The 144,179-nt window shown below is 33.7% G+C and overlaps 2 protein-coding genes, 4 long non-coding RNA genes and 2 other non-coding genes across 8 annotated transcripts; all 8 read left to right on the top strand.

Annotated features, from left to right (window-relative positions):
• The first annotated feature begins 64,775 nt into the window (after positions 1-64,775).
• LOC140051235 (uncharacterized) lies at positions 64,776-65,611 on the top strand. The gene is made up of 3 exons (XR_011845496.1): positions 64,776-64,891; positions 65,110-65,133; positions 65,580-65,611. It is a non-coding gene; the product is annotated as an uncharacterized lncRNA (long non-coding RNA).
• Positions 65,612-86,309: 20,698 nt separating this feature from the next.
• Positions 86,310-90,880, top strand: LOC140048595 (uncharacterized). The gene is made up of 3 exons (XR_011845098.1): positions 86,310-86,350; positions 90,617-90,650; positions 90,742-90,880. It is a non-coding gene; the product is annotated as an uncharacterized lncRNA (long non-coding RNA).
• A 154-nt stretch (positions 90,881-91,034) lies between these two features.
• LOC140051208 (uncharacterized) lies at positions 91,035-102,943 on the top strand. The gene is made up of 4 exons (XM_072096348.1): positions 91,035-91,248; positions 91,394-91,456; positions 102,057-102,219; positions 102,832-102,943. Exons 1-4 carry the CDS (start codon positions 91,137-91,139, stop codon positions 102,941-102,943), a joined length of 450 nt encoding a protein of 149 aa, XP_071952449.1. The 5' UTR covers positions 91,035-91,136.
• On the top strand, positions 94,205-95,794 carry LOC140045563 (uncharacterized). The gene is made up of 2 exons (XR_011844592.1): positions 94,205-94,679; positions 95,106-95,794. It is a non-coding gene; the product is annotated as an uncharacterized lncRNA (long non-coding RNA).
• A 13,266-nt stretch (positions 102,944-116,209) lies between the features above and the next one.
• Positions 116,210-116,281, top strand: Trnad-auc (transfer RNA aspartic acid (anticodon AUC)). Its single transcript has one exon. It is a non-coding gene; the product is annotated as a tRNA-Asp (tRNA).
• A 292-nt stretch (positions 116,282-116,573) lies between these two features.
• Trnad-auc (transfer RNA aspartic acid (anticodon AUC)) lies at positions 116,574-116,645 on the top strand. The gene has a single exon. It is a non-coding gene; the product is annotated as a tRNA-Asp (tRNA).
• Positions 116,646-131,662: 15,017 nt separating this feature from the next.
• LOC140051189 (uncharacterized) lies at positions 131,663-136,298 on the top strand. Its single transcript, XM_072096327.1, has 8 exons — positions 131,663-131,797; positions 133,178-133,264; positions 133,444-133,506; positions 134,160-134,822; positions 134,927-135,197; positions 135,331-135,554; positions 135,771-135,916; positions 136,026-136,298. Exons 6-8 carry the CDS (start codon positions 135,344-135,346, stop codon positions 136,296-136,298), a joined length of 630 nt encoding a protein of 209 aa, XP_071952428.1. The 5' UTR covers positions 131,663-131,797; positions 133,178-133,264; positions 133,444-133,506; positions 134,160-134,822; positions 134,927-135,197; positions 135,331-135,343.
• Positions 136,299-139,234: 2,936 nt separating this feature from the next.
• On the top strand, positions 139,235-141,651 carry LOC140053282 (uncharacterized). The gene is made up of 4 exons (XR_011846146.1): positions 139,235-139,537; positions 139,792-139,850; positions 140,986-141,030; positions 141,541-141,651. It is a non-coding gene; the product is annotated as an uncharacterized lncRNA (long non-coding RNA).
• Positions 141,652-144,179: the final 2,528 nt, after the last annotated feature.

Raw genomic sequence — 144,179 nt, 5'->3', positions numbered from 1 at the left:
TTCTTCGCCATCTATTCACTAACCAATCTGGTAATTTTTGAAGAATTTTCCGATTTTCTCTGCTGTCATTAAGAACTTCCAAGCCTTTCATTTCCTTCATTGCTATGTTGCATTGGTTCAGAAAGTCAGAGAGTCGCCTAAGGCCATTGTAATCTCTTGCTTGAATCCTTGGCCAGCTGTCTAATTTGTCTCTAAATGCTTCGGAAACTATAAATGGATTTCCATATCTTTTTTCTAAAACTGCTTTAGCGTTTTCATAAGCATGTTCACCTTGTAGCAGAAGGTATCCACTGACAACTTCCTTTGCTGGGCCTCCTATGTATCTCTTAAGGTAGTGAATTCTGTCTGCTTTAGAAATTCCTTTATTTTCGATTAAACATCTAAAGGATGCGTTCCAATCATAGTACTTAAGAGGATCGCCATCGAATATTGGTGGCTCTGGTGCTGGTATGCGGTTCATACTGAAGGCTGAAGAAAAAGCTTCTGCTAAAGCGTTTAAGTCTGTGGTACTGCTAGATTGATTTTGAGGCATTGTCGGTTGGGCTGTTGTTGCTTGTGTCTGTGTCATTAGAGGTTGAGGTTTGGTTAGGTTGCGAAACCTTAGTGCATGATCATTTGAGGTTTGGTGTGGTGTGGTCATAATTTCTCGATATCCGTTCTGAATTTCCTGTTGAATTGCATCAACTCGTGCATTCTCTACAGCTGCAGCTTGTTTAGCCTCTAAAACTTTGAACTCTGCTTCAGCTTTGGCATGTTCTGTTCTTTGCTGTGCTTCCCGCCTTATTTCTTCAAGCCTTGCTTCTGCTTTCTTAATTTCCATTTCAGCTTCTTTTGCTGTAAGGTCTGCTTTCTGTTTAGCCATTTTTTCAGCAAATTGAGCAGTTTTGTTGGCTGCAGCAGCATTCGCCACGGCTTGAGCTTTAATGCTAACAATAGATCGACATGAACTCTTTGATGCTGCAGATTTTGAGGCTTGACACTCAAGGGCTAATGCATGTGCCTTATCCATAGCACTTGTTATACTAGCTTTGATGGAGTTGGCAATGGTGAGATATATGTTCTCATTCTCCAGGTGATCTTTGCGATGAATACCATCTCTATCTTGTGCATACAATTTATTCAATACGCACCATAAGCATCACTATATTCCTTTAATGCAGCTTTAGCTTTGCATAATGCAGTTTGTATCTCAAATACGTCGCTTGGAACATCTTCTAGTTCACTTGATGCTTCTTGAGCCTTTCTCTGAGTTTGACTCAACAGTTTTACTTCAGTAGCAATGCTTATTGACAGGTCCTTATCTGTAGGGCGTCTCTCACTCTGTTCTCTTAGATTCATTGAGTTTCCATCAGCTAAGTTTTCACTGTTACCGTAGGCGTCCATCATAAATAAATTACAAATTTTGTAGATACTGATGTTCCTTTATTTATTCTCTGAACTATCTCTTGTATCTCTACAAATTACAGTATCATTAGCAACTTGAATAAACACCGTGAAAACTTGTAGCCTTATTGGAGCCTATGGTAAAGATACTTTTAACAATGATTATCTCTAAACTTTATGTCATAAAAAAATGTCTTATTCTCTCTTATCACTTTTTATCTATCTGAACTCTAGAGGGCCTCCTGTAAGTAGGCTGCAGTTACAGATTTGTCCTCTGAATTTGGCACGATAGATCACGACATCCTTGTCAGTCATTTGTAGAGGGAATTTGGTATTACTGGCTCTGTTTACATTGGGTAACTAGCTACCATCAAGACCGTTATATTAGAGTTTGTGAACTTGGTGAATACTCTAGAAACCATATTTTCCAGTACGGTGTTCCTCTGAGGGGTCTATGGTTGAACCTCTTATTTTCACTGTGTATGATCAACCTATCGCTGATATTATTATTAAGCGTTTTGATGTAGCTTATCACATATATAATACGCTGACGATACACAATGTATGTCAGTTTTGATCATAGGTCGGAGGATGGTTTATCGGCTGCTAAACACAAACTTATTGGGTGGAACATATCACATGCTGTCGTGTAAACATGGTATATATTAAACTAATTTGTCATTTTGGCTGGTGGTCGTGGTACACCATGACTGAATTATTCAACATTTTGACTAATGTACGAGCATGTTTGAAGTTATGCTATATAAATAAATGAGTTATTAATGTGAATGGTTGTAAACATGTTCTGTTGTAGTATTCTTTGATAGTGGGTTATATTTGTGAGGTGTGTCTGAAATGGGGTTTTGTTAGACGACCATGGCATGATACTAAGGTGTATTAATCAGTTTCGGTAAACGAGCTCTGTGACGGATATAATAGAGGAATGAGGGTCAGCAAGGTTGGCAGTAATGCCAGACAATGCCGCCTCTCACTTTGTTGTTAAATAAAAACAGACCTAATCAGGCAGACGTTTCAGAATTAACTAATAGTGAAATAGCCCATGTGGTGTACATATAAATGTGTACGAGGGTATGTGTGTTTCTGTACCGTAGGCTTTTGTCATGAAAGTAAAAAAGCACATACCACCTAAATCGAAACAAATAGATGTAGAAGTGAGAGGTACGCTTTCTTTCAAATTCTAAATCGAAATTTGCTATTTCTAGACTGGATTATGAGTTATTGTTTGTATTGTTATGTCACTGATCATATCTAAGATAACTACTTTTGTATAAGGTTCGTATCAATAGACAAATGGTGTCTTGTACCACCATGGTACTAATACAATTTATTACTGATTGTAAAGAGTCATTCACAATAGTTTCCTAGTCAGTAGAAAACTTCCTTCTAGACTTACTATAGGCAAAACAATTATATTTTTGTATGAACATTTCAAAGAAACTTCACTTGTGCACTGTTAAAACAATTCTTGTAAAAAAACGGTAAATTACTTGCAATCTGGACGCCAGTAATTTACCGTAATGTAGAATTACAGGTACTGTTGAAAATAAAATACTGTAAAACTACAGTAAATTACTGTTGGTCATAAAGTCGGTTGTCTACCGCAATGTAGAATCACAGGTACTGTTGAAAATAAATTACTGTAAAACTACAGTAAATTACTGTTGGTCATAAAGTCGGTTGTCTACCGTAATGTAGAATCACAGGTACTGTTGAAAATAAATTACTATAAAACTACAGTAAATTACTGTTGGTCATAAAGTTGGTTGTCTACCGTAATGTAGGATAGACTTGTGACATGAGTACTTCAACTATAGTGAAAGGAGTGGTGCAATTCTTCTAGAAAATCGTCATAGATTGGCTCTGTACGGTACAATTTAGAAAGTCAGACATCTAGTACAGTTCAGTTTTAAGTATTAATGTAAGTTGTGCAATTTATGTAACAGTAGGCCTACTTTTTTTCCAAACATTTATTGATATGATAGGTATAACTCTGAGTTTATTTTTCTTATTTCATACACATCCAACAGCTAGCACAAACTCGCCAATCACAGAATGGATAAACTATTTAATAAATTATTGTGCCCTAAAACTAAGTCTTATTTGAGACTTAGGGAGTGGAGTTGAAAGAGTTGTGAGTTACAAACCCTGCACTAGGTCCGGATTGAACCCCGGTCCTTGGGATTGGAAGGAAAGCACGTCAACCACCAAACTACAGCTCCACTGCATTGTATAATTGATACGCTAGATGACAGACAGGAAGAGAGTGGGGTTGAAATGGCTTGTTGCCGTTAATTTTACTTAGGCCTATATTACTTATACAATCATGATGGAAACCGCCATCGTTTATTGTCGCAACAATAAACAAACAGATACAATTCTACTGTTTACTGTTTTCACTTTTAAATGACAGTTCTAGTAACAGTACCTTTCATATTTTAACTTAATGGTTAACATTCAATTTGTTTGTTGGTTCTTTCCTCTGCAACCGTTCTCAGCTTTCTTTTCCTTGTGAAAAAGTAAATATAATATTGTTCAATGAAGATCATCAATCATTCAAAAGGATAAATTGTCTTAATCAATGAGAATGAAAATGAAAAAATAATTTAAAACATTTTGACAATGACGAATTCTCATAATTTGATAATATTTGTCCAGTATTATGCAAATTGGATGGTTCTTTCATGTTAGGTCCTCTAAAGTTAGTTTTGTATAGGTAAATTTAGCCTAAACATATAGGCGAATATTAAATTTAGTACTTTACTTTTTGATAAACTTCCGATAATGTTACTTTGCAAAACAAGATGAATTGATCCATAAACAGTTTATTTTAAATACAACAAATTACATTTTTCAGAAATGAAGACAGAAAACTGACAATATGGCAACAGGTAATGTTAAAGATTGAAAATAACTGATTTCATCTTGCATACCACCAACATTTCAAATTAAATTTCTTTAAAATGTTCTCTTTTAAATAATTTTATAGATTTTAGTGTGAATTTAGTGAACGTTTCAGGATGGTATGATGACCACAACCTCTTTCGACAGCTGAAAGTGTTATACCACGATTTAATTACAGTAGCGAACATAGACAAAGCCAAGAAAACAATAGACTTACTGTATCACTTAATTACATCAGGGTATTTGAGTTCAGACAAGCCTTCGTTACTTTACGAAACAATCAAAGTAACTCAAACATTTGAAGTAATGAAAGTTTTCCCACAATCTTTCTTCGAAGATCAAGAAATCAAAATTACAACGTTCACTCCATATCGACACTGGATTTTAGATTTCGGAAATGGACTTACACAGGCTGATGTAGAAAACATTGATGCACTGTACAATGGTACTGCGCTAAAGAAATACCAAGATGCTTGGAGTATGATTTTGGATTTTGAACACAGACAAATACTTTGTGAAGACAAAATTGAAGAATTTATTACCAGTCTTAACAAAATTGGACTACACTCAAATGTGGAATGCCTGACTAATGGTATGTTGTAGGACAAAATTTGCAAAACCATGTTTATTTGAGGAAAACTATGAAAATAGTGAAATCCACATTTTTTCCGAATAGAAGTACCTAAATAATGTAACAAACAAATAAAACAACTTAAAAAAATTGTTTGTATAGTTTTCACATTGACTGACTGGCTTCCAACGTTTTATAATCTTCTTAATTATAATAATTACTAATGTTTAATGTGAATATTTCTGAAATGGAAACATTGGAATTGTATTTTTATCAATGAAATGGATAAATGGTCTGAATTTATGATTCGAATGATAGACTTGTCATGAGGTAAAATATTAATCTATTCTTATTATTTATTTATCAGGTCAAACAGTAGATAAATAAAAATAGACGTTTTTTCCACTCTATCACAGCTCACCTTTGGCATGGGCGTCTCTATTTGTCATCGAATATGTTCGATTCAAATCTAAATTCTTTGATATTTTTTACGATTAACATTGGACGATCATAACAGTGGTGATGATATCGTGATTAGGGGATCTAGGATTCTAGCCTGAATTACGGTTCTGACGTGCTATAAAATACTAGTTTATAGTGTTTCAAAAAGAGCGACGTTTCGGAACCATCATGGAACCATTCTCAAGATCAAAATGAGTAAAGAAATTATAGTAAATGTCTCTTAATTCGTTTTTGTATTGCATCGAGAACAGTTTAACACAAATAACATTTTCAGATGAGTATACCACTAGTATGAACTTTTGCCAATGAGCTATGCTCGACGCGATTATGAGGTCATGTTTCGAATATGAGCACTGTTTCTATAATTTGACAGTATGATTTATATATAATTTACACAGTGCTACGCAACACAATTGATTTATATATTCCGTACCACGCCGAGAATGTTGAAGAGTCGCTATCCAATCGAGTTTGAACAATACCATGAAAGCCCCAGTGATCTAATGGTTAGGACAGCTCAAGCAGGACGGTCCGAGTTCCAGTGGATCGGTTGGGGCGAATTTTTTCTCATTCTTACAGATTTCCTTATCGTTATCGTTTCAAATTAATTAATTATTATATTTATATTTTCTTCTTTGTTATTTAGCAGAGGAAGGGCCGAGAAGTATGCAAACAGAGAAAGTGCCGAGAAGTATGCAAACAGAGGAAGGTAATTTTATACTTTTATGATGATTTTGTTGGTTTATATACATATCATGTAACAGGACATAGACAGTTTAGGGAGAGAAAATCAGTAAGGGAGATAATAGCCGCCGGAAGTTTTTTTTAGGAATTACGAGGCAAAATAAAAATGTTCAGCAGAAGAGAAATCAAACCAAAGAAATTAGTAATAGATTTTAAAATGAAATGAAATTGGCAATGCAATTAGTAATTTGAAATGCAATTATTATTAATTAATAATCCCAAAATAATTCCATTTACCAATTCAATTGTTAAATTCAAACCATAATCGTGCAGTTCAATAAAAAGAAAAAAGAAAAACTAATCGTCACAAAATCTCAATTCACTTCACATCCTAGGCAACAACAAGTAAATTAAAAGTTAACAAGGACAGAGTACGCATATGACGATAACCTTCCTTTCATTCCTTATAATGCTATTCATGTTTAATCATTCAAAGTGGTCCATTTAAAATAATAACATTTCGATATATTTACATAAAGCTTGATCTAAAATTAGAAAAACGTCTTCTTGATAAATTACTTTTTAATTACGATAGTTTGATTTACAAATTGGCATAACGCCGGGTGGTGTTTTCTCAATGTTTTTGATACATTTTGTAAATTATCAGATTTTAATTCTGTGATTCTGCGATTGACTTGTAAATCTAGTCTACAAAAATGTAATTCAAATTTTAGAATAAGTAGGGCCTTTTCTGCTGCCAAGTAAATACCGTATATAATACGGTATTTTTTTAAATACCGTAAATGTTTGGATGCAGAAACAGCGCTCATAAAAAATATACCGTATTTTTTTTATACCGTATGTTGAGTAGTTGCAGTAGAAACGAGTCCGAGTCATTCATGCATGTCAGAAATATTTTAATATTAGTTCACTCAATGTAGTCTGATATGACAATTTTTTTAATGATAGTGATACTTTCATAAAGGCCTACCGTATACGGTTAATTTTATTTTTTTACTATGAACTTATAAGAGAAATAAATTTTACTTTGATTGATTTATAAGTGCGTTACTCAAAAAATGAAATCTTTTTAGTGAAAATGTTTAACACCTTATTTGCAATGTACTTAGCCTAAGTGCAAAGTAATGTTTACAATGAGAATATACCTTATTTTATTTATTTTTTTTGTTATCATTGTATTTCTAATTTTGTAAATGATAAATGTGTCTGTTAATTAACAAAAATGTATATACAAATGTATTATCATTGTTGCCTAGTTATTCACCAAGTTGTGGAAAAAAAAGTGAATACAATTTTAAGGGAAATATTTATTGAGTTAAATGAAATGAGAGATTGGTGAATACGGCCACTGGGCTCTATTTTTCCATTCTATTTCGGATTTGTGATAAATTTAGTTTTCGTTTTGCTGTCCTCTGTTGAGCATATTTTCAACTGAAGTTTTTTTTATCTTCTGATTATCAAAAATTATGTTTGTCGCCCTCTATAAATCTAAATGTACAAATTAATACGTTATACTAAGCGTATCCGGACAACTACCCCCTGGACAATTACCACCCGGACAACTACCACCCGGACAACTACCACCCGGACAATAACCCCCTAGAACAACTACCACCCATCTACACATAATTAATTTTGTCAATACAGAATGAATTTTGTCTACACAGAATTAATTTTGTCAACACAGAATTAATTTTGTCTACACAGAATGAATTTTGTTTACACAGAATGAATTTTGTCAATACAAAATGAATTTTGTGTTGACTACCCCCTTAGGACAACTACCCCCTTAGGATAACAACCCCCGGACAACTACCCCCCGGACAACTACCCCCCGGACAAGTACCCCCTTAGGACAACTCCTCGCATTTTTGTGGCGGGTATTTTTCAAGATGGACATCCATTAGACAGTGTATACCACGATCGGAAAACACCCCTATTTGGGGCAAATCGTTGAACCTAAATTCGTTTTAATCGTCAATAACTAATTATCTAACTCAATTTAATTAGTAAACAGGGTTACATCAGGTGGTTAAAATCAGTACCGAAAGTACGAACCAACTTTATATACCATCGAGTAAAAATTCTAGAAGTAAGGCGCGATTTACCGAATTTTGCCCTTACGTAAATTTATATATAGATGAAACCATTTTTAAATGCTTTAAAAAGCATCAGTTATTGCATAACATTTATATAAGAATAAGTTGTGTAGAGGGATGTTTTTTGTTTGAAACATTAGTAATTAATAGTATTTCTGATCATCTTTTCACCAAATTTTCTGTTAGAATGAATGTAAATATGTATATTTCCAACATATTGATACCAAATTTAAGTTCCTACGACCAGTACTTGCATGCCCTGGTATGTGGGTCAAAGATCAGAAATGGCATTTCTGATCATTTTTTACTATAATGTCCCATTAGACTGAATATGAATGCATGCCTTCTCAACATTTTGAGACTAAAATTGACTTGCTGCGACCAGTGGTTGCCGAGATACAAGTACCTTATTTGTGTTTGTTCATATAACCCTTGACCTGACCCTTTGACCGTTTGTAACATTTTTCAAAATGTGCAACAAATAATATGTATATTGCAATTTAAGTGTCTACAAACAGTTTAGTTACGGAGATACATACATGGGGAATGGGTCAAAGGTCAGAAATGGCATTTTCGGTAATTTTTCACTAAAATGTCCCATTAGACTAAATATAATTGTATACCTTCTGATCAATTTGAGACCAAAATTACCTTGCTGTGACCAGTGGTTGTCGAGGTTTAAGGACCTATTGGTGTTTGGTATTAAACCTTTCACCCTGACCTTTTGCCACATTTTCAAAATGTGTAACCAAGCCAAAAATGATTGTTTGACCATTCTAAACCAATTTCTGAAGTCAAATTCTCTGGACCTCTAAGTGCATACGAAAGTTGATCTAATGTAGCTACTACTGTAGATAAAGGAAACAAATGTTTTAGTTGTCAATTTTTAATCGTTTTCTAATTTAGGCAAATTGGCTACACCACAACAGGATTACGTTTTATGTACTTGAGTAATCCTTTTATCTCAGCATTTTAGTACTTGCAAAACAAATACCTTTTAAATCAAATAATTTATAGAGACTAAACAAGGTGGAGAGGGATGTAATATCGCAGCAATGTGATACTGCCCTCTAGAGAGAAAGGGATAAATAGATATCGAGACGGAATCAGTCTCGATCAGTGTGTCCATTGAGTTTTATTGAGTATTCGGCCTAACTTGCATATCTAAAAGTGTATACTTACCAACCCCATTTCTCCTAGATGGTTCAATTTGGCGTCCCAAAACCAGGGCATCTCCCCTTCGCGGCTTAACTCACGACAATGATGAGGTACCTGTTGCACGTCGTCATACCGCCCAACAAAAACTCACTATCCTTGAACTCATGCTCGGTCAGATCGCTAATTTTTGCCCTATAATTTCCCGGAATACCATTGTTAAAAGCTCCTCCTCACTTTTTCACAAATTTGGCAAAACTATCCAACTTCATTATGGATTCCAGTCAACCGGCGCCCATTTTATTGATTTTGCTGATATACATTTACAAGATAATGAACGGCCGGAAGATCTCTATCAGCGCTTAGTTGCTTTCGTCCATGATAATTTACTACGTCAAGACGGGGGCATTTCCCACCATGATGCCCAAACACAGGAGGACGAAGAACTCGCCCTCGTTGGAAAATTTGGTAGTTCTTACCTGGCTCTCTCTCATCCACAAAGGCCTTCCTAAGTTGGTTAAGCAAAGGTATGGCACTGAGCTCCGCACTCGAACACCAGCGTCAATGAAACTGAAGAATTCTAAGGCTTTAAACTCTCTCTCTCTTAGAAGAGTTACGAACTGTGGATGATGCGCATGTTTTTCGGTCATCCACATTTTGCTCTCCTTCAGCTTCCACATCCCGCTCCACTGATTCACGCCGAAATTGCAATCCTCGGCAGTCAGAATATTTTATTACATAAAAAAAAACATCCAAATATGTAAAACAATTAAAATGGAAAAGTGAGCACCGAAAAAATAAATAAAGATTTCCTACCATTGGTTGAAAACTCAGAAGTTGGTGGTGAATATCTTTGCTCTTTCAGTCTTAACTTTTGGTAGTAGTTTAGTTGGTTGTCACTTTTCCCTATTTTGTTAAAATACTTTTTAATCAATAAGGTCAAATTCCTTAATAGAATGTCAGAATAAATATAAAATCAATAAATTATTATTATATGGTACAGTTTTGACTCTTTAACACGTAATGATATTATTATTAATAAATCGTATTCTTTAATTATTAGATTCGAATGATAACGATTACAATTTGAACTTCATAATAAGTCCTTTACTACTTCCAAATCTTCACTTAGGGAAATATATATTATATATACCTAACTTTTTCTTACATTCATCCGCCTTTTTCTTTTTAATTTTTATATTTCTTACTATATGGTGTATTCACTGAACCACTTTGTAAATCAGTAAATTTGAATTGAAAGTATATTTCAGTTTAAAGAAAGAACAAATAAATAAATGTCAAATATCAATCCTTAGCAAAAAAAAAGACATACTATATACATAACAAAAAAGAATATTAGAATATAAAATCAATAAATCCACATTTTATATGGTACAGTTTTGACTCTTTAACACATAATGATATTATTATTAATAACTTGTATTATTACTATTGTTAGAATTGAATGATGACGATTACAATGAACTGCTCACTGATGTATCTACTTGGTGGAAGAAACGTGGAAACATTCACATGCTGAGAGTGTTACTTAGCGAGTTCACGAATCGTGATACAAACATTACTTTGAAAAAAATAAAGAGTGAAAGTACACCATATCATCTGCTTGGTCTACTTGAGGGTCCTGGACTTCTCAAACCGGCAGACATCGGTATCCTCATTGAAGCTACTAATATATGCGGACTTCAGGGAGTTCAAGACGTGATTACGAAAATTGTGAAATTACCAAACTTCAAATCCGTTCCATTCAGACATTTTTCAGAGCATCGAAGAAAATTGATAGCGTTTGGTCAGCAATTGAATACAGAGAACATGGTAACTATTGGCCGCCTTAAAGGCATTAAGGGGGTCAACAAAGACACAGATCCGTTTTGGTTAATCTTGAAACTGGAAATGAAAGGCAAACTTGCAAAAGGAGAGAAGATGGACAAATTCATTAGACTGCTTACAGATAGAAAGATGATGAAAGAAGTGGAGGCATTGACAACATTAAAAGGTAAAAAAAGCAGTATAAGCTCATTCATAAATACAGCAAAAATCCAAAAAATAACTTGATATAGGTCTGTAGTAGAATGGTTTTAGGGAAACAAATTATATTATTGATAAAAGGCTTTATAATTTTATATTCATCAAAACGGATGTTGTAATACTGTACTAAAATTAGAACAATCAAGAAGTGAAGCTGGACCATCAAGCAATACAGAAAGTATGTTTTTTAATTTTTTTTTCAAGTGAATTTTCTGTTATTGCAATATGTAAGTCAACATTGTGTTTCAAATTCACTTTAGCCCCTTTCTCACAGATGTGCCTGCAATATACCGGTATATTATGCTGGCGTCGTACCGGTATCGTTACCGGCATATTGTAATATAATGTTGCGTTGTTGAGGTACTAATGAAAGACTCTAACTCGCTTGACTGTCGTAACACATATATTGTTTATTCAGTATAATACTTCAGTACAATATACAACTATAAGTATAGATAAGGAACGGACGATCAATGATGCTGTCAGTGAGGTGTGAAGTGTGTAGGTCTGCTTCTGAAGAAGTGGCTGTGAGGTGTGTACTCCGTGAAATGGCTGTAAGGTGTGTCTGGGCCCTTCTGAAACTTGGGAGTATATTGGCTCAGTTCATTAGCATATGTCAATTACATAATCTGTGAGGGTAACGATTGGTCCTAAGTTGATCCAGGGGTGTTTAAGTGGGAGTGATTAACGGTATAATAAGGTATTTCTGTGATGGATGACACTGTCAAATCTGTACTTAAATAGTGTCAATCACTCCTGGTTTAACGATGGGAAAGTCACAAAATTAAGCTAAGTGTTTTCTTTAGGGATTCTATAATAAACTAAATGGTCATTAAAAACATCTGGACAAACTCTCCTCTGGACTTTCTGGGTCAAGTTTGTGAACCTATTTAAATTCCGATACAAAGGTCGATTTCTTAAATATAACAGTATATCGTTATATTACATCCCTCTGTTTCCCTTTTTTTTTTAATCTATTTAAAATATAAAAATGGTTATAATAGTGGCATGCAAAATTAAAGTTATATAAAAGAAAAAAAACATTATTATACATATATGCAAAATTGAGTTAGCCAAAACCATTGACTCTGAAGTGTAACCTTATCACTTTCACTCTCTCTCTTCTCTCTCTTAAAAAAATTAAATTAAAAATGAATTTGGTATAAAATTCGCGTAAATCAAACATAAATCAGTTAAAAATAAAATACAAAACTTAAAAATAGTATGTTACATTGAACATACACTCATCGCGTTCTAATGGTCTTCAAACATAAATCAAATCAAATCAAAACATAAAACTCAAGAAACTGTGGCTGATCAGCCTAAAATCAAAATATCAAACTTAATCACTTAAAACTTTAAAAGAAACAAATGTGTGTGTCCCGTTGACACAAACTTATTCACAATATATCGTTATCATCACAACTTTATCGATTTAAGCATTTATATTTACAGGTAAATACGATTTCAATCGGTCGACAAATTCGACTTTTGTACTCAATGTCAAAAAAAATTACAATTAAAAGTACTAAAAAAATCTCCTGTTATTGTATATCAATTAATTAATGCTTGAGATTAACGACTCAAAGGTTAAACAAAATATTTGTTACAAAATGATTGTCGTTCTTTTCAATATCTCAATATATCGATCATCAAAATTCAAAATTAATCTTTATAAAAAAAACTCGTTACAAATCAATACTTAAACATAAATTCAATTCTCTTTTAACTGAAATCACATCATTACTAAACAAATCTCATCAAATACGTAGACTATGCTATCAATAATTTAGCAATTGTCGTAATTTAAAAATAATCTTGCAAAAAAATTAAATCAGTAATTCGTTGCATTATACAAACGTTTTATGAATCGTTTTGGCGATCCACTTATCGGTATCTGTTTATCATTAATGATCTCTTTAATTAATTTATCTGTATCGTTATATCTGTCAATATTCCACCAAAATTTGCGATCATTAGATTCTTGTTTTGCTTTATCAGTGTTGTGTTTGGCTGAAGTCGGTTTAGAATACGAAACTAAAACTTGGAAATGTCCTGCTTTAAATCTACCTCGGTTTAATGTCATATTTGAATCATTCATTTGGAATGGGGCTGCTAATCCCATGTTATTCTCTACACAGTCAATGTAAGGTTGCAAGTTAAGGGGTTCTATCTTAGTTGGATGTGTAAGGGTATCTGATTGCAATTGGGCTGGTGTCCTATCATGTTCGTCTACAAATTCAACATTGATTTCGTCATTTACTACATTAATGGTGTTTTGGATTTTATCGTTATTATCATCAGTTGGTTCATTCAACAATTGTTTAAGTTTTTGTAGATGTGTAAAATTTTTGCGTTCTTTGGGTGTTCTCATAAAACAGGGTTTCAGTCTGTTATAATTGAATACGTCGCGAAGTATTTCTCCTTTAATCGTCGCTAGGATGTAGTGTGTTCTGTCTAGTACTTCATGAATCACTAATGGTCCGACCCATTCTGCGGCGATTTTCTTTGAATTTGCCGTTAGTGATGATGATGTTGGCTTGTATAAATATACGAGTTGTCCTACTGAGTAAATTGGACTTTTTGTAAGCGTTGGGATATCTTTGAGTTTTGGACGTTTTGTTGTGTTCGCTGTAATTGTAGCATTGTCTGTGAAATGTTTTGAAATTTCTTCTTGAGATGTTCAAAGTATTCTTCATAGGAATGAGACAATCCTGAAATAGGGTTAAATGCTAATGAGGTCAAACTTGGAGGTTGGCGGCCAAAAACTAATTCGTAAGGGGAGTGGTTTCCTAGATGTGGGGATGAAAACGAGTTATAAACATAACATGTTGTTGATACAAATCTAACCCAATCTGTTCCGAATTGGTTAAGGTTGACCTTTAACAGGTCCGATACGGTGCGGATATGACGTTCAACTTGTAAACTACCGTGATTGTGGACGCTGATGATTTTCCTATCAATATTAAGGGTGTTACATAATAGTGTTAATAATTTTCCTGTAAGGGAGGTTGCTGCATCTGAAATAAGACGAGATGGGGGTCCGAAAATACTGATGACCTTTTGAATTAGTGCTTCACAAATTGTTTCGGCATCAATGGATTTCAAAGGTACACAAATCAAAAATCTAGTTATCTCATCACATACTACCATAATATGTTTAAAACCTGAAGGTGATGTTGGCATACTCTTAAAATCTAGACTGAGTGTATGAAAGGGACGGTAAGTTGCTGGTACTCGATCGTGTAAAGGACGTAATTTATCGGTTTTGGGACGAAATTGTTGACATCTAAGACACGCTTGGGTATAATTGTTGACTTTCTCGAACATAAGAGGCATGTAAAATAATTTCCTAATAGTAAGGTAATTAGTACGCATCGTACCTTGGTGGCTACTTAACAAATTGTCGTGATACTGAGAAATAACAGTCTCTGCTAAGTTTTCAGGAACAGCTAATTTTAATACAAATTCTCCACCTTTATCTTGGAAAAATAAACGGAATAGTAAACCGTTGCACAATATGTACTGCTCTGACTTATTCTGAACTGCACGAGCTGCTTTCTTATCAGCTGGAAGGATATCATGAACTAAATAATCGTAAACTGGCTTAAAAAATGGTGAAGTTTCTTGTTCAACGCGTAATTGTTTAACATCTACTGGGAGGTTATAATCTCTAATTATCTTTCTTTGAATAACATCCATTAATCTATCTAAGTCTTGTTGTTTTGGGATGTGTGCTGACTTAAATTCAGTTATGTTTGGTACTAGTGGTTTGGGCGATGTATACAATTCAACAGGTACGTTTCGATGTGTAGTATCTTTGCTTTGCTTGTTTTTGTCTACTAGTCGTTCCTCTGGAGGTTGTCGAATGTTTACATTACGTATTGGGGGTGGTGTTACGATAGGTGGCGTTATGATAGGCGGTGATCGATGTGCGTTTGTTTGTTGTCTCGTGATTATCTGTGGTGTAGTGGAAGGTTGAGGTGTAGGTCGCGTGTTTGTTGTCACTGGGTTTTGATTAATGACAGGCGTTTGTTTGGGTTTGGGTTTATGTAGGTCAGGTATATTTATTCCCATTTTCTTGGCGTATGACCTTGTTACTGGTCTGCTAGTAAATGTGTTTGTAATCGGGTTAAGAGATTCAGTCTCTGTAATATTAAATGCAATGGGTACAACTTGATCAATTTCGGAATCGTCATCACGAGGGGCTCGGGAGAGAAAATCTGCTAAAACTAATTCAGTTCCTTTCTTATAACCAATTTGGAAAATGTATCCGGACAATCGTAATATTAGTTTCTGTAAACGGGGTGTACATGGCTGATCTTTTGAATTCCAAATTTGTACAATTGCTGAGTGGTCTACGAATGCATCAAATTCGCAACCCTTTTGTAAATGTCGAAATGCTGAAACGTTAATGTAAAGTCCAAATAACTCTAATTCTGTGACGCTATATCGTTGACAGGCTTTTGGTAAGATTTTGGAATAATAACCTATTATGTGTTCTTTACCGTTTACTGTTTGTGTTAAATATGAACCTGTTGCGGTTCTTGAAGTGTCGCTATATAGCGTAAATCTACCTTCTTTTCTAGGCATTTGAAGAGTTGGTGGTTTAACCATTAATTGTTTAATTTCGTCAAATGCTTTCTGGTGTTCAGTAGACCAACAACATTTTCGGCGTTTGCTTGCGAGTGTGTGTAACGGACGTAAAATTGATTGTATTTGAGGGAAAAAATGGGATATATAATTTACTGCACCAATAAATCGTTTAGTTTCTTTATGGGTTCGTGGGACTGGCAAATTTCGGATAGCTGCACACCTGTCGCCTAATGGTGTGATACATGCGTGTCCTGAAGAATTAATCAGGATGTACCAGGATGTAATCAGGATGTACCAAGTTTTTTGATTCCCAATCTGACTATTTGCCTATTACCTGTGGAGTACCACAAGGTTCATTACTAGGTCCTCTTCTGTTTCTTTTATATGTGAATGATATTTACAATTCGTCAGTATCTTTATCTTACTTTTTATATGCAGATGACACAACACTAATCTGTAAAAATCGACACTTAGAGTCGTTATTTAACACTGTAAATACAAGTTTAATTAATGTATCCGAATGGTTTCTGGCAAACAGCCTTTCTGTAAATCTAAAAAAGTGCAGCTATGTTTTGTTTAGAAGTAGTACGATGCCGATTAAATTAGGTCCATTGCAAATTAAACTAAATGGTTCTGTTCTCCCCATGGTCAATCATGCAAAATTTTTGGGTGTATCCATTGATAGTCGTCTGACATGGAAACCACATGTTATTGAGACAGAAAACAAAATCTCAAAAAATATTGGTATAATTTGTAGACTGGCATCTTTTCTTCCACATCATATTCTCCGAACACTCTACTGCTCCCTTGTTTTGCCATATCTTTTATATTGCAATATCGTTTGGTGTAACACATTCCCATCTAATTTAAAAAAACTTCAAATACTACAAAAGAAAATCATTCGAATAATTTCGAATGTTTCACCTAGAACTAGTACAGATCCTTTATTTCGTTCTCTCGAATTATTAAAATTGACAGATATTAATATTTTCCAACAATGTTTATTTATTTACAAAAGCCAAAATGCTCTTCTTCCATCTCATTTACGCGATATGTTTTCTCCCAATTATGAATTTCACGGCTATTCCACAATATCCTCAATAACCTTCATATTCCTAAACATAAAAAGACTTCTTTTCAACATAATATTAGATTTACTGGACCCAAGATATGGAACTCACTTCCTAACAAAATTACAACTTCTGCAAACAAACATAGCTTCGTCTTTAACACTAAACAATATCTAATACAAAAGTAAATTAATTAACTAGTTATATTCTAGGTATCAGTTTTTTATTGTTTTCATATTCCGTTATGGTAATTACTTTATTCCTATATACCATTTACTATTATTTACTAATTTGATTTTAGTTACTTTTTGTTTTGTTCAGGCACTTTCAACACAAGCTTTTGCTTTTTAGAAATTGTGCCTCCTTCATAATATTGTTTTATTCATGTTAAAGATGAGAAAAAAAAATTGTATTGTTTTAACTATCTTTCTTCTCGTCATGAATTTTGTGTATTATATTATTTATTTTGTATATTATGAAGGAAATAAATGTTATTATGAAATGAAATGAAAATGAAATGGTGTGTCCCATATATTGCACTTTATTCTTGAATAACTTACATTTCTTTGGACAAATTCTAAAACCATTTAATTGTAGGGCTTGTAAAACGGAAACAAGGTGCTGCTTATGAGCAAATTTGTCTTGGCTAAATAAAATAATATCATCATGATGGGCGATACAGAATTCTCTAGAATTTGGGATTTCATTTAAAATTTCGTCAATCTTTGCTTGAAATATACCTGGTGAAACGTTTAATCCTTGTGCTAATCTCTTATAATAATAATGCTTTCCACCATGATATGAAGCTATACCTGTATATTGTTGGGCATGTTCGGCTAATGGTACACAGTGGAACGCTGATTTCAAATCAATTACGCTAAGAATCTGTGCATTAGCGTTACCTATTGTTTTCAGAGTTTCGGCTAATAATGGGAATGGGTGATTAATACGTTTTATCCTGGAATTTAGATAGCGAAAGTCTGTGACAACTCTTTTATCTTTTGAATTTTTCTTTGAAACAAGAAGGACAGGGGAAGTATACGATTGGTGTCCTACTGCTAAGATTCCTAATTTGACTAATTTGTTCAATTCGGCCTCAATAACATGTTTGTCTTTGTCTGTCGCGAAGTATGGGCGAATAAAAAATGGTTCATCGTTAGAGAGGTGTATGTCAGCTTTGAAGTTTGGGCAGCTAGATAGTTCACCGTATAGTGAAAATGCGTTTCTGTTTTGTTGTAATGTTTTATACAAATCTTCTTTTTCTCTATGTGTTAAAACGCTGTCTGTTAAATCAACTTGTTTTCTGATTATTTCTTCCTCGGTTAAAGATAGCAATGGGTCTGTACGTTCTAAATGTGGGTACTTGTTTGCGTTGTCATTGGTCAACTTTATTCTATCTATTGGTAGGTCGTTAGTAACTGTTACAAGGTTGGTTAAGTGAAGGCTCGCGATAGGTTGATGTGTATTTAGAGATACGTTTCTGTTTGTGTTGTTAGTGATATCAATGTTGGTTTCTCCTCTGTGTAATTTTACTAACATATCTGATGGACAAAGTTTTGAAATATGGGTGGTTGCATGTAGAACAACATCAGAATTGCGTACGAAGGCGGGAACCCTTCCTTTTAATTTAACTGTTCTAGTATCACCGGGTTTAAGAAAAATCTTGTGTACTGGACGAAAGCTAAAAATCTTTGGTCTAATGCGAAATGTGTTTTCCTTAAAATTTAAAGTACCGTCGAGTTCAGACAATGTTTCGGTTCCAAGTATCAGGTTTTAGTAATTGTCGGCGCAACGGTAAAACAAAACAACTACTAAATGTATACAGTAAACTACTGTATGCAATTTATTCCAAGTGAATCAAGTGAGGATTCTCAATAAATAGATAAAATATACAATATACAATATTTGATAAGACAATGCAGTAAACGGTGTAGCTAAGATGCTGGTTGAGAAAAGAGTGTGTTAATAATGTGGTCAGTGCATGGTAATATTGGGCTTGGCCCATCTCATCTGACCAATTAGGATTAAGAGAATTAATGTGGTTTTCTGTTAGAGTCATTAACATTCTTAAAATCCATTAGCTAGAAAAGTGAAGGTAACAGGAAGGTAACCTGTCAATGTGAGGTTAAATAAAGAGATATATAGAGGATGTATAAATAATCAAATTAAAAGTAAATGTTGAATTGTTTAAAAGCTATGTGGTAGGTCTGCTACAGGAGCCCCCTTCCAGTGAAAGAATTAATGATAGAACGAGACAAAACGTTGAGGGAAATGAACATGTCTACCAGAACGAGTAGTACGGGGAGGGGTTGCCAAAATGGGTGACGGGTTGGTTGGTTTGACTAGGGGTGATGCTTGTAGCTTGGGAGTGAGGGTTTGCTCTTGGCTTTTAAATATATCAGTATCCAAATGAGCTACCTTTAAGCGATCAATACTGACTGTGTCCTGTCGACCATTTAGATCGAGAACAAAGTGTTTGTCTGTTCGACTTAATACCTTAAATGGACCATCATATGGACGTTGTAAGGGTTTTCGAACAGAGTCCCTTCGCACAAAAACATGGGTACAATTAAATATTTCTTGATTGATATAGGATTTACGGTTAGAGTTGGTGCGGGTAGGTGTGGGACGTAGTTTACTCATATTATCACGCAATCTATCAATATAATTAGAACTAGATTTAATTCGTCACTATGACGAATTATAGGTTATATGCATTGATTTAAATAAAGATAATTGATTTTTAAAAGATATATTGATTGATTGATTTTCTCAGAATCTTTAATTATTTATAATATATGATAGGACCTTGCTAACGCGAACACCATAGCCGGTATCACAATCCGATCAAATATCCCTCTGCGTATAATGTCATAAACCGCATTTGTTGTTACATAATAATAAAGACATAAAGTAACTTTTTATCTAGATTTCATTATAAATCATGTGTATAATCTATACACTAAGAAATAAATTTGAACAATACGGATAATAAAAAAAAAATCTTATTTCGTTTCCCAAGGTGAGACTCGAACTCGGTACCTTGAAGGCCATTGACACGAGCACAGACCATCGAGCCATACACAACTGACTAAAAGTTGGAGAAAAGTTCCTCCGTGTATTTACTATGCAGTAACCACTTTGGTGCAGATAGATTATTACATACCGCAATGAATTATAATGTTTTACTATGATGACATCTTTAAAAATTTAAAAAGATGATGCACTGTCAAACTATATACTTTTAACTTTAATATATGAACTTCTTAAGGAAGAAAGTTAACGTTAAGTTTGTTATTTTGGCCTAAGAAAATGTTATAATTTGTTTGATTGTCGAAATTAATTTTGTTAAATTTAATATGGCATTAATGATGACTTAATCAACTTTTGTTCTTCTAATTTCATAATAAATCATACATATGATACATACACTTCAAGAAAATTAAATAAAAAATAGGTGTTCCCGAGCATTCTAACGATATATATTAATTTTAAAATTTAGCATATTTTCACCCTTTTGTTAACTTACACGTGCGTAGCCCGTCACTTTTGACGTGCTCGTATAACGCTGTTTCGCGTTGAAAAGTGAATAAAATATGATGATATTATTAAAGAAAGGTTATACAACAGTAATCGGACACAAACAGTGCGCATTACCGTTTGACGCGCAGTGCGCGTGCAAAAATCTGCGCACTCATGGCAATTTTTTAAACGCTTAAAATTGCCTGAAACGTACTCTAATTTCATCGAAAATAAATTCTGACAATTTTCAACATTTTAAGCGCGCGTACGCATGCGTTATATGCGCTACGCACGTAATTGTATTGCCATATGATGAAATATGACCTGAAATTTATGAGTACCAAATTTTGTTTAAAAGTGATTCATGTTTGTGAAGATATGATTACAAACGTGATTTCGTTAAATCGCGCGTAGACCGCGTAATTTTGGATTGCGCATCGTGAAAACATAACCACATCGATTCCTGGCCATAAGGAATATACTCTGAAAAATTGACTTAGATAGATGAAACTGATGCCAAGATAATTCACGGACAAATAGTGCTAAGGAAAGAATAAATAAATAAATAAATAAATAAATAAATAAATAAATAAATAAATAAATAAATAAAGATTTTGACAGAATCAAGAGGTTATATGCATATCATGCATATAACCTAATAATCACAATGTTCAGAGTTTGAATTAAAGAATTGTCCAGGTAATCTTAAAGTAGTGCCATAAACAAGTTCAGCTGCACTGTGACCTAGATCAGCCTTAAGGGCTGTACGAATGCCTAAAAGTACTATAGGTAAATGTTCTGTCCATTTAGTGTGATCATTTTGTGCTTTGAGAGAACCCTTCAAATGTCGATGAAAACGTTCTACAAGTCCGTTCGCAATAGGATGGTAGGCAGTTGTATGAATGTGCTTAGTTCCTAGTAAGTTGGCAAGTGAATGAAATAATGCAGATTCAAATTGTCTTCCTCGATCTGTTGTAATGGTTGAAGGTATTCCGAATGAAGCGATCCATCGATTGACAAATGCGTGTGCGACAGTATCGGCTGTGATATCCGGAATAGGTACGGCTTCGGGCCATCGAGTAAAACGATCGATAAAAGTGAGTAAATAAGAAAAACCATTTGACGGAGGGAGAGGTCCAACAATATCTATATGTACATGGTCAAAACGGGCGTCAGGTGTAGAAAAAGTAGAGAGTGGCGAAACGGTGTGCCGGTGTACTTTGGAACGTTGACATTGAATGCATCGTCGTACATCACGATTGATTGCTGGCCATACGAAACGGTCAGTAATTAAACGTTGTGTTGCTCGTATACCAGGATGTGATAGCGAATGTAGAGTGTCAAATATTATGCGTCTGAATTCTTGTGGGATATATGGACGTGGATTGCCTTTGGAAATATCACAAAGAATTGTAGAGTCAGAAGTTGGAATTGGAAAGTTTTGAAATTGTAGTGAAAACGGTGATTCAAGTAGCTTTTGCAATTCATCGTCATTCTTTTGTGCAGCAGCAATAAGACTAAAATCAACAATGTTAGTTGTGTTGTGACTGAAGGTATTCAGTTCGATTCGCGACAATGCATCAGCTGCTGCATTAGCTTTTCCACTCACATGGCGTATGTCCGTTGTGAATTGAGATATGAAATCGAGATGACGGATTTCGCGTGGCGAGTGACGATTTGGTTTGGCGAGTAAAGCATACACAAGTGGCTTATGGTCAGTAAAAATATGAAATGAGCGTCCTTCAAGTGAATGACGAAAATGTTTAACTGAAAGGTATGCCGCCAAAAGTTCACGACCAAATGTGCTGTATCGCGTCTGCGCTGGTTTCAACTTCTGTGAGAAAAATGAAATAGGTTGACAATTGTTGTCAATGCGTTTGTTGTAGTATACCCCCTATGGCCACATCCGAAACCATGATACTTAAAGGTGCATCTGGCTGCGGATGGGTGAGAAGAGTTGGCGGAGGCGCTGTTGGTCGGAAGCAGTTGTCCGACGTATTAAAGTATCTTTGAAGTTCACATACCTGTTATCAGTAGGCGGGGTGAGAAATAGATCCCGAACTCCCTGCGCAATTTCAGGTTGCGATGATCCTACTAAGTAAGCATATTTAGTAGCATCTGCTGTGATCCCACGCATTGTGAACTGTGCTTCGACTTGGGTGAACCACAATATCGTATCATTGGGCCAGTATGGAAGCAGTTTCAATGCTAGAGAAGAAATTGGCCTGTTGACGGTTGCTGCGTCAGAAGCGGGCACCACAGGTTGTTCCTGGTGCTGGGGTTGTGCTGGAGGTTGCGGTAGCTGTCGTTGTTGCTGTTGTCCTTCCATTTAAACGACGGTATAAGAAAGTCGAGGGACACCACTTTAGTATGGATGAATGACACTCTCAGTTCCATGCTTCTTTAGTCGGGTGTCACCACTTTAGTTCCATGCTTCCTTAGTCGGGGTCACCACTTTAGTAATTGTCGGCGCAACGGTAAAACAAAACAACTACTAAATGTATACAGTAAACTATGCAATTTATTCCAAGTGAATCAAGTGAGGATTCTCAATAAATAGATAAAATATACAATATACAATATTTGATAAGACAATGCAGTAAACGGTGTAGCTAAGATGCTGGTTGAGAAAAGAGTGTGTTAATAATGTGGTCAGTGCATGGTAATATTGGGCTTGGCCCATCTCATCTGACCAATTAGGATTAAGAGAATTAATGTGGTTTTCTGTTAGAGTCATTAACATTCTTAAAATCCATTAGCTAGAAAAGTGAAGGTAACAGGAAGGTAACCTGTCAATGTGAGGTTAAATAAAGAGATATATAGAGGATGTATAAATAATCAAATTAAAAGTAAATGTTGAATTGTTTAAAAGCTATGTGGTAGGTCTGCTACAAGGTCAATACCTGTCAAATTTTTAACGATTAATGCTGAAATTTTAAATTTGTGTCCTTGGATAAATAATTCGAATTGCACTAAGTGGTTGGCATATAAGAAGTCACCGTTACCTAATCTAAATTTAGTTGTGTTCACTTTAACTGGCTTTAAACGCGATAAATAAAGTGAGGAATTAACGTACGATTGTGAGATTATAGTTCTAGTTGAACCACTGTCAAATAAAGTTAAAACATTTCTACCATCTGGTAAATTTCCTTTAACGTAATTTCTGTCGTTAAGTAACAAATCAATATTATCTGAATTCCCTAAGTATTTTGCCTTAAAATTGTCGTATTTAGTATGGGGGGCCAGATTATAGGCGGCATCTAGTCCCCTTTTTAAAAATCCTGCTGGTGGCTAGGGTAGTAATTGTTTGACTGTTGGTATGGGTATGGCGGGGGATAGTTTCTGTAAGAGCGGTTTTGTTGTCGGCAGTGCCTTGCTATGTGGCCTGGTTTCCCGCAGTAATAACAGGTTGGGGGAGGTTGTCTATATCTTGGTTGGGGTCTTTGGGGTCTGGAATCGGGGTTTGTATGGGCTTGGGCTTCGGTTTCGTCTTGGGATATAATTTCGGGTGGGGGAACGTGAGCGTCGAGTATCATCATTAAGGGATCGTTTTGTTGTGGCCATGTCTAACTTGAGAGAATTTATCTCATGTTGGAGCGATTCGAGACTATTAGGCCTATCTGTTTCCTTATTGATATTGAATGAAACTTCCCGTGTGGCATCATCTACGGAAAGGTCAAGGTAATTTTGTGTGCTATTTACGATATTTTCAATAGTGGCATCGATTGGGGTGGACATGGCTACAGCTGCTCTACATTTTGGTGGAAGGGTCGAAATAAATTTATTCTTTATCTGCTGGTCAGCGTATCCAATTCTGTCTGCGGCTTGTTTGATTTTGGTTAAGTGTTTTTCGGCGTTGTCGCCAGTGGTGTATGTAATTGAATCGTATTCTCTTATGTGCGCATAGATTGATTTGTTTTTACTAAACCTGTTGATGAATTGGGTTTTTAAGGATTCTAGTGAATCGAACTGCTTTCCCTCAATCCAGAGTCTAGCTTGGCCCTGAAGGCTACGTTTAAAAATACTTATTACATTAATTAATTGGGCATTGTTTACAAGGTTTTCTAACGTGTGGGCCTCAAGGTAGTCGGTAAACGATAAGTAGTGTGCACTACATTGGTCGTGATCGGTTATGGAACCGTCATATCTTTTGGGAAGGAAATCGGTTTGTCTTAGGTGGGGCACGGGGTGAGGATTGACGGGCTCATTTAAAATTACTTCGTTATCAACAATGTCGACCATACTTCATAATATTAATTATTAATCAAATATCAAAAACAATTTAGTGTATATATATGTAAACTCTCACTTTTCAATCAGGGTTACAAATCAAAGATCAAAATGGTTTCGACTTACCCCAAATGCTTCGGATCCAATTAAAAATGAAGTAAAGGAATGCAAAAAGTGTACAAAAATGTTTAAATGTTCAAACAACGAATTAAAAAAAATGTTAAAGTGCTCATCAATGTTCAACTTTTCAAACAACGAATTTTAAAAAAATGCGAAAGGTGTTCATCAATGTTCAAAAAAAAAAAATGTTAAAAAAAACGATCGAAAAAAACGGCGTGAAGTTGAAAGTGTCCAAACGAAACAGTTCTTGTCCGCTTGCTTCTGTTTTGATTCTGCTTGGGTCTTCCTCGATTATCTTCTTTGTCCTTATCCAATGGTTATAATTTGATAAAATTTCTGCTTGTCTCGATTTCATTCAAATATAATTTCAGCTTGTCTTTTGTGTCTTCCTCGATTATCTTCTTTGTCTTTGCCCGGGTCTTCCACCATGTAATATAATGTTGCGTTGTTGAGGTACTAATGAAAGACTCTAACTCGCTTGACTGTCGTAACACATATATTGTTTATTCAGTATAATACTTCAGTACAATATACAACTATAAGTATAGATAAGGAACGGACGATCAATGATGCTGTCAGTGAGGTGTGAAGTGTGTAGGTCTGCTTCTGAAGAAGTGGCTGTGAGGTGTGTACTCCGTGAAATGGCTGTAAGGTGTGTCTGGGCCCTTCTGAAACTTGGGAGTATATTGGCTCAGTTCATTAGCATATGTCAATTACATAATCTGTGAGGGTAACGATTGGTCCTAAGTTGATCCAGGGGTGTTTAAGTGGGAGTGATTAACGGTATAATAAGGTATTTCTGTGATGGATGACACTGTCAAATCTGTACTTAAATAGTGTCAATCACTCCTGGTTTAACGATGGGAAAGTCACAAAATTAAGCTAAGTGTTTTCTTTAGGGATTCTATTATAAACTAAATGGTCATTAAAAACATCTGGACAAACTCTCCTCTGGACTTTCTGGGTCAAGTTTGTGAACCTATTTAAATTCCGATACAAAGGTCGATTTCTTAAATATAACAGTATATCGTTATATTACAATATACCCATTCTCATCGGACTATCGTGCCAGTGTAAGATTTAAATGTGTCCGGTGTTTGAAAGTGTCCACTGGATAATTTTCAGCATTGAATAGTGTAATACCAGCTGTTGAAAATGGCTGCAACCACCCGGGCAGCTTTCATCGATAAAAAAGTAGGACCATCGACATCGACATCATATTAACCCCGTAAAAACTAGGGCACTGGACGTTCACCAACTCCCGTTAGGGTAATTATAATTCCTTAGAATACCAACTTTAATCGCAAAATATCAAGTCGATTGAAATAAATATTACTATTATTATATCTGGAGACATATAGTCTAATCAAATTAAATTGTTTGTTTTTGATTGAGTAACAACCTGTTGTCAATTTGAAGTAAATCGACAACTTGAAAAAATATATAGCCTACCGGTACTGTATTATTATTTCTAGAGAATGAATATCACTAAATCATATAGGCATAGGGCCTACCTATTTTCGTTCTCTCGAAATATTATTTCATTGGAATTCGAATTACTAATTTCGTTCTCTTGATCATTCCTTGTCTCGAAGTAGTAATTAGTTATCCGCTTAGTAGCGGATAACTCCTTGTAACTGTATGAAATCATCTTTTTTTTTTTTTTCTGTATTATTCTTTCTTTCTGTCAATTTTGTGTCTCGCGTATCTCAAAAACTTGTAAACAAAACATTTTATAACTTTGTCAACATGTGGGCATTCACGTGAAATTGTGCACCTCCTATTGTGAATGACGTCAGAATTGCGCAACGTGATTTACGCGCGTTTTAACGAATTTCGCGTATTTAACATAGATCGAAAACCATATAGCAATTTAAATTGAAACTTAACAAAAGTTTAATTTATATCTTGCGCTAACTGACTGTGGAAAAAAAATGGCATGTTTCACACGAAGTTACGCGCGCACGGGCGTTTAAAATTTCAAAATGCGAAAAATCAATTTCTAATCAACTTTCTACGCGTTTCATGTAATTTTGAGCATGTCAAAATTTCCCACGCGCGCGTATATTTTTACTCGCACGGTGCACACGTAGCGTTGAAAATAAAAAAATTTTGCGTGATTCATGTTTTTCCAGCTTTTTCTAGTAATTTTACCAACTTTTGAACAATTTTGACCTAAAATTACGTCATACGGGCACATCCAATTGGATAATTTACGTGCGTTTTTGACGAAAAAGTTCAAAAATTTGTCAAAATTCGTCAAAATTATGCCTTTTTTTAAACATTCATAAATTCTAAACTACGTGGTGAACTTTTTTTAAATTATATATTCTGGAAGTAGATGAGTTGTAGATATAGTAGGGTAGGAAGGAGGGGTTACCGTGCACCCCCATGATGTATTTTTTTAATGTACATTTTTGTAATCCTGAATATATGTAATTAACATTTTTTGATGTTCCCAAGACGAAATATTGTCCCATGGGGTTTTTTGGGGGCCATTTTGGTGGCCATCTTGGATTTATCAAAATCATAAATATAGACGGTACTTGACAAAGACTGATCATAGAGGTCTGATTTTGGTCTTAAATTGTTCAGAATATGCACATTTCTATGTACTATAATGAAAAGTTTTTGTTCAAAATGGCCGTAAATGCCACTTTTGACCTTTGACCTTGTTTTTACATAAGGGTCATATCTTGGTAACCCCTGGTCATAAAGATTTTATTTTTGTCTTAAATTGTTCAGAATATCCATATTTATATTTGCTTTAATGGAACATATTTTTGAAATTTGACGGGAAATATCATTTTTGACCTTTGACATTATTGCGTAACGATTTTCGCAATAATTTAGGTTATTTTTGTATTCGACCTATATCTTGACAACGAGTGATCATAGAGGTTTGATTTTGGTCTTATATTGTTCAGAATATGCACTTTCCTATGTACTATAATAAAACATTTTCATACAAAATGACCGGAAATACGACTTTTGACCTTTGACCTCGTTTTTACATAAGGGTCATATCTCCGTAACCAATGGTCATAACGATTTTATTTTTGTTTTAAATTGTTCGGAGTATCCATATTTATATTAGCTTTAATGAAACATATTTTTGAAATTTGATGGAAAATATCACTTTTGACCTTTGACATTATTTCCACCCGAGGGTCATATCTCGTTAACCCCTGGTCATAAAGACTTTATTTTTGTCATAAATTGTTCAGAATATCCATATTTATATAAGATTTAATGAAACATATTTTTGAAAGTTGGCAGGAAATACAACTTTTGACCTTTTACCTTGTTTCCACCCGAGGGTCATATCTCGGTAACCCCTGGTCATAAAGACTTTATTTTTGTCATAAATTGTTCAGAATATCCACATTTATATAACATTTAATGAAATACAACTTTATACCTTATTTTCACTTGAGGGCCATATCTCGGAAACAAATTTTTTTTGTCTAAGATTGTTCAAAACATACATATTTCTATCCACTCTAATGAATATTTATTTAAAACAATGATCATAAATGTTACTATCAATTGTCACATTTAACACCTTCCACAGAATTCTCATACAGTAAGAATTTTTTCTGTTTTAAAGTAAAAATAAATTTAAAGATGTAAATAAAATAACAACATGCTGAGAAAAAGGGAAAATTACAGACTTTATAAAAAACTGTTGAATATACATGCTATCCACTCTAATGATGATTTATCCTCAAAAACTGACAATAAATGTCATTTTTTACCTTTGACCCCTATTTAAATATAATTTACATATAATGCAAGAATTCTTAACAATTCTCAAATTAGAAAAAAGTATCTGATAAATAATTTAAAAAAAGTGTCTGATAACACGTTTCATTACATAATTATTCATAATTAAAGGTGGCTACTTTTAGGTCTGCAAACAACTTTTATCCAATAGAATGTGTTTATTGTCCAATTGGAAGAGACAATAACAAAATTAATGTCAACATCTTCATAATCTTAATTTATTTTGGAAACAGTACTGATAGACGGCTACAAAAATACATTCTAATCAAATTCAATTCTTCATTAAATAATGGAAAATTTAGGGAAAGAAAAGGGGATAATTGTATTTTACACGTGGATGGTATTCTTGACATAACACTCGATCTGAGGACAGGTACCTTCCACCCATATACACCAAACCAAACAATACGCCATTATATGTACATCGTGAAAGTAATCATCGGCCATCAATTACACAATATACCACTAGCAATAAATAAACGACTCTCAAACATCTCATCCGATGAAAATTCGTTTAATGCAGCAATACCTCAGTACCAAGAAGCACTTAGAAATAATGGATATGAACATGAGCTACACCTGAACAAGCAACCAAAAAGAAAACCCGAAACAGAAACATCATTTGGTTCAATCCTCCGTACAGCAAGAACGTAAAGACCAATATCGGACCCAAATTTTTATAATTAGTGGATGAGTGTTTCTCACAAGGCCATAATCTCCGAAAGACTTTTAATGTTGGCATTGATTGCTGGTGGTATCTACAATATCTAAGGTTACGCACGGTATACTTATGGTCAAAATTTAGAGGGGTCTGCCAGGGCCAAGGCAGTGTACAGATAGTTTGTAATAGAGGTCATTTGGTATTCCTTACAATGTGCTAAATCATATAACATTGGTTGCTGGTGGTATCTACAATATCTACAGTAAGCTAGGCTAGTTGGGAGAAAGGGGTCTCTAGTCGAACTCTAGAGGGGTCTGCCAGGGCCAAGGCAGTGTACAGATAGTCTGTAATAGGTCATTTGGTATTTCTTACTATGTGCTAAATCATATAACATTGGCTGCTGGTGGTATCTACAATATCTAATCTAGGCCATTTGTGGGGAAGGGGGGTCTCTAGTCGAACTTTAGAGGGGTCTGCCAGGGCCAAGGCAGTGTACAGATAGTCTGTAATAGGTCATTTGGTATTTCTTACAATGTGCTAAATCATATAACATTGGCTGCTGGTGGTATCTACAATATCTAATCTAGGCCATTTGTGGGAAGGGGGTCTCTAGTCGAACTTTAGGGTGTCTGGCACTTGCGGTGCAGCAGACAATTAGTCTGTCGTTACCCATTTAGTATTGTATGAACACAACTTGTTCATTTGGCATTAATTTTGAGTGGTACCTCACTCAGCTATGCTATCACCATTTGTAGGCCCTCCCTCGGGGGTGGGGGGGGGGGATCTGGTGGGCCTATTGCAGAGGACAAAATGTTTGGTGATATGATATTGGTATATAGGATGCAAATGGGCATCCCATGGTGGTGAAATTAGGTGGTATCTCTCTCATCTAATTGGTGCCGATTTGTTAGCACCTTTCGTGTCCCCCGGTATAGACGCAGCAGGGGGTACCCGGCAGACTTCCATTTACATTGACTTCAAGTGACCTCCAATTAACACACTTAAATAGTCAGATATTGGTACCTAGCTCATCTAACCAAATGTATCTGGGCTGCCTGTCTACAGCCATTTACTGAGTATTCAGTACAGTAATACAATAAATACTAAGCGGTCAGAAGATGCTACTAATCAATCAATCAATCAATCAATCATTCGATTTATATAGCGCCATTCCAACAGTCATTGTTCATGGTGCTACCAAAAATATCAGAAAATGTGAGTTTTGAGTAGTGACTTAAAGGTGCTCAATAATGATGTTTGTTTAATGTTCAAAGATAGGTGGTTCCAGAACCTACTGTAGGTCCAGCAATACTGAAAGTCCGATCTCCCCAACTATGTTTGCGCCTCTGAATGTCCAGTAGCACCTGATGACTAGATCTTAGTTCTCGCTTTCTCTTATTGATTGTCGATCATTCTGAGAGGTATTTGAGAACGCAACTATTTATGCATCGGAGCACCAGCAGGATCTTAAATTGAACACGCAACTCCACTCCAAATACGATTGCCTCGGTCTTTTCATTAAGCTTGAGGAAGTTTAAGCCCATCCATGTCCTAATCTCAGCAGTGCATGCTTCTAAACGTTTTACGGCGGTCAGAATCTCAGTCTGACGGGGCTTGACAGAAACATAAATTTGTATATCATGAAGTTGACCAGGAATATGTCCTCTATACATTTGACCTTAGAGGGTTAGATGAAGGCACTTCCTCTTATTTGGAAATGTCCTGATGTAGGGCGTGCCAAACTGTCATTTAATCATTAAAACAAGATATCACACTAGTATGAATGAACTACAAGGGCATGGTGACAGGACAGTCTGGTCATGCAGTCCTATTCTTTCAGCCCATCTTATTGATCTAGTTGAGAAAACGACCATGGAGTTGAAAGAGTATGAAGATGATGAACAAGGAATTGAATTTGAGGTGGACGATGACTGAACATCTATTGCAGTAACTTGATAAATGGGTTTTGAATGAGTAGTTATGTAGACCTACATATACATAGTTTTATTTTGAAAACAGAAACATTCTTACTATATAAGAATTCTGTGAAAATTGAGGTCCTCACTCCTGGATATTCTGAACAATTTATGACAAAAATAAAGTCTTTATGACCAAGGGCTACCGAGATATGACCCTCGGGCGGAAACAAGGTAAAAGGTCAAAATTTGTATTTCCTGCCAACTTTCAAAAATATGTTTCATTAAATCTTATATAAATATGGATATTCTGAACAATTTATGACAAAAATAAAGTCTTTATGACCAGGGGTTAAAGAGATATGACCCTCGGGTGGAAATAATGTCAAAGGTCAAAAGTGATATTTTCCATCAAATTTCAAAAATATGTTTCATTAAAGCTAATATAAATATGGATACTCCGAACAATTTAAAACAAAAATAAAATCGTTATGACCATTGGTTACCGAGATATGACCCTTATGTAAAAACGAGGTCAAAGGTCAAAAGTCGTATTTCCGGTCATTTTGTATGAAAATGTTTTATTATAGTACATAGGAAAGTGCATATTCTGAACAATATAAGACCAAAATCAAACCTCTATGATCACTCGTTGTCAAGATATAGGTCGAATACAAAAATAACCTAAATTATTGCGAAAATCGTTACGCAATAATGTCAAAGGTCAAAAATGATATTTCCCGTCAAATTTCAAAAATATGTTCCATTAAAGCGAATATAAATATGGATATTCTGAACAATTTAAGACAAAAATAAAATCTTTATGACCAGGGGTTACCAAGATATGACCCTTATGTAAAAACAAGGTCAAAGGTCAAAAGTGGCATTTACGGCCATTTTGAACAAAAACTTTTCATTATAGTACATAGAAATGTGCATATTCTGAACAATTTAAGACCAAAATCAGACCTCTATGATCAGTCTTTGTCAAGTACCGTCTATATTTATGATTTTGATAAATCCAAGATGGCCACCAAAATGGCCCCCAAAAAACCCCATGGGACAATATTTCGTCTTGGGAACATCAAAAAATGTTAATTACATATATTCAGGATTACAAAAATGTACATTAAAAAAATACATCATGGGGGTGCACGGTAACCCCTCCTTCCTACTAGACTAATATGGAATCATGCATTAATATGGCTAATCGGACATTATAACGTCATCGTATGGCCACGCGAATATAAAATATAGGATTTTTATATCTTTCGTCATAGCGCATCACATTTAATAGAGCGTACTGTATCTCCACTTATCCGTTTTTTATTTTCACCCCGATTTTGATATTGTCTAGGTGAATGAACTATCTTTCGCATGAATTAAAAATATTTTATATTTTATGACGTCATCGTGTCGAAAATTGTAAATAACGTGGGTCACTTATTTTCATCTTTACAGTAAATTTCAATCTGTTATAGCTCATCAGAATAAAAAGCGATAATCATGATTAAAACGTTTTCTGGAAGCTATGGGATTGTAGATACGAATTCATGTAAATATTTTGCCAATCGGATGTTGTGACGTCATCATATGGCCAGTTGAATAAAAAAAAGTCGTATTTTCATATTTTGCGTAATAGTTCATCACATTTAAAAGAGAGCGCATCTATATTTTAAGTATTCAAATTTCTTCTACACGTTAATATGTTGTTGCTGAGATAATTTCCTTCCGAAATTGCTATCTTAGTGTTTCATTTTGATACCGTCGCCATGTTAAAAATTGGAATAAACGGTGGGTCCCGTAATTTCACCTATTCTACACTGTATGTAATATGTATACATTATACTGTATATACTATATGACACAAAATAGACAGAATTCAGCACTAACAAGATATGATATTCTTCAGTTCAGGTCATAATGCCTTAATCTTTTTCTGTGTGCAATATTCCAACGTATGACGTGCTCGTGGCGTTTGTCGTGCGGATAACTAACTCGTCAAAGTGACGAGTTTCATGTCTAGTATTATTCTTCTTTCTTTCTCCTCCATTTTTGTGTCTCGCGTATCTCAAAAACTTGTACACATAACATTTCATAACTTTGTCATCATATGGACATTTACGTGAAGTTGTGCACCTCCTATTTTTTAATGACGTCAGAGTTGCGCAACGTGACTTACGCGCGATTTTATGAATTTCATTGATTGATCATAGGATAAAAAATAAAAGTCATTTTGTATTGACACTTGGTGAATATTTAAGTCATATCAAGGGCAAACTTTCTATGGATTAAAAATGGCATGTTTTACAAGAAGTTTACGTGCACACGCGCATTTCTCCTCCATTTTTGTGTCTCGCGTATCTCAAAAACGTGTAAATATAACATTTCATAACTTTTTCTACATATGGGCATTCACGTGAAGTTGTGCACCTCCTATTGTGAATGACCTCAGAAATGCGCAACGTGACTTACGCGCGATTTTATGAATTTCGCGTATTTAACATAGATTGAAAACCATATAACAATTTAAATTGAAACTTAGCAAAAGTTTAATTTATATCTTGCGCTAACTTTTTGTGCACTAAAAATGGCATGTTTTACACGAAGTTACGCGCGTACGCGCATTTAAAATTTGAAATGCGCAAAATTAATTTCTAATCAACTTTCTACGCTGATCATGAAATTTTGAGCATGTCAAAAATTCCCACGCGCGCGAACAATCTTACGCGCGTGGTCCGCACGTAGCGCTAAAAACATCTTTTTTGCGTGAATTATGTTTTTTCAGCGTTTTATAGTAATTTTATCAACTTTTAAAACAATTTAGACTTAAAATTACGTCATACGAGCACGTCGAATTGTACAATTTGTGCGTGTTTTTAATGAAAAAATTCAAAAATTCGTCAAAATTATGCCTTTTTTTAAACAATCATAGATTCTAAACTACGAGGTAAACTTTTTTTTACTTACATGTTCTGGAAGGTGATGAGTTGTAGATATCGGATCATTAATCAATATGGTTAACCGGCCATTGTGACGTCATCGTATGGTCACACGAATGTAAAATATATGACTTTTGTCTCTTTCATTATTGCTCCTCACATTAAATGGAGCGCATCACCGTTATCTGTATTCCTTTTTCTCCGAGATTTTAATATTGTCTAGGTCAATCAACTATCTTATGCATGTGTTAAAAATATTTAATTTTTATGACACCATCATGCCTAAAAATTTAAATTAGGTGTTATACTGTGTACTTTAAAATGTATATACTATATGACACAAAATAGACAGAATTTAGCACTAACAACATATCATATTCTTCAGTTCAGGTCATAATGCCATAATCTTTTTCTGTGTGCAACATTCCAACGTATGACGTGCACGTGGCGTTTGTCGAGCGGATAACTAACTCGTCAAAGTGACGAGTTTCATGTCTAGTTCGTTTTTTATATTGTTCAGTTCTTGAAATCTTATTTTGTTCTCCCTAAATATATTTGTTCCCTCAAAATATTTTTCAGTTCTCAAAATATTATTTTGTAATATTCATAATACTGTTACTAATTTAATAATATTAACTGATAACAAAAGTGCTTTAAACAAGTAAGTTCGCTATTGTTAACGTGAGTTCTTTTTCATTATATTTTTTTTCACAGATGCCTGATTTTTGGTTTTATTTAATAAAACATTGAATTGGTTAGTCACAATATTTTTTTTGTTTCTAGAGATTTTACATTATTTATTTATTTATCTAAAATACATTTGAAAAATATTGTTGATGCATATTACCAAAAAATATTTATTTTTTTATATTTTATATGGCAAAATAAACACCTTAATTGCGCATCATAATTATTCGTTCACTCAAGGGTATTTCGGTTTTTTGTTTTTTTCGAATAATCTAAAAAAAAAAACCGTCCACCTCTCCTAAGGGACCACTTCTCATAATTTTGTAACGACCACCTTTCGCAAATTACCACCTCTATTGAGGTGGTCACTTACGGGAGGTGTAGTCGGTAAAAGAAGTGGTCGTCTACGAGCGGTGGTAGTTTATGAAAAGCAGTCCGTTATGAGAGGTGGTTACCCCTTCAGGAGGTTGTCCATTGTGAGAAGCGGTCCTTTAACAGAGGTAGTCCCTTTTAAATATTAAAGGTGGTCGCTAACAAGGGTGGTTGCTTACGATCAGAGTGCTAAGTTTTGAAAGCCGATCACTTACGAGAGGTGGATAGACTGAAGGCAAGTAGAGAAATACATTTGCACACGATTTAGACATTTTAGGTTTGTAAAATATATAATATTTTATTAGCTGGCGATATTAACTACATTAGCTGTGAGGCAATTTTCGTTACTACATTACCTGTTGAGTTGTACATTAGTATAATGTTAATTTTTATTTAATAAATAAGCTGTTGGTGTTTCTACATCATTAGCTAGTTCTAGGTTTTATTATATTGGTGGATTTGACTTTTCTACACTAGCAGTTTTGAACAGGGCCTACTGTATTAGTTTAAAGGGAATGCTACAAGTTGTATTATTTTTTTTTATTTATCGTTTTGTGTACTAAAGTGGCAGCATAATCAGTATTTATTTTTACCAGATGTCCAGCAAGGGTAATGTCCCAATTGGTAATTGCCACAATTGTCAGGTCAACCTCAAAACAGCGGCTCTCGGGACCGGGAGAGTTGTATGATTTGTTTTTATAAATTTTTTTTTGAATGCGCCTTGAGCACTCTTGAGTGGTATGTGCGCTATAAAAATCCTGTTATTATTATTTGTTATTATTATTTCACCTTTTAGTCGTGTCTGTCTTACAGTAAAGTGATCTTTAATTGGAAGAGGACCAGTACAATTACTTGTTTTTTATAACATGATTATAAACTATTTATTCCTCTTGTCTGTGCTCATACAAAATAATAAAACGGTCGCTAATTGGAAGTGTCTTAAAGTAAAGTGATCTTTAATTGGAAGAGGACCAGTACAATTACTTGTTTTTTATCACAGATGATTATAAACTATTTATTCATCTTGTCTGTACTCATACAAAATAATAAAACGGTCGCTAAATGGAAGTGTTTAAATTGAAGTGATCTTTAATTGGAAGAGGACCAGTACAATTACTTGTTTTTTATCACATGATTATAAACTATTTCCTCTTCTTGTCTTTATTCATACAAAATAATATAACGGTCGCTAATTGGAAGTGTCTTAAACTGAAGTGATCTTTAATTGGAAGAGGACCAGTACATTTACTTAATTTTGTCACATAATTAAACTATTAATTATTCTTGCCTTTACTCATACCAATTAATAAAAATGGTCACTAATTAGAGGTGTCTTAAAGTAAAGTGATCTTTAATTGGAAGCGGACCAGTACAGTTACTTAATTTTGTCACATAATTAAAACTATTAATTATTATTGTCTTTACTCATACCAATTAATAAAATGGTCACTAATTGGAGGTGTCTATAAGTAAAGTGGTTTTTAATGGAAGAGGACCAGTACAATATTACTTGTTTTTGTCACAAAATTAAAACTATGTATTCTTTTTGTCTTTATTCATACTAAATAATATAACGGTCGCTAATTGGAAGTGTCTTAAACTGAAGTGATCTTTAATTGGAAGAGGACCAGTACATTTACTTAATTTTGTCACTATCATAATTAAAACTATGTATTCTTCTTGTATTTACTCCTACCAATTAATAAAATGGTCGCTAATTAGAGGTGTCTTAAAGTAAAGTGACCTTTAATTGGAAGCGGACCAGTACATTTACTTAATTTTGTCACATAATTAAACTATTAATTATTCTTGCCTTTACTCATACCAATTAATAAAAATGGTCACTAATTAGCGGTGTCTTAAAGTAAAGTGATCTTTAATTGGAAGCGGACCAGTCAGTACAGTTACTTAATTTTGTCACATAATTAAAACTATTAATTATTATTGTCTTTACTCATACCAATTAATAAAATGGTCGCTAATTGGAGGTGTTTTAAGTAAAGTGGTCCTTTATTGAAAGAGGACCAGTACAATTACTTGTTTTTTGTCACATAATTAATAACTATATATTCTTCTTGCTTTATTAATACTAAATAATATAATGGTCGCTAATTGGAGGTGTTTTAGGTAAAGTGATTTTTAATTGGAAGAGGACCACTTCATTTACTTGTTTTTGTCACATACTTAACAATTATTTATTCTTCTTGTCTTTTCACATACCAAATAATATAATGGTCCCTAATTGGAGGTGTTTAGGCAAAGCGATCTTTAATTAGAAAAAAAAATTAGTTTGGCATCATTAAGTATTATTGGTTATTAAAAGAAGACAAGACAAGTGCAGGCGTGATAAAAACAACCACGTATCATAAAACGTACAGTATGATACAGTATTTAATAGTGGACGCATTTCAATCCATGGGTCAGACATTATTAAACGGGCCGGACAGCATTAAATTGTTGAAAAACGCCCACGAACCCGTTGAAACATGCAACTGGACACTATCCAATGCTGAAAAGTGTCCACCCGAACGCGATTTTTTTTTTTCGTACATAAGTTGGGGTCCCCCTCATGAAACGTCACAAAATAAACATGAATAATTATCAGTTAAATTTGTTGTTCCGTGTGCACCCAAGCGTAGGCCAATAGCAACAAGAAGTGATTACACGAACAACTGCGATACGATTCTTTCTACAGTAGGCCTAGGATTCTAATCTAGGGATTTTTATTGTAGTCTGACTTGTATCCTTCTGCAGATGACACTACAGCAGCATTTGAAGCCTTTTTTGACGATGAAGATGATTCAGTTTCAGTCATGGGCATAGCTTTCTCAAGTAACAATAATTGGCTGTACAGCCATTTAACCAAGCCAGTGAGAGAATGACCTGTGTCGTTGTCCCTAACGCTTTTATAGTAAGCTATTCTGTGTTCTTCTGGTAACTTCTGTTTTATTTGGCTCAGCATGATTTTGCTGTTCAATTCTCCAGATAAACCAATGGTTTCCGCTCTGGTTTCAAACGTTTGAAGGGTTTGGACAAAACGACTCATGGCTGGAATGTTGATCTTGTCCTTACTTTCATAGGACTTTAAATTCTCTAGATCCTTCAACAGACTATCAACCACTCTGTCTTTGTCTCCGTAGCGTTCATCTAACACTTCCCAAGTGTAAAGTTAGTTACCTCTGTAAGTTCCTATACACTTACTCTCTTAGTCGTCATAACAATGTAGTAATAACACGAGACGGGTTAACTCTATTTAACACAAACAACGGTGCCTTTATTATCGATATGGCGTGCTCGCAGCACAACAAAACCGCACACACACTTTATGTGCTCTACAACCTTTGACCTCTCGGTCGCCGTGTCTATAGACACTACATCCCTTCTTTTCTCATTTAAGATAACTAACATTAACTAACATTAAAACTATAACATTAAAACTATAAACTTCTACTCTGTAACATCAGATTCATTTACTTTCTCATTACCCTTTTCAAACTCAATCTTTTTAAGGTCTTTTACATTTCTTCGTTTCTGTACACCTTCATCGTTTTCGATCTGAACACTGTTTCCCTTCTTTTCTATTACACTATATGGCATCTCTCCATAAGTCGTACTCAACTTATTTTTCTTATCCTGTTTCACAAACACTTTATCTCCTTTCTTAATTTCTGATTCTTTCGATTTCTTTCTTTTATCCCAATATTCCTTCTGTTTTACTTTACTTTCATAATCCTTAACTCTAATATCATCATCGTTTGGGTCTCTCCCTTCATTACCCATCTCAGGCAACTTGGTCCTGAGTTGTCTACCATACATCAATTGTGCTGAACTTTCACCAGTAACACAGTGTGGTGTTGTTCTGTACGCCAACAGAAACTTATTAATCTCTCTCTTCCACACTTTCCCTTCGGCAGACATTGCTCTAATAGCTTTTAGGAGTGTTTTATTCTGCCTTTCAACTTCTCCGTTTGCTTGAGGAGAATAAGGTGTAGTTTTTCTGTGAGAAATTCCGTTCTCATTTACGAACCTCTTAAACTCATCACCTCTAAACTGAGGACCATTATCGCTCACGATCATCTCTGGTAATCCGTGAGTTGTGAACCAATTATCTAAGGTCTCGATCACTTTCCCTGCTGTGGTTGAGTGTAGTACACCTACCTCAAACCATCTAGAATAATAGTCCACTGCTACTAATAAGCTTTCCCCTCCAGGAAACGGACCACACAAATCAATACCAATATGCTGCCATGGCTTTTGTGGCAGATCGGTTGGTTTCATTGGTTCAGGTCTACTTTGTCTATCGACTACCTGACAAGCCTGACACACTTTTACATAATTCTCAATTTCTCTATCGATTCCAGGCCACCAAACCTTTGTCCTTAATCTAGATTTACATTTTACTATGCCTTGGTGTCCTTCATGTGCCAAATTCAATACTTGTTTCCTTAACTCTTCTGGCACTACAATTCTATGTTGCCTTAAAATCAACTTCCCTATTACTGCTAGCTCCGTTCTTACATGTTTGAAGCTTTCTACTTTTGGATTTGACCAATTATTATTAGTGATTGCTTCCCTTAAGCATATCATTGTTTCGTCTTTCATTGAAACTTGTTCTATTTCTTTAGTGGTTAAGGCCATTGGTGTTGCACTCTTTGCAACAAAATATATATACTCTTCAGCTACATTTCTCTTAGACTCTACTACAAGTGGCAATCTTGAGAGGGCATCAGCAGCATTTAACCTTCCTGGTCTATAGATAACACTAAAAGTATACCGTTGTAATCTTAAAACCCAGCGTTCTATTCTCGCTGATGGTTTCGATCGTGCTGAGTAAATAACCTCTAACGGTTTATGATCTGTAATTAAATCAAACTTAATTCCGTACAGATACAAATGGAACCTCTCACATGCCCAAACTATCCCCAGGGCTTCTTTTTCTGTTTGGGAATACCTCCGTTCGACATCAGTTAGCGATCTACTGGCATACAACACAGGCTTAAACATGCCATCATCCTGTTTTTGTACTAGAATTGCCCCTACCCCAACTGGGCTAGCATCAGTTATAACTTGTGTTTTAGCCTTGTTATTGTAATATGCCATTACTTCTGCACTTGTAAGTGCATTCTTCAGGTCATTTAAAGAATCATTTTGTTCTTTACCCCAGACCCAGGGTTGTTTTGCCCGTGTTAATCTTCGTAATGGTTCTTCCCTTGTTGAAAGATTATTTATATATCTTCCACAATACCCGACCAAACCTAAGAAACTTCTAACTTCCGCAACATTTGTCGGAACCTTTGCTTCTTTCACAGCAACTACTTTTTGTTTAGACACCTCTAATCCATCTTTGGACAATACATTTCCCATATAATCTAACTTATCTAGACCAAACTTGCATTTGTCCAAGTTTGCCGTTAACCCTCTTTCTCTTAATGTATTTAATACATTCTTTAAATTTACGTCATGCTCTTTCTGATTACAACCATACACCACTATGTCATCGGCAATTACCTTTACCCCTTTACATTTTGCCAGTACTTGTTCCATGATATGCTGGAACATTTCAGGGGCACTTGTAATACCGAACATGAGACGTTTAAACCTAAATAACCCACAATGTGTTATGAATGTAGTTATGTCACGTGACTTATCATCCAGTTCAATTTGGTGGAACCCCCATTTAAGATCTATTTTCGAGAATAGTGTGGCTCCATTCATGTCATGTAAAACTTCTTCAATCGTCGGTATGGGATATCTAACCCTCATTATGGCCTCATTTGCCCTACGCATATCTATACACATTCTCAAATCATCACTATTTTTCTTAGGTACAAAAACTGGTGGTGATATCCACGATGTGGGACCCTGTACCGGCTCTATAATGTCATGATCTAACAACTCATTTAACTTTCTTTCTACTGCATTTCTTAAGTTAAAAGGAATTCTTCTTTGTGGTTGAACTATGGGCTGTACCTTATCATCAATATGTATCTTTAATTCATAATTCTTTAATTTACCAACTCCGGTAAAGACATCCTTGTATTCGTTAAATAACTGATCATTTTTGTCATTGACTTGGACATTACACAACATATCTATCTTTAATATGTTAAGATCACTTGCACCTCTATACCCAAGGATTGTACAACATTCCTTATTATCAATTACCACAAATGTTGTATTTATACCTTTTTTCCCATAATGCACATAGGCATCAAACTCTCCTTTTACTCTTAATGGTTCTTTTGATCCATAAGTATACACTTTCATCTTGCTAGGCCTAATCTTTATATTTAATTCTCTAGCAATACCATAATTAATAATATTTACACTGGCTCCTGAATCAATCAAACACCTTACATCTTTACCGTTAACATTTACAGTACACAATGGTTTAGTATCTTTTGTTTTTATAACAAATAAAGTCTCAGAGTTATCAGTATCACTATCAGAACTACTGTTCGTCGTGGTTTGATACACTTTTCTTGGTTTAGACTTTCTTGAGTGATTACTTGGTTTTTTTGACTGGCACACTACCGCAAAATGTCCAGATTTTCCGCAATTATGACATTTCTTGTTATTCACAACACTACAAGCTTTAGCTATGTGACCTGGTTTGCCACAACGATAACACGTCTTATCTCCTCCACTCGAGCTCGAAGCACTACTGTAACTTTTCTTAGACTCCGCCCACTTTTTTCGGTGACCATCGCGACTTGCTTCGCGGCGGTTGTTTTGACTCATCGCGTACGCGCCTTCGACGCTACCTTGTTGTTGTTGCGTGGTCTGTAATCTCGAAGCTTCCATTTGATGGGCCTGCGTGTCCGCTGAGACAACAATCAAAGAGATTGGAAACGCTAGCGATTTCCCTTTGTGTGGCACTTGCCGCCAGGTTCAGTGTAGTATACCTCTTTGTTATGCAAATTAGCTAAGTCACCGGCCAATCAGCGAATTCGCGCAAGCGCAGATTAACTGTTTATCAAAATCAGTGATCCATGAAAAAAGTTTTTGGAGGGGTTTTTAAACCTCGCGAGCAGGAGATAAACAACGAAATATACGGTAAGACTATAGGTGTTTATAAACATTATTTATGTTGTTTAAAAATGTTAAATTAGGTATTAATTTTTTCTGTAAAAATGATTATTAACACCAGAGTACAACACTACAAGAATTAATTGAAAAAAAAAGATTTCTTTGGGATAATTATCAAATATTAGCCTACATATAATAGGCCTACAGCAGCAGTAGGCCTATTCATTTAGCCAGGCCAGCATATTTATTATTAATTATTTATTAGGCCCCTATATAGGCCTAGGCTAATTATTAATAAATACTAGGCCAAGGCCCTAGCCTATAGGTGTAGTAGTATAGTAGGCCTAGAGGTTAGGTTCAATAAGGCATTCATTCATTCTTAAGTGTATGCCTATAATTATTAGGCTATGTCACATAATGTTAATAATTTTAAATCAGGGTAAATTAAAGAGCAATATACGATATAAATAAATAAGAAAGCTCGTCAATTAGGTTTTTTTTTTTCAGTTATGGCAACAAAATCAACAGCCTGTAGGCCTAGTCCTTTACCACTTACCACTGCCAAGGAAATTAATGAAGATTTGCCACACATGGTGACAGATGCACTGAACATATTAGTAACCGATGACATTCACCATGCATCATGGTCCAAGTGTGGTTTAGGTGTGATCTCAATTGCAAAATCAATATTAGAGAATCAATCTGAAATAAATATGTTTTTATCGGAAGAGATTATGGATAGTCTGCTGCAGCCCACAGCTGCAGATATCCTAAAAGCTGTTTTCCAGCTGAGGATAAACAGAAAGTTTATTCATGATTTTTTGAATAAGATAATTACTAATATTAATAATACAGAAACTGAAAAGGAGGCTTTTGTTCAAAGATTTTTGACCTGCATAACTACATCATTTTTTAAACGACAAAATGAAAAAATTGAAGTAAGATATAATATGGAAATAGAGTTAGTAACTACAGCAGACAAGCAAATCATCCATCATATTACAGGTTCTATTATAAGAAAATTGAAAAAAAGGTACATGAACAAGCCAGTTGAAAGAGAGATGCTTAGCAATCTGACCACTGATAATGGTGTAGACAGTAGATGTTCATGGACACAAAGTTTGGACAGAGGCGGTTTGATTTACCCCTCAACAAAATTTCTTAATTTAATTATTTTAATTGAGCGTTGGATTAGGGAGTTAATGAACAGTGAAAGTTTACAACATGATTCTTTAATTAACATAAAGTCTACAATACTAAAGTATAAACTGGTAACACATATATGGTGTAACCTTATAACCTCACCAAATACACAGAAATGGATAGTGTTGGACAATGTTGTTGAGTTATTTTTAAAAATTAGAGGGTTTGCTTTAACTGAACAACTTAAAAGCAAAATGCAAAAAAAACGAAAGCAACAAAAACTTGCTGCCGGAACTAAAAAAGCATTAAGAAAAGAACTAAAAGAATTAAACAAGTAAAATGAAAAATAAGCTATACGCTGTAATTTATTAACTGGAGTACTGTAAATGTTTTGTGCAAAATAAAAAAAAAGTCAAATTTACTATTATAAAATGCTATTAAGACTTTTTTACTCTGCGTTTAAGTGGAATGTTTAAATTTTCTTTGTCCAATTCAGACATAATTCGCTTAGTGTTGCCTCTTATGGGTGCAACTGCTGCTGACCCAACAACCCTAAGTGTATTTAATGTATGTCGAACATTATCAATTGTTGGATTGTCACCTGCTCCCTGTTTGTGTCTATAATGTCCAAAGTGCTGTTCGAGTACATCTTGATTAAACACACACGTATTTACAAATTTGGCTCCTTTTCCCAACAAATAACGAACACATGCTACAATAGAATTAATGGTGATATGAAAGCCATGTATGGTTTGCTGACTTAGTAACATACGCTTTCTTTCTGCATCAGCAAATTTTCCTACTCGTTCTTTTACATCATTTTCCCATTGCTCAAGGTATCCTAAAAACTCTGTCTCTAAATATGAAAGTCTTGGATCATGGATGTCTTTGTATGGATTTAAGTCTGTGTTTCTGGATAACTTACCAGCGTTATTGTTTCTTGTATTTAAGCAGTCAAAAAAGCGATTCATGTGAGTTATGAAGGTGATTGTTTCTCTTGCACTGTCACCATATACTTCTTTCATGTGCTGTGCAACTCTGTTACTGAAAACTTGAGCAGCTAAATTGACTTTCATCACACTGAAAGGGGTGAGGTCAATATGTGCTCTTGTTAGTTTTGTTTTTTTATACAATTTTCCTTCTGTGTGTTCTTCAAACAGTTGAACTAAACTCATCCATGAAATGTTCTGTCCACCTTTCCACAGATTTCTTGATTTTTTGTGACTACCAGAATTTGAAAAACAATTTCTAGCTGTTTTTAGCAGATGAGGGACATCTGAAATAAAATATAGATTCCGATTTGGAGCAAAAGGATTTGTACAACTAAACTTGTTTTTAAGCCCATGAGAATCAAAAAATGATCTATTCTGGCTAGCACCATCACATGTAAGATACAAAACTTTCAGTCCAACATCTATTTCAAGTAGTTCAATGGCTCTCCATAAAATTGTGTGGAGATCTTCAGAACGTAGTCCATTTGTTGCAAAAACTGCCAATGGAAATTTTAAGTTACTTGTTGCCCCTCGTACCATAATAACTAATGCACTTTTTGCCATCTCATTGGTGATTTCATTTTTCTTATTTTCAATTTTGTGAATCTCATTGCTAATGTTATCTAAATTTGTAAATCCAATCAATTCATTAGTGGAGGCAGAATATACCAAGTCTTCTTTTATTTTAATTTCATCCTGTAAAATTCCAACATATGATCGCCATTCTTCAGTAAAGAGTCCTTTTCTTTTAGCCTCCTCGTGTAGCATTTCTAAAACTTCTTTCTGGTAACCTAATTTACTATCAATGACGTGGCTATAATCATATAATGTTCTTTCACTTGGTAAACTTATAAAACCAGTTTCTCTCAGTGCTTGATATGCAGTTGAAGATTTAGATTTCAAGTACAAAGCCCATTTCACAATAATAGGATGCCACCTCATCTGTCTTTTCTCTTTTAACTTGTTGAATTTTAATTGTTCTTCCCAAAATATTCTTTGAAATGAATCAGGATCTCGAAACAAATTGTTGAAAGCATTTTCTCCTTCTTGAATAATAGTTTCTAGGTCACCATTAGAATCATCTGTCAGTTCATTGTTCTTATATTTTTGATTAATTTCCTGATTAATTAATATTTGCTTTTTTTTTCTTTCAACACTTTGACATTGTTTTTTTAGCATCTTACTTTTAATTAATAAATCATTTTTAGTCAAACTGGAATTAGGCCTTTTAGATGACAATAATACTTCAAATGACTGATTGTGTTTCATAGATTTTCGCAATGATCGTCTGTATGTTGCACAATGGGGGCACCTGTTTGTTAAAGTAGTTAAAAGGAAGCAGCGATCAGTTCGGATTGTTTGTGTGTATTCTGCTCCACAATCATGTTCCACATACTTGTTTTCCTGCAATGCAGTTAAGTCAGGATTTCCTATGCACACAGTATATTTATCAAACAAGAATTTTAAAAACATGAATAAATGATTAAACACATGCACCTTCCGTATACTTTCAAATATTGTATGATTATCAGGTAAGCGCTTGTTATGAACGATTACGGTTATATTAAAGTTTTTGTCAATGGTAACTGCCATCTTAACAGAAAAAAAACGTTTCTCATAGAACTGAATGAGTGTCAGATCACTAGTTGCCTTAATGACTTCAAAACCAATGTTATTCAGCTTTTCTTGTTTCCTTGTGCAATCAAATCGCAACTGCTGGTATGTCACATAATTGATGTTATCTTCTGTCTCAAGTTTTGTCAATGAAGATCCAAGTACTAAATAACTCTCAATTGGTTCCTTATGTTCCTGCAATACACACAGAAACACTCATTTATAACCACACTATAATGATTAAATACTTTATACAATCTTTTTACACAACCTATGTACTTACTTCAAGCAGTGGTTCATTGTGTACACTATGAACAACACAATCACAATTTGCAAAATTTCCAGTGAAGTCACAATGCTTAACTTGCTCAATTGGCTGACGAGTGAGTGGTTTTCGTTGAGATGGAAGACCATTAACACAATATTTGTATCGTCTACCAATTAATGCTTTTCTTTTTTTTCTTGTCATGATCTGTTATAAATAAAAGAAAACATTGATCATTGGTTTGCACTGGTTTCTGTACATGCATTTCAGGCACTTACTTCTAGGCAAGAAACACTAAAGCCCCACTAAGCAATATAATAATCCCCCTCACCCTCACCCCCTCCCCCTCACTTCCCCAACCAATTTTGTTTGACCCCACCCAACTACCATTCCATACTACTGCACACCAAATAGAGCAGTAAAAACAAGTTTGGAAATAGGATCAATTTGATTTGACAAGGTAAAAGCTAGCCTAGCCTAGACTTAATTTAGGCGAAATTACGCTAATGAATGCATTATGAATCCCTGTGACTAGCCCTGGCTAAATAAGGCCATGCGATGACATTGGGCCTACGCTAAGGAAAATGATATTGAATAAATACAAATTTCAAATGATTAAAAAATACACGCATACCAACATTTATATATTTAACTATCATTAAAAGGTAAGTAAGTGATACAATATCATAAATAAGATAAAGATTTTTTTGTTCCAAATGTGACACAATTACGATTGTGTATTTAGCGTATTTAGCGAAAACTTTAAAAAACCAGTAAAATCATCATACTTAATTACATATTAAACATTACTTTTTCCTAATAAATTGTACATCATACCACAGAAAAATAGTTATTCTATCATAATAAAACTCATTAATTACACAAGAGTGTCTTTTAGTAAAATTGCAATGCTCTCAAAAACTGGTGTTTTAAGTAGCCGTTCCGACAACGACACACTAACCCAGTCTAGATGGGGTAGTCCATCTACGGTTGTCTACGAGTCTAGAACTACCCTACTTTGCAGACCAAGTTCTACTAAAACAAGATTAATTTTTCTTTTTAAAAACAGTTAAATACCAAACATTATTTAAAACTCTTACCTTTTAATATCCTAAAAATATAATTTGAAGTTCAAATTAAGCGTAATTTGCTGAAGGAAATCTGGTAAACTGTTACTATCTCGTATATTGCGAAGCGATCGCGTGCGATCTCCGTCGAGTGGATTTTTCTCGAGCGCACACTTAATTTACATAACAATGAAACTACTAAGACGAAATAAGTAGATCAAAGGGAACCGACAAGCGTTTCCAATCTCTTTGATTGTTGTCTCAGGTGTCCGCTAGCTCATGTGCCCGTGCTATTTCTAACGCTTTGTCTAATGTTAATTTTTCCTCTCTAAGCAATCTAATTCTCAACTTCTTTGATCTACACTTTTCAATTATTTGATCTCTTATCATATCTTTTTCTAGTTCAGTTTCGTACTCACATGTTTTTATCAATTTCTTCAGGCGTGTAGCAAAACTGTCCATCGTTTCCCCGTTCTCCTGCACAGCTTGTCGATAAACATGCCTTTCAAATGCAACATTTTTCTTCGGCAAAAAATAAGCATTTAGCGCTTCGATTGCTTTTTCATAAGTGTCATCTTCCTTTGTTAACGTTTCAAATAACTCCTGTACTCCTTCCCCTGCTGTATGTAATAATATAGCCTTCTTTTGCTGGTTGTTTTTGACGTTGCTCGCAACTATGTACAACTCAAAAGATTTCCGCCATTTTTCCCAACGTTGTCCGAGGGCTTGGCTGTCCGTCGTATCAAAACCGGCAATTGGGCTTACCTGAAAAGCCATTCTATAAATTTATACTCGTCGCCACTGTAAAGTTAGTTACCTCTGTAAGTTCCTATACACTTACTCTCTTAGTCGTCATAACAATGTAGTAATAACACGAGACGGGTTAACTCTATTTAACACAAACAACGGTGCCTTTATTATCGATATGGCGTGCTCGCAGCACAACAAAACCGCACACACACTTTATGTGCTCTACAACCTTTGACCTCTCGGTCGCCGTGTCTATAGACACTACACCAAGCTCTAGCCACATCGATACATCCTTCTTTAACCATGTTTCTTTCTTTGCTGTTAATCATAGATTCAGTTAGCTGGTAGAAACATTCAATCTCAGTTAGATTAGTTGCACAATGTGTAAATAATTCTATAAATCTTTTGTAATCCCGGATGTTGCCATTAAATGTAGGATACTTCATCTTTGCCATGGTAGGCGTTGACCTTGCCATAGCAGGTCGAGGTGTAGGTGAACTGAATGCAGGCGGCGAGGCAACCGTACCAGCAGGCTGCGTTGAGGCTGATGTTTGAAGAGGAGTTGTTGGAGTTGAAAATGGTACATCGACTGTAGATTGTGAGTGGCGCAGGGTAATCTCCTGTTTTGCACATACCAACTTTTGAAGGAAATCCATCTCACATTCTAACATCCATTTCTCTTCCGTTTCAAATTCTCCCTGGTCTTCAATTACATCAATCAGTTCAGAGTGTTTTAACTCAACTTTTCTGAACTGTTCCTCCGCCTTGATAATGTAAGTTTTTAAAACATCTGGTTCGCAATTTTCTTTAAGTAGTGATTCTATCATGGACAGAGTCCTTGTTAACTGAAGTCAATTCACATGATTGCCTTCGCGCACTATTCTTCACACAAAATGTGTCGAGTCGAGGCTAATCGACAGCTAGGCAAGACATTAAACTAAGTAGTAATTCATTGGACATAGCCCAAAAAAAGCTTAGACCCACAAGAATAAAGAATGTGTATAATTTGTGTACAGTATTTTTTTAATTCTGCTATTTTATTATCAAACAATATGCATGAATTCAAAGGAACTTTAAAAATGCGCGTATATGAACACATGAGATGGGAAGATTAGACCCACGAGAATAAAAAATGTATTTTTGTGTAATGTTTAATGTTTAATTTTGCTGACTTATTACTCGGATTGTGTCATACCTAACACACACACGTCACACACACCCACACAGCTACTACTAGAATAGACATGGGTTTAGAGACTACTAATTAGGCCTATAGTATTAATAGAAACTATAATTTTAACACGTAATTCTTTAGTAATAAATTATATTAAAAACACCATAAACTAAAGGCTGATTAGTTCCACAATCCACACAAAACGCCGCTATTCTTCAATGAAATCGCACGCCGCAACAACAGCGGAGATAGGCCTAGAATCGTACCGCACTTGTGTAATCACTTCTTGTTGCTATACAGTCGGGCAGCAAAGTGGTTGACCTCGCGAATTATTACCAAATCAAAATTTGAATTGCCGCCATCTTGGAATCGCGATAAAGCAAGTAGTGCGGAATTACAAAATGCAGCAAAAAAAAATTTCAATAACATTTAAATAGCATATTCATACAATTAAATTTATATTAATAAAATTCAACTAAGGATTTTACGAAAGATAGGCTACTTAAGAAATACTGCCGAGATCGGTTCCCCCACACGGCGTAGGGTACCGCAGTGCTAAGGGGCCTAGGTAGGAAAAAATCTGATTTTACCTGTTAAACATGCTTAAACCAAGGCCATTTTAATATATATTATCCAGATTATATATCAAAACAAACTGATAAAAGGATTTGTTGATTTGCTTCTGATGAGAAAAGTGCCGGATTCATTTCGCTGACGGCGAATGAATACACGAATTTTCGCCATTTTCTAGCACTAGCCTTGGGTACCCAGACAGCTGATAACGATTATATTCGATTGTCCAGACGTCTCTGCTACTGGTGCTCAATACTACAGTATGTATTACCATGGACCTATAGGTCCATGGTATTACTGTACATATAGTACTGTATGTTTAGTTTTTGCTTTCTTTATGGCAAAATAAATATTTAATTTTTATTATTGCTTATTTTGCTTTAACTTTATCCAAGAAGAAGTAAATATTATTATATATATGCATATTACAGTCAAGTTGCAACTGCCACGAATCCACTCCACTTTGGTTACTAACTAAATAATTAATAGTATAACATCATAACTAACAAACAAATTAACAAGTTAATAAATTAACCACCATTAAATAATTTTATTTACAAAAAAGTATTTTACATACAGTATAACATGTAATATCTTATTTACATCGAAGTAAAATATGCCTATCAAACTATCTTGCTCAGGCTAAAATATCAAGTTATATATGTCAATATTTGAGTTAAATCATCGCGATAATAAAAAATTTTATTTTTTTTTTATTTTTAAAGACATCTGTTACGTACATCAATTTACAAATATCAAAATAGGATTGTTTTTGCAGCACAAGATGAATCACAAGTCGGATAGTTTATTCTTAGAAACCTGAAAGAAAAAAAAAACACCAATAATGAGCTATTCATAGTTAAATAATTTTAATGTCAACTTTAGTCATCCTAAATGTTGTCGCCATGATCACTACTATACACAATACTGTATATATAAATATCATAATATGTACGACCATCCAAATTACCTCATCCTACCTACAGTCCTTCCTAGCCTAGGCTACATTATTGTCATAATATTTACAAACCTCCAACAGCCACAACGTATTTTCTTTTCTTTGGCAAAGAATTTCCCGTAATATAGTCCTAAATTAATTAAATAAATCAAAAGGTCTAGGCCTAGGCCTTTCTTTAAATATCCGACGATATATATATCCATAATCCAGTGGATATAGATTCAACATTTTAAACATAATAATAATATGGCTTCACATTGATTATAATAAGTCGGCGATATGCCACTAAAAACTAGCCTGCGGCCCTCTCTATCCCCCTACAAATAGCACTGGGTTTCCGTCAAATGGGCTAGGCCTAGATAATACTACAAGTTGGGTACATTTTTTTACAACCAAATAATCTACAATTATATTGCAATATTTACCAAACTAGCACCAAATCCAAAATAATAAAGCTACTAATAACATATTTTGGTATATTAACTGGTTTAAAAACGGATTGCACATAAGCCCCTTTCTCACAGATGTGTCTGCAATAGGGTGTGTAGAAAACGACGACCTCGAATTGGACGACCCCAACGACCCGGGCGACCTCGAATTGGACGACCTAGAATTGGACGACCCATAACACGAAACCGACGACCCCTATAATAGCCTAGCCTAGCCTAGGCCTAAGTATGGTATAACATCCCGAAGCCGAACATAACCAAAGATCTTTAAACCATACCTTATATAATACTCGCAAAGCAAGCAATTGATTGAAAAAATACAGAAATATCGCCATTTGATACTGAATGTGTCGACACGAACAACCGAACAGATATGGAACGCCAAGAGTGCATCATTAAAACTGCATTCGACTCGATTAGCACACGAAATATCATAAACATGGCAAACCAGGCCCCTTTTTCAGCGGCAGGTGAGGTTTGACCATGGAGGTACTTCATGGTTTTACCAGCTCCATGGTTTGACCATGGAGGTATAAAAATATTTGTATACCTCCATGGTTTGACCAGGGAGTTGTTATTAGATAACAACTCCCTGGTTTGACCGTATACAATGCATGTGTGAAATGTAAAGCTTTCTTATGGCCCTCCCCATGCAGGATTAGGCCAAGTTGAGCCGCCGACAAGTTGAGGCGCCGCCAGAAAAACGTTATTTTCTATGAAACGCCAAATGCTTACTTTCGCCGGTGCTCGTTTCTATTTAATAGAAGTTCTATTTATATTAATTATTAGATATAACGATGTATATTCCAAAGTTTATATATCACGGTTTTTAGTATATATTATTAAATATTATAATTAAAGAGAAATAATTATGAATATCTGACTTGTAGATTCCAAAATATAAGGCCTAAAACATGACCGAAAATGATCGTTTTTAGCCAAAAATGACGTAAACATGTTGCCCCCTCAGGCGGCAGTTGAAGTAAAATAATTGCATAAAATCACCGTTTTTTAGTAAAATATTTTGTGTATTAACATTGTAAAATTCAATAAAATATGATATTAAAAGATAGTAAATAAAAAATAATAATTATTTAACCTCATTCGAAGAATATCAATACTCTATTAGTCCTCCTGAGAGACGTGATTTTACGTGGTAGGCATACACGCGAGAAAAATATTTATGGAGTGCACTGCATTTTTACCTTGAAAGATTAAAAACAATTAAATTATTAAATAGGACTACGATCCTTTGCTGTTTCAAACCAACAAAATTGTAGTATGTAATTATTATTTATTTTCATGACACAATAAACCTAAAGACCATGAACTTATGTAGGGCCTACTAGGACACCACTCTATCACTACGCGAAATGTCGTAAAAGACGCACTGGCCGTTTCATAGAAATTACCGGCGGCTCAACTTGTCGGCGGCCCAACCGGTCATATTTCCCCATGCACATGTTACTCTGCTTGGTAGGCCTATAGTGTTCGTTATAAGAAGACGAGATGTAATTATACGTCCATGGTTTAACCATGTATTGTATAATATTTATTTCTTTTTAATTTATTTTTAATATGTCGAATGCAGTTTTAATGATGCACTCTTGGCGTTCCATATCTTTTCGTTTGTTCGTGTCGACACAATCAGTATCAAATGGCGATATTTCTGTATTTTTTCAATCAATTTCTTGCTTGCGAGTATGATAAAATAAGGTATAGTTTAAAGATCTTTGGCTATGTTCGGCTTTGGGATGTTATACCACACTTAGGCCTAGGCTAGGCTAGGCTATAGGGGTCGTCGGTTTCGTGTTATGGGTCGTTCAATTCGAGGTCGTTCAATTCGAGGTCTCCCGGGTCGTTGGGGTCGTCCAATTCGAGGTCGTCGCTTTCTACACACCCGTCTGCAATATACCGGTACAGTGCTGGCGTCGTGCCGGTATCGTTACCGGCATATACCCATTCTCATCGGACTATCGTGCCGGAAATATAACCGGTATATACCGGCTTTCTGTGAGAAAGGAGTCGGGCATATTCGGCCAATAAAAAGTCTCTGACAAAATAATTATTGAGGGCGTCCTTTATTGTTATTATTTTTGTCTAGGGATATATGGCGGCGAATGTTAGGTTACAGATTATTATCTTCCTTTATAGCATATTTATGCAATACATGCTATGTACAGTATATTGTGCATATATTATACAGGTACAGCAATTAATTAGCCGTCAATCGGCAATCTGTAAAACACCTTAGAAGGCTGTAAAATTTACAAGGCGACGAAGGGTCAGGCACCAACAAAGAGCTATGGCCTAATGCTACAAATTTTTTCTTGTCCCCTTATTTTAAGCAGCTCTCTTATCCCTCCAGTTCGACATTATTATTGTTAATTGAATGAATCGGCGCCAAAGTGATACACTTGACCGCGCAAGGTGTCAAAGCCTCGACGGGAATTAAATATAACCCCGGAATGTAACGGCGTTACGTTCTCACAGAATGCCCGTCTGGCATTGTGGGGAATATCCCTAGTAATATTACTAGGTCTAAAGCAGGTCATGTCGATGCCGGCATGATGCCAAGACGACCCGTTCTCACAGAAAACCATACCGGCATGGTAATGGTATATTCCTGGCACACAGCTCTGTGAGAAAGGGGCTTTTGAGTATTGTACTTATTTAATAGCATTCGTATGCATTTTAACGAAAGGTCACAAACTGCATTATATGTAAAAATAAATACTAGGGCCTATAATGTTTTCGTCTTTAAATGGTATAAATAAATAAGTCGATTCTAATAATTTAAAAGGCCTGCCATGCATACCTGCATGCATCACACGCAATTTGATATTTTTTAACCTAATCTATAATTTTAACGCTCTAGTGAATGATTCCAATGCCATTTTGCAACTTGTATTACAGTTTTGTTCTATAAAGTTACCAAAAAGTAACACAAAATGACTATCAACGCTGTGGTCTTAGATTCTAGCCATTACTTCAATAATTGAGGAAAAGTGAGGAAAAACCTAATCAAAATGTCTCAGAATTAACAATTATGCATTTTTAAATTCAAGTATGAAATTAATAAACAATTTTAATAAAATACTTGATTATGAACAATTGGAGCTTACTGTAAAATAAAAAGTAATAGTACAGTATATGTATGGGAAAAAATGTTAACAAGATGCATAAAATAAAATATTTTTAAATAATATGTCCCATCCGTAACAAAAATGTCTGTCCCGTTAAGTTCCTACGAAAAATGTCATCAATATATTTTTTTTAAATATGATAGTTTCAAAATATTTGTTTATAATGTATTACAAATGCACTGATGAAGGGCTAGTGTTGCCCGAAAGCTCTGCTAACTTTTCTGGCTGTTTACTTTATCGTTTTGATTTAGCTTTTCGCTTTTTTTTTTTTTTTTTTTTTTTGTATCTCCATTGAGATCCAGCCACTGATACCCACAGCATTGTCATTTTTCTCAGTAATTTGCCTTTGGATTTATAATGTATTACATATAGTTCTTAAAAGGAGAAAACAAAAATATAAATTGTGGTATTAATACTTTTAACTGAAATGTAAAAAACACCACAAAACTATGCAAGGACGGGACAATTATGAATTTTTAAATGCATATATGAAATTTAATAAACACAATATGTCTTATAAAATGCTTTACCATGTACAATAGGGACATCGAGTAACTATAGGCCTATCTGGCAAAAAAATGTTTAAAAGATTCATGGTTTGTGAAATAATTAGGATTTAAATGATACTGTATGTCTCGTCCATAACAAAAATGTCCCGTCTGTAACAATATATTTTTTTAATCTGATACTTTCATCAAAATATAACATTTTTAACAAATGTGTTAATAATCTAATGATAGTCCTCAGGAGAAAATGAAATATCAAGATTTTTGGCATCATTAAAATAAATGTAAAAAAACTGCTTAAAACGTCGTGGACATTTATGAATTTGAAATACATGTATGGAATTAATAAACAACAACATTTTAATTAAATACTTGAATTATGTATTATTGAGACATAAAGTAACTATATCTGTTGATAAAACAGTAATAAGATGCATAGTTTATGAAATAAATAGAATTTTAAAATGTCCTGTCCGTGAAATTGATTGATTGATTGAATTGATTGATTGAAATATGGTTTTTCATAATATTCAATAACTTAGAAACTATATATCAGAAAAATAAAAAAAATGTTATTTAATAAACTTCTACTTTGAGAAATGGATAGAGTTATATCAAAATCAGTAAATACAATTGTTCAACCCACGGACCAAATACTGTGGAATGCCCTATTTGGTAAATTACATTGATTGTGTACTAATTTTAATAAGTTTTATTTTCAAGACTTAACTCCTGTGGAGATACAGGCTCGAGGACCAGAAGCAATTAAAGCATATAATGAAGCCCTGGAAGAAGGGAAAGCTGAAGTTAAGCAAGGCAGAGTTATTTTTGTAGGTCTTGAGGGAGTAGGAAAAACTTCTACTATCAATGCTTTGCTAAGGAAAGGGTAAGCAAATCTATTAAAACTGTCAAATCAAATTAAAAGATAGCAAACACATACAATTACAATTAAAAGTGATTTTCAAATAAAGTAACAATAAAATACACTTCTCAAAAGAAGTATTTGCACTTTCTTTTAGTTTCATGTTACAATATTGTTTAAAGGTTATTATTATTGACATTATATGTAAGATACACATTACAAAATTATAAACAACTTAACATCTTCAATAGCTGCCAGAAAAATAAAGGATCATGTCACTAAATATGTGTGTGCCTCCGTCTGAAAACCAGCGTTTTTTCCACTAATGAACTGAATTGTGAACATTACAAACACTGAAAATATAAAAATACCATTTCATTACCATCGCATTTTACCACATTTCCTATTATACAAACATTTTTCTGAAGTGTGAAATTGATTGACGAAAGGGTGTAAAACACATTAAGTCATCGGACATTGATACCAAGAATTCATAAATACCTATTTAATGTAATTTTGCCTTTTCTACAAAAAAAGCATATTTTGTAGACTTAACAAATATAATATGACGTAGTATAAACAAATACAGTATTCTCTACCAAGAAGGCATTTTTTCTTGTCATTTTTGACATTCGATATTTAATTTAATCAACATTTCTTTTATAGTTTTAATCCAAAGCATGACATAACTGACGCTATAGCAACAACAACGGTGTGCACTCAAGATGATGTCGATGAAACAACATTGAAAGAAGAACTACCAGACACATGTAAGTATCATCTTAAGATGCATGAAATAATGGTTCCATAGATGTTAAAAAAATTGTTTGTAGCACATATAATTCCAAGTATACTGTCAAAACCAACCAACATTTACTGACACAAGTATGCAAATATTTCTTTTGTGACAAACCCATATTTTTCTGGCTTCAGTAAAATCATTATTTATAAAATATAATAACTGATTTTACAAGATTTAAAAAAATACATTAACCTTCATATATATGTCACAAATACAGAAAAGGGTAAGCCAGGCCGGTGTATTGCATAATCAGTGATTATTCAATTATTTATGCTGTAATGGTAAACAAAAGGAAAATGTTAATAACCATATATATAAAACAAGTAAAAACTACAAAAACTTTGATGAAACTAAATTTTAAACTAAATCTAATAACTGCTTTTCTTCACACACATTTAAAATTTACAAGGAACAAAATTACAAGAGTAGAAAAATACGAGAGTGCAGAAGGAGGCCAAAATAAGTTTGGAGACAAACTTAAAGTCATGGTCGTCATCATTAAAATAATCAAATAAATAAATAAAAATAAATTAATGAAATAAAACTGGGTGACAATCGTAAAACATAAAACTTTGAAAATTAGTTCATACAAGTGGCTAATATTCAAATCAATCCACCGTGATTAAATAGTAATTTTTTTTCTCTTTTATTGCTTTAAAAATCCCATGTTAAATCCTGTGTTGTTTTAGAGACAATGTATGATTCTTGTTTAATATTTATTTATTTAATCTTATTATGTAGTTGTATTGTCTTGTTTTATGGATGTTATTTATATAATTTGTTTTACATACAATTTCTTGATTACTACTTCAATTCAAACAAATTTTAAATAAATTGATAACTTGCTTCTTTTTACCTAAATTATTTATTTATAACACAGAACTGGATTTATTTATCATGGATATATTCATTATTCAAATGTGTGTGATGTATGTTTTGTTTTGAAAGCTTTGTACAATATTGCATTTGTTGGTTTGTTGTAGGGAGCCACACGTCCTTCATGTTTCCTGCTTTTGCGACTCCTGAGCTGGCACAGCAAATGAATCAATTAAATGTGTGTTTCTTCCTTTTTAACATTTTAATAAATAATTAACATATTCATAGTGTACAAACACAAAAACAATAATATACAAAAACAAACTACTGTACACTTTTTTTAAAGCTTCTAAAATGTATGAGAAAGCAATTGCTAGAGAAGTGGTGAAACAAGTGAAAGGAAAACAAAATGCAACAGCATCTACAAAACAGGCTTATGGCAATTATGAAAATGCTCCCATGAAGCATGTGAAAGAAGACAGAATAGAAGAACAGTCAAAAGAAAATCCAGCACAATCAACTAAAACAGAAGAAAGCAAAATGGATGAGGGTAATCAAAAATATTTATAGAAATTTCAAGTGCAAGGCATATCATTATTACATTTCACACCTAATATTTCACTGTCTGCTCTACCAAAACTAAGCACTGAATTTTACATGGACTGACTTGTGGCCTGGGCTTTGATATTCGATTTATTGTTATAATTAGTTCTCACTTATTCGATATTTTATTTATTGTCTCTTTTTCTTTATATGTTTACTTAGCTAACTATATTATTTTAGTTTAAAAAGGGTCTTATACATGACAAGAATAATTTATTCTTCTAGTGTAGATCCTCAATATGATTCTAGTTGCTTTGTTGTCTATCATGTAAACTTTTTCTGTATTCATGTCATATTGAAATAAAAATAACCGTTGACGGATAAAATAAAAAGATGGAAGAGGTGGTTAAATTGAGAAGAAGTTTACTTTAGAACAGTTGGTTTCTTCAAATGCTTGATCCATAATACAAAACAAATATACTTTGCCTATTTCAATTTTTTGTTTGTTTTGTTAAAACTATGGGCCTCTCTGTGTCGAAATAACTAGACCTACTATTTTCAAGGCACCTCTGCTCATGTTTTAACCAGAAAATATATTTGTTATTATTCTCAAAACAAACTCATTGAAAGAGGAACATCTTAAGAGGCATGTGCTAAATTCTCCTCTTACTAATTGACAAGGTTTTCTTTCTCTTTTTTCAATCAGGAAACGAAAAGCCGCGTAGAATCATTAGGGAAACAAATCCAGGACCTGAAATCATTGGAAATGTTGATATTCTGTCGTTCCTTTATCCTTTTCACTTTCATTTCTAAAAATGAAATTGTCTGACAATGTATTTTTCTACATTTAATTATTAATTTTAATTACCATTGATAAAATAATTAGAATCCTATAATAAATTATCCTAATAAAAAGCCTATAAAAAGTACATACAGAAAGTTTATTATTATATTGATAGAAATGTAGAGAAACCCAACAGAACTAAATATAACATGCTGTACTGCAAACTTTATAACAACATTTGATTTTGCCATGCAAACCTTCAAATGATATATTACATTCAGAAACATAATATTGGATACTTTACTTGTTAACTAATGAATTTATTTTTATGAATTTAGTACAATATTTTAACATTTTTAAATATAGAGCAAGAAAAACATCAGGCAAAGATTCCTTCAAAGATAGAGATTGAGTTTCAAAAAGAAGTAAGTGGTGACCAGACAAAGATTCCTTCAAAGATAGAGTTTGAGAAAGAAGGAAGTGATGACCAGACAAAGATTCCTTCAAAAATTGAAGAATTAATAGAGATTGAGTTTCAGAAAGAAGGAAGTGAAGACAAGGCGACAAGCGACAAGTTTGTGATGAACATCTCTGATTTTGGAGGACAACCAATTTATCATGTGATGCAGCGGGTAAAGTGGTTACATTTTATTACACAAAGCCCTTTTCTCACAGACGTGGAAGTAAAATGCTGGTATGGATGCCAGCATTGTTACCAGCATATAGCAATCAATCCTGCTGGGAATATTCAGTATACTAACTTTCAGTTAGTATATATTGGATATTCTACCTGATGCTGGCATGGAGCCTGCATGACCCATTCTGACAGAAAATCAGACTAGAATGGTAATAAGTTATTCCCACATATTCCCAGTACACAGTTCTGTGAGAAAAGGAGTAAAGGGATAGTTATACGTGTACAGGTCATCTATTAAGACACACTTGGGCTGTGTTTATACAACACCCTAAATTTGAACACATGTTTAATTTTTAGCGTGTTGCACGGGCCGAGGTCAACCCCACAAAAACCTTGCAGTTATACATGAAATCGTAATACCGTGTTATACCATATTTCATAATCCTAAGTTGTATATATACTTGTATGCATTATGAATTAATATGAGTTTATATTAAGGATTTTAATAAAGGATGATTTCGTTTAAAATTTAGTTTATTCAATTATTGATTTTTTTAATTTGCTTTTGAAATTAGAAAAAAAATGTTTTAGAATTAGGATAAAACTATGCTACATTTTGCCAAATTATGCCAACATTTGATTAGCGTTAATTTTAAGTGCTAAATAGGTTAAAATATGCCAAAAAATCACAATTATCTACTAGATTTGGTCAACATTTTCACAGCACATACTTTTATTTAACGAGAGGTCAAAACAATACCCTGAGGACACTTCCAACACACCAACAGCAACCGGGTCTCCACAAAATGTTAGGATTCAGCCAAGTAGCCTTTTTTGCAATTAAAATCTCATTACACGGAATCTCTTCGATGTTATACAACACACTTCTCGTAGGCGTGTTGAATATGCGTGTAATAGCGTGTTGTATAAACGCGCCCAAAGGTTAGGAAAAGACACTATATATAGTAAAAAAATTAACAAGTAAAATTTTATTGTTAAGAATTCTAGTACTATGGTAAATCTGTAATAAATTTAGACAAGGCGTTTCCTAATCTAAATGTAAAACACTATGAAACACAAAGACAATTCAAAAATTAAATTTGATTGATAGTCAAGAATCTTTTTATACTTTACAATTAATTGAATGTCACTGTTTAATTGATCTCATAGATCTTCATGGTATCTTTTGCTGTTATTTGTGTAGTATTCAACCTTTGTGATGATCTTAATGTTCCAGCTAAGGTTTTGAATCCAACAACTGTAAGTTGTATTATAATAAGTTTTTTTTTTTCATACTTATAATTTGGTCACAATTACACTGTACTTATACTATTAGCTTAAACAAACTTAAAGAAAACTAACATTATTTCATTCCTTAAAAAAATGTTAGCAATACCTCTCTTCTGGTGAAATTGCTTCAAGCCTCAAACTTGTTACTGTCTATTCAGTTTAAACATTAAATTTAAAAACTCTCGCTACATTAAATTTGCGCCATATTCAAGAGTTGATGTAATTATCAAGAGGGGATTATAGGCATAGCCTAGCCTCGACTAAGGGCCCAGCACCGCTGAGCTCCGGAAACAAGTAAACAAGTACATTAAAATAGTCGACCAAAGAGATTGAGATTTAAATGTTATTATGTTGTCAATAATGTACTATTGTATTATTTAGGGTGAAACATATCCACATCGATTGACAAATCTGGGGTTCATTCTTTCTTGGATTCGTTCTATATACACAAACAGTAGACCTGACGCAAAGACAGAAGACGGTCTGCTTTTTCCTCATGTCTTACTTATAGGTACACATTTAAATGACCTTAAAGGAAATGAAGAAGAAAAGAAACAAAAGGTGAATTCAAGATCTGCCATTGAGAAACGGAAATGAGTGAATAATACACAGGGTGGTGCAAAAAAAAACAATAGTGATATTTGTTAATGAATTTTGTGCCACAACTTGGGTCAAGTTGGGAAACACTTGACAGTGGTAGCACCATTCAATTTTTTAATTTCAGTGTTTTATTTTAGTATAAAACAGGAAGATCATTCATTATGTTTACTGCCATATTTCTAAATGTTGAGACACCCAGATAACTTGTATGAATATCATGTATGAAACATGTATAATTTGTTTCTTTTCAGATTGCAGAAATAAAGAAAACAATTTGGCAAGCCCTAAAAGACAAACCATTTGAGGCTATGGTGTTTTCAACTATCTTTACCATTGAAAACAGTGTACCATTTAAACAGAGCAATGCTTCTGTCATCATGAAACATATACTGGACTTTTCCAAAAAAATGATTCGCACTTTACCAATAAAATGGCTGCGAGGACAGCAGGAAATCCAAAGCTTCAAAAAAGAGCACATCTATTTATCAACTTCTAAGGTTAAATACAAGCATGAAAATAATCGTTTTAAAAATATGCTGATGTAATAATAACATAGAAATTGGTACACACTGAAAAGCAAAACACGCTTCTGTAAATTCAAATATTATTTTTATAAATGATCAATGCAATATGGAAAACGAAGTATTTTATAAAGAATTAATATTACTTGCTTTAAAAAAAATTTATTACCATTTTGATCTGTATTTGGAAAGACTTGACTGTACTGTTGCATCTCCATTGTACTGATGATATTATAAATTTATAAAGTGCTTTATAATAGATAAATCATGACACTTGCATCTAAATTTCATGAACATTTAGTGAAATGCAATTCATAAATTAATTACAAAAATGATGAAAATAAAGTAATTAGAGTTATTTCAGATTGTAAATTTTTATTATGAACCTATTTTCTTACAGGTACACATTTTACTAAAAGACTGTGAAGTTACAGAAAATCAGCGATTCCTGCTTGAGTATTTACATGACATTGGCGAGATTCTCTACTACCCAGATGATGAGGCACTAAGAGATATAATAGTTATAGATTTGATGAAACTAGTTGACATGTCAAAAACATTCATTACTGTTAAAGAGCCTGAAAATATGGTTAGCAAATAAATATTTTGACACTGCTCTCTCCAATCTGTATTCTTATTCTAGTATCTAATATATAAATTCAGTATGCATCATGCTAAAAAGCAAAAAGTAAGATTTTTATTTCAAAAAAATTTTTACTTCAGTAACAACAGGTACAGTGTACAATCATTACAATAACAATTTTGTGAAATTTGTTATACTGTATTTAACTGTACAAATAAATATACAGGTATACAAGAAACAATATTCTCAATATCCTAATTATATTCAGAGTTACTAAAAAATCTTCTTACTAATGTCCTTATTAAATATTCCTAAATAATTTGACTAATTGAAAACTACACAGAATTTTATTTATTTTTTAATAGGAGCCAGTAATGTGGAAAGCTTGGCAAAGACTGGACACTGGCATTTTAGAAGTTGGTTTGTTAAAATATCTGTGGAAAGAGTTCTGTGATTCTGAGAGTTTTGACTTCTTTGTGTCTCTAATGGAAAAGTTTGGTTTAATGTGTGCTAGTAAAAAGGTATTGATATTGAAACCAGGAATGCCTTCAACTATTAAATTAATCTTCTTTACAAAACTATCCATCTATTAGACATATTCCTTTTCATTTTATAGAATGACGAACAAATTTTCTACGTTCTCTCACGTCTTAAACCAGAAGCCTTACCAGTGCCCCAATTTGAAGACAAGTATGCAATTTCACTCTTTCATGATTTTGGTAGCTATCTTCCAGATGATCTCTTTCAACGTGCTGCAACCAAATTCATTGAGAAATTCCAAATGGAAGATTTTGAACCTCGCCTATCGTATGAGCATGTAGAATTGAATATTGATGCTGAACATTTAGTCATTCTATATGTGGCTACCATTAAGCATTGCCGTATGTTACAGGTACATTTTAAAAATTGGTACAGTATTTAATATATATAGTAGAAAAATCAATAAATAAAAGACCCAGTGCCATGTCATCAGTTTTTAAATTTTAATGCCTATAATCTACAAAGTATTCTACACCAAAAATAACCAATAACTTTCATTAAAACAATTTTAATCACATATTTTCTACATTAAAAACACAATTTATGAAAGGTAAAATTATCTAAAGGTTTGCCTTGACCATGGATTAAAGAATAGACGGATATGCATCGGTGATATCATACGATTTTCCAACGTGCTTGCAATATATACTAAAGCAATGCTGCCAATCAAACAAACACGCTCATTGAACTCCGTGTCTCTAACTGCGGCCCTCTGTAGCACGCTGCGAATCAATTGTTACATTTTTTGAGAATAAAACGTAGCCATGTAGAAATCGTATGCGCAGTCCAAATGTTCTATTGACATGCATCGATGATTAATTGACAACAACAATATACTGCTGAACAATTCTGTTTCAGTTTTCATCACAATCGGACTACGAAAAGTTCACTTTCTTACGACTGGTAATTTTAAGTAGTTGGTAATATTAATAAAATATGCAATTTTTATATTTGAATTATATATCATATTGTTCGCATAAAGTTTGTTTCGTCACCATAGCAGCTAGCGCTAAAAATATAAAATAATCACGCCACCAAGGCAAGAGCGCGAAAGCATAGCCAACAAGGTTAAAGGTTGTTGAGCATTTGCAGTAAACAATATATTAGGCACGCGACTGTTTCGTTGTTACGACGGTTAATTAAACTGTGTTTACTTTGTATACATTGTGGGCGGTCCACGCTCTGTAGGTTAGAGTCATGGAAGCTTTGATCTCAAACTGATGCATATCCTTCTATTCTTTAATCCATGCCTTGGTTAAGTTCACCACATAATAACCTTTTAAATATATCTGTACAATATTGTATATCAAGAGCATGTCTATTGTATGGATTGCTATAATCTGTAAAATGTGTTCACCTCTGACAAATGAAATAACATGTAATCTATTAAAAAAAATACAAGACTATCATTCACAAGGTTCATTATTGTATATTGCAGACAACGATAGTCAGAACAAAAAGCATCAAGGCTGATAGTTCTCTAGAAGACAACATTAAGCCACTACCTGAAGTATGTAAGAAGGTAGGCTAGTAGATATGAAAGTGATAATACAGGAACAACTTCAATTGTTGAGAGGCAGGGGAGCTTTAAATCAGACCTATAAAATAAACACAAATTCAAAGAACTCCTTGACTATAGTCCTGGTGGTAGAACAAGTCTTCTTGAATAAGGGTTTAAAACTGGAGATCCAGTGCACTTTAAAGAACCTTGTTCATCTTTCAACACTTGGGGTACATACAGTAAAGGAAAATTATTATGATTGTTATATATATGTTTTTTAGGTTCTTCATTTTCTTCAAAAAGAGTTGAAAGTATTCAGTCAGAAGGATGCCCGAGGTCTTGAAGTAAGGATGTACATCCCTTGTGCATCTAGTCCAAACATTCAAAATGCTCATATGCATCTTATTCGCAAGTTTGACAAAGATGAGTTACCTTGTGGAAGCAATAAAATGGAAGTTAAACTTTACCGTAAATTGTTTGGGGAAGATGTACTACCTGAAGGTAAATGCATTTCTTTTCAATGCATGACATAAATTATACAGTATAAATAAATAGACTTAATATTAATTACTTTTTTAGTGATTTCCTTCTCTAAACAAACGAGAACACTTCTAATGGCTACTTTCCAACAGTTTTACAGAATAATCAAATATAAATGCAAAAAATAATAACAATGTACAATTAAATTATTGATTAATTTACATATATTTATTTTATAGAAACTTTAAAGTCACAAGATGAAAGTAAGTTTTTTAATATAGTTTTAGTGTTTTGGCACAATGCAAAATAATTTGTTTAACTAGAAAGCATTATGAGAGTGCATACTGTACTTCTACCAAGATTTATTTGAACTACTACTTTATCTGAATCATTGTTTTGCAAGATTCAGATAAAAAGTGTAGCTTGTAACCGGTAAAAAATTTATATAAAATATTTTTGTTGTTGAAAATGTGACCCTGCCCCATCAAATTCAAATTCCGTCAAGAATTGCATAAAAATGAGGCCTATTATACTGTGCACACATAAATCCACAAATAGGCAAACAAACAGGGGTGAAAAAATACTTTGTAGGAGAGATAATTACAGTTTAATTTGGATGTTTTGATTAAAGTTGAGATACAGTACTAATTAAAAATAAATATGTACACAGTTTGTTGAAATTTGTATGTTTTTGTTTTGTTTTTTATAGCTATACAACCATCACAGAATCATAATGAAGGTAAGCAGTTTTAATAGGTTTTCCATCATAATAAAATTAAAAGATCATAATAAATTTTAATGTTATCAGTTTAATAATATAGCTTGTATAGCTTAAGTAAACACTGAATTTGTTCCTTATCACAGGATATGCGGATGATCCAACCATCAGAAAAGTGTCTGAGGAAATCGTTGATTGGCAACCGTTTGGTTATAATTTGGGTCTTAGCTGGTCAAAGGTGGTTGAGTTTGGTAAAAATCTAATTAATGGTGCTGAAGAAATGATGATATATTGGAGGAACAAGATAAGTAATGATGTGAATCAACTTGATGTATTGTGTATTGCCCTAAATGATCATGGCCAAATAGACCTTGCTAATATGATTCAGATCAAGGATGATGAAGGTATACATTACTAATTACAAATTTCAGGACCACCATCATAAAAATGTGTAATGTTTAATATCGATAAAACACAGTTGAGAGCTTTAAATACTACAGGGAAAACATACAAGGGCCAAGAAAGAAGAGAAAGAGGAAAGATAAACACATTAATTAGGCATATTAGTTTCTTTGATATTACTCTGTGTGAATATTTATAAATGTACAGTGGTATGTGTAGTGGTTATCCCACTGGAGTCATGTGGAAGAAAATGTGTTTACGAATACAGTACATGTTCAACCAGTCAAGGTTATACAATACAAACACAAGATGTCTTTCATTTAGATGCCATGTTCAACCGCCTCAGTTTTACTTTTTTCTTAAAATGTCCTATTTTGTTGTCAATTGTTTACCTCAAAACAATTGTGGCACACACTTGATGGAAATACCACACACACAGGAAAGAAAACATAGGCATAACATACTTTTTAATCATCATAAATTTTAGTTATTTAATTCTTAAGTAAAATGTATATCGAAATATATATATATATATATATTCTTCACCTGAAATGGACTGATTCTGCTAAGGGAGAGAAATGCCTAATGCTCTAGAAAGCCCAGCCATCAGCCTCTTTTCCAACCCACCTTCAAAATTGTCCTTCAAATCTATCCTGTACTATATACTGGCTGATCAAGTGACTATTTTGTTCAGTTATTTATCATTATTCTTTTATAAAACAGGTTCATTCCATAAATCACCTGAGAAGTCATTGATCAGCATTGAAGAGTTTCAAGAAACACATAAAAATGTTAAATCGGAACCAGGTATAGCTATAGCATTTACACAAAAATAGTCAATTAAAATGGTAAACTAACTTCATAAAGACAAACTAAACTAATAGGTATTTTTTTTATGGCACAACGTTCCAGTGACATTGTAAACCTCTCTGGCAGTTACTATAATTGTTAATAAATAAACCAATAATAAAAGTAATAAAATAATGCTAAACATTTTCATCCCACAGGTCAAATTATGGAGTTAATTGTGAACTCTGAAGGTGGAACTCTCTATCTTAAGGATAAAGACATAAAATTGGTGATAAATCCTGGAGCAATTGAAGAAGGAAAGAATGTTAAAGTCTCATTAGAGAACATTTCCTTTCCTACTGTTTCTTTATCTAATCCTCTTGAAACAATAGTTTCATCTGCTGTTAGATGTGGACCACCAGGCACAGTGTTTAGAAACCACTGCTTGCTGTCATTTCCACATAATGCTGTAAATGAAGAGTGTTGGAAATTCACTTTACTTGTTAAAAAATCCAGTCAAGGAGAATGGCAAAAAATAAAACTGGACAGAAATGAAGTTGACATAACCTTTTCTTTACACAAGGGTCAATGTTGTATACGTTTAAACCATTTTTCTGACTATCTTCTTGTAGCTGTTATAAAAAATATTTGTTATGCTAAAAAGAGAGTAATGTTAGGTGTATTTGGAAAAGTGCTGAATAATGAATTACAACTTCGAGTAAGAACCTGGGACAGCGAGGAAGAAACGGTAATGTTGTTGATGTTATAACTATATAATAATTTTGAATTAAGATACTATACAAATAATTAATGTTTATGCCTCGTTAAATAGAGAAATCAATTTTTCAACAAATGAAATATTCTCTCCATTCAACGAATACAAACATTCATTATTTGTTTTATAACACCCCTACTTTTATTCAAGTTATCCATTGTAAATCATTGACGATGCTAGGCTGGGAAGCTAGGGAAATTAAAAAAGGCAGTCAACTTTAGACGTGGAGTAGAACAGTTTTGGACGGCACACCCAGCAAGTTGATTTCCGATCTGAATCAGTCAACATTGCATGGCAAAAAATCTCAATTAATGTTTACACAAAGCTGAACATGCATTAGAGTCGTTCATTATCACCATTACTGTAGATATCACTTTTTCATTAGATAGGGCAAATTCAAAATGAAACGTGATGCCTAATTGATCAATCAAATTGCAAGAATACAATCAGGTGTGTTATAAAATAAAAAATCCACTGCTGAAGCACACATGCACTACAGAATATGTAATGTTTTCTGATATACTTTATTCATATTTCAGAGGGTATTGAGCGAGGAAAAAGAATATGGGGAGACGGCCATAGAAATGCCAAAATGCATAGATTTATTGCACAACGATATGAACATTACAGTACAAAAAGAAGATGAAGGATGGGATGTAACCCCACCAACACAGGTATAATAATTTTAATATTAACAGAAGTAAAACAGATTTGAACTTGCCAGGGTGGTTGATGAATTTTCGCTCTTCAAGAAAAATAGGCTATTTAACAGTTTTTCCAGGAAAGCTAGGCATTACATAGACTTTAGGCATTGTCATTAACTCTAAACTTTCTTTAAATATTTTATCCTACTTTCATTTTAAATTCTGTAAAAGAGGTAAATTTGTTTACAGAATGTAAGATTTAATGAAATATGGCAAGCAAAAACGTGGAGCAAATTTTCTGTAAAAAGAAAGGATCCACGAAAAGATGTATTTAAGGCAAAGATATTAACAGTACAAACACGATACCAAATATACCAGTTACCATTTGAATGTAAGTATTAAACTACAGCTTTCGGTTGAGGGCCATGGGAAGAGATACAGTGTACAAAGATTGTTTTGTTTGATTGCCAGCAGTTCTTAGCATATGTTAGCAAATTAAATTATTCTTAATCTTGCTGTCATAGCACAGATCAACTGGAAATACTTTCAATAATTAAATGTGGTTACAGCAAACAAAGACCGTTCAATCAAAGCTAAAGAGTCTTGTTGTTTACTTTCGCAGGGAGACTTGGAATACCAAATCAAGGCTTGGGTATGTTATAATTTAGTTATTTTAAGCATCAGTACAGTGGTACCCTCAAATGTAACTCTACTCTACTAAGAATTTTCAGAGCCTACACAAATGACTTTACTATTATAATATAAAACTGTATTACATACAGATAAAATAATAATCATTTCCAGCATACCATTCCTTAATCTCCAATTAACACTAATAATTCTAATAGTTCTTTTAATAGTTTGGATTCTATCCAGATTAAACAAATTTCAAAATTGCAATAAAGAAATTCTTTTTCTTATGCACATCAAATTCTATATTAGTACTACTTTTTGTAATGAATGGTAATTGAGAAACTGGTTTAGCTTCAAAAGTGTGAACTACTGTGTATACAATTTGGTTTTACAGAGACCCAATCAAGCATAACGGGTAGACCACCAAGCCTTTCAGAAAGTATGTTTTAAATTATCCATAACATTATACGTAAAGAGGCAATGATGACATATACTATTTTTTTCGCAGACCTTAATATCAAAGTTATCCACAAACACATAATCAAAATAAAATAATTTGTTATTTCAACCAATACAGTATACAAATTGATTCACAAAAATCTGTGTGTCTGTGGCAAGTTATGAAATGTTTAAAATGGCCTAAAACATTGACAGTTTTATTCCAAGATCGAACAAAATAAATATTTACATTGGTGGACAATTTTAATACATTAATGGCTCTAACTCCACTGTCCTCTCCCTCACCTGGATCCACCTATGGATCCACCTATGCTGTTATAAGAGGTGTCTACACTACAGGAAGTTCCACTGTACAGTATTATTAACAATTACCAAAATTAGATAAAAGATGATTGCTTGTATTGTTGCATGGATATATTTCAACTTCGTTATTTTTAATAAGATAAGATAAGAGGAATCTTTATTGTCATGAACACAACAAGGCGAACATGAAATTGGTTAATGAATAATTTTTTTTTTTCAAAATGTTCTGGTTTTTATTTACTGGACCTCACCGCATTTTGTGAGTGCAACCTTTTCAAAGATGAATGGTCAACAAATAAATAAATTAGAGTATTAATATATTTTGTAATTTTAGATGCGCCATCTACATCTTCAAATCTACCACGACAACCGCCACAAATGGATAGAACAGACTATGCATGTCCTTTATTATCAGGTACAGTAGGATAGACTTAAATAATATTTTTGATCCTTCTAAAATGCATACATATAATTAGATCATGTGGTTTTAAATAATGAACTATTTCTTATAATAATGAACTATTTCTTATATATTAACATTTATTATTAACATTATGTTATTGTTGCTATATCTAAAACCAGAACCAGTCATTCTTAGTATAGCAATATAATATTTAACTAGGTTATCCGCACGACAAACGCCTCATGCACGTCATATGTTGGAATATTGCACACAGATAAAGATTATGGCATTATGACCTGAAATGAAGAATATGACATGTTGTTAGTGCTGAATTCTGTCTATGTGTCATATACAGTAGTATACAGAGCTAGTATAATGTGTATACATATTACATACAGTGTAGAATAGGTGAAATTACGGGACCCGCCATTTATTCCAATTTTTAACATTGCGAAGGTATCAAAATGAAACACTAAGATAGCAATTTCGGAAGGAAATTATCTCAGCAACAACATATTAACGTGTAGAAGAAATTTGAATACGTAATATATAGATGCGCGCTCTTTTTAATGTAATGAATTATGACGCAAAAGATGAAAATACAACTTTTTTTATTTAACTGGCCATATGATGACATCACAACATCCGATTGGCAAAATGTTCACATGATTTCATATCTGCAATCCAATAGCTTCCAGAAAACGTTTTAATCGTGATTATCACATTTTATTCTTACGAGCTATAACAGATTAAAAAATACTGTAAAGATGAAATTAATGACCCACGTAATTTAAATTTTTAGGCATGATGACGTCATAAAAATAAAAATATTTTTAACTCATGCGAAAAATAGTTGATTGACCTAGACAGTATTAAAATATCGGGGGAAATGCAATACGGATAAGCGAGATGCGCTCTATTGAATGTGATGAGCAATAACGATAGAGATACAAATCCCATATTTTACATTCGTGTGGCCATACAATGACGTCACGACAGCGCGAGTTCCATGTTTTATAGGCTGTCTAAATTTCCGTTTTAACTCGTTTATATTAAATTATATTGTTGTTTGATTGATTTCGGTTTATTAGGAACATTCATATATTAAAACCACAACAGTACCAATTTTAGTTGTGGATTCATTTATTCGAATTCTAAGATAAACATAAATATAAGCTTGGTGTTATTTTTCAAATAAATTCTATAAGGAATATAGGTTTGTTTTTAGCGAAAGCATGGTGCGTGTAGGCCTATGAAGACGCGGCAGAGCTGGAATAATTGTTTCCTTAGACGAAAAGAATCATTGGCCCCTCGATTGTAATTCTTGTTAAGTGGCTGATTTATAATCTAATCTAATATATGGGGACACAGGGCTTATAAATTGTGAAACAAATTATTTATTATTTTTCTTAAAATTATTAAGAATTGGGTGAAGTGGGGACTTACTAGTAATTTCCTAATAACTACATGCTAATGTCACCTGTCACTAAAGTATGATTGATTTAAGTATATGCTGTAAATTATTACTTTTTATCAGAGCCCAAATGAAATTTCACTGTACCGCACAACAACCAACCTCCGCTTGAATCTTTAAATAAGTAAATTAGGATAAGTTAAAGATTTAAAAAATTAAATGTCCTTTGGCAATAAAAATAGATATCCATAATAGAGAGAAATGGCGAACCGGCGTCTAAAATCCGAGTGGGTATAAAATCATAACAAACCTTTGAGGGCGGCACATTTCCTATGTTTATACACGTGAATCATGGCGTCGTCTAACCAATTATTATGTTGTTGCTGTTAACGCTCATAATTCTTGTTATGTATAAAAGTCATCCATCATTCACAATCATATTCCTAAAAATATCTCATATCTGTAGGTCTACATTAGACTAGGCCTATAGTATTATAGTAGAATGGTGTTATCAAGTATTCATTACTGGCGATAGCCCCCTGCAGGAAGGAAGCGATCACTAGCCACATAACAAAATGGCAGTTGTCAAGCTGAAACTAATGCTAGGCCTACATCTACTAGAGATGCTCTATTTAGTCTTACTACCTAGCTAGGAGAGGCTTGCAGCACCCTAGCTAAATTAGTATAGTAGTAGTACAGTATGCAATAACGAATTTCCAATATTATTATTATTATGATTATTATTATTATTATTATTATAATAACCGATAATCCGTGCTAGGCTCGAGTACTCGTCGAGGTACTACAGCATATACAGGCCAACTAGGGCCTAGAGCTGGGTACAGTATATAACAAAAACGCGTCTTAATTCAATCCAAATTAAAATAAAATATGTTAAGATTTGCCCATATAACATTAAAATTGTTAAGGGGTTGCCAAAAAAAAAAAGATACTGCTATTATGTGTGTTTTAAACGTTCTTTTCTAACTACTTTTTTAACTCAACCCATCGGAATTTCCCATACAAAAACATGTGGCGAAATGGTTTGTTTACAATCTATACCCACTCAGTGAAATTTGAGTGACGTCATCGCGGTTCGCCATTTCTCTCTATTACTGTATTATTAATAGTGTTGTTTCACATATGCCGGTAAATTAATAGGAGAAATTGTTGTTGATTTAATGCTATTGTATTGAAGAATGCAGAAAGCTTATAAGAACAACCTTCTGTGGTCTGTAAAAAACAAAACAACATTAAATTAATAATAATCATTATTTAGTTATATTTGTAATCATTTATTGTTATTTTCTTAGGCCTATATAAATAACGCGCGCCCAACAATGAACACGCGCCAACATTGCACGCACTACCCCACTATTAGCCTGGGTCTCCTAACTGATCTGTTTATTTATAAATAAAACAAAGAGGCTTTGTAAAGTTTTATGATTAAAAACAGTTTCCCTATATATATATTGCTCTTATTATTTTAAAAAGCAACATTTTTAATCTTATGGCGTAAAAATGATTTTATGTGTTCCATTTTCAACAGTACAATACCCAAGAAGGCATGTCAAACCAAAATCAGTCCGGGCCAAAATCGGTCCGGCGGACCAGTTTTGGCTGCCAAAATCAGTCCGGGGGACCATTTATGGCTGCCAAAACCTGTCCGGCCGGACCAATTTTGGCCGCCAAAACTGGTCCGGCCTGGATAAAATCGGTCCGGGCAATAGGACTGTTTTTGGCCGCCAAATATGGTCCGGTCTTACAAATATATGGTGCGCAAAATGAGTCATAATGTATATATCATTAAAAAAAGTCATTATATTGAAAACTACGGGGTTTTATTTGCTATTTTAATATTATAAATTAAGCCTGTTTTTTTAATTATCATTATTAGTAGTAACTCATCAATAATTAGTACTAATTGTTAGGCTTTTTGTATACAATATGTATCTCTGCCTGTTTTCAATCCATTTTGTTCTTTTTTAACATCTTCGTTTCCCCATGATGTTAAAAACAATTTAATTTATTAATTATTTATGGTTAATCAATCAATAAATTCAATAAAATTATTATAAAACAATTATCCAATATTGATTAGGTTGAGGAAGGAAAAAGGCCTCAATCATAAATAAAATCTAGCTGGCAATATCAGCGTCTCATACCCGTTCATGTGAGTGTGTGGCAGGCCGAAATATGAGTTAACACCTAAGTCATGTTTCTAGAAAAAATACATTTATTTATATAGTATTTATCCGACAAGATAACTTACTAATATATATCATGGGATATTTTTCTAGCCATAAACAACTTAAAACAGCATCATAGGCCTAGTAATTCAATTAAAATCGACAGAAGAAAAGCCCGGACCGATTTTGGCAGTGGCGGACTGCTTTTGGCCACAATTTTAGAGCCAAAACTGGTCCGGCCGGACCGATTTTGGCCCCGGACCATATTTATCGTGACAGGCACATGTTTAAGCAGCTATTAAAAAAAATACTACACCAAACAAGATTTTTTTATTAACTACTATTGAAAAATCAAATATCCAGAAACTATAAAACCCACCTTCTCAAAAATTGCATTGTTTTATTACAGCCTCAACAAATTAGACGAAATTTTAACATTCGAATAGCCCATGGAGGTATAATACCTCCATGATGAATAGCCTAACATTTTTTTTTAAACATCGGTGTCATTCACCCTTGTTTGACACAAATATAATGGCTTTGTTGATTAAAAAACAATATCACGTGGTTCGTAGATGCCGTGTCAAATGTTTTCATGAATTATTCATTAGTAAATAAAACCAAAAGTTCCAATTGGCCAGTTTGCAAAATTACAATTTGTTCATGCTGTCTTGATAGATAGAAAACGATTCGCAGCCAATAGAGGGCTCACTACTTTTTGTCCCTGGTAAATTGAATGTGACTGATGGACAGGAGCAGGAATTAAGTGCCTTAAATACAATGTCAGAATAAATATAAAATCAATACATTATTTTACCACATATTATTTATATGGTACAGTTTTGACTCTTTAACACGTAATGATATTATTATTAATGAATCATATTATTACTATTATTAGATTGGAATGAAGACGATTACAATAAACTGCTCGTAGAGGTATCAGACTGGTGGAAGGAAAATGGAAACATTCACATGCTGAGAGTGTTACTTAGCGAGTTCACGAATCGTGATACAACCATTACTTTGAAAAAAATAGAGAGTGAAAATACACCCTATGATCTGATTAGTTTACTTGAGGGTCCTGGACTTCTCAAAGCGGCAGACATTGGTATCCTTGTTGAAGCTACTAATATATGTGGACTTCAGGGAGTGCAAGACGTCATTGCAAAAACTGTGAAATTACCAGACTTTAAATGCGTTCCATTCACACATTTTTCAGAGTATCGAAGAAAATTGATAGCGTTTGGTCAGAAATTGCATACAGAGAACATTTTAAGAATTGGCCGCCTTAAAGGCATTAAGGTCAATAACAAAACGGATCCGTTTTGGTTAATCTTAAAATTGGAAATGAAAGACACACTTGCAGAAGGAGAGAAGATGGACAAATTCATTAAACTGCTTACAGATGAGAAGATGACGAAAGAAGTGGAGGCATTGACAACACTAAAAGGTAAACCAAAGCAGTATAATTAGCTCATTCACAAATACAGCAGAAATAACATGATATAAGTCTGTAGTTGAATGGTTTTAGGGAAACAAATTATATTATTGATAAAAGGCTTTATAATATTATATTCATCAACATGGATGTTGTAATACTGTACTAAAATACTTTATTTATAGTTGAACAATCAAGAAGTGAAGCTGGACCATCAAGCAATACAGAAAGTATGTTTTTACATTTTTTTTCAAAAAGTGATTTTTCTGTTATTGCAATCTGTAAGTCAACATTGTGTTACAAATTCACTTTGAGTATTGTACTTATTTAATAGCATTTGTATACGTTTTTTCGATCTAATAAGGTCACAAACTGAATGTAATGTAAAAATAAATACTATATTGGCCTATAATGTTTTCGTCTTTAAACGGTATAAATATTGATTGATTGATTTTGATATTTTTTAACCTAATCTATACTTTTATAGCATTTACTGTATAGTAGTCAAATATGTTTATAACTTATTAAACTGCTATATAAATAAAGTTTAATAAGGTGCAGTTAAGATTTATGTTCTGATGTGGTACTTAATATTTTATGTTTATATTTAAAATGTCTCTTAGACGTTTAAATAATGTTGATGAAAAATCAAGACTCGGGTTAATATTTCAACATATTTATTAACACACAATGTTATATAGTAATAGCATTCATCAACATGGATATATATAAAATCCTTTTTTTTTATAGGTAAATGATCAAGAAGTGAAGCTGGACCATAAAGCAATGCAGAAAGTATGTTTTATTTCAATAGAGTTGGGGGTCATAATATTCTACTTATTTAGACTTTTATTGCAGAATTGTAATTCCTAGTTCACATTAATATTTATTAATTGTGAGTTACAGTTATTCGATTGTATTGAGGCATTTTCTATTTACAGTATGGTATATATACATCTAACTCATGGGTGAAAATATGAGAGGCAGATTGTAATAAAGGTCGTAAGCCTAGACTTAAGCCCAAGATGAAACCACTGGCTTAATAAAAATTCAAATCTTTTACTAATCCTTTCCGAAATTCATTGCTCGTTTTACAGATATATAAAAATATGTAACAATACAAAAGGTAACAAATTATAAAACAGAAAGAGAACGCCATAAAACATGAGTAAAAATTTAACAATAAACTTGTTGCGAATCAGTTGCGTTTAATTCTAAGCCTAAGACTATCAACGCTGTGGTCTTACATTCTACGCCTCCTCCAGGAAGGCTTACGCTATAAACCGCACGATGCGAGCGCACAAGTGAAAGTACCTAGGCCAGCAATGAATATCATGGCGAAATTAAATTATTGAATTAAAAAATTGTTATGGTATTTTGATAAAAACTTTTTTTTATTTCTTATATTTTTCAAATTTATATAACTTTATATATATAAAACCAAAAACATAGCAATTTGTATTTACTTTCTTGTAGAATTATCAACACGGATTGTTAACAGTGTCTGAATGGTGTAACGAACATGCCCAAGGAAATCTAAACAAAATGGCAATCAGCGAGCTCAAGTTCAAGAGTAGGAGACAAGATGACTGAATTCAAGAATTCAGAATTTAAGAAACTTGATGAAAAGAAAATGATTAATGAAGTTAATGCATTGACGAGTTTATATAATTTATTTCCATTCCATCAATGACCCATGTTAGACTACACAAACCAACTGTGGTGTTGGTAGTCTATGAGTGCAACTTACCTGCAGTGGCGTAATGGCTATGAGCGCTCACTGGCTAAACCCAGGGTCCCTGGAGCTTATGGGGGCCCAGAGGAAAAATGGGCATTAAAATATGCCAAAAAGGCTTAAAACGTTCAAGGCTTCCAGCATTGGAACTTGGCCGAGGACCACTTAGGTTTCCTAAACCAGGGGCCTCTGCATTATGCCACTGCTTACCTGGATAGCCCCTCTCTCCCCGAAGAGTGGAAAATATTACAAAAATTTTACCATAAATAACCATAGCAACCCCTGTTAGGGTATAGTTCATTCAACATTGCACTCTAATGAGACACACCTACCTCAGATTGTCATAATTTCTTTTAACACTGTTGTGTGTACGTCAACAAGAAACGAACTGAAGAATTCCTGAGTGGAAAAAAATAAGATAATGAAGCGAAGTGTCGTACTCTGTTATACGCTAGTAAAATATGTGAGTTAGTACAGGCTTTGCTATCAGTGATTCGTTGAAAATCGATATTAGGGTGTTCCCTATAATAGAAATTAAGAGATACGTTTCAAGCCGTTATTCTAGGATAGGAAAAGACTAGAATAGAAACCGATGTTCCTGGAATTCCTCAGTTGAACTACTAAGAAAACAAAGATAATAAAGCTAAGTGTTGTACTCTGTCATCACGCCAGAAGGGAAATACGTGAATTAGTACAGGCTTTGCTATCAATGATTCGTTGAAAATAGATATTTTTGAGGGATCTTTAAAATAGAAAATAAGAGATACGTTTCAAGCCGTTATTTTAGGGTGTTCCCTAAATTAGAAAATAAGAGATACGTTTCAAGCCGTTATTTAGGGTGTTCCTTGAAATAGAAAATAAGAGATACGTTTCAAGCCATTATTCTAGGTTGTTCCCTAAAATAGAAAATAAGAGATACGTTTCAAGCCGTTATTCTAGGGTGTTCCCTAAAATAGAAAATAAGAGATACGTTTCAAGCCGTTATTTTAGGGTGTTCCCTAAAATAGAAAATAAGAGATACGTTTCAAGCCGTTATTCTAGGGTGTTCCCTAAAATAGAAAATAAGAGATACGTTTCAAGCCGTTATTCTAGGGTGTTCCCTAAAATAGAAAATAAGAGATACGTTTCAAGCCGTTATTTTAGGGTGTTCCCTAAAATAGAAAATAAGAGATACGTTTCAAGCCGTTATTCTAGGCTACAAGAAGACTAGAATAGAAATTGATACGTTGAGATACGTTATCCTAGTGTTACATAAATAGGAGCTAAATCTGCTCAACCATTGGAATAGGATAATTTTGGTGGTTTTGTGAATATGCTGGATCAACTTTCAGTATTGAATTATCTTATTTGTATAAAGTTATTTGCAAGGGAAGTTAACTTGGGTTTTGTTTATAAAGACAGCCAGTTGAAATGTAATGCCCCACCATAGGGGAGGAGGGTATTATTTTGGAGAATTGGTTCATCTAAAAGCTGGAATGAACTTCCCAATGAATTAAAAATTAACTTTAAAGATTTTTCAATAACTTCATTCCAAAATACAATTAGTACTCAACATTTTTAACAGATTTTTTTGTTTTCTAAAATTGATTGCTATTTTTATGTATATTTCAATTACTCTTTGTCTTTATTTTATTATGTTTGTTATATTTTCAATTACTGTACCACTTTGGAAATCAGTGCACTGAAAGTGCCTGCAGAATAAAGAAAGAATAAATAATAATAATAATAACTAGAGGGTACTCCGAGAGTACAAACCTCCGCCTACTGTAAAATTCCCCTACATAAAATTCCCCCTGAATATTTTTTAAACATTTTTTGTATTAGTTCTAAGTGTAAATATGTTAACTGCACACTACAAAGTTGTGGGTGACAGTGTGGTGTAATGGTTATGTATCCAGCCTCTCACAGTTGAGATCGCTGGTTCAAGTCCCACTGAGGTTTTTTTTTTTATTATTATTTTTTATTTCTTTTTTAAAAGTTTTTTGTGGACCTTGATCTTTGACCCTGACCCTTCAAAATTTAACCACAATTATATGATGTGTCATTGATCATTGTGGCTAAGTTTGGTGAGAATCGGATAAAAACTGTGGTCTCTAGGCAGTAAAATATTTTTTGTTAGTTGTGACCTTTTCCCCTCAAATTCGAACTCGTCCGAGCTTTTGGGGCATAGATCATTGTTGCCAAATTTGGTGAGAATCGGATAAAAACTGTGGCCTCCAGGCTGTTCACAGACACACACACACACACACACAAACATACAGGGGTGAAAATATAACCTCCTTGGCGGAGGTAATAACCATTGGTATGGGAGTATTTTGTGAGAAAACAACGCTGAACCATTTACTATTGATTGTTAAACAACTGTTTGTTAAACAATAATCTAAAATATAATTAAATATATTTTAGATTATTGTTTAACAAATAATATATGACCTCACATGACTACTACTGCACATCCAGCTTTTCTTGTAGTTGAACCAACCTGTAGAGTGCGCCATCTGTTTTACTCAGCTGCCAAAATCCAAGTAGCCTAGAGCCTTTTGCATTTGATTCAAGGTGGAAGTGACAGATAAAATACCTTTGGTTTTAAACATTTAAATAAAATGTTTGATTCATAATATAAAAACAAATACACTTTGGTTGCCTACTTAAGTTTCTATTTAAAACTATGGGTTGATCGGTGCTTCCAAATAGTTATAGTATTAGTAACTAGTGTAGTATCTCTTTGGAGGCAAGTCTGCCAATAGTTTAAACCAGAAGGCAAAGTATAATTTATTTGTTTACTATATCCTTCACTCATATATTTTTTTTCCTGCAGATTTTTTTTGTATCTACAGTTTTGTAGGGCATGCACATTTATATTGTATATTTATGCATCAAGATTTTAGAATTTCCCATCTTGTCCGTATATATTTGTCTTGGGTCACATGATTGGGTCATATAGTTTATGGAACCAAAGTACACTCAACTGCATGTTACAATATATATATTTGTATTTTACATATTTGATTTGATTATTATGTAACCCAGGTTACTTTCCTCCTATTATCTGATGAAGTATTATTTTTCTATTTACTTTTTGTTTATTTCATGTTTTTTTTTGTATATTTGTAAATTTGATTGCTATAAATAAATAAGGATAAAATACTTATATTTTTGTAAATAAAAGTGAAACAAATTATATATTGTGAATAGATTTTGTTTATGTTTTATCACGGTTTTGTATGACATATAATTATATAACAAAAATACAATCAATTGTAAGAAGCAATAGAAACCAAGAAATTAATTGATAGTTTTATAGTTATAAAACAATGTGTAAAAAAAATTGTAAAAAAGTTGAAATATAAATTAATTTGCAATTTGTAAATGTTATAGGTATCCACCATTTACAAGATATATTATGCAAAAATTGAGGCCTGTTATCATTATGAAAACTCACAAATAATCACATCTGATAACTTTGACAATATTGACTATGATTAGTTGAAATAATGTGTATTCACACACTTCTTTTTTACTTATCTTTACCTCAATATATTTCATAATTAAACAGATATGATTAAATTCTTGGTTTGCTCATTAAGTTTTATGTCTATTTATGCGATTTATGACATTTATTTATCAATGAATAGAAGGATGTAAAATACAAATAAACAAACATTGAAAGGGAACACAACTAGAAGATACAACACAAACTTACTATATCTTACAAATCATTGGTGGCGCTGTTGAAAATAACTTTATGTAAATACTTGATAGAAGGTGTATAAATAGCATTTGTTGTAAATATTTGAATTTATCATTGATACATTTATCTCCTGGTAGACTGTTACATGTACACTCTTAAACCATTGCAAATACTATGAAAATTGTGCACACAGAAGTGCAGTATGCATACAGACAATTTTGATGTTAGACATCGAGACATTGGCCGAATTAACATCCAAAAAATAGGCAGAATCACACCCTGGTCTACCAGTGCTAAAAAGTGTGTAATTTGACATCTACATGCCCTGAATTATGGCACTCTGACAGAACGTTTTGTGTACAATGTTTTTTTAACACCTACATCTCCATCCACCTCAATCACGGTTGGACCCGGCTGAATGAACACAGATTGATATGCCGAAAAGAATTTTCATTACAATAATCATTTATAATTTTGTAAGGCTGACCTCAATTCCTCCCACTATACCCTGTGTATAATTACTGAAGTTTTTTTTGTGACTATTAGTGGGCTCGAGAACCCCGCCTCGCCCTCTATCAAACCCCACCCCCAAAATCTTTCTTTTTTATTCTTTTCTTTTTTTAATCTTAAAAAAAATAGGTAGAGGAAGCTGGGTATTTCCTTAATCAGCTAGGTATGATTTATTATGCTCAATTATTTCCTTCCTTTATTTCCTCTATGTGGAATAACGTTGCATACATCTCTTATAAAGAAACATAATATTACAAACCATAAAGTAAACATAAAAACCTACAAAATTGATTTAAACAATGATTTGAATAATGATTTGAACAATGATTTGAACAATGATTTGAACAATTATTTGAACAATAAACATTATATCATTAAAAATAGTTAATAATTAAGTGATTAAATTAAGAAATTAAATTAGGCCTATTTTATATATTAAACTCCTTGAATTGTAGGATACCATATCAATCTCTAATGTCACTATTGCATCTCACATACAAATGGGATATCATGTCAATCTATAATGTCACTATTGCATCTCACATACAAATGGGATATTCTACTTTCAATTCTACAGCACCAAAACTCAATTGTTTTTTTTTTATCAATGATAAAAATAGAGAATAAAATTACTGAAAATAAAAAGGTTTCTATTCAAAATAATTATACAAATTTAACTTTATTAAAACAGATCTCTCTGATTGATATAAAACTGAGTTTTGATTCCACACAAAAACAATATTTTTAGGATAGTTCTACAATACACTTCTGTGGCGTTTCATACAATTTATTTGTTTTCATAGTTGAGTTGAAAGGAAGAAAGAACCATAATGGATTGTAAGCATGGTACGATTTTACACACTTTTGTTAACTGGTTGAAAGAACACAATATCACCAACTATGCATGTCTCCTGTACCACAATCCCAATTCTAAACAGTATTACACAAATGGTACAACAAAAGGAAATAATTAGGAAAACTAGTCATTGACGTACATACAAACAAAGGCACCTGTTTTACATTTTACACAAATAAGCCGTATGGAGTTTTAAAAAACGGAAGAAAATTTGTAAAAAAAACACCTCAATACCAAAAAATGCACAAATTGAAAAAATGGCCATTGTTTTAAAAAAAATCTCTGATTGATTAGTCAAACCTAATAAAGTATCACTTAACAAAATCAGTACATTTTTATTGCACATTGATTTGAGATGTGAGGAAGAATAAATAAAAAAAACAATTAGTGCTATTTTCAAAACAACAATTCTGGGTTGGATTTCAAACTGTATAGCCTATAAATAGCCTATAATTAAAATTATCATTCAGCTTTTAACAATTCAGCTAGTTTGGGAAAATTTTGTATTATATGGATTGGTAGAAAAATTGATTTAACTTTGTTAAACGAGAGCAGCCTGATTAATAAAGCATACTTATCATACCAAGGTTTATCAAGAACTAACAATAAATGAACAAATGAGCAAGCTTTGGGGAACATTTTATTTTTACTCCTCATAAAAAACATGCTTGATTTTTAGTACAAAGTTAAATAAATTCTTTTTAATTTGTTGACGTTTCATACTTGTTATTTGTTCATATAACATTGCTAAAATCGTTCTATTATTAACAATACAATTAATATCAATAGATAGAACGCATCATTCATATAAGCATTGGTAGTACCTTGATACCATACTGTAACTCTTAATTTAGAATGATAGCATAAAACATACTGATAGCAAACTTTTGGGGAACATTACTTTTACTCCTCATAAAAAACATACACTTTTTAGATTTTTAGTACACAGTTAAACCATGGACCAATGTGTATAGATCCATGGTTTAACAGTGTGCTTCTTGTAATCAATTCTTTTTAATTCTTTGGCGTTTCATACTTGTTATTTGTTCATATAACCAGGTCCATGATATTGCTTGGATGTTTCTATTATTATTAACAATACAATATCAAATGCTTGTAACCATTGACTACGTTATTTGTACAGACAACAACAGATAAATGTAAAATAAAAGAGACAATATTTCAATATTGGAAGACATTAGGACAAAGTAACTTAGGTACTCACGATTATTCAATTAAACAAACAAAAGAAGAAATAAACAATCTAAGAAATAAAAGTGATGAAAATTCCCCTCAGCTTTGCAATATATATATCTCTATGTTAGATATTAAATGGGCGTTAGGCCAATGTAAAAATCACAAAGCACCTGGCACCGATACCATTCCTAATGAACTTCTCAAATTTGGAAGAGATAAACTAATCCAATCTCTCTCTCAACTATTTAATCGCCTGTTAGAACTTCAAACTATCCCTGATGAATAGAACAAAGGTATAATAATCCCGGTTCACAAGAAAGGTCCAAAAAATGACTTAAACAATTATAGAGGTATAACTCTCAACTCATGTGTGTCCAAGGTATTCACGCGTATTATATCTAATAATATCTCAAAGTTTCTTGAAAGCAACAACATATTGTCTGAAATCCAAGGTGGATTCAGAAAAGACCATCGCTGTGATGATCATATTTTCACACTTAAATGTATAGCCTCAACCAGACAGGCAGAGGGTAAAAATACATATATGGCTTTTCTTGATTTTCGAAAGGCCTTCGATACTGTATGGAGAGACAAATTGTTAACCACAGCATGGGATATTGGTATTAAAGGAAATGTATGGAAAATGTTATTTAATATATATAATAATGTTCACTGTAAAGTAAAATTTGGAGAAATCGAAACAGAATATTTCGAAATTGAAGAAGGTGTTAAACAAGGTTGTGCATTATCACCTATTTTATTTTGTATATACATAAATGAATTTGCCAAACTTCTAAGGGAAAATAAAATGGGCATAGAAATATGTAATGTTCAATTAAGTGGTCTATTCTGGGCAGATGATGTTGTTCTGCTAGCTAACAACGAAAGGGAGTTACAAGAAATGCTTGATCTAGCTACAAAATTTAGTAATGACTACAAATTAGAATTCAACTATGAGAAATCCAATGTTTTAATTACTGGAAAAAGAACAGACAAACAGAGATTATGGCCATTAAGTGATGATTATATTTCAGAAGTTAATAGTTACAAATATTTAGGATCCTATATTACAAGATCTCTTTCCGATCACTGTCATATTGAAGAGGTTATTAAGAAGGGATATAGAATTATAGCGTATATAAAGTCAATTATTAATGATCAAGATGATTATAACAGAGTGTTTTATGGAGATTTGTTGTGGAAGACTCTAGGTCTTCCTTCAATTAACTATGCGTGCTCTACAAATGTCTGTGGTGGTATAAGTGATATTAAAAATCTGGAAAAATTACAAACCCAAATGGCAAAGGCGATACTCAAAGCACCACGTACAACTTGTAAGGAAGCTTTGTACGGTGATCTAGGTTGGAAGTCTATTTCAACTATTCAAGACATGAAACGAATCGATTTCTTAAATCGTTTAGTAAAGATGGATATGAGTCGTTGGCCCAAATTGGCTTTTAGTGCTATGCTATTCATTGGTCATACGTCTACATTTAAATGGAAATGGTACAACCATATGCAAAATACTCTAGACTTGTGTGGAATGAGCCACAGGTTTAAATTAACGACAGATACTAACAATCAATGGGTAAACATTTCAAAAAATATAATTAAAAGTATTGATGGTATCCAAATTTTTGATCAAGCCAGAAAGAAAACTTCATTGATGAATTATGTCACACTTAAATCCACACCATATATAGAGCCGTATCTTTTAGATAAATTAGATTTCTTAGGGGCAAGTCTTAAATTTAAGGCAAGATCAAAAACACTTGCACTTAACCTTAAGAAATCTATATGGGAAGAAGATAATGATGGTACATGTCCTATATGTAAAAATGATAAAGAAGACATTATACATTTTATGTTCAAATGCAAATATTTTGATGATCTACGCTTAACGGAATATTGTAAACCTGAGCGTAACCTATTATGATAGTAATCTCTATACATTCTGGTTGTACTTTCTACTAGGTAACCCAGTATTAAAACTAACATTAACACTAGGAAGTGACACTAGCCTTCCTACTGGAACGCAACCAGCAATTGTTAATAAAGTAAATGAAATATTTGACATGTTTTGCAAAAGCTATTTAAAACAAGCATGGGCCTCACGTACCAAAATGTTAAATATTTAAATACCAGTCTGGTACTACTAATGTATAACTGTAAATGTAATGATTAACATGCTATACCTTACATTAAATATATTTACTTTATAACGAAATAAAGTATAGTATAGTTAAGATTTTTTTTTTTTTTTTTTTTTTTCATAGTAACTTATGACGTTATGTGAATGTATTTTTTTTTTTTTTTTTTTTTTTCATAGTAACTTATGACGTTATGTGAATGTATTTTTTTTTTTTTTTTTTTTTTTTCATAGTAACTTATGACGTTATGTGAATGTATTTTTTTTTTTTTTTTTTTTCCATAGTAACTTATGACGTTATGTGAATGTATTTTTTTGTTTTTGTTTTTTTTGTTTTTTGTTTTTGTTAATATATATTTCATTTTGTATCATTATGTATTATTGTTATTACTATACTGTATAACAAACCATTTCAATATTAACTATCATGATAATTTTAATAGCATCATCAACAATTATTTTTGTAACTACTTCCTCTTTATGCACTGTATAAATATATTTAACTAAAATGATGTATCAACTCATGTCAGACAAATATTGCCACAGTATATATTTAGTAATAATTTTTAATTTTTGTTTTTTTAATTTTTAAAAAAAATCTTTTAACTTTGTAAATTAGTATCCGTATCCGTCATTTTATGTTAATTGTGTTTCATATGGATGCACCACTTACTGTGTGTGCCACCGATGTGAAGGTGCAATTTCCAAATAAATTGATTGATTGATTGACAGTTATAAAGTTTGCATTGGAAAGAACCTCATTCAGGGATACCATAACTTGTTCTTTCTAATTTAGACATAATAGGCTGAGAATATAGCATAAACTAAGGAAACATTTAAAAACCAAAACTGCTACTTTTGATGAAATTGGAATTTATTAGTTCAGCAGTAAATTTCTTATAAATTAATACTTCTCTGGCGTTTCATATTTGCAGGGTCCAATAGAAATTGTATAAACAGCATTGTATTGTTATTATAACTATGTTCATGGCTGAGTGATTTTAGGCATCATAAAATTGAATAAAATCAATATGCACTGTCTGCAGCCACACCTCATATTACCTTACTGTATATGACTGACCTGTGTTATAGTGTAAGATTTACATGTGTAAGATTTACATTAGGAAGAAACATGGTACTACTTTTCTCTATAATACTACAAAGAAATTAAGGTTAGTAATAACATTTTCTTTTTTTTAGTAGTTACTTTATATGGGTGCACTGTTTCTGGTGTCATGACGTCTTCTACTATTTGATATAAATTTATACATTTATACAAGGAAGTCTATTTTCTTTTTATTCAAAACAATGATTGATGTAGACCTATCATAAGAATAAATCTACAACAAATATATTTAAATACTTAATTAAATAAGCTATTAGTGGTTGTACACAGTGTTTAAAGATGTCCATGATGAGGGGAGTAGGTAAATTCCAACAAGTTTGTTTTATATTTTAAAGGTGGAAATTTAATAATTTATTCCAATGTTCAATATATAATATATATAAAATAAACTAGATTTAATTCGTCACTATGACGAATTATAGGTTATATACATTGATTTAAATAAAGATAATTGATTTTTAAAAGATATATTGATTGATTGATTTTCTCAGAATCTTTAATTATTTATAATATAATATGATAGGACCTTGCTAACGCGAATACAATAGTCGGTATCACAATCCGATCAAAGATCCCTCTGCGTATAATGTCATAAACCACATTTGTTGTTACATAATAACAAAGACAAAGTTACTTTTTATATAGATTTCATTATAAATCATGTGTATAATCTATACACTAAGAAATAAATTTAAACAAACAATACGGATAATAAAAAAAAAATCTTATTTCGTTTCCCAATGTGAAACTCGATCTCGGTACCTTGAATGCCATAGACACGAGCACAGACCACCGAGCCATACAACTGACTAAAAGTTGTAAAAAAATTCCTTCTTGTATTTACTATGCAGTAACCACTTTGGTGCAAATAGATTATTACATACCGCAATGAATTATAATTTTTTACTATGATGACATCTTTAAAAATGTAAAACAAATGATGCACTGTCAAACTATATACTTTTAACTTTAATATATGAGCTTTTGAAGGAAGAAAGTTAATGTTAAGTTTGTTATTTTGGCCTAAGAAAATGTCATAATTTGTTTGATTGTCGAAATTATTTTTTAAAATTTAATATGCAATTAATGATGACTTAATCAACTTTTGTTCCCTTAATTTATTAATAAATCATACATAAGATACATACACTTCAAGAAAATGAAATAAAAAATAGGTGTAGCATTCTAACGATCTATATAAATTTTAAAATTTAGCATATTTTCACCATTTTGTTAACTTACACGTGCGTAGCCTGTCACTTTTGACGTGCTCGTATAACGCAATTTCGAGTTGAAAAGTGAATAAAATATGATAATATTATTAAAGAAAGGTTGTACAACAGAAATCGGACAAAAAGAGTCCGCATTAACGTATAACGCGCAGTGTGCGTGCAAAAATCTGCGCACTCATGGACAATTTTTAAACGCTTAAATTGCCTGAAACGTACTCTAATTTCATCGAAAATAAATTTTGATAATTTTGACAATTTTAAGCGCGCGTACGCATGCGTTATCTGCGCTACGCACGTAATTATATTGCCATATGATGGAATATGACCTGACATTTATGAGTACCAAATTGTGTTTAAAAGTGATTTATGCTTGTGAATATATGATTACAAACGTGATTTCGTTAAATCGCGCGTAGATCGCGTAATTTTTTATTGCACACCGTGAAAACATAACCACATCGATTCCTGGCCATAAGGAATATACTCTTAAAAATTGACTTAGCTAGATGAAACTGATATCAAGATAATTGACGGACAAAATAGTGCTAAGGAAAGAATAAATAAATATTTTGACAGAATCAAGAAAAACGTAATTATATGCAATTACTATTTTGAAAAAATTCGTAATTCATGCATTCACCAACAGAGGGTGTAATTTTGGTGAAATTGTTCAGATGGCAAAAAAATGATCATTTTCGGCAATGTTTAGTGTTTTTAAAACAATTCAGATTTTCATAGTTATTTATTTTCTTTGCATTGTTATCCCTAGTATCTCTGAAAATGAAACAAACAACAAATATTTAACAACTATGAATTAAAGCATAATCATAATCACATCTGATAACTATGACAATATTGACAATGTTTGGGTTAAAATAATGTGTATTTAACAGTGATGTTTTTACTTGTCTTTATGTCTTATCTCTACATTTATTTATCAATGCATAGAAGGATGTAAAATACAAATAAACAAACATTGAAAGGGAACACAACTAGAAGATACAACACAAACTTACATATATTACAAATCATTGGTGGCGCTGTTGAAAATAACTTTATGTAAATACTTGAAGGTGTATTCTATAGCATTTGTTGTAAATATTTGAATTTATCATTGATACATTTATCACCTGATCCAAAAGACAAACTTGTACCACCTGTACTGTTTATGACTGACCTGTGTTATAGTGCAAGCTTTACATTAGGAAGAAACAGGTACTAATTTTCTACCACAAAGAAAATAAGGATAGTTACTAACAAGCTAAAATGTTATATTTAAAGAATTTATTAGTTATTTTATGGTGGAATGCACTTTATGGTCCAGCTTCACTTCTTGATCGTTTACCTAGTATAAAAACAAGTATTACAGTAATTACAATATTCATGTTGATGATTACTATATAACATTTTATTTAAACTTCAAAGAGACATTTTTAATTAATCAACAACATAAAATATTGAAGATTTAACTTGTTATTTGTGTTATTTTTGGTAAATTTCGAGAACCAAACTGTAATACAATTTGCAAAATGCCATTGAAATCATTCACTAAAGTACCACATCAGAACATAAATCAAACTGCGGGTCAAACTGCGGGTCAAACTGTCATGACATCTTCTACTACTTGATTAAAATGTACACAAGGAAGTCTATTTTCTTTTTATTCAAAACAATGATTGGTGTAGGCCTATCATAAGAATAGCATTCTACAACAATATACTTACTTACTTACTTACTTACTTATTCCAGAACATACCCGAACTTATGACTAGATTCCTCCATAACTTCCTATCTGCCATTGTGACAGCCATTTCTTCACTCTGCATACTGTATCCGTCTCCAGTACATCAATGTATGTGAGAGCTGGCCTTTCTTGTTTTACAAATCCGTGTTTTGGCTGCCACAGTAGAACATCTGAAATCATTTCTTCTTTACTGCGAAGACAAATATATTTAAATACTTAATTAAATTACAAACTATGGCACACTTGTGTGCAAAGATGACCTTATGAGTTTGTTTTATATTTTAATCATACATGTTGATAGATGTCAATTTTTTAAAAGTGGAACTCCATTTAATAACATATTTTTATTGTTTCAATGTTAATACAGTATATATAAAATAAAATACTAAAAACATAATTATATGCAATTATTATTTTGAAAATTTAACGTAATCATGCATTCACCAACAGAAGGTGTAATTTGTTTACATGACAAAAATATTATTATTCTCTGCAATTTTTTATGCTCTTATATTTCTAAAACAAATCACATTTTCATAGTTTTTTATTTTATTTGCATCGTTAGCCATAGTCTCTCTGAAATGAAACAAAAACAAACATTAAACAACCAAAGCATTTATTATTTTGTTTATAAAATCATAAAAAGCGCTACAAAGTCGACAACATCAATTTTCCAAATCTTTGATACCCAATGAATAAACATATAGAGAAATGTACAATATAATTTGCATGGAATATTAAATATCCTGAACCATTGACTTATATAACAGTAAAGATCATAGGCAGCTTTTCAAGCGATAATACTGTTTTGTTTGATTTTTAGTTCTTTCTTTTCCACTCTTCAAAGGTGGGTGCTAAGAGAAAATAGGCGCATCGACATCATCATTATTATTATTATTATTTATTCAGGCAAAAGATACATTTTACAAAATATAATACAAATCAACAAATTAAACAAACACAAAGCAGAAAAAATCATAGTCACTAGCTGCCAGGAAAGCGCAAAAGCAGCAAGCCACTGTCACCAATTAGGTGTGTACCTCCAACCAGTGACTATTAATAATTAAATAATAAACAAGACCCCTGATGGGGACTATTGCAATTTATTGATACATTTTTTGTGGTATTTATCACGTTTTTAAAGCTGAATCGTCAGCCAAACTGGGGCTGATGAAATTCCGATTAGCAATACCTTTTTTTATATTAAATGCCTGATTGTAATAGAGTCTAATTTATTTAAAATGAGAAATCCTACTTTGCAAAACTAGCTGGATTGTCCCTAGGGCCTACACAACGCGACATCATTTATCCTAATTACAACATTTCTATTTTTCAGAAATGAAAACAGAAAATCGACAACATGGCAACAGGTAACGAAAAATGTCTTTTTTTGTGTTCAATTGAGTAACGGCAAGTTTAAAATATCTAGTTTACTAATCTTCTGTTTTCACCATGTCGTAGATTTTAATGTGAATTTAGTGAATATTTCAACTTGGTATGATGACCACAACCTCCTTCGACAGCTGCAAGTTTTATACCGAGATTTAATTGCAGTAACGGACATAGACAAAGCACGTAAAACGATAGACTTACTACACCAATTAATTAAATCGGGATATTTGAGTTCGAGCGAGCTATCGTTACTTTACCAAACAATCAAAATAACTCAAACATTTGGTGTCATCAAAGTTCTCCAACGATCTTTTCCCGATGTACAAGAAATAAAGATTACAAATTTCGCCCCATATCGACACTGGATTGTCAATTTAGGAATTGCACTGGGAAAAGAAGATATTGACAAAATTGATGCTCTGTACAATGGTAGTGCCGCAAAGAATTACGAAGGTGCTTGGAGTATGATTTGGGATTTGGAGAACAGAAACATACTTTGTAAAGAAAGAAAAGAAGAGTTTATTAACGATCTAAGAAAGATTGGACTGGAATCAAGAGTGAAACCTTCGACTGAAGGTAAGTTAATTAGTGCATTTTGTTATGTTAGTTTCTTATACATAATGAAACATATTCATGTTGAATTAATGCTCCCAATAATATTTTTAAAGAGGTATAGAATATCATTGTAAATTTAGATTTTGTCCTGTCATTTATTAAACAGGACAAGTGGCAACCAGTAGTAATGAAGAACAAGGAATGCGAAAAGAGGGTAAATCAGAAACAGGTTAGTGGCTTCTGTTATTAAAACTTTCAATATATTGAAATAAAGTCCTTTTTGATATGTTTAACTTGACCACATGAACAATGATACAGTAATAGGAAGCTTAAAAATGTAAAAGCATTGGTTACTATTTTACATAAGTAAGCCTACATTATGTTACTCTCAGAGATAGCAGAAGCCTAATTTTTTTAATCTGCATTTACAACGCTTGCTCACTGACTTACATAAAAAGAGTCAATAATAATCTACAAAAACTACTACTACTAACTACCATGTGAACTTTAAGTTACAATATAAATTCTTACATTACAGACTAAAACACAAAACAACATTTACAAAATAATTAGAACAAGGAGACTAATTTTGTCCATGTTCCCTCTCATCATGGCATTTAAACACTGCATACTCTCTATGCAGTCGACGGGTATGAAACCTTTTGTGTTATTGAGGCAGAATTTAAATGGCAAGAAATTATAACAACACTTTGATACTTTATACGGTTTTAGGAGATTTTAGTACTTTTACTACAATAAAAGTGAACAGGATACGGCCGGCAGTGAACATCTTTATTTTCTGTTCGACACTACCTTCCGATGTATTACAAATTGTGTTTGTCACCCTCTATAATTCCGTCTATACAATTCAATACTGTACAGAAAAAAAGACTTCATTAACTATCATACAATTAACTATTTTATAACAAAGAGTGAGAGGGAGACCGATATTATTATTTGGTTTAAAAACAAAAACAGTTTACAATAATTCAGAACTCCTAAACAGTAAATTAAACTAAACAACAAACAAGAAGAAGCAAACCAATAACAAAAATCATTTACCAATATTAAGAAACCATTCATTAATTAACAATTTTAATTCATTTATTACGTCATTTAACTGTGTTAAAAAAATGTTATGCGACAATAAAGGTAGGAAAAAAAAAACTTTATTATAAACTAATAAACTGGTTTCTGATACTGATAATTATTATATTGTTTATGGATGCATTGCTGGAAACATTTTTTTAAACTAGCGACAAAATAAACAGCAATAATAAATACCTGGGAAAATTTAAAAGTGAATACTGTGTAGTATCCATCATCCATCATAGAGAGGATATGTTAATAATACGCCGTGGTTAGGATTCCGGCACCGGAACTCAACTGCCCAGCGTTAGGGATTCCGACACGCTATTGCGCATGCCCAGAGCGAGGTAATCGGCGACTCTATACTTATCAACAGCGATGGATTATTTCATAGCTGGAAGCTGCGCCACACGGCGAACTAGCCTAGATGCCTTCTTCTAATATGGGATCCACTAATATAATCTAGGCTAGGGCTACCAGTTAGACTACGTGACCAGTGGGCCTATAGTATTTATTTTGTAATTAAAAAGTGGTTGCTTCATTCATATATAAAATTCATATCATATGAATTATATAATTATAGCCTACATGACTAGTTTTATGATTTTTCATAACGCATTATATACTGTACATACAACATGCAATCACAAGTTGATTTTGTTGACGGCAGCCACCGCGTGGATGTGAAAAAACTGTTCGGGAAGACAGCGCTAAAAACTGCATTACGATTCTTAGATAGATACTGATACTTTTTTTTTTCTCTTTTGTGGCGCAAACACCACTTTTATTCACATTCATATTATCTCATATTACATAAAATCGTATTATTTAACTTGTAAATGTCGTTACAGTTCATAAGTAACATTTTTACATATATGAATTCTGTATTACTCCTTTTTTCATTAATTTTCTTATATTTTGTTATACACTTGACAGGATCATCATTATCATCTATCTCGTTTTAAAATAGTTCACACATTTTCATTTGTTTGTTTTCATTTTACAACCCGGATTATACAATATATTTATATACATGATAAAAAAAAAAAACAATAATAGCTCAGTACCACCAGTAACCCGTATCACTGTAATTCCTTTTCGGTTAATCGTATCAAATTAGAATTTATATTATCATAATCTTATTTCTTAAAGCTACCCATTTTTCTATACTTGTTTCTTTATTGTTATATGTTTCACATTCAATGTTATATAACATATTGCTTTTAAATGAATTTACCCACTGGCTTATTCAGTGCAGATAACATTTTTATTCTATAAATAGTAAATGCTGCAAAAGTGTATAACGCATTATATACTGTACATACAACATGCAATCACAAGTTGATTTTGTTGACGGCAGCCACCGCGTGGATGTGAAAAAACTGTTCGGGAAGACAGCGCTAAAAACTGCATTACGATTCTTAGATAGATACTGATACTTATTAATATCATTATAATTATTTTAACGCGTGGCGTAGTCATATTTTAATTATTAATTCATGTATGGCATTGGCCAAGTTTCATCCATCGCTCTCTCGCTCGCGCAACGACTATCTAGGCTACAGTAAATCCCTATAACACTCCGACTCTCCGTGGTGTGGCACTTTGGTGCAAGCTATAATTCACTTCCCAGAGCTCTGGGCATGCGCAATAGCGTGTCGGATTCCCTAACGGTGTGCAGTTGAGTTCCGGTGCCGGAATCCTAACCACGGCGTTAATAATAATATAGTACACTACAGTAACTATGTAACTGTGTACTGTAGTATACATTATAGCAACCAATTTTTTTTCTAGACCACCCACCGATACGTACTCAACTGTATCAATACCTATTTATATATATTTAATTTCCTCAACAATTGATGTAAATAAATATTGAGCTATAACAGTGGGAAAGCCACTTCGCGTTTTGACCGTTAAATCGTGTAAAATCGACTTACTTCCGCATTGACGATTTTGAAGCGCCACCTATCGTTGAAAACTGAAACCACGATTTTTCGTCGCCTACCAAATAAGTGCTGTTTTATTTTAAGCTCTCATGAATATTTAAGAACCGCCCAACATTACCTATTATGGTAAAAGCATTTCCTAATAAGTATAATTGAATAACCAATCGGTTTCTTTCAAAGAAACCGAAGCTAATACAATACATTCGGCGACTGAAGTCGGGACTCGTGAAATTTATAAATGTGGTACGATTTGACTACTGTTTTGTTGTCCATTTTCTGAATAGTCGGAGGTGCATCCCAACAAATTAAAACAATTATAATCAATTGTTTTATCAAGAATAATATTAGTTTAATCGAGTATGATATATTTCTATCCTGTTCAAAATTTGTTGGTGTATTCTCAGGCCTCGAAAGGTAGGTACATTTTCTAGCTGTGAGCGTGGTTTCGGCAACGCGAGACACGTGTGTCAGTATAGGCGATAGCGAGACGTGTGTTGTACTGTGTTGATGCTGATCCGATAGTCGTTAAGTTGTACTGATTACGAGTATCATTGGTCCTGGCCGGCCTAGCCTGGTGATCTGATCCCCCCAAAAAAATACTTTTTTTCAATCAGTATTAATATATTATTTGATTTATTAGGCTCAATAGATGCCTAGCTAGGCTACTAGTAGGCCTAGGCCTAGATTATAAATAATAATAGTAAATACTGTAATTTAATTAATAAAATACAGCTTCCATTTGCCTTACTTTTATGTCATCATATAATGTTATAATTATATATACAACCAGACATTAACATTTTTTTAAATAATATTTATTATTTTTTCTGACACTTTCAGGAATCGTTGATGATGCAGAGTTCTTTTTCTTTGTGACTTCAAACTGAGAGTGAAGTGGATAAAAAGATGACACCGGTACCTACCGACATTGTCATACCCAAACTATAATTTAATTATTTAAAACAAAATGTTGAATTACAAAAATGTATGTTGCAGAGGATTTAGATGAATATTACAATACAAATATTTATGTTGAATGCAAACCTACTACACTATACTCTGTAAATTATGTTATTGTCATGTGGTAGACCTTAAAAATTGAATATTTATTGTATGTTAGGCCTATTTTATATTTTATTATTATTAATACTGTATTAGTTTAATATTTATACTACAATGTATTAATTTATATTATACAGTACTAGTTTGTACATGTTTTTACCCAAAAAAAAAATGAATAAATAATTTGTTATTCAATCTAATTGCTTGTTTGTTCATCAATAGCAAAACAATTGTAAGCAAGTATATAACAGTTCTTGTTAGCCGCTTATTTCAGGTCATATTATTAATACAGTATTAGCTAGGCCCGACGCGCCCGATCACAACGTCACTAAGTGACTTTCCGCCCCTGGAACAATCGCTCGCTAATAGGGCTAGGCCTCGGACTCGTATAAAAGCTATTATAATAGTTATGATAAATATTCCTCAACTAAAATGTATACTGTGATAAATAAACAAGTAATAATATACGTTGTATTGGAATGTATTTATTTATATGAATTCTTATACGCGGACAATTATAAACATCGCGTATATCGTTCGCTATAAATAAATTCATAAACACGATGACGATGAGTTTACAAAATGGCGGTTTCGCTAGTTTTCGATGGAACAAATAGTGGTACCTTTAGTTTGAATAGTCGGAGCTGCATCCCAACCACCGAATTTTGTATCTTAATATCGTATTCTGTAGATTATTAATTTTTCTAACAGGGATTTTAAATTCAGGACTGTTCAATTTTTCTAAACATTTTATTTTAATGATTTTCTAGGGTACAATTTCGGAAAAAAGACATTGGTTGATTTTGCCGTTAAATTACAGATTATCGTTTTGTTCAAATACATTTAATTTTACATGACAATATATTAAAACCATTTATGAATTTATTTCACTAACAATATTTTTCCGATAATCAGCTAAATTTACAAATATTGTGTTTTCCCAACACCCTAAAATTTAGCAATTTTCAACTAAATTAGAAAAGTAGGGCGCCCTCTCCGAGTCGAAATTTGACACGATTTGTCGACTGGCTGTCCCACTGATAATAAGCATTGAATTTTCGGGGCTTCCCCTAGACATACGTTCGCATTGAACTTGAACGCAACGCAATCAAAACAAAATACTGAGTGATTGAAATCGGCAAAAAAGTGTTATCGTTCTTTCATTAGTTATGTGTATTTATTGGAGGGAAAAAGTAGATCGTTTTGCTTATTGGTAGCATGCTACTTGCTACGTTTCAGCTACTTTCAGCTTTATCAACATGCGGATATCCAGACTGGAGTTTTAAAAGAGTTAAAGACAAAAGGGAACATAGAAAAGCAAACAAAGACAAAGAAATAACAATTCAGATAAAGAAAAGTCAACATTGGTTTACCATATGTCGAAGGAACTCAAAGGCTAAGAAGAACATTGAAACAGCACAATATAAATACATATATCACTCCCAAAAACAAATCACGAGAAAGTCTCTACCAAGTAGGTTGCCACAACTGCAAGAAGGTATACATAGGGGAAACGGGCAGAGAATAGAACACAAAACAGACGTGGAAAAAAATATGGTAGGGACAAGAACCAGGAGCGCTCGCCATTCACAATCTAAAATTCTACACAAATCAGCTATCACAGATCACGGCACCATAGAAAATCACATATTTTCAAAATACAAAAATATTAGACAAAGAACAACACTACTTATCAAGAAAAATAAAAGAAGCCATTTGGATAAGAAAGACGAATATGAACATCAACAGAGACCAGGGAGGACATGAACTGAGCCACATCTACGATGACTTAATAAAAAGGGACACCCGAGCATCCAAAGGGGGACACCAGCAGAAAGCTGAACATCAGACGAGAGGTGGCGTAATTCACCGAACTATGACGAATGACAGAACATCATGTCAACATCATTTGCGTGAACAAGGCTCTGAAACGTAGCAAGTAAGTACTTGTCAACTGGTTTAACTAAAAGTTAACCTTTATTTATTTAAATATTATTAACCAAACACAGATCTAGGCCTTTGGGTGGGCCTACATGGTAAAGACTACTCTTTGCCTGTTGTCTTGTCTGACCATCACCATCTGCGGTAGTTTTACCTTGCTTACTGCGGTAGAGGCGGTATCCTCCATTTGTAAGAATTCGACAACTATTATTCTCTTAACTGTCACTTTTGTTGGGTTGTTTACAACTCCAATGCCTAGAATGAAGCCTGTACTAATAGTATCGCGCATGCTCGCACAAATACAACAATACTGTTTTTGGTGTTCATTTATGCTTAAAAATAACTACTGAATAAATTAAAAATAAAAGCAGAGATATAATGTTTCCATTACAATACACATTATATCTTTACAAAGTTGTCATAATTTGTTTTTAAAATAAAGAAATGGTTTGGTACGAAAGCTTATTTTAAGTAAATGTTTTTTTCAGTATTCCGTAATCCGAATTAGTAATTCATTTGAACAGATTAACAATCCATTCAAACGAATTACAACATATCCATCAAATGCCATTTGAAGTATCTATATATAATTTACGTAAGGGCAAAATTTGGTAAATTTTTACTTGATGGTATAAAAGTCTGTTCGTTTTTTCGGTTCTGATTTTAACCACCTAATGTAACCCTGTTTACTAATTAAGTTGAGTTAGATAATTAGTTATACTGACGGGCTATGTTTATAGCATATTTATGCAATACATGCTATGTACAGTATATTGTGCATATATTATACAGGTACAGCAATTAATTAGCTGTCATCGGCAATCTGTAAAACACCTTAGAAGGCTGTACAATTTACAAGGCGACGAAGGGTCAGGCACCAACAAACAAGGAGCTATGAATGGCCTATAGTCTATGATTATGCTACAAATTTCTTCTTGTCCCCTTATTTTAAGCAGCTCTCTTATCTCATTATCCCTCCAGTTCGACATTATTATTGTTAATTGAATTGAATCGGCGCCAAAGTGATACACTTGACCGCGCAAGGTGTCAAAGCCTCGACGGGGAATTATATAACCCAGGAATATAACGGCGTTACGTTCTCACAGAATGCCCGTCTGGCATTGTGGGGAATATCCCTAGAATATTACTAGGTCTAAAGCAGGTCATGTCGATGCCGGCATGATGCCAAGACGACCCGTTGTCACAGAAAACCGTACCGGCATGGTAATGGTATAATCCCACAATATTCCTGGCACACAGCTCTGTGAGAAAGGGGCTTTAGTCACAGTTCCATTCCAATTCCTACGATGTCCGAATCTCAGATTGCAATCCTGTACAACCAACATCGTTGTTGCATTCACCAAAAAGATCTCATTTGAGGTCTACCCAACGATCCCGAGTCCGACTCGCACGTTGACAACACCACTCCATCAGTTGCTATAACTACACCGCCTCTCAAATTATCTTCTGAAACTTACACTTTTAATGGCAATCCTCAACGTCGTTCTACTAGAAACAAACAGCCGCCTAGATGGCAAAACACTGGAGACTTTGCATTATTTTTTACCATTGGACGTTTATTTTGTTTTTACTTTATTCTGTTTTGAAAGAAAGGTGGAAGGAAGAGGTGTTGCACCATCACACACGTCCTCGTGTATTATTGTTGTTACAGTGCGCAACCTTGCGCCCTATCGAGAGATATTGTTTTCTTTGTTAGTTGGTTTGTGTTTATACTGTATAGTGTCTTCTCAAAAAATTTCATCTGGTTTCAATGGATATTAAATAAATAAAGGTTAACTTTTAGTTAAACCAGTTGACAAGTACTTACTTGCTACGTTTCAGCTATTTCAATAGCCTTGTTCACGCAAATGACGTTGACATGATGTTCTGTCATTCGTCATAGTTCGGTGAATTGCGCCACCTATCGTCTGATGTTCAGCTTTCTGCTGGTGTCCCCCTTTGGATGCTCGGGTGTCCCTTTTTTTCTATATAGTGTCGTTTGATATTATATTCGTTTATATATTAAAGTGTTCATATCTACATAAAGTTGATGAGTCTTTATTGCCGTATATGATAGGCTTTTCTTGGTTTTGGTAGTGTTAATTTTGGGTTAGTTTTTGTATCATAATAATTATTTCTAATATTAAATTTGTTAGTAAATAATTAGGTGCATAAATTTAAACATAATAGCCTCATTTATAGACAATCGTTGATCCAAATTCATCCATTTAAGGCTTTGCAGAGTCACTCCTTGATTTGTTTGCTCGGTTTCGGAGAATTTAGAGCGTTTTACTTTGAATTTGATTTGAGTGTCCCCATTCAACATGGCAATATCCAAGATGTGGAGCCATGAGGGATTTGTATAGTTTAGATTGAACATCATTTGGAAGAATGTTGCTAGTCTTTTTCAGATAAGTACAAGCTTTGCAATGCCGTAGATTTGACATGATTAATTGTTTAATGACCTATTTGTTTTGGTAGATATAATGAGAATAACTCGTTGCCAGGGTGTGACTCATCTCCCACAATGGAGAGGGCTTTGCTAACAAGTTTACAAGTGTAGATAGAGTGAGCCGAGGCTTTGCGGGAAGCGGTCTCACTCTATTTATTTTTTTCTTCTCTTCCTCTGTGGCACCACAAACCAGACAAAAATAGACAAGGTTAAAACACTTTCTATCACCGAACAATAAAATTTGCTAAATGGTGTGGAGTTGGTCAAATACAATCCTTAAAACCAAGCAGCAAACTTTACCAAGCAGGGCTGGTAAAAGCTTTTTACACAAAAATGAGCCTTTCAGATGTTAAAAGGCTCTATTCTTACAAGCCAGGTGTGGGCAAAAAATTTCTATTGAACATACGTCTGTACATTCCAATAATTATTATCGATCTATAATGTTACGTTTCTGGTATTTTTATTCAACTTCAGAGTTTTATTTTCATGCTATAGCAAAAATTATCCACCATATATCCACCCTCTTTTTTCACCTTCTAGGGAGTCACCAGACATGTTATTACATTAGGTTAAACTACCTAACTACTGAAAAAAAGTCTTCCTGGTTTTTATAGCAAAATTTTGTTAAATTTTGTATTTGACCATTTTTAAGGGAAATTCATGTTTTTCGTCTTGATTTCTGTTACAAATATTTGATTTATGTACAATTAACCAGATATTATATTTAAAATTCATGCCTGTACCTTTGCTTTAAAAGTACTTTAAATAAAAACGAAGCCTTAGTCCTTCTTATACCCCTTTCACACCAAAACTCTGGAGTGATCTCCGGAGACACCCCTGGGTTTGTGACCATCAAAACGTTGAGAAACTCCGGAGATACCCCATTTACACCAACCTAGTGTAACAGGTTCGTACTACTAGCGTCGTAGCTGTATCGCGTAGTATTTTCTGGAGCTGCAGCACTGGCACAAACACAATAAAATCATCCACAAAACAGTTCTTGGTTTGGAAAAGTTAAATTCTTTTATTGAAGCTAGTATTAGTAACCAGTCGGAAGGAGATATAACAAAAACAGTGTTACTATTTAAATAACATATCAGTAATCAGTAATCAATCGATCGTATCATTAACGACAGTGTATAGTAGGCTACTATTGCGGTGTGTCTGTATAACAATCAAATAACTAATCAACTATATTAACTATAGTATAACAATTCTAAAATTGAGAGAGATAAAAATATAGATGCTTACCTCGGAAGGAGATGATTCACTTTGGGCTAGGCACTAGTAAGTGTCATCCATTCCCAGTTGGGTACTATGACAATTTTTAACCAATGGTATATATACATTTACCATAACATTTTTGTGGGTTTACAGAGCGATTACTGTAACTCGAGTCATACACATGTAATTATCAATTTAAAGTTAGGTTATACAAAAAAAAAGAAACTATTAAAAATGTAATCAATTAACAAAATCCTTTGTCCATTTATGAACTGACCCATACTGAAACATTATACACTAAATATTCATGACCATTTTCCCACCACTTGGATGAGGTGACTCATCTGTTTATAGCATGGTCACATATCATTCCAGCTTTTCCTTTAATGGGTTTCTCAGATTCAATTCAGCAGATAAATCATTCAAGTATTTGGGTATAAGCATACCTGTTACAGTAGGGGTGGGGGGGGGGGTTTATAAAATAAAATTGTATATTTCGCCCTCTGTTTTGTTTGTTTACATAGCGACGATCATTAGAATCATTTTAATTGAGGATATTTTTAATTTAATAATTATTTTCAAAAGTCTCATGAGTCTTATTATTATTATTTATTATTTTTTAATCCCACTATATATTTTTTTAAACTTAAAACTAAAGCAATGATTGATCTTGTGAGGATGACCCTTTGACTTAAAAAATTTGATGTTGGTACCTTTCACACCAAAACACCGGTGTGTCCCTGCAGTTCACCCTCCGGAGAACGTTCAGCTGTTCAACCCCGCTGTTTTGAACTCTGGAGTTCTTTTGGTGTGAAAGGGATATGTCAACATTCTCCCTACAACCAGTAATTACCCTACAAGATCAAAAGATGACACCAACTATCGAAACAGGCAAGATTCCTTTTGCCAAATTCTGGATAAAGCCCTCATGTAGTTGCCCTATCATTAGACCATTACAATTTTTATGGTATTTTCAAGTTTCAATTTAAAACTAGTGCATTAACATTACAAAAAAAATAGGACCATGCGCTGCATCGTCATAGTATTTTGAGTTTATGTTTTTGGTAAATTACATTGATTGTGTACTAATTTATATTACTTTTGTTTTCAAGACTTAACTCCTGTGGAGATACAGGCTCGAGGACCAGAAGCAATTAAAGCATATAATGAAGCCCTGGAAGAAGGGAAAACTGAAGTTAAACAGGGTAGAGTTATTTTTGTAGGTCTTGAAGGAGTAGGAAAAACTTCTACTATCAATTCTTTGTTAAGGAAAGGGTAAGCAAATCTATTAAAACTATCAAATCAAAAGATAGCAAACACATAAAATTACAATTTAAAGTGATTTTCAAATAAAGTAACAATAAAATACAATTCTCAAAAAGAAGTATTTGCACTTTCTTTTAGTTTTATGTTAAAATATTGTTTAAAGGTTATTATTTACGTTTTATGTAAGATACATTTTACTAAATTATAACACATCTTTACCAGCTGCCAAAAAAGTAAAGGACCATGTCACTAAATATGCATGTGCCTCCATCTGATGAATTGAATTGAATTGTGAACATTACAAACACTGAAAATATAAAAATACCATTTCATTATCATGACATTTTACCACATACAGACATACCTATTATACAAACATTTTTTGAAGTGTGAAATTGATGGATGAAAGGCTGTAACCTTAAACCAAACACATTAAGTCATCGGACATTGATACCAAGAATTCATAAATACCTATTTAATGTATTTTTGCTTTTTCTGTAAAAAATCATATTTTTTTAGCTTAAATAATATAATACGACACAAATATTCTTAACCAAGAAAGCATATTTTTCTTGTCCGTTTTGACATCCGATATTTAATTTAATCACATTTCTTTTATAGTTTTAATCCAATTCATGTAATAACTGTTTCCATAGCAACAACAACGGTATGCACTCAAGATGATGCAGATGAAACAACATTGAAAGAAGAACTACCAGACACTTGTAAGTAAACATTTATCTAATTCAATAATATATTAATCATATATTTTTTAAATTGTGTTTTCTTTCTCTAAAATTATATAATGTAACCTAAATCTAAATAAAATAAATAAATAATATAGTACTAAAAATAAGACTAAATAGTATAATACAAATAGTATCACGTTTAATTAAATTACAAATAACTATTAAAATTAAATATAATAAGAACAAATAATCATATAACAGTTGCATTTATATTAATAATAACAGTATAATAAAATATATTATCAATTATATTTTTTTTAAATAATAATAATGATAATATTCGCTTTAAACTTGAAAATGTTAATAATACTGATAATGAATAGATAATAACATTAACTCCATCATATAGGTTAAGTATTGTTCGATCTGTAAGATTACCTTGTTTTTACTATTTAATTTTACTTGTATAATTCGCTTCTTATTTAAGACTTAAATGTTATTTTTGATACTTTTCTTTTTATTTTTACATTGCCTTGTAAACGTGTGCCGCTGATACAAAAGCGTTTGTTCAATAAATTTATCTTATCTTATCTTATCATCTTAAGATGGGTGAAATAATGGTTTCATAGATGTTTAACAAATTGTTTGTGGCAGATATAATTCCAAGCATACTGGCAAAAGCAACCAGCATTTATCGACACAAGTTTACAAATGTTTCTTTTGTGACAAACCCATCTTTTTCTGGCTGCAGTAAAATCATTATTTATAAAATATAACTGATTTTACAATATTTAAATGTAATAAATCTGGGAAACATGCCAAACGTTTTACAATTCTTTAAGAAATTGATATCCGTGTCTGCTTTTGCGACCTTCTTGTTAAGTTTCTCCAACTGTCATAAAAAATGCGCACAAATTGTCCAATTCGACGTGCTCGTGTGACGTAATTGTAAGTCGAAATGGTTCCAAATTTGGTAAAATTACTATAAAAGGCTGGAAAAATATGATTTACGCAAAACATTAACTATTTCACGCTTTGTGCACACCGCGCGCGCAAAAATTTGCACATGCTTGGGAATTTTTGACATGCCTAAAATGACATGAAACGCGTAGAAAGTTGATTATAAATTAATTTTGCACATTTTGAATTTTGAATTTTAAAGTTTCAATGTAAAATGTTATTTGGATTTTGACCTATGTTAAATACGCGAAATTCATAAAACACTGTAAACATCCTGAAAAGGTTCGCTGCACAACTTCATATGAATGACGATATGTTGAGAAAGTTACGAAATGTTATGTTTGCAAGTTTTACAGATACGCGTGACACAAAAATTACAGAAAGAAAGAAGATAAAGAAAAAAAAGATGATGACGATTTCGTACAATCACAAGGAGTTATCGGCAAATTCTAAAAAACGAATGCACAGCCAAGAATATGAAGTGTTACCATTGTGACAAAATGGGGCATATAGCGAAAATGTGCTTCAGTAAAAGTAAAGAAAGAAAATCTGGACCAAAACAATGACCTAGACAAATAAAAGTGATAACAGATGAAACAGATTCATTTGCATTAGACTCCATTGAAAATGGGTCAGACACACAGGCACATGCGACACTGCTAATGAACTAGAAAACTGTGAAATGTAAAATTGACAGCGGAGCAGAGGTGAATGTAATGCCACTACGAGTATACAAATTTCCCAAGAAAATCAAAGACGGAAACCCAATAGACCTAACGAAAACAAACATAAAGCTAACAGCCTATGGTATGGTAACAAAACAACAATGTATGGAGCGACAAATATCACTTTTACTCATGGTACAATGACCAAGAAATTGAAGTTCCATGTTACAGAAGACAAGGGTAAGACAATGTTAAGTCTGAGAGCCTGTCTAGACTTCAACCGTATCACACTGAACTGTTTAGCAAGCTGTAAATGTTCAGGAGAACGTTGTGATATCACTGAAGTGACTTTGGATTCACCAAAAGGCATACTAACCAAACAATATCCAGACTGTTTCGAAGGCGTAGGAAAATTCCCAGGAAATTACAAAATTGAGCTAAAAGATGGAGCAGAACCTGTCGTGCACGCACCCAGACATGTTCCAGAATCTCAAAGAGCCGCTCTGAAGAAAGAATTAAACAGAATTATGGACCTTGACATCATTAGAAAGGTAGATCAACCCACAGATTGGGTTAACAGTATTGTTTATGTAACAAAGCCATCAGGAGATCTGAGAATATGCCTTGACACCAGGGACTTAAATAAATGGGTCAAGAGACCCCAATACTATACACAGACACTTGTGACATACTACCTAGACTACAAGGTGCAAAGTATTTTACGAAACTTGATGCACGATCAGGGTATTGGAATATCAAACTTGATGACGTCTCTGAAACACTGACAACATTTAACACCCCATATGGACGTTACTGTTTCAAGCGCTTACCCTTCGGGTTAATATCCGCACAAGACGTGTTCCAAAAGAAAGTTGGTGAAACATTTGATGGTCTAAACGGTGTTGTAGGGATAGCCGATGATATTGTAGTCTTTGGAGAAGATGAAAAAACTCATGATGCGAATCTCAAGAAAGTGATGGAGAAAACTAGACAGGTCGGTCTAAGATTAAATATTGACAAATGCAGAGCAAATTATTAACTTTTTCGGACATTATCTAACCTCAGAAGGACTGAAACCAGACAGCGAAAAAATTGCTGCAATTCAGGAGATGCATGCACCTACATGCAAGGCAGAATTACTCTCGCTACTAGGAATGGTTAATTACTTAGGACGTTTTACACCTACATTAGCTATCTTAACAAGCCCCTTGCACAATCTCACAAAGAAGGACTCCGAATTTATCTGGGGTCCAGAACATGATCGATCATTCGCAAAGATAAAGGAAGAGATAGGAAGACAACCACTCCTAGCATATTTCAACCCAAAGAAGCCAATTACTGTGCAGACAGACGCAAAAGTCAGAAAGGCTTATGAGCAACGCTAATGCAAGTCTCGCAGCCTATAGCGTATGTGAGCAAAAGCCTCACAGAAACTGAAAGTAACTACAGCAATATCGAAAGAGAGAGAAATGCTTGGTGTAGTATATGGATTGGAACGATTTCATCATTACATTTATGGCCGACACGTGACAGTAGAATCGGATCACAAACCGCTAGAGTCGATCACCAAGAAAAATCTAAAAACGTACCAGCAAGATTATTGAGAATGCTACTCAGGATACAACCGTACGAGTATACCGTTAAATACGTACTCATCCCAGTAGCTGATGGACTATCAAGATTACCAGGCAAAGGTGAAGAGTTCAAAGAAATTAACTGCACTATTGACGAAATAGTAAATGCATCCACTTCCAGGTTTGAGAAAATTAGAGAAGCAACTACAAATGACGAGCAATTGCAGGCCGTTAAAAAAATTATAACAAAAGGTTGGCCTGAATATTGCAACGAATGTCCAGAGCAAATCCTCGCATTCTGAAATTTTCGCGATGAGCTATAGACCGGCAGCCCAGAGACATTTGGTTAGATGAGCTAGGTACCAATATCTGACTACTTAAGTGTGTTGGGGGTCACTTGAAGTCAATGAAAATGGGAGTCTGCCGGGTACCCCCTGCTGCGTCTAGACCGGGGGACCCCGAAACATGCTAAAAAAACGGCCCAGGTTAGATGAGAGAGATACCACCTAATTTTACCACCATGGGATGCCCATTGGCATCCTTATACCAGTATTACAAACGACAGACTTTTTCTCTGCTGCAAAAGGCCGCCAGACCCCCCGAGGGAGGGCCTAAAATGGGGTTAGCATGAGTGAGGTACCACTCAAAATTAAAGCCAAATGAACAAGTTGTGTTCATACAATACTAAATGGATAACAACAGACTAATTGTCTGCTGCACCGCAAGTGCCAGACACCTTAAAGTTAGACTAGAGACCCCCATTCCCCCAACTAGCCCAGCTAGTAGATACCACCAGCAACCAATGTTATATGATTTAGCACATTGTAAGCAATACCAAATGACCTATTACAGACTATCTGTACACTCCCTGGCAGACCCCTCTAAAGTTCGACTAAAGACCCCATTTACCCCAAGTATGGCCTAGCTTAGATACCACCAGCAGCAAAAAAAAACCACCTAAAACAACATGTTTAATTGAATAAAGTTTAACTTTAATCGAACTAACACAAAACAAAATATATCACATCAATGACGATAAAATGACCATTACCATTTTAAAGGCAAAAATAGTTTAAGAGTTTCATTTCAAACTTATATAAGCCAAATATAAACAAGTACGGATTCAAGTAAATTTAGCATTCCTGCTAGAATTGTGAGGATCTGGAATTCCTTGCCTTTGAATGTCAAAGATACATTCGTCTGTAACTCTTGCAACCTATTTTAAGAGAAAGCTTTAGTAATCACCTTAATCAAATTCAGGATTGTAGTAACTTAATCAAAAGTGATTTGATTAATTAATAGTTGGTAATTTTAATTGCTGTATATTATAATCTTAATCCTCTATATATATTTATATATATAAATCCAAAGGCAAATAACTGAAAAAATGACAATGCTGTGGGTATCAGTGGCTGAATCTCAATGGAGATACAAAAAAAAAGTGAAAAGCTAAATCAAAAGGATAAAGTAAAACAGCCAGAAACGTTAGCACAGCTTTCGGGCAACACTAGCCCTTCATCATTGCAAGTGAAGGATAAGAGCTGGCAAGTGCTGCCTGGGTGGACAGGAATAAAAGAAATACAACAAAAGGAGACAGGGTGGAGTCTGAATAAGAGTAGAAAACAAAGAAGGTAGCTTGGTAGAGATACAGTATAAACAATTTTGGAATGAAACTAAACAAGGCCAACAGCCATAAGTCGCGTGCTAAAACGCATATGGATACCGGACCGACAGACAGACCGACCGACCGACATAGTGAACTATAGAGTCGCGTCCACGCGACTAAAAACAGCTTAAATGGTGGTTAATATTGAAACTTAAATTTTGGTAGACAATGGAATAATTTTACCAACCTGGGAGTATGTTTCTAATGTTAAGTACAAAAGGTTTTGTGGTTTTAAGTTGTAATTCCCAGTGGTTTTCCTTGTCTTTGCGAGTTTTGTCGCTCCATTTGACACATGGAATATTGCAATAACTCTGAAATTTGTTATCGAGTGACCAGCTGAATTAAAATGTTCGGCTACAGGTTGAACAAGCTTTAATGTGAACTGATAGCTGATCTGTGTTGTGTCATTCTCATACGGAGAGTGTTTTTTGTTTCTCCGGCGTACTGTTTGCCACAAATATTACAGTATATGAGATAAATGACGTTTTTGGTTAGACAATTAATTGATTGTCTTATCCGAAAAATGCGGCCAGTTTGGTTACTCTTAAATTTTTCAGTAGAATCAACCAATGAACAAGTTTTGCAAGATTTGCCGCAAAGGTGACTGCCCAAATTTTGACTGTCATGAGAGTTAATTTCACTCTTACATTTGGATCTGACTAATATATCACAAAGGTTGGGAGGTCTACGAAATGCAATAATGGGTGGTTCCCGGAAAAACAGTCCTGAGACGTTCTGTGGACTGTAGAATGGGCATATGTTTCTCAATAAATTAATAGCCCCGTAATGGAGGCAACCTAGGGTGATAGGTTTGTAATTTCTATTCCGGAGATGTCCGGTTAGTTCTTCGGTACGATTCAGAAAATCTAAATCATCTGAAGAAGAGATACGTCTGATAGGTAATGCTTTACTGTTCGGTATGTTTTTAGTACAGTGTTGGGGATGACAACTGCTAGGGAGCAGGTACATATTTTTATCAGTGGGTTTACGGAATCGGTCAGTTTTGAGAGTACCATTTTCTATGGTCACTATAGTGTCCACAAAATCAACGCTACTAGTGGATTTGGTGGATTTGGTAACTGTAAATCTTAGGATCGATGGAGTGTTTTTTTTTACCATCACAGAAACAGATTTTGCCACCTTATCCGCAATTTCCGGGGTGGGTTCCGTTGTGAGTTTACGATATATAATGAAGCTGTCTTAAGGATTCCTCTTAATAAAATTTGATGTCCATAGCAACAGTGGCAGAACCTTTATCAGCGGGTTTAATGATGATATCTTTACGCTGACGCAATTTGGCAATGGCCTGCCTCTCTTGTTTTGAGATTGTCACGTTTATCTGGACTCGGGACGTAGTTTTGTACATCCTCCTCAATAGCCTGGATAAATGTTTCTAAAGCTGGACAACGATTTTTAGGTGGATTCCAGGAACTTTTTGGTTTAAATTTATTAACGTTGCCTTCGTTTTGCGTGGTGCTGCTGTCTGAATCAGCAAAATATTCACGTAATCGTAATCTTCTAGAAAAAGCCTCTATATCCAAAGATAGTTGTTGTGCGCCGACCTGCCTTGGTTTTGGGCAGAATTTAAGTCCTCGGGAAAGAAGTTTTTTCTCTCCTTCGGAAAGTCGACAATTAATTTCAACAACTGAATCAGAGGTGTTGCTCTGATTCTTGTTATATGTCCCAACGAACCTTCTGCAGGGTTTCCTAAAAGCCCTGTCGTCATCCGAAGGTAGAGTCATTTGTGTTGAAATGACCAAGTCTGCAGGTAGACCAAATTTGTGATGTTCCCTTCGGGCCATTACCGTTGATTGTTTACGCCAGTCATTGGTGATAATCTTGAGTTTTTTTTTAAACTAGGATGCAGGAAGTTCTCTTTTCAACTTCTTAGTTCTAGAGTGAATTTCAACGTCAAACTCAGTGAGGATTTTGCGGCAATTGCCAATTTGGATCTCATTGAGATCTCTAATTTTTTTCAAATACCTTTTTTAATAGATACAGTACTACATATCTACATAAATAAAGTACATAAAAAAAAATTATATATATTTATAATTTTTTTTTTTAAATATTTTTTTTCGATTGAGATACGGTATTGTTCAGTCTATCTGAAGATCGTTTAACGTGAAACACCGTGTAATAGACTGACGTCCGTGTTCCATCTACTTTATAAAAATTCGCTCTTGATTCCAATTGAGCACGTTTGCAGCCTCAACGCATCTATATAAGACTTGCACTGATGAAGGGCTAGTGTTGCCCGAAAGCTCTGCTAACTTTTCTGGCTGTTAGTGTTTACTTTATCGTTTTGATTTAGCTTTTCGCTTTTTTTTTTGTATCTCCATTGAGATCCAGCCACTGATACCCACAGCATTGTCATTTTTTCAGTAATTTGCCTTTGGATTTATAAATATATATATATATATATATATATACAGCAGCATTGTCATTTTTTCAGTAATTTGCCTTTGGACTTATAAATATATATATATATATATTTAGTGGTCTAATGGTTAGGGCAACTGCATATTAAGCAGACGGTCCGAGTTCGAGTCTCGGTTGGGGCGACTTTTTCTCATTCTCCCAGATTTCCTCATCTTTATCGTTTCAAAAATTAATTAAATAATTGTCAGTGTATCACCGGGCGGTTTGGAATTTATTTCTATGCCTGTTGTGTTTATATATATATTTATATATAGACTTGCACTGATGAAGGGCTAATCAGTGCTAGTGTTGCCCGAAAGCTCTGCTAACTTTTCTGGCTGTTTACTTTATCGTTTTGATTTAGCTTTTCGCTTTTTATTTTTGTATCTCCATTGAGATCCAGCCACTGATACCCACAGCATTGTCATTTTTAGTCGCGTGGAAGCGACTCTATAGTTCACTAAGTCGGTCGGTCGGTCTGTCTGTCTGTCTGTCTGTCGGTCTGTCTGTCGGTCTGTCTGTCGGTCTGTCTGTCGGTCTGTCTGTCGGTCCGGTATCACTATGCGTTTTGTCGCTTTATGACCTTATCTTGATATCAGTTTAATCTAGCTAAGTCAATTTTTCACAGAATATTCCTTATGGCCAGGAATCGATGTGGTTATGTTTTCACGGTGCGCAATAAAAAATTACGCGGTCTACGCACGATTTAACGAAATCACGTTTGTAATCATATCTTAACAACCATGAATCACAATTAAATAAAATTTGGTACTCATAAATTTCAGGGCATAAATCATCATATGGCAATACAATTACGTGCGTAGCGCATGTAACGCATGCGTACGCGCGCTTAAAATTTTCAAAATTTATTTTCGATGAAATAAGAGTACGTTTCAGGCAATTTTAAGCGTTTACAAAATTGCCATGAGTGCGCAGATTTTTGCGCGCGCACTGCGCGTTAAATGTTATTGCGCACACTTTTTGCCCGATTTCTGTTTTCTTGACTTAATTTTCAACTCGAAATTACGTTATACGAGCACGTCAAATGTGACAGGCTACGCACGTGTAAATTAAAAAAATATAAATGTTTTTAAACATTTCAACATTTTTAAACATGTTCAGTAATTTCGGTCAGTATAGTTCACTATGTGGGTCGGTCCGTCTGTCTGTCGGTCTGTCTGTCTGTCAGTCTGTTTGTCTGTCGGTCCGGTATCACTATGCATTGTAGCACGCGACTTAATGGCTGTTGGCCTTGTTTTCAGTAATTTGCCTTTGGAGATTATATATATATATATATATATATATATATATATATAAATAAATAAAATAACAGCAGAAAACTTGGTTACTTCATTGTTTTAATCACTACAAATTTGTTTCGTACGAATTGTAGTGATTAAAACAATGAATTAACCAAGTTTTCTGCTGTTATTTTATTTATTTATGCTCTACCTTGGTATTGAGCACTCTATCCAAACGGTCTGAAAATTTCAACCTGAATATATATATATATATATATATATATATATATATATATATATATAAAATATGAATACAGGATTAAAATTATAATATACAGCATTTAAAATTACCCACTATTAATTAATCAAATCACTTTAGATTAAGTTACTACAATCCTGAATTTGATTAGGATGATTACTACTAAGCTTTCTCTTAAAATATGTCCAAGAGTTACAGACGGATGTATCTTTGACATCCAAAGGCAAGGAATGCTAAATTTACCCGAATCCATACTTGTTATATATATTTGGCTTATAATATATAAGGTTTAATTGAAACTCTTAAACTATTTTTCCCTTTAGAATGGTAATGGTCATTTTATCGTCATTGATGTGATATATTTTCAATTGTTTTGTGTTAGTTCGATTAAAGTTAAACTTTATTCAATTAAACATGTTGTTTTGGGTGTTTTTTTTTTGCTGCTGGTGGTATCTACAATATCTAAGGTACCTATATACTTAGGGTAAATGGGGGAACTTTCGAGGGGTCTGCAGTGCCAAGGCAGTGTACAGATAGTCTGTTATAGGTCAATTGGTATTGCTTACAATGTGCTAAATCATAATTATAACATTGGTTGCTGGTGGTATCTACAATGTCTAAGATAGGTCAGTTGGGGGAATGGAGTCTCTAGTCGAACTTTAGAGGGGTCTGCCAGGGCCAAGGCAGTGTACAGATAGTTTGTAATAGGTCATTTGGTGATTGCTTACAATGTGCTAAATCATATAACATTGGTTGCTGGTGGTATCTACAATATCTAAGCTGGGCTAGTTGGGGAAAGAGGGGTCTCTAGTCTAACTTTAGAGGGGTCTGCCAGGGCCAGGGCAGTGTTCAGATAGTCTGTAATAGGTCATTTGGTATTGCTTACAATGTGGTAAATCATATAACATTGGTTGCTGGTGGTATCTACAATATCTAAGCTGGGTTAGTTGGGGGAAGGGGGGTCTCTAGTCTAACTTTAGGGTGTCTGGCACTTGCGGTGCAGCAGACAATTAGTCTGTTGTTATCCATTTAGTATTGTATGAACACAACTTGTTCGTTTGGAATTGATTTTGAGTGGTACCTCACTCATCTATGCTAACCCCATTTTAGGCCCTCCCTCGGGGGGTCTGGTGGGCCTTTTGCAGCAGAGAAAAAGTCTGTCGTTTTGGATACTGTTATAAGGATGCCAATGGGCATCCCATGGTGGTAAAATTAGGTGGTATCTCTCTCATCTAACCTGTGCCGATTTTTTAGCACGTTTCGGGGTCCCCCCAGTCTAGACGCAGCAGGGGGTACCCAGCAGACTCCCATTTTCATTCACTTCAAGTGATGCCCAACACACTCAAATAGTCAGATATTGGTACCTAGCTCATCTAACCAAATGTCTCTGGGCTGCCGGTCCACGACAGAATTGTACTAAAATGATATCGTATTGTAATTCCAAAAATAATGAAGCAAGATATTCTTGAGCAAATACACACATGCCACCAAGGCATTGAAAAGTGTAGACTGAGAGCGCGAGAAAGCGTATATTGGATTGGCATAGACAGCGACATTGAAAATATTGTCAAAAGATGCGAATCTAAATTACTATCAACATGAACGACCACTGAAAAATTTGGATGTCGGTGAAAGCGTCAGAATAAAAGACTATTGCTCAAAGAAATGGAAACCAGCGGTAGTACAAAGTACTACAAACCATCCACGTTCCTACATTGTGAAAACTACATCAGGACATACCGCAGAAACAGACGCCATATCCGCCAAACTGGAGAATCGTTCAAATTCACAGAACCATTGATCGAAGAAGATATAATGGAAGAGAGTTGTGAGAATGAGCACAAAAAGGACAGAAAGACAGTAACTAATAAACCTGCTCAACAAATACCCAACATTGATAATAATGTATATGTAAGAAAATCAGGCAGAGCAGTTAAAAAGCCTAACAGGCTAGATCTGTAAAAGATGTGTGATATAAAGATATCACAAGCATTGTGTTGATAATAAAACAACATCTTGTTTTTCCATAATGAATGTTTTAAATGTTTATGGAGTTAAAATTAAAGCATCTATATATAAATTATGGTTAATTCTAACATAGGCGAGCACAATGCAAAAACTTCGGTACAAATCTCCGCCTTGGATACCTACCTTATCTATCTGAGATGTACCGCGAAACGTAGATTTGATAACATTAGTGTTCACAGCGACGCTATTGTTCCATATTTCTATATTAGGAAGATATTATAAAGAGTTTTTTAACACAATTTATGATTTCAACATTAGATTTTCATCTCAATTTCAATTCTTCCTGGTCATAGTAATTTCCGGGTTTAAGATAAGTTCACCTTGCAACAACCTGGTTTCAAATATTTTCTCTCTTTTATACACAAGGGAGCAGTTAAAATAATAGATTTGACCCTAAAGGTGACTGGAAACAGGCACTTTCCATCAATCAATACAGTGTCCCTTTGGAAAACATACCAGGCATGTGTGAAGGTACAGTAGTTAAATAATAGGAATTATACTGCAAATTAATAAAGATCAAATTAAATATACGCCATAAAGAATCAGAATATATTGTGGGGAATAGTATTATAAAATTACATAGGGAGATTTGATGATAAGACATTTTTCGAGTGAAATCCCGATAGCTGAGTTTTATTGAGTAAGCTTGCAGGAATAACTGTAGGCTATCTTCCTGTGTCCCGTTAGGACCGAGATGTCTGCCCATGTTGCAAGCCGTAATGTCTTCTTTCTTGGGCCCACTCTGTCACGGCAGTTAGTTTCAAAAGATGATTAAATTAAATAATGTATTAATAATTATTAGGATGGTATTCATTTGAATAAACGCCTCTCCAATAAAACATCACTTTGAATAATAACCCTCCCCCCCCCCCCACCCAACCCAACCCAACTATAACAGGAAGTCAAGAAGATAATTTTATATTGTAATTTTTTAGATGTTTTTATATGAATGGTTTTATGCTATATTTGTTTTTATAGTGTTTTCTTTGTTATTATGACGAGCAATGAATTTCCTTTTTGAGGATCAATAAAAGTTATCTTATCTTATCTTATCTTATCTAATAAACGTCCATCCACATATTTATAATAACACAAATTATACTATTTGTAGTAGAATTCACCGCACTGTTATCTACAATTTACCAAGCATTTGTTATTCTTTTTTAGCACTTTTCATATCTATTAGAGGGTTTCATTTGATTATAAATGTTACCATATTATTAAAACTAAAAAATTTAACATATATCCCTCGAATAAGCACCTCCCTCAAATGACCTCTGCCTCCCCAAAGGGCCCTACCAAACAATAAAAACTATACTTTAAAATGTTATTAATCATCTAAAACACTGTGAAACAAAGTAGTTTAGTTTTACGAATGTCAAGCAGTTTCAATATTGGTAACCGACAGAAAACGTATAAGGAGAACATTATCATTCCGAGAACCATCGTCTACACTTCCTAGAGGGGGAGCGAGCGAAGCGAGCTCACCCTCTAGTTATCATAATTCATAATATAGCACAGGTACCATAATTAATGTACACCAACCAGAAGATCAATGCTAAATATAAAATATGCAATTAAAAATAATACTACTGTATAAATACTACACATATCTCAGATAAGCATACTGCAATTTAATAATTATTAAATCTTTTAATAATATACATAATCGTAACATTCCAATTTACACATGAATGTTAAAGCTGAGAAAGAGGGATGTCATGAGATGCTACTGTATACCGCCCTCATTAGGTTAGCACATACATTGCCAACTGGCAGCCATATTGTTGTTGAATAAATAGTTCAAGTTTGAGTTACACGATTGTTGTTTACTTAATTCATAGTCTGTATAATACGAGCTCACAGTAACCAATAAACGTAACAGTATATTTATTGAATAATCGAATTGAAAGATTCAATTCAATTCAATTCAACCTTTCAATCAATAATAAAACAAATGAATAAGGTATTAAAAAAAGAAAAGTAAGTACGAGTTTCAAATAATACATTTCATGAATATAATATATAAACACGACAGGCAAAGAACATTAGTTCTAAACCGCCCGGTGATATACTGAAATTTTAATTAATTAATTTGAAACGATAAAGATGAGGAAATATAATATAAATATAGCCTATATAGACTATTTTTAGTTACACACATACATATTTATATATATAAAGAAATCAGGCAAAGAACATTAACATTTATTTATTATTTATTTATATATATATGTACATATGTACACACATACATACATATATATATATATCACCGGGCGGTTTAGAATTAATGTTCTTTGCCTGATTTGTTTATATATATAAAAGTATCTCTTCGGATATCCCGCCTCGTGAATAAAAATACTGTAAGATGAGGGCGTATCAATTTGATCTCTGGTGCGCGTGCGTACAACTGAGGACTAGTGCTGTTCCGCCGTACCACGCCGAGAATGTTAAAGAGTCGCTATCCAATCGAGTTCGAACAATACCATGAAAGCCCCAGTGGTCTAATGGTTAGGACATCTGCATATCAAGCAGACGGTCCGAGTTCGAGTCTCGGTTGGGGCGACTTTTTCTCATTCTCACAGATTTCCTCATCTTTATCGTTTCAAATTAATTAATTAAATTTCAGTATATCACCGGGCGGTTTAGAATTAATGTTTTTTGCCTGATTTGTTTATATATATAAAAGTATCTCTTCGGAGATCCCGCCTCGTGAATAAAAATACTGTAAGATGAGGGCGTATCAATTTGATCTCTGGTGCGCGTGCGTACAACTGAGGACTAGTGCTGTTCCGCCGTACCACGCCGAGAATGTTAAAGAGTCGCTATCCAATCGAGTTCGAACAATACCATGAAAGCCCCAGTGGTCTAATGGTTAGGACATCTGCATATCAAGCAGGCGGTCCGAGTTCGAGTCTCGGTTGGGGCGACTTTTTCTCATTCTCACAGATTTCCTCATCTTTATCGTTTCAAATTAATTAATTAAATTTCAGTATATCACCAGGCGGTTTAGAATTAATGTTCTTTGCCTGATTTGTTTATATATATATATATAACACATTTAAATGCAGATATAACGCACACAATAGTTCATTCCGTAATGTTAAATACAAAAACAGCACAACGCTTAGCCAGTACATCTGGAAGCTAAAAGATGATAACATAAAGTATAACATTAAATGGCGAATAATAAAGAAGTGTAAACCATATTCCAATGTTAACAAACGGTGTAATCTATGCTTACAAGAGAAGTATTATATTATATGCAAGCCTGAAACCAGCTCACTTAACCATAGGAACGAATTAGTCAGTGCATATAGACATAGGAGAAAGTTTCTACTAAAGTATCAGTAATTTAGATAATAAGAATTTGGTTATCAATAGACTGTCCAGGAAATAGAGATGTGTTGTACTTGCTAATTAGCATACTATTGTTCACATAAACAGTTTGCCTTAAGACTTCATTATAGCTTTTTGTATTCACTTGTGACTATCATTCAGAGCCAAGCACCTGAAGATTGAGTTCATACTCATGAAACAGCCTGTAGTGCAATAAAATGTTCAGTTGGTAATTTACTAGCGTCTTTCATTTATTTATATTTGGCTCTACATTTTGTATCGAGCACTTTCGCTTTCATGGTCTGCGTTAAATTCACCACGATTTATATATATATATATATATATACATACACATATACATATATACATACATACATACACACAAACTCATCAGACAATAAACATTAATTCTAAACAGCCCGGCGATATACTGAAATGTTAATTAATTAATTTGAAACGATAAAGATGAGGAAATATAATATAAATATATTGCCCATATAGACTATTTTCAGTTACATATATATATAAATATACAATATTTATATATATAAACAAATCAGGCAAAGAACATATGAATATATATATACAAATATATATAAATCCAAAGGCAAAATACTGGAAAATAATGACAATGCTGTGGGTATCAGTGGCTGGATCTCAATGGAGATACAAAAATAAAAAGCGAAAAGCTAAATCAAAACGATAAAGTAAACAGCCAGAAAAGTTAGCAGAGCTATATACATACACACACACACATACATATATACACATCAATTGTGTTGCATAGCACTGTGTAAATTATATATAAATAAATAAATAATTTTATTTTTTTAAATATATTGATAACATCAAATAATACCTTATATAAAAAGAACAGCAACATGTGGAAAAAAAGATGGCAATCCACGAAAGGCAAGCCTGTGATGTGGAAGCCCACACAATGAAGTAATAAATAAGTTAGACAGAACAACAAACACACAGGTACAGAACAAACTTACAGGACACGAAGTTTCATGACATTGAAGGCACATGATTCTTGTTTAGCAATAATATTCATTTATTTAATTTGATTATGTAGTTTTATTGTCATGTTTTATGGATTTTATTTATAAAATGATTTGTTTTACATACAATTTCTTGATTACTGCTTCAATTAAAATAAATTCAAAATAAATTGATACCTTGCTTCATTTTACCTAAATAATTTTGTATACAACACAGAACTGGATTTATTCTGTAATATCATGGATATGTTCATTATTCAAATGTGTGTGCTGTATGTTTTGTTTGCTTTGAAAGCTTTGTACTTTATTGTATTTGTTGGTTTGTTGTAAGCCCTTGTAAGGAGCCGCACATCCTTAGGCGTCAGTGGGTTTCATACATTTGTGGCTCTCTCAAGCTGGCATGCATCATATTAATGAAATAAGTGTGTGTTTCTCCCTTTTTAACATGTTGATTAAATTAACATATTCATAATATACAAAAACAAATTACATTTTTTTAAAGCTTCTGAAATGTATGAGAAAGCAGTTGCTAGAGAAGTAGTGAAACAAGTGAAAGGAAAACAAAATGCATCAGAAAAAAAGGCATCTGGCAATAATGAAAATGCTCCCTTAGACAAACCGGGGAAACATATGGAAGAAAATCCAGCACAATCAACTAAAATAGAAGAAAACAAAATGGATGAGGGTAAGCAAAAATGTTAATAAGAATCTTAAGTGCAGGGCATATTATTATTACATTTCACATCTAATACTTCACTGTCTGCTCAACCAAAACTAAGAACCGACTTTCTACATAGGGTGACTTGTGGGGCTCTAGGCAATACTTCTCTGTCCTATATTTGTTCTTTTTAGAGCAATACAGAAATCACTCTTCTTCCGCAAATTCAGGACCTGAAATCATCTGAAACGTTGTTATTCTGTAGTTCCTTTATTCTTTTCACTTTCATTTCAAAAAATTGAATTGTATCTCCCTATACTCACCAACTTCCACCCCTCTTCAATCACACCCCAAAACTCAGGTGAGAAAAAAAATCTTTCCCAGTACAAATTTAAATTCTACAACTTGCTTCGTAACGTGAGGGCGATACATAGCTATGATATGATAGGGCCTATTGTTTAAGTACTTAAGTACTGTAAACTGTGTAAATGAATAGGTGTCATATTGGCTAATGATTAAAATATCTAATTTGATACAGCTGAATTACCTCTGCCCCAGCCTTCTTTCTCCTCTTCCCATCCACAATTAGTCCAGGAGTATTAGACAAAAAAAGGGCCAAAGGTAGAAATAAATATGCTAAAGCTGAATTTTTCAGGATAGGTCCCCAATGTTGTCTGGAACAACATACTAAAAGTCCCCAGGTTTCCCTGTTGTGCTTCAACCTGATTGGGCCATTTTTCAAAATGGCGGCCATCTTAACATTATTTACCATATTTTGACAACCAGTAGGCGTAAGTAAACAATTTTGGTGTCAAAATACTCAGAAGACCAATATTTATATTCACTGTAATGGAGAAGTTTTTAAAAAAATGACCGAAAATGCCTGTTTTGACCTTTGACCATAAATTTGGAATATCTCAATATCTCATCAACGACTGGCCGTAGAGAATTCAAAATTGTCCCAAATTATTCAGATTGCCCAACTTTCTATTCACTCTAATGACAGAAAAATACTAAATTCTTTTAGAAACCTTCTATTCTGACCTTTGAACTATTGACCTAAGCATATTTTAATTTTATAGACATCTTGGTGATCGATAGGAGTACATAAGCGAAATTGGTGTAAAAATACTCAGAAGACCCATATTTATATTCATTATAATGGAAAAGTTTTTAAAAAAATGACAGGAAATGCATGTTTTGAACTTTGACCCTAAATTTGGATTATCTCAATATCTCATCAACGACTGGCCGTAGAGACTTCAAAGTTTTCCCAAATTATTCGGAATGCCCAACTTTCTATTTACTTTAATGAAAGAAAAATACCAAAAACTGGAAACCTTCTATTTTGACCTTTGAACTATTGACGTAGGCATATTTATTTTTATAGACATCTTGGTGATCGCTAGGATACGAAATTGGTTTCAAAATTTATAGCTTTGATCCTAAATTTGGGTTATCTCAATACCGCATCAACTGCTGGCCGTAGAGACTTCAAAATTGTCCTAAATTAAGCAGTGTGCCCAACTCTCTATTCACTGTAGTTAAAGAAAAATACTAAAAGCCTTTAAAAACCACCTATTTTGCCATTTGAACTATTGATCTGGCCAATACAATATTTTATATCATAAGTATATAGAAATTAAAGCGAATTTGTTGTCAAAATATTCCAAAACACCCATGTTTTTTTACCTTTGACTTTAATCACTACATTATAATTTAAAAATTTAAGTCCCAAATAGCATGATGGACATATCATACCATTCATCATGCCATGAGATGTCAAATTTATCTGAAACAGCCTAGAAAAAATGTCCGATGGACGAATAGTAATATTCATCAATATAGATATGAGGCCATAATTTCAGGTATCAAAGGGTCACAATGTGTCATTTGACAAATCACCTAAATAATAAAATACAATATGAAACTCTTACAAATCTATCAAGATGGATTATAAAGAAATTGTCACTACATGTAAAGTTGTTATGGTCTTCAACAGATTTTCATGCCCTTATTTTATTAACCATCATAATTGTAGTCCTGATGTATTTTCGATTTTTAGAGAATTTTGATTAGAAAAAATACAGAGAAAAATGTTCACATCTTAAAGATAAATGCAATAATTCTTTTAAAATTAAATTGCATCATATCAGATAAGAATCGGAGGTAAAACTAGAGCCTAAAATGAGACTTAGACTGAGACCTTGATAAATGGTTGGGTGGGTGACTATGTACAGTGTGCAGTTTTAGACAATTTAAAAAATGTTATAAGATGAATTATGTACTCCAGACCTATATACACAAAGAAATGTAATAGTGCAGCTCAATTGAAAAAAAAAACAATTTTACCAATAAGTGTGTGTCAAATCCACCAGTAGTGGTCTCTGCTATATATTAAATGGCACTGCCGAAGAGGAAACATTTCAGAATTGGTATAGCTCCAAAGTTTAAACATGGACATTAGCCATATAGAAAAGGCGTGGCATTTTTTGGAGGACTAATTTCTAACCTTAATATTTCAAGAATAAATAAACAATAAAATTTGTTTGGTTACTAATGAATAAAAGAAGTGAAAACAGGCTAAAGCCCAAACAGACAGTAAAATGTATCATACTGTATATATATAGTTTAAAATTGGGGCTTGGTTTGTCTGTTTAGCATCTGAGCAATTTGTAATGAATTTTACCTCTCATGGCAATGGCCATACTGATTAATTGTTAGATTCTGTCTGTCTTTATGTCAACTTAAATTTAACTTTTTGCATCTAAGCCCTCCCTCTGGAGAGCACGGGCTATTGTCGGTTTATACAGGTAAGCTATAGGCAGGAAATAAGACTAATTCTCATTAAAATGTAATGATTAAGGTCAACGGTCAAAACACTTTCAATCGCATTTAGTACATTATTTCTATAAGAGTAAACAGAAACATGGGTGTTTTGGAGTATTTTGACACCAAATTTCCTTATGTATTCCTATCGATCACCAAGATTTCTATACAATTTTGTTATAAAATATGACCAGATCAAGGGTTCAAAGGTCAAAATAGAAGGTTTCTAAAGGAATTTGGTATTTTTCTTTCATTAAAGTGAATAGAAAGTTGGGCATTCCAAATAATTTGGGACAACTTTGAAGTCTCTACGGCCAGTCGTTGATGAGATACTGAGATAATCCAAATTTAGGGTCAAAGTTCAAAACATGCATTTCCGGTCATTTTTTTTTAAAACTTTTCCATTATAATGAATATAAATATGAGTCTTCTGAGTATTTTGACAGCAATTTCGCTTGTGTACTCCTATCGATCACCAAGATGTCTATAAAATTAAAATATGTCTAGGTCAATAGTTCAAAGGTCAAAATAGAAGGTTTCTAAAGGAATTTTGTATTTTTCTTTCATTAAAGTGAGTAGAAAGTTGGGCATTCTGAATAATTTGGGACAACTTTGAAGTCTCTACGGTCAGTCATTGATGAGATATTGAAATAATCCAAATTTAGGGTCAAAGGTCAAAACAGGCATTTCTTACCCTTTTTTGTTAAACTTTTTCATTACAGTGAATATAAATATGGGTCTTCTGAGTATTTTGACACCAAGATTGTTTACTTACACCTACTGGTTGTCAGCATATGGTAAATAATTTTAAGATGGCCGCCATTTTGAAAAATGGCCCAATCGGGTTGAAGCACAACGGGGAAACCCGGGGACTTTTAGTATTATTATTATTATTATTATTATTATTTATTGCCAAAAACCAGATACAAACAAACAAAAACACAGAAACTAAGGGAGTAGGCAGGAACCTAAAAGTGAACCTAATCACTATAACAAGAGTTCAGGTTCCGTACTCCCAAAGTAACAACAATGATATAATAAACTATATAAAAATATTTAAATAACAAATAGACGAATCAACAGTGTCAATATAAAATAAACGGATAAAATACATTATAGTCGATTCAACAAAGTCAATATAAAACATGTGATTTAAGTGAATTTAAAAATGTTGGAAAACTGTCTAAAATTAAAGAATTTTTAATCATTTCCGGTAATTCTTCCCACAACCTAGGGAATATGTTAATAGCGGAATGATGAAGACAATTGGTTCGAGCATAGTGATGAATGAACTTAAGTGTATCAAGGTGACGGCCATTAACAACTATAGATTGACGAACACTACTACAATCAACCGTTCCAATAAGTGATTTACAAACAAAGGATAACAGAAGATAATTTCTTCGATTAGATAGTGTAGGCCAATTTAGCTTAGTGAGACGTTCCTCGTATTCCATTTCACCTCTTGTTTGTTTAAGGACAAGCCTAGTAGCCCTTCGCTGGACTGCCTCGATACGTTCCGTAAGTTTTTTGGTTCGAGGCAACCACGCTGGGACACCATATTCAAGGATGGGGACAATGAGAGCTTTATAGAGTGAGAGATAGAGTAGAGTAGTATGTTGTTTCAGACAACATTAGGGACCTATCCTGAAAAATTCAGCTTTAGCATATTTATTTCTACCTCAAAGTCTAACACTCCTGGACTAAATCAACAAACCTTAAAGACCCCTTCCCTGCAATTTTGGACGTTTTTTGGAAAATAATACATATATATCACTTTAAAAACATTAAACCATGTCATTCCTTGTCTTAAATGTACGTTTTATGGTAAATTATGATAAAAAGTGAGAAACAATGCACTACCTAAGTAGCTCGCGGCGATCGACCTCTCGTGGACGGTCTTAGGCCTAGCCTGGCTAGGCTTAGTTTTGTAGGCCTAGCTGGTAAACATCGGTAACGTGCGAACATCGTACGCTAGCTATATACCTAGCCTGACGTTGTATAGTTGCTGCATTAATTGTCTTTCTATTTTTGCCAGACTCCGTTGATACAAATTGGGGAAAACCCGGTATTTTCGCTGAAAAGTTAGGAGTCTTCCATTTGTTTTGGCCTCACGATCGATCGAAAAGTGGGCGAATTACAGGTGGAAAACAAAAATATCAATCCGCGCGCAATGCATTTTGGGATTTATAGCGGGCCGCTATAATTATTAAAATCGACTTATTTTTCACATTTTTAACCGTTTAAAGACAAAAAAAGTTATCGCAATAGGACCATATAGTATTATTTTTACATTAAATATAGTTTGTGATCTTAAATTAGATCTAAAAAACGTAGGGAATGGGGCTTTAACTCCTCCTCATACTGGGTGATGTTTTTAAGGCGTTTCGTTCCAGTAAAAATTATGTTGAGCTATCACTCCCTAGCCATAACCCCTCAGTGGCAGTTTTCAAATGTAGCTTAAAACATTCTCAGTATAGTTTCGGTCATGTTAATAAGCCTATACCCCCATTCTAAGCGCCAACCCCTTCCCAGAAAATACTTTAAAAATGTCCTACTACAATTCGATAGCCTACTACCCCTAGCCCAAGCAAAAATCTCCACCATCCCCTCAACCCAATACCTCTACCCCATCACACTTCCGAAACCACCGGAGTCAAGGATTTTTTTAATGTAGTTTAAAACCTTCCCAGTACAATTGCGGTCATTTTGATATCTCATATAAGGTAACGTGCAGAAAAGTGGGGAATTTTGACCCCATTTTGGCACCTAACTTGGATCCAAGATGGCGGATAATGCTCAGATATAGTTTAGAACCTTCTCATTTGTATTTGTATAACAAACAAACAAACATACAAACAAATGTACAAACGCTCTCACTTATAATATAGATAATATAGATCCTAATAAAAGGCCTATAAAAATTACATATAGAAACATGATATTGGATACTTTATTTGTCAACTAACATATTTTTAAATTACAAATAACTAATAAATATAGAGCAAAAAAAACAGAAAGAAGGAAGTGATGACCAGAAGAAGATTCCTTTAAAAATTGAAGAATTGATAAAGATTGAGTTTCAGAAAGAAGGAAGTGATGACAAGGCGACAATTGACAAGTTTGTGATGAACATCTGGGATTTCGGAGGACAGCCAATTTATCATGTGATGCAGCGGGTATTTCATTACACAGAGCCCTTTTCTCACAGGCGTGGAAGCAAAATTAATTGATGCATGCATCATTACCAGTATATAACAATCAATCCTGCCGGAAATATCCAGTATATACCAACTTTCAGTTGGTATATACTGGACATTGTACCTGATGCTGGCATGGTGCTGCACGACCCAGCATGTTAATAGAACTATATTCCTCATAGTTCTGTGAGAAAATGGCTAATGAGTTAGTTCTACATGTACAGGTCTTCCTCTAATAGACAAACAAAAGGCCAACACTAATATAGTAAAATAAACAAGTAAAATGTTATTTTTAAGAATTCTAGTAAAAATATGTCTATTGCAAATCTGAAATAAATTTAGTAGTAGTCTAGAAATGACATTTCTAAATCTAAAAATTAAAACACTATGAAACAAAAACAATTCCAAATTACAAATAACTATTTCATTAATCTCACTCATAGATATTCATGGTATCTTTTGCTGTTATTTGTGTGGTATTCAAACTGTGTGATGATCTTGATGCCCCAGCTAAAGTTTTGGATCCAACAACTGTAAGCAGACTTTTATTAGTTTTAAACATTATTTTCAATTCCTTGATTGTTATTGTTTTATAATGAAAAATGAATACATCTGCTCTTATTTTTACAGTAGATAATCAAGCACAAAAGTACATCAATGAATGAACATTCTACATAATCAAGTAAATTAAAATTGAGTGTTACCCTGCTACAGCACATTTTTTAATTGTATACTCATTTCAATTTAGGGTAAAAAGTATGACCATCGAATGACAAATCTGGAGTTCATTCTTTCTTGGATTCGTTCCATATACACAAACAGTAGACCTGATGCAAAGATAAATGGTCAGCCTTGTCCTCCTGTATTACTGATAGGTACACATTTAAATGGCCTTAAAGGAACTGAAGAAGAAAGAAAACAACAGGTGAGTTGACTCTACCATAGAGAAATCGGCATGATTCAACAATACAGAAACTTTTTTCATAGGCCAATGGATTCAATCTTCTATTTTTTTTTTATCCTAAAACTGGATCACAACGTTTAGCAATCACTATCTAAATAGTCTTTTGATTATTCTAATTAATCTGATTAAAATGAGAAATATTAGAAACTACATACCAAATGCATTTCTTTCTTTCAGGTTAAAGAAATAGAAAATAAAATTTGGGAAGCCCTAAAAGAAAAACCATATGAAACTATGGTGTGTTCAACTATTTTTACCATTGAAAACAGTGTACCATTTGAACAGAGCAATGCTTCTGCCATCATGAAACAATGTTGCAGGAATGTTGCAGCGCCCATGTGGCGGCTCTATATTGCTCTGTGCATAACAACTTCGTATCTGTTTGCAGATGGTTTTTTTCATCAAATAAGTTTTACTGGATGCTGGAATAGCAAATTGAGCACCATATATTCACAAATTTCTTATGTGGAAATAATCGTATCTTGGAGTAAATCGCAGTTGTTTTTCTTGTTGTTTCCTGAAGTTCAGCTAGGCCCTGCTTGTGCCTTTATTGTTTTAATTCAAACTCATCACTGCCCAAGAACAATGGTCTACTAGCATCAGTGGGAAGCTAGCCCTGTACTTTCAATCTGACTGTGCATATTGTTATGTAAATGACCTTGTACACCTCATGCTTGAAGATCTGCTGTTGTCATGCTAATTAGCTATAGCTCTGAGTTTCTTCATGGTTTACAGGGCTGTGTAACCAACAACAATAACAGTTGTGAACTTCTTGAAGAATCTTGCTTAATTATACAATCTTTTAAGTTGAACTCCAGTAGCTGTAGTATCCACCTATTACCAAGGAGGCCAAAAAGAAAAACCAGGCGTGGTACAAGAGCTGGGCGTGACAAACACACTAAAAACAATCTATCATTTCTGGACTTATCATCAAACTCTCTCTTATCTAAAAACAATATTAAATTTTGCAGTATTAATACAAGATCCGTTCGGAACAAAACAACAGAATTTGTGGATTTCGTTATCGAACATAATCTGGATGTTGTTGCCCTTTCGGAAACGTGGCTTAAACCAGAAGACACATCAGTTATAGGAAATATTACACCCAACGGATACTCTCTCAAACATGCTCCCCGTGCTGGTACTAAAAGAGGTGGTGGAGTTGCACTTCTTTACAAGGAAAGCATAGCGGTTAAATGTTATGACACGGGATTATTACCAAAATCATTTGAACTGCTAAATGTGGAAATAGTCAGCAATGCATCCTCAGTTTTCCTCGTAGCAGTATATCGTCCTCAAAGCAAATCAACGGGTTGCAGTCTAAATGTTTTCACTGAAGAATTCTCAACTTTGGTTGATCACTATGTATTGAAGCCGGCTCCCATACTATTCGTTGGAGACTTTAACATCCATGTGGATATGCCAAATGATGCAGATGCAATTCATTTTCGGAATCTACTTGTAGCAAGCAGTCTTCAACAGCATGTGTCTACACCTACACACCGACATGGTCATACATTAGACTTGCTGATCACTCGTTCATCTGATCCTCCTGTTTTCTCAAACCTTAATGTCATTGATGGTATATCAGATCACTATGCAATCACATGTAATCTCTTTATCAAGAAGCCACCCGTAATCACTAAATCCATCGAAACTCGTCATTGGAATGCTATAAATTTTGAGACATTATGTAAAGATATCACACAGTCTGATCTCGGAACTTCGCTCTCAAATCTTGATTTATCAAGTAAAGTACGACTATATGTCACCACTTTGAGTGAACTTCTTGACAAACACGCACCACCGAAAAAGAGAACAGTAAAGGTCCGACCAAACACTAGTTGGTATAACAGTGACATCTATGCTGAGAAAAGAACAAAGCGTAAGCTTGAAAAGAAATGGAGAATCTCTCATCTGGAAATAGATCGTCAAGCTTACATTGCACAGAAGAGGAATGTAAATTCCATGGTAAGAAAGGCAAAGGCCAACTACTACATTGGCTTGTGTGAAGAACATGCAGCAGATCAGAAAGGACTTTTTAAAATTGTTAACCAACTCCTTCATCATCGCCAGGTATCACCTCTCCCAGATAGTCTTTCTGACTTAGATCTTGCGAACAGGTTCTGTCAGTTTTTCACAGACAAGATCAAGATCATCAGAGACGACTTCAAGATTGATGACATGTCATTTAATGAGCCTGTGACAGCTGTTCATCAGCATCTCACAACATTTACACCAGCATCTCAAGATGAGATCCGCAACATTCTGATGAAATCACCAACAAAATCATGCAGGTTAGATCCAGTTCCTACTTCTATACTGAAGAAGTGTATAGACGCAGTCGTTCCAATAATAACGGAAATCATTAACCATTCTCTTAATACCGGCATAGTGCCAGATGAACTGAAAATTGCTCACGTTCGTCCTTTAATAAAAAAGCAAAATTTGGATCATAACACGCTGAAAAATTACCGCCCGGTGTCGAATCTTTCTTTTCTTGGAAAGACTCTGGAGCGTGTAGTGACATCACGCATTACTCCATATCTTCAAAAGCATAATTTAAATGAGAATTACCAGTCGGCATATCGTGCATGTCATAGCACGGAGAGTTCCCTTTTAAAGGTACAGAATGATTTGTTACAAGGAATGAATGATGGGAAAATAACGCTATTGGTGTTGTTGGATTTGTCAGCAGCGTTTGATACAGTTGATCACCAAAGACTGATAACCCGTCTGAGAAATCGCATTGGCATAAATGGTGTTGCTCTTAACTGGTTCCAGTCATATCTTACAGGAAGACGTCAGCTAGTCTGTATCAATGATGCATTCTCAGATGAAGCTTGCCTGGAATATGGTGTACCACAGGGGTCAGTAATTGGGCCTGGCCAGTTTTCCATTTATACGCTTCCCCTTGGTGACATTATTCGCAAACACAGTCTACATTTCCATTTCTATGCAGATGATACACAGATTTATGTGTCAGTAAATCCAGTGCAAAGGGATGTTGCTGCAGCAATCAGTAAGATGGAAGCCTGTATAGAAGATGTTCGCAATTGGATGACAACAAATTACCTAAAGTTGAATGATGGAAAGACAGAGTTTATTATCGTCGGGTCTAAATGTAACATCTCCAAAATCAACATCACACATATCAGAATCGGAAACTCTAACATCGCTCCCTCATCGGTGGTCCGGAATCTGGGAATCATGCTGGATAGTAATCTCACTATGGAAGCACAAATAACAACTGTATCCAAAGCAGCATGCATATCGATTAGGAACCTTGGTCGTATTCGCGGTAATCTTAACAAGAAAACAGCTGAATTGATTGTACACTCATTTGTCACTTCTAAAATTGACATTGGTAATGCCTTGTTGTTTGGCATACCAAAATCTCAAATACAACGTTTGCAGCGCTTGCAAAATATGGCAGCTAGAATTGTAACTTATACAAAATCAAACGCTCACATAACTCCTGTCCTGATGGATTTGCATTGGTTGCCTGTTCAACAACGTATTAAGTACAAACTTGCGTTGTTTGTATTCAAGATCCTAAATGACAGTGCTCCTGCTTATTTATCTGACCTTGTGGATCGTTACGAATCATCCCGCAGAGGCCTACGATCATTGTCACAAAACCTTCTTCAAGAGCGTAGAGCGAAAAATCAGTGGGGTCAGAGATCTTTTTACGTTGCGGCCGCAAGTGTATGGAACAGCTTACCAGCAACAGTTAAATGCTCAACTAGTCTAAACAGTTTCAAGACCAACCTAAAGACGTCGCTATTCGCTGATGTTCTCGCACGTTGTTAATGCACAAAGCGCCATGAGCGCCACATGGGTGGAGGATACCGGCGCTATATAAGTTTTCATTTATTATTTATTATAAATACTGGATTTGTCAAAGAAAATGATCCGCACTTTGCCAATAAAATGGTTGCGAGTTCAACAAGAAATCCACAACAGAAAGAAACACATCTATTTACCAACTTCTGAGGTTAGGTGCAAGAATTTATAGACAATAGCGTTCAATATTAATAATTGAATGAATTATTAATAATGTGACAATTTCTTTTATAAAGAAAGATTCACAAATAAGGTTTACAGTATTTGTTCTATATTGATTAGTCAGATCTCCATTTTCGGTATACATTGCTACTTTTTAATCATCTGAAAATGTACAGGTGGTGTGATGTAAGAGGTAAATTTATAGCCATCTATAGGTTCATAATAACATTTTCTTACCTCAGCACCAACCATGGTGGGGCCAAGGTGTTGGACAACGCGCTCCCTCAGCATACATTTGCCCGAGTGTATTTCATAATCAATTATTTACCTCCGCCAAGGAGGTTTATGTAGTCGACCGCATGTGTCTGTTTGTTTGTTAGCAGGATTACTCAAAAGTTATTGAAAGACCTTTACCAAAATGAAAATACAGATAGATATGTAGTCAAGGATTTTTGGAGGTTTGTTTTTGGCGTTGCTGTTCTATTGTTAGTCAACTGAAACTATTGTTATTACTTGAAAGGCTGGTTACTAACCATTCCACCAAATTTGCATACAGATCGTTGTAGTAAATTAGCCTAATCACACATAGCATTAAGGCACAAAAATAAAATTCCTCATTAAAATCCTAGGCCTGAATTCTATATTAAATCTATGACACTTTTTAAAAATCAATCCACAATAATATTTTGGATTGATTTTAATATTATTACTGATTAAATACCTTTTACCTTGAATTCCTTCCATTTTTTTATATATATACTGTATGTTTTGTAAATAGTCTAAATATACTAGTACACAATGTTTTGAGAGCAGGTTTTGTAATCCAGAAGACTATTTGAAAATTGATAGTAAACTGTTTTTTTATTATAATTGTTTTAGAATTGTCATATGGTTTTAATCAATCTATTTTTTTAACAGATTGAAGATGAAGTACTTAAAGAAGTCTGTAAAGTAACAGAAAGTCACAAAGTTCTGCTTGAGTATTTACATGACATCGGCGTGATTCTCTATTACCCAAATGATGAGGCACTAAGAGATATAGTAGTTGTAGATCTGATGCGACTAGTTGACATGTTTAAAACAATCATCACTGTCATAGACAATAAAGATATGGTTAGCAATAAATACATTTCAATACAAAACAATGTTTTGCATACTGACGTGCAGCAACATAATATCACGCTTCAAAATTAAATTTTTCTTTATAAATGTTTGAAATTTTGATTGGAAATAACTTCTCTGAGATATAGGTACCCATCATACAATCATATGAACTCAAAGATCAATACATTATTTCAGCTGTGCCTGAGTAGCTTTGGCAGACATGAGTCTACAAATCCACTTTGTCATTCTGCTTACCATAAATATTGTGAACTGCAATAAAGACAAATAAAACATAGCCTACAGGTCATGAGGTGACAATTTTACATTTTAGAACATAACAGAATCTATTATAGACCTACTAAAGTCACTACTACTCTGAATTAATAAATTATAATTTACATTTAATTATATTCTATTTTTGTAAAATAATAGGTACCAGCTATGAGACCAGCTTTGAGAAAGCTGGATAGAGGCATTTTAAAAGGTGGATTGTTAAAACATCTGTGGCAGAAGTTCTGTGATTCTGATGAGACATTAACATTCTTTGCGTCTCTCATGCAAAAGTTTGGTTTAGTGTGTGAACAAATAAATACAAAGGTATTGATACCACACTCATATTAATATTTCAATTTTCTAGCCTATATATAGCCTACTGATCTACTAGTATTTTTTAATTATTATTTTTTGTTTACACAGAATAATGAAAAAATGTTCTACGTTCTGTCACGTTTGAAACCACATGCCTCACCACCACCTGGATTTGACAGAAATCGTGCAATTTCTGTATTTCATGATTTTGGTAGCTATCTTCCAGATGATCTTTTCCAACGTGCTGTAACTAAGTTCATCGAGAAATTTCAAGTGGAAGAATACGGAATTGAATGCCTATCGTATGAGCATGTAGAATTGAATATTGATGAAGATCACCTAGTCATTCTGTATGTGGTTACCATTAAGCAATGTCGTATGTTACAGGTAAATTTTATAATTGGTACTTGATAGAAAGTTTAGTGGCAGAAGCTTGTATAGTCTGGGCTCCAGACGGAGTTTTGTCTTAATATTAGTAAAAATATAAATATTTTTGCACATATGGCGTTTCATACGTGTATTACTTGAGTTTGGATACTCCGTCTGGGGAAACACGCATAAGTCACGTGGTTTGACACCAAGAATTCTTGGTGCATAAATTATCCGGTTGACTAGTTTCAGCTGCATGCGATTGGCTACTCACTCGCAGGCAGTTTTAATATTCATATTTCAGAATTTCAAAGACTCAACATCTAAGATGATACGCATGCGCTATGCTACGTTTAGACAATGTGTACTTGGGTACATTGATGAAAGTTTCTGAAGGCTCTAAATGATTTTATATGCCTAATAGTCTGGTAAACATTTGATGGGATTTTTCCCAAGAACATGAAAACTCGTCTTGATATGATAGGCATAGCTTCTCCGCGAAATCAAACATTGAATGGATCATATTATGCGGAGATAATTTGATTTTATAATTCCCACCCAAACCCTGTCCTGTTCTGTGTTTGTGGTGGTGTAGCCCTATTGTGTGCCGGTCGGTGGTGGTATGTACCTTATTTATTGGCAGGTCATACGTACGAGTTGAGTAGCCCTACGAAGGAGGCCTAGGCCAGGACTGAACAATTAATCAACAAAACAACTTGGCAACACGATTTTATATTTCATCAACAGTTGTCTCGATCGTACATTCAGCACTGTACGTACTCGATCTTTTTCATTTTGAAACAAAATGATCATTGGTTGATTCGAAATCCATATTTACATACCGCCCGCCCCATATAGCCAAATACGGTATGATAACCTACGTCATTCTTATCGGATGTTTGCGGTCTGCAAATCGATTTCTATACGTGTTTCACAAGTCTGTATTTTCAGACAAAAATCGCGGTCGAAATAAAAACAAATAAATAAAAAAAAAAGACAATAAATACAGACTTGGGGCAAGTCTAAAGGTTGTAGTGTGAGATTTTTAAAATTTATGCGAGATTTACAGTGAAGAATTAGTATTGAATAGCTCAAAATGCTTTTTAGGTTTTTGGAAATTACAACAGTGGTTTTGGTTGTCACCACTAGGCTTACTTGAAGAGAGCAAGAAACAACTTAAAAATTGAAAATTCAATGAACACACCCTCTTCATATCATACACTCCATGAACACTGGGGCATCCCCACAAACCACCATCATCATGTCTGAATAAAGAACTTGCACAGTGGTTTGCTGTGTACTTTTCACAAGTGAAATAAACAGCTATACAGTAGATAAATTTCAAAGAAAATATAGTGTGCCAACTATCATTTATCATTTATCATTTGTTTATTGTAGACAACAATAGTGAGAACAGAGAGTGTCAATCGTTCAAAACGCCAACGTACAGAAGACAATGACCCACTACCTGATGTGTGTAAGAAGGTAGGCTAGTAGATATGAAACTGATTTACACAACATTACCTATGATACTGATTGGAATTCCATTTTTTTTACAAAAATTTGAAAATGAAAATAATCTTCTCATCAGCTGATTGACTCGAGAATGGTTATTTTATATTTTATTGTGACTGTATAGCTTAATACTGTATACTATTTCTTAGGTGCTTCGTTTCCTTCAAGAGGAATTAAAAGTGTTCAGTCAGAGTGGAGCAAGGGGTCTTGAAGTAAGGATGTGCATCCCTTGTAGCAGGGTTGCTAACTTCCATTTTTTATGAAGATTGTGCATTTTGTGACAAAAGCACCAAATTTGGCACAAACCTTCTTTAGTGTATATCTAACAATCCTAGAAGGGGTGCCCAAAAATCGGAACAATTTAACGACGTCATTTGGACCACGCCCTTTTTTTCGTATTACGTAATTAGGTGAAACCTTAAATCTTCGTGTATACATACCAAGTTTGGTATCAAATTAAAACTCATGACATGTACATTGCAATACACACATAAAAAATATATGATTTCTCTTCAGACGGAATATATAGGTCAAATAATGTAATTTTCTGTCATATTGAAGGTGATTTCAATCAAAACGCGCCAATATTGGGCTATGTTATGAACATTGTAGTTATAAGAACAACAACATTCATTTTTGTAATACTAATATAATATTTATCCTGTATCAGTTACTTTCCTTTAACATAATATTAGGAACCACTGAAAAAAAGTATATAAAACATATACTGTATCAAACTTGGCTCAATAATCACTGGACTAAGTAAACAGACAAAAGACCATTTGACTGACAATTATGGCGTTATCATCCATAACAATACATGGAGGTGATTATCAACTTTATTTTTATGAAATTATTTATTTAGAAACAAACAGTAACACTTATAATGGTACAGAGTTGCTAGATGACGAACAAGTTCCACGGCATGGGTAACAAAGACCAGTGCAAGAAAGACCTGCTGAACGACACTTGCAGTTCCCTGAGCAATGCAGGCAACCCATTCCTCGATAATTGTTCAGAACTTCTGGTCTTGGATGCTCGAGATTGTGCCAATGAAAGTGCAGTAGTGACAGTTCGTACAATTCAGGATGTAGGTACTACCCAGTACCAAAAATATTTCAAGGAAGTTATTCTCGACAGAAGTGTTGCAATTCAACAAGCCATCAAACAGAATAAGCTGCCGTTGTTCAACACACCATGGTCAAAATCAGTGTCCAAAACAAAGCAACAAGTTAAGAGTTTAAAAAGTGACTGCAGCCTATTCAGTCGACTGTATATTGCAAGTCAATCTCGTGATGGAGATTTGGAAGACTTCTTCATGCATGAAAACCAGCCATGGCCACCCTCTTTGGCAGTAAATGGAAAGCTTTGACTACCAACTAAGAAGTCTGAGTTGCTACAGCATTTGGAGACTGAAGGCCAGCCTGAACCTCCTACATATTTTGACGTAAAGGGGTTTGACGGAGCTGCTATTGTCCATGCTCTTTCCAGCAACCATGCATTTACATTTGATGACTACGGTGATAAGGTGAGTACATTTCTTTGCATTCAGGATTGTATCTATTGTTTAACCACCACATAATTGGTCATTTCTATATGCGGATCGTTATTCTTGTATCATTTGTATGACAGGTCTTTCTACCGTGGACCAGACAGCAGCTGCAGAATAGTGACAGAATTGATATAGTGTGGGACACTTACAGAACAGATAGTCTTAAGCAGTCTACAGAAGAAAAAAGAGGAAAAGGGGTCAGGAGGAAAGTTGGGGGACAAACAAAGATTCCAGGGAATTTTCCAGACTTTCTGAAAGATCCAGTAAATAAAGAGGAGTTATTTAACTTTTTAACTACAAAGGTGTCTACCCAAGATTACTCTGACTGCAAAGAAGTTTACATTACATCAGGTACGTTTTATTGTGATACATACAAATTTATTTTGTTTGTAACCAAACGATTAATTTACTTATACAGTTTCATACCAATAATTAATTAAAAAGGCATATTAAATTAGTAAGTAATGCTTGATATGTCCTGTAGGCGAGTCTGTTGTATGTTGACATCTACTCAACCTATGTCAATCTGCGACCATGAAGAGGCCGACTCCAGGATGTGCATTCACATTGATGATGCCTTAAAGAAAGGTAGCAGGGTTATTTTGGTGCGTACAGTTGATACTGATGTCATTGTTATCCTGGTTGGTATTTTCTGCAATCTAATAGCCTGTTATCCTGGTACGTGTATCTGGGTCGCATTTGGCATGGGTAAGCACTTCCAATTATTTTAATATAAATACCATCTGCCATAACCTAGGAGAGGATAAGTCAAGAGGGCTGCCAGTTTTTCATGCATTTACTGGGTCCGATACTACATCCCAGTTCTTCAGAAAAGCAAACACTCCGCATGGGAGACGTGGAACTCATTTCCAGCAGTCACAGAAGCCTTTCTTTTCATGGCACATCACCCTTTCAAATCTCTAGGAGTCAACTCATCTCAATTCCAGTTGCTAGAGGAGTTTACATGTCATCTATACGACAAGACAAGTACTTTAAGAAGTGTTACTAAGCTAAGACAAGATCTTTTTTCAAGAAAGGCACGGACAATGGACAACATTCCTCCTACACAGGTAAGGGGAGCTTCCATATAATTGTCAATTGTCGTTTAATAATTTATTATCAGGTTTATGTTTTTCTTTCATTAAAAGGTAACACCAATCTTTAAATTTTTTATTGCAGGATGCACTTTTACAGCATTCCAACCGATCCATATACCAAACAAGCATTTGGACCACCAGTCTACAGCCACAGCAGAATGCTCCATCACCAGAAGACTTTGGTTGGACTAAAACCGGCAGTACATGGACACCAGTCTGGACAATACTACCTGAAGCATCCAAGGCATGTAGGGAATTGCTAAAGTGTGGCTGCAAAAAGTTGCCTTTTTGCTCAGGGAAGTGCCGTTCAGCAGTGCACTGGTCTTGTTACCCATGCCATGGAACTGTCATCTAGCAACTCTGTACCATTATAAGTGTTTGTTTCCAGATAAATAATTTCATAAAAGTAAAGTTGATAATCACCTCCATGTATTGTTATGGATGCTAACGCTATAATTGTCAGTCAAATGATCTTTTGTCGGTTTACTAATAGTCCAGTGGTTATTGAGCCAAGTTTGATACAGTATATGTTTTATATACTTTTTTTCAGTGGTTCCTAATATTATGTTAAAGGAAAGTAACTGGTACAGGATAAATATATATTAGTACTATTACAAAAATGAATGTTGTTGTTCTTATAACTACAATGTTCATAACATAGCACAATATTGGCACGTTTTGATTGAAATACCCTTCAATATGACAGAAAATTACATTATTTGACCTATATATTCCGTCTGAAGAGAAATCATATTTTTTATGTGTGTATTGCAATGTACATGTCATGAGTTTTAATTTGATACCAAACTCGGTATGTATACACGAAGATTTAAGTTTTCACCTAATTACGTAATACTAAAAAAAGGGCGTGGTCCAAATGACATCGTTAAATTGTTCCGATTTTTGGGCACCCCTTCTAGGATTGTTAGATATACCCTAAAGAAGGTTTGTGCCAAATTTGGTGCTTTTGTCACAAAGTGCACAAAAAAAGTGCTAAGTTACCCTGCTATTGTGTGTGTTGTCAAAAAGCTCATATGCATCCTATTAGCAAGTTTGACAAAGATTATTTACCTTGTGGAAGAAAGAAAATGGATGTGACACGTTATCGTGAACGGTTTGGCGATGTACAAGGTAAATGTATTTCTTGTCTTTGTGGCAATTATTGATAAGAGTAAGACAATTATTAGTAAATGTATTGTTTTTTGTTGTTGTTTATAGGAGTAATAACGCATTATAAAAGATTAAGAAATATGTACAATTAAAGGACAACTTGACTGAGGATCATATTTTAACAACGTATTAGGGATGTACATATGATTTCAGAACCATCGCGAGATTAAGGATATCGCCGCATGTGCTCGCCGTACAGCCACCGCCGTAAAATGCTGTGACGTCACAGGTGCATCGCAAAATCTTTTTAATGAGTCCAGATAAGCAAAAGAAACAATCAAAAAATCAACATTTATATTTTTTACGATTTATTTACAAAGTGTGTTTAATAGAAATTTTCGCGATTTGCCAAACTTTGCCAGAAAACTCATGATGTAAATTTTGCGATGCACCTGTGACGTCAAAGCAATTTACGGCGACGGCTGTACGGCGAGCGCGTACGGCGATATCCTTAATCTCGCGATGGTTCTGAAGTCACATGTACATCCCTAACACGTTGTTAAAATATGGTCCTCGGTAAAGTTTTCCTTTAAGCTTGAAATGAATATAATCAATAAAGCTATTTAATAAATTATTTAGAGCTTGGTTGAAAATGATTTAAACAGGTGAATTGCAATTCAGAGTAAATTTCCAAAACAAAATTCTTTAACTGTAAATTCAAACATAGGAAATTGGTACAACATTAGATGTTACATAGTAAATCATCATATCTGCAGAGTAGATTTTGTAAATATCTTTTTATTTTTATAGCTCCTGTAACTCAACAGCTGCAAGATGAAGGTAAATTAGTTGTTAATAGGGTTTTTGATGGCAGTATACATTTTTTTATGGCATTCTAAAACATTATATTGTATTGGTGATAAATAAATGAAATCATGAAATAAAAGCTGAAGGATTGATGATTATATTAATCACTAGCAATTATACCCACCCCAAATTAGTTTAAAGCCTTCTCAGTACTTAAAGCCAACGCCAGTATCTCCCAATACTCACCAACCTCTACCTGTCTTCAATAACACCCCACACTCATTGTTAAAAACAAATTCTTCCCACTGACGGACAAATTCAATTCAACTTTAGCTTCAAATTGAGAGGGGTATACATAGCTATGATAGGCCTATGGGTTAAGTACATTGTAATCTGTGTAAATGAATAGGTGTCATATTAGCTGATAATTAACATATCTAATTTAGATACTGCGGTCCCCCAGCCTTCTTTCTCCTCTCACCATCCCAGCCACAATCAACAAACCTTAACTCCTCCCCTGGACAGTTCAAATATAGTAACTTTTCCTAGTACAATTCCAATCAAATAGGCTACTTCATTACGCCAGTATTTTCGCTCCTAATTGCCCCCCCCCCCCCCTCCAAACACACCCCAGATACTGGGTGATGTGTTTAGGACGGTTCCAGTACAAATTATGTTAGCCATCACTCCCAACCCATAATCCCTCAGTGGCAGTTTTCAAATGTAGTTTAAAACATTTCCAATTCCAATACAGTTTCGGTCATGGTGATAGGCCCACACCCCAAACTCCCAGCCCCTTCCCAGGGATAATAAAAATACATTTTCCCACCACAATTCTGATCAATGTGATAGCCTACTACCCCTAGCCTAAGCAAAATTCCCACTATCTTCTGAACCCCAACTCCCACACCCTATCCCCCAAACCCCCTCTCCCATCCAATCCCGGACTTTTTGAAATATAGTTTAGAGCCTTCCCGGTACAATTGCAATACCCCACATGTAAGGTTACGTGCAGTAACAAAAATTTGTATAACGAACAAACACTCTCACTTATAATATAGATATTAATTCTTTTATATTATTCTAATATTACTCAAAGTTTTATTCAACTGTACTGTAACGGTATCATTATTTTTTATATTTCTGTTTTTTTTATTTTTGTAGACTTTGAACTGATTAAAGATAGATTTTCACAGTGGTATGATCATCGGCATTATCTTAATAAGCTGAAACTTTTGTATAAAGACCTCCTGTCAACTGGTGAGTTAGATGAAGCAGATAACACAACTCAGCTACTACTTTTCTTAATGGACAAACAAAAGCTGACAAAATGTGACTTCAGTTTGTTTTATGACACTATAAAAGCAACAGAACAATTTGGATTGGCAAAGGACATTCAAGAAGAAATTGGAGCATTCACAAATGTGAAAGATATTACCATTACAAAATTCACTGATCACAGACTGATGTTGATCAAGTTTGGTGATAAGCTGACCAAAAAGAATGTGAAAACAATAAATTCGCATTTTAATAGGGCAGAACAGGATTATGAGGATAAATGGCATTTGATTATGGACCTTGAAGAAAGAAATATAATCTGTGAGGAAAATATGCAACCATTCATTGGGAAAATGAAGCGCCTAGAACTTACAGGACCTTTGCAAGTTCTAATAAAAGGTATTCATGACATTAACATAATCTATGTTGCCATAGACTCAACATCTGTAATATTTTTAATACAGTCACATTGATGATGCACCTAATTTTTTTAATAACCACATTGAACAAAGTTGCAACTCATAGTGTCTTTGTCTTAAACAATAATGTGTGGCCTAACATTTACTTCTTCAATTTATTAAGTATACATATTTTTCATAATTCAATAACAATGAAAAAATGTGTACATCTATTTTTTTATTATCCTCAAGTAGTCCAAGTCAGTGAAGCACCAAACTAGTGCAACATGATAAATGTTGGTACAACACGACAGGTATGTGGAATTGTTTTATTGATTCATTCTGAAAACAATTTGTTTTGCATCTCATTTTTATTTCTTAATTTTATGATCAGTAGGTTTTACTACTACTGGTTGTTTGTCGCATATAACATTTGTGAAAGTAGTATGTATATTCTGACATTTAAACAACAATTAGCAAATGGATTAGTTAATTATACACCTGGTTTTCAGGTGTTTCTAAAAAACTTAAACAAAGACTTCAAACCACTCAAAATAAAGTTGCTAGGTTTATATTAAATAAAAATAATCGTGCACATATTGGTAAAGACGAACTGAACCAAATCGGTCAATTATGTCTAGAGGATAGAATTTGCCAACTCAAACTTAATCATGTTCATAAGATTTTTTATGGAAAATCAGTACCTTATTTGACTGAAAAGTTTAAAAGAGTTTCATCTAACCACCATTATATGACTAGAAGTAGTGTCAATGGTTTTTCAGTTCCTAAATCTGATAGTCAAATATCTAAAACGTTTTATTATACAGGCATAAAGGCATGGAATAACCTACCTCATTCCATTCAGCAAATAGAAAACAAATTTAATTTTAAGAAAAATGTTAAATCACATTTCTGTTAAACCAAATAACTATATAAGTCAATCATAGTCTTTTAATTTAACTTGTTTTTTATATTATTGTTTTTGTTATATTTACGTGTTTAATGCAACGGTTAAAGTAAATATATCCAAATTGATTTTAGATTCAAATGGTAATTACATTCTTGTAAATCAAACATTGCTTGTGGTAACTCCTTTAGATTTTGTTGCAAGCTTTGTTTAATCATCTAAATCACCAAACAATTATTAATTTTATGAATGAATGAATCATTTTATCAATATCAGTCTCATGTCAAACAGTGATTTTCAACCTTAAGTGTTACAGAGAAGGATAATAAAAAAAAGAAACATAAATTTGTGATAATACTAAAAAACATTGATGATCAAGTCACTATTTTTGCAGATTTTGAACAGATTTCTTAAGACAAGAATGTTTTTAAAGTAATATGCATTATTTTTACAAAATGTCAAAAATTACAGGAAAAATGTATGAAAGTTTAAATACAATGTTATATTATAGTAATTACTTTCCTAAAATTCCTTCTTTATAGGTAAACAATCAAGAAGTAAAGCTGGACCATAAAGCAATGCAGAAAGTATGTTTTATTCCAATAGAGTTGGGGGTCCTAATATTCTACTTATTTAGACTTTTATTGCAGAATTGTAATTCCTCGTTCACATTATTATTTGTTAATTGTGATTTACAGTTCTTATTTGATTGTATTGAGGCATTTATAGACTGTTTACAGTATGGTATATATACATCTAACTCATGGGCGAAAATACGAGGTGCGGTTTGCACTAAATGTCCTAGACTTAAGCCTGTTGCAATATAAAGTCTAAGCCTAAGACTATCAACGCTGTGGTCTTATATTCTACTCCTCCAGGCAGGCTTACGCTATAAACCTCGCGATGCGAGCGCACAAGTTAAGGTATATAGGCCAGCAATGAATATTATGGCGAAATTTAATTATTGAATTAAAAAATTGAATTATTGTTATGGTATTTTAATAACAACTTTTTCCTATTTCTTATATTTTTCAAATTTATATAAATTTATATATATAAAACCAAAAACATAACAATTTGTATTTACTTTGTTGTAGAATTATCAGCCAGCAAAAACAACAGTATCTGGATGGTGTGATGAACATTCCCAAAGAATTCTAAACAAGATGAAAATGGTAATCAGCGAGCTCAACATCAAGAGTAGGAGACAAGATGAATGAATCCATTAAGAAACTTGATGAAAAGAAAATGAATAATGAAGTTATGCATTGATGATTTTAGATAATTGATATTTCCATTCCCTCAATGACCCAAGTTAGACTACACAAACCAACAGTGGTGTTGGTAGTCTATGATGAGTGCAGCATACCTGCAGTGGCATAACGGCTATGAGCGCTCACTGGCTAAACCCAGGGGCCCCTTAGCAGTGCTTAGAGAGGAAAACGGGCATTCGAATATGCCAAAAAAAAAAGCTAAAAACGAAGCATACTGTGTTGGAACTTGGAGCTTGTGGTGGCCCCTTAGCAGTGCCCAGAGGAAATATGGGCTTTAAAATATGCCAAAAGGGCTTAAAACATCCAAGACTTCCAGCGTTGGAACCTGGGTTATGCCACTGCTTACCTGGATAGCCCCTCTCTCTCTCCGAAGAGAGGAAAATATTACAAGAAGAACTTTAACATAAAATAACCCCACCCGGTAATGGTATAGTTCATTCAACATTGCACTCTAATGAGACAAACCTACCTCAGATTGTCATCATTTCTTTTAACACTGTTGTGTGTGTACGTACGTCAACAAGAAACGAACTGAAAAAGTGGAAAAAACAAAGATAACGAAGCTAAGTGTCGTACTCTGTTATCACGCTAGTGAAATACGTGAATTAGTACGTACAGGCTTTGCTATCAGTGATTCGTTGAAAATCGATATTTTTGGGTGTTCCCTAAAATAGAAATTAAGAGATACGTTTCAAGCCGTTATTCTAGGCTAGAAAAAGACTGACTAGAAGAGAAACCAATGTTCCTGGAATTCCTCAGTTGAACTACTAAGAAAACAAAGATAATAAAGCTAAGTGTCGTACTCTGTCATCACGCCAGAAGGGAAATACGTGAATTGGTACAGGCTTTGCTATCAGTGATTCGTTGAAAATAGATATTTTTGAGAGTTCTTTAAAATAGAAAATAAGAGATACGTTTCAAGCCGTTATTCTAGGGTGTTCCCTAAAATAGAAAATAAGAGATACGTTTCAAGCCGTTATTCTAGGGTGTTCCCTAAAATAGAAAATAAGAGATACGTTTCAAGCCGTTATTTTAGGGTGTTCCTTGAAATAGAAAATAAGAGATACGTTTCAAGCCGTTATTCTAGGGTGTTCCCTAAAATAGAAAATAAGAGATACGTTTCAAGCCGTTATTCTAGGGTGTTCCCTACAATAGAAAATACGAGATACGTTTCAAGCCGTTATTTTAGGGTGTTCCTTGAAATAGAAAATAAGAGATACGTTTCAAGCCGTTATTCTAGGGTGTTCCCTAAAATAGAAAATAAGAGATACGTTTCAAGCCGTTATTTTAGGGTTCCCTAAAATAGAAAATAAGAGATACGTTTCAAGCCGTTATTCTAGGCTACAAGAAGACTAGAATAGAAATTGATACGTTGAGATACGTTATCCTAATGTTACACTAGGATAGAAATAGGACTTTACTTCGTTAGGTATGTGTGTTAGGGTCCGTAGGATGCTATAGTACCACCACAAGTCTGAATGTGTTAAATGTAGGGGTCCCACCTCAGTGAACCAAGTTAGATCTTATCTTATGTTCTAGTACCCACCTAGTCTGAATGTGTTAAATGTAGGGGTTCCACCTCAGTGACCTAAGTTAGATCTTATCGTGTTCTAATCCTTCTGCAAGGCATAGGCCTAAATAACTTATGCAAGGCTTTCTTAATTTACAATAATAATAATAGTAGGCATAGCACTCTGAGGATTTTATAGGATTTTGATCAACCATTCACATGAGATATTCCATAATAGGAGCTAAATCTGCTCAACCATTGGAATAGGATAATTTTGGTGGTTTTGTGAATATGCTGTCAACTTCAGTATTGAATTATCTTATTTGTATAAAGTTATTTGCAAGGGAAGTTAACTTGGGTTTTTGTTTATAAAGAGAGCCAGTTGAAATTTAATGCCCCACCAAGGGGGGGGGGGAGGTATTATTTTGGAGAATTGGTTCAACCATTGGTATGGGAGTATTTTGTGAGAAAACCTCGCTGAACCATTTACTATTGTTAACCAACTATTTGTTAAACAATAATCTAAAATATAATTAAATATATTTTAGATTATTGTTTAACAAATAATAAATGACGTCACATGACTACTACTGCACATCCAGCTTTTTTTGTAGTTGAACCAACCTGTAGAGTGCCACATTCTTAAATAGCCTAGAGCCTTTTGAAATTCGATTCTAAGTGACGGATAAATTGAAAAAAAGTTTACATTAGAACATTAGGTGTGTTAAAATGTTTGATCCACAATATAAAAACAAATATACATTGGTTGCCTACTTTCTAGTTAAAACTATGGGTTGATCGGTGCTTCCAAATAGTAATAGCATAGTGAATAGTACTTCTCTGGAGGCAAGTCTGTCCATGGTTTAAATCAGAAACTCTCAAGGTATATTTGTTTACTATAGTATTAGTAACTAGTACTTCTTTGGAGGCAAGTCTGTCCATGGTTTAAACC

This window comes from Antedon mediterranea, chromosome 1 (genome assembly GCF_964355755.1).
Source record: "Antedon mediterranea chromosome 1, ecAntMedi1.1, whole genome shotgun sequence".
Lineage (NCBI taxonomy): Eukaryota > Metazoa > Echinodermata > Crinoidea > Comatulida > Antedonidae > Antedon > Antedon mediterranea.
This window is presented reverse-complemented; position numbering and strand designations above follow the sequence as displayed.

Coding starts and splice junctions, on each gene's coding strand:
- LOC140051208 (XM_072096348.1), top strand. CDS start 91,137: ATGATTTGGGATTTGGAGAACAGAAACATACTTTGTAAAGAAAGAAAA. Junction 91,457..102,056: donor AGAGGGTAAATCAGAAACAG/GTTAGTGGCTTC, acceptor TTTGTTTTCAAG/ACTTAACTCCTGTGGAGATA. Junction 102,220..102,831: donor AATTCTTTGTTAAGGAAAGG/GTAAGCAAATCT, acceptor TTTCTTTTATAG/TTTTAATCCAATTCATGTAA.
- LOC140051189 (XM_072096327.1), top strand. CDS start 135,344: ATGTTGACATCTACTCAACCTATGTCAATCTGCGACCATGAAGAGGCC. Junction 135,555..135,770: donor CTGGGTCGCATTTGGCATGG/GTAAGCACTTCC, acceptor TCAAATCTCTAG/GAGTCAACTCATCTCAATTC. Junction 135,917..136,025: donor ACAACATTCCTCCTACACAG/GTAAGGGGAGCT, acceptor TTTTTATTGCAG/GATGCACTTTTACAGCATTC.